At 45.3% G+C, this 121,202-nt stretch overlaps 3 protein-coding genes and 1 long non-coding RNA gene across 5 annotated transcripts; 2 read left to right on the top strand and 2 right to left on the bottom strand.

Moving 5' to 3' along the window:
• Positions 1 to 5,947: 5,947 nt before the first annotated feature.
• On the bottom strand, positions 5,948 to 22,012 carry LOC118075489 (uncharacterized). The gene is made up of 3 exons (XR_004691378.3): positions 21,836 to 22,012; positions 20,354 to 20,458; positions 5,948 to 6,102 (listed from the first exon to the last, which is right to left on the bottom strand). It is a non-coding gene; the product is annotated as an uncharacterized LOC118075489 (long non-coding RNA).
• CORO2A (coronin 2A) lies at positions 21,265 to 81,041 on the top strand. 2 transcript variants are annotated; one of them, XM_035097497.3, is made up of 12 exons: positions 21,265 to 21,791; positions 62,016 to 62,216; positions 66,500 to 66,616; positions 67,588 to 67,737; positions 68,855 to 69,034; positions 71,125 to 71,241; positions 71,867 to 71,971; positions 72,252 to 72,348; positions 73,579 to 73,691; positions 73,806 to 73,896; positions 75,950 to 76,209; positions 77,636 to 81,041. In XM_035097497.3, exons 1-12 carry the CDS (start codon positions 21,777 to 21,779, stop codon positions 77,765 to 77,767), a joined length of 1,578 nt encoding a protein of 525 aa, XP_034953388.1. In that variant the 5' UTR covers positions 21,265 to 21,776; the 3' UTR covers positions 77,768 to 81,041. The 2 variants fall into 2 exon arrangements, with proteins under 2 accessions (XP_034953388.1, XP_034953389.1); XM_035097498.3 differs by lacking the exon at positions 21,265 to 21,791 and adding an exon at positions 55,643 to 55,862.
• Positions 81,042 to 83,195: 2,154 nt separating this feature from the next.
• ANP32B (acidic nuclear phosphoprotein 32 family member B) lies at positions 83,196 to 103,776 on the bottom strand. Its single transcript, XM_035097500.3, has 7 exons — positions 103,486 to 103,776; positions 95,662 to 95,811; positions 89,975 to 90,097; positions 87,927 to 88,113; positions 85,665 to 85,780; positions 85,129 to 85,192; positions 83,196 to 84,647 (listed from the first exon to the last, which is right to left on the bottom strand). The coding sequence occupies exons 1-7, from the start codon at positions 103,537 to 103,539 to the stop codon at positions 84,574 to 84,576; spliced, it is 768 nt and encodes a 255-aa protein (XP_034953391.2). The 5' UTR covers positions 103,540 to 103,776; the 3' UTR covers positions 83,196 to 84,573.
• Positions 103,777 to 110,664: 6,888 nt separating this feature from the next.
• Positions 110,665 to 116,580, top strand: HEMGN (hemogen). The gene is made up of 4 exons (XM_035141120.3): positions 110,665 to 110,899; positions 113,307 to 113,400; positions 114,163 to 114,509; positions 116,380 to 116,580. The coding sequence occupies exons 1-4, from the start codon at positions 110,818 to 110,820 to the stop codon at positions 116,472 to 116,474; spliced, it is 618 nt and encodes a 205-aa protein (XP_034997011.3). The 5' UTR covers positions 110,665 to 110,817; the 3' UTR covers positions 116,475 to 116,580.
• Positions 116,581 to 121,202: the final 4,622 nt, after the last annotated feature.

The raw sequence follows: 121,202 nt of genomic DNA, 5'->3' as shown, positions 1-121,202 counted from the left end.
TCCCTGGCTGGATGTGCTAATCAGTGGATCTGGAGTTGATTGCCATATACCGTACATTTCACACACTAAACTCTATGTGAAATTCTTTTCCTTCTGCTTTTCTGGTTTGGAAGGAATCGCCGATGTGGTACATACATGCACGCACACAGGAACTACCAATAATTACTTGCTGGACAGGATTCCTGATCAGCCCACTTAGAGGGGATATTCTCATGTTTGCTTAGCACCCTGTCCATGAGTTTTTTGATATTTCACATCTTCACCCCGGCCCCCAAATGCATGTACTTAGTGTGGCTCTACATTAGGTGCTCACCAATAAAAGTCAATTTACAATAAATCTTTGTAGGAGTGCCACACCGGGGGGGAAATATGCCAAGAAGTGGAATTCCTTGTGTTGAAGCAAACAGTGAAACTTGAATGTGTACAGACTATTTATTTGCAGGCTAGTAAAAGGTATGGGACCCAGGTGGCGCTGTGGGTTAAACCACTGAGCCTAGGGCTTGCTGATCAGAAGGTCGGCGGTTCGAATCCCTGTGACGGGGTGAGCTCCCGTTGCTTGGTCCCAGCTCCTGCCAACCTAGCAGTTCGAAAGCACATCAAAATGCAAGTAGATAAATAGGAACTGCTACAGCGGGAAGGTAAACGGCGTTTCCATGTGCTGCTCTGGTTTGCCAGAAGGGGCTTTGTCATGCTGGCCACATGACCTGGAAGCTGTACGCCGGCTCCCTCGGCCAATAATGCGAGATGAGCGCCGCAACCCCAGAGTCGGTCACGACTGGACCTAGTGGTCAGGGGTCCCCTTTACCTTTACCTTTAAAAGGTAGGTTAAGCATTCCAGGAAAGGGCATTCTCTTGACGTTTTGCAAAAAATGATCTTGCTGGTCTCAGGATTCTAACTGTTTTGATAGATGGGGCAGGTCAATCTGCTATTCATTCCCCTACTGGGACTGTTTGTGTGTCCAGCTTTACAGCGATTTTTGAAGGGTAGTCAGAGGGCAGTTGTCTGCTTGAAAGTGTCATCATTATGAGGGCTGTCCAGTCCAAAGCATACATTTAAAGGGAACCCCCCCCCCCAAAAAAAGAATCCTGGAAATTTACCTCTCACAGAGCTAAATTTTATGGGGCCCTTGACAAACTACAATTCCTAGGATTCTTTGGGGAGAATGTGTTTTAAATGTTTGAACACCTCCCACATTCTCTTAGAATGGCAATGGTGCCCACCTGAGAGGTGCCGAAACTGAGTTTCGGTGACTTTTGGCTGGGGAAAAAAGCCCCGGTTATGTCCCTCATTTACTTATTCCTTTCAAATACATGGTGGATGCATTTGCTCTTCCCCTGCCCCATTTTGAATGCACTGACTTTATGTATTTATTGTTTATGTGTTTCCTTTTGACGACAAATGGGATTCCATGCCAATTGCCAATGTTTCATGGGGACCTAGGCCTTTTGAAAGATCCAGGGTTCACAAATAGATTTTATCTGGTGCATTTCCCAGGCAATCCTGCCTGGGAAGCTGGTCATATGCAGTTCCAAATTGGCAGGTTGCTAGTTGAAACCAAGTTTCAAGGACCACATCTCTCCACATGAACCTACTTGGACCCTGATATCATCATCTGAGGCCCTTCTTCATGTGCCTCCTCCGCAAGAGGTCTGGAGGGTGGCAACATGAGAACGGGCCTTTTCTGCAGTGGCTCCCCACCTGTGGAATGCTCTCCCCAGGGAAGTTCGCCTGCCACCTTCATTATACCTCTTTAGGGTCCAGGCAAAAAAATTTCCTCTTCAACCAGGCTTTGGGCTGACTTTTTAAATGTGGGAGGGGTAATTATTGGTTTGTTTTTGTTCCTGTTTTTGTCTTTTGTGTGTTTTATATTGTAATTTTATGTTGTGAACTCCGCTAAGATCTACAGATAAAGGGCAGTACAGTGGAACCTCTGTTTACGAACACGATCCATTCCACGGAGGCGTTTGTAAATGGAGGCACGCTTCTGCACGTGCGCTAAGCGCCGATAGAGCGCTTCTGCACATATCGTGTCTGTGCATCTGACGTTGCGCGATGCCGCGGAACCTGGATGTAAACACTTCTGGGTCCGCGGCGTTCATAAATTGAGGTAGGCGTAAACTGAGGTTCCACTGTATACAAATTTATTATAATAATGATGATGATGATAATAATAATAATATATTATATAAAAGCTGAATTAGAGCAAGGTTGCTTTTGATTGAGGCCATTTTAGGCCAGTGCTAGAGCTCTTAGCCTCAAGGAATTCTTTATACAAGGGGTTGGGAAAACTCTTCCTGCTAGAGGGCCACATTGTCTTGCGAGGCAACTCTTTAGGGGCCGCATGCCAGTGAAAAAAATAGGTGGAGCAACTAGTGTTAATTTAAACTTTGCACAGAAGAGATTGCTTCAGCACACGCTTGCTCATCCTTCTCTATCCCGGCAAGCAAGAAGCATTATTGGAGTTCAGGGACACATTTTAGCCAGGCGAAAACACTAGAGGGTACAAAACAGGGATGCTGAGGCCTGCGGAGATTCCTGAGGGTCAGATAGAGACCCAGAGAGCGGATTTCAGCCTCTGAATCCCAGGTCTGCCAACCCTGCTTTACACCACAGCAGACCATAACCTAAGGCTGCATGCTCAGGCCGACAGCAGGCATGCAAGGTCTTCAACAGAGGCCTTTCCCTACTTTTAACATCTTTTTAACTTGTCAACTGAGGACTGAACTTTACCAGAAAGCTACAGTCTCATGTTTCTCTCATCCTCTCAGGTTAACCTTTATATCGACTGGATTTCCAGTGTGTTTTGACATTATCTAACATGTTTTTAAAAAGGAAGTGCAGGAAAGCTTTTGCTACCTGTACGAAAACATCCAGGGTTGTTGCCAAAGGTGCTAGCTGAATAATAGCTTTACATCTGTCTTAAAGTGAGTAATCCTTGCCTTAGTACTGTAATATTCCCGGAAGCACTTTTCCTTTGCACTGAGATGGCTGCTAACTTGCTCCTCGAACAACAGCTTCTGTGGCCTCTACCTTTTATGTTGCTGATGAAGAAAATATATTGGTCGTTCTTATCTGCACTGTCACGTACATAGTACTGCTTCATGTAAACTCCACAGGGGAGAAATAAAGGGAGATCATTGAGCAAGAGGGGATCTGCGCAGTCTCTGTTTCTTTTTCCTGCTTTCCACTCTGCCATCACTGATATTAGGATATTGTTTGCAAAAAGAGCTGGTGTGTATGTGATTGTGCGCCACTCGATGGCTGGTAGCTGAATGTGCGAGCTGACTATCGAAAAGTATTTGTATTTGAGACATTCAAGCAAATAGATCTGTATAAAGAGACCAGATTTCAGACAGTTGCCCATCTTTCTTGTGTTTATGGAAGCAGAGATGTACCTACGGTAGGCTCCCTTGCACCCTTGGCAAGGTGCTGTATCAGTGCCTCCAGAGCTGGGAGAAACCATGGATCAGAAACTCTAAAAGTTTGCTTTTGTCGCCTTTCGTGCTCCGCCAGTGACTTCCTTCCCGGTCATTGGGGTCTGCTCTCCTCCTCCATTGGTCCGTCCGTCTGCCTGCCTGCCTTCCTCAGCTCGCTGCTTTCCCTTCTGCCTCCTTCCCTTCCTTTTTCCTCCTCCTGCAACTCTCACCTGCTCCCTCTGTCTTACTTCCCTCTCCAGGAACCTGCATGCACCACCCAGTCGCCTGGAGCAGCCTTGGGAGCATACAGGCTCCTAGCCACTCCAAGCCCAAGTGGAGAAGCACAATTTTTCTGCCCCACTGAGCCTGCACCCTTGGTGGGGGTCAACCTGGCCAACCTCTGGGTGGACCCCTGTATAGAAGGTCAACTCCTCGTGTGCTGCCAGTTGAGTCAAGTCCTCTGCCCACTGTACAATTGGGGAAGGAGGTGGGGAGAGACTTTGCCTTCCAGTGTTGAAGTGTTTAGCCACCCTTCAGCTCTCAGTAAATCTCAAGGGGGTACTCAAAACCATATTTATGCAGCTGATGACCTTTGACTCAAGCACAGGGCTCTGTCTTCTACAGTTTTGCAGCTTTAATGTTGTTGTTGTTTAGTCGTGTCCGACTCTTCATGACCCCATGGACCAGAGCACGCCAGGCACTCCTGTCTTCCACTGCCTCCCACAGTTTGGTCAAACTCATGTTCGTAGCTTCGAGAACACTGTCCAACCATCTCATTCTCTGTCGTCCCCTTCTCCTAGTGCCCTCAATCTTTCCCAACATCAGGGTCTTTTCCAAGGATTCTTCTCTTCTCATGAGGTGGCTAAAATATTGGAGCCTCAGCTTCAGGATCTGTCCTTCCAGTGAGCACTCAGGGCTGATTTCCTTCAGAATGGATAGGTTTGATCTTCTTGCAGTCCATGGGACTCTCAAGAGTCTCCTCCAGCACCATAATTCAAAAGCATCAATTCTTCGGCGATCAGCCTTCTTTATGGTCCAGCTCTCACTTCCATACATCACTACTGTAATACACACCTGTAATATATACAACATCCTGGTAACCTCCATATGCACTGACTGGATGGAAGTTGCAGTCCATGAAATTTTATTTCTGCTCTTTTTCTCAATGCCTGGCTCTTTCCAGATTGCATTCATTCACTGGTCTGGTATAGTGCTTCTCGTTTATCTTTTATCTGTTGACCATGTTTAAGAGATTTGGAATGTCCCACAGACTCGCAGACTCCTGAGCACACCCAGATTCCTTTCTTTTTAAAAAAAGTTTTTAACTCGAGTGTAGACATTATGCTACAACGTGTTTCAGTACTAAGCTGGTCAGGAGGCCTATCAGAGTTGACTCGCACACGCTTCTCAACGTTTTGGATCTTTGCAGGTATTATTCCTAAAGATGTGAAGACCCTTGGAAGAGAGAATGGGGGGGGTTGCAAGGCAAATCTTCTATCTCACTTTTACAATTAATTACTCATGAGTCGGTTTGAAGAAAGAATCCAAAAAGTTTATTTTCTGCAGAAAAGTTACAGTGGGATATCTCCACAAAGGCTGAAACACACCCCCAAATGCCCTTGGGTGTGTTATTTATGGCTTTCTTACACAAAGCATCACAACATTTCCTCCAATCATATGCATTCTCAAAACCTCATTCAGTGTTGTTTGTTGTTGTTGTTTAGTTGTTTAATCATGTCCAACTCTTCATGACCCTATGGACCAGAGCACGCCAGGCACTCCTGTCTTCCACTGCCTCCCGCAGTTTGGTCAAACTCATGTTCGTAGCTTTGAGAACACTGTCCAACCATCTCGTCCTCTGTCGTCCCCTTCTCCTTGTGCCCTCAATCTTTCCCAACATCAGGGTCTTTTCTCACTTTCTGCCATCAAGGTTGTGTCATCAGCATATCTGAGGTTGCTGATATTTCTGCAGTGATCATGGAACCCAAGAAACTATAATCTCTCACTGCCTCCATTTCTTCCCCTTCTATTTGCTAGGAGGTGATGGGACCAGATGGGACCACCGTTGTTAGCCAGAACTTATTTAGTTACATTTCATTTTGTGTGCCTTCACTTCTAGCATAAGCATATTATTCAGATCGGTTGATTTGGTGCCATAGTTCAACATAGTTCAACATCTACTGTGCATAAGCATAGCCTCCACATGGATACATTTTGTAGCAAAAAGCTTTTGTGCTTTGTATTGTATGTGCTGTGACCCTGCTTGCCATAAGCGTTTTAAAGTGAAATGCAAATGGCAGTAATGACAGGGAGACTTAGAGGCTACTCCAATCAAAGGGTTCAAAGAGAATGGGAAATCTTTAAGGAACATCTAGATCAATATTATAATACTAAACATCTCCTGGTAGAAATAGAGTGAATATTGAAAAATAAGGAAAACAACATCTTCTAAAATGGAGGGAAATAATGAATATAACATATAAAGTTGATCCGTGTGCTATATAAGGATAAAATAAGGACGCAAAGAATATATAGTCGATTATGTTTATTTAAAGCCATGTCTTTTGTTTTGTCTGTTTGTTTGTTTGTTTGTTTGTGGTCTGTTTCTTTTCTTTTTTACTTTATTTCTTTTTCTTTTGTATTCTTTATTTCTTCTTTCAGGTCTTGATGATAAATTGCAGAATTCTGGGGGGAAAGATAAATGGGAATAGGTGAAATATAAATTAAATTGTATCTAGAAAGCATTTCTATATCAATATTAATCTATATATAGGGTAATATTGTATTTCCGGGAAATATTCTAATTGGATTTATAACTTTTTTTCTTTTGTTACCATTATGGGTATTATTGTTATCGTCATTGTTATTGTTAATATTATGTTTTTTGCAAATATGGAAGCTTAAATAAAGTTCTTTAAAAGGAGGGGGGAGAAATAAATGCTTTCCCAGCATTTTCTTAGCATTTTCTTAAAGCGATAGGCTACTATAAGTTTCTTTTAACAGTCACACACATTATCACAATTTTGGGGCCCTTGGGGCCCCTCATTTTTCCATTTCCCCCAGGACTCCACATCCTTAATTATTCCCCATTGACTTTCTCTGCACCCATCTCTGGCTTCTTTCCCCTTCAAGGTGTAATAAACCAGGTGTGAACAGATTTCTGGCTTGCCAAATCTTCTTTCTTCTGTTTTTTACTAGAACCCAACAGCAGTGTGTGCTTTCACATCCATCGGGGTATGTACGCGCGTGCAGAGGGTGGCAGAGTTGAAGGGCGCATGTCTGTTGAGTCGTCCTCACATTGCCCTGCCAGCGCTGCCCAGAAAAATGCACCCGGGGCCATCGCCCCAACACACACCAATTAGAACTCCCAAGAGCCAGGTTTCAAAAGTCATAATGGCATAGCTGTCAACTTTCGGATTTGAAAATAAGGGATCAGCAGCAGCCTCACCTGTCCCGGGGGCAGTCTATGGTACTGTATATCTAACAATCCAGCATAGCAGCGGGAAACGGCGCTGGAATAAGGGAATTTCCAGCAAAAAAAAGGAAGGCTGACAGCTATGCATAATGGCCAGAGTTAAAGAGCAAGGTGCTTCTGAGTGCTGGGTTGTGTTTTCAGTATCAGTCCTTTTACACAAGAGTCCACTCTGGGTCACCCTAATCTTTATTAGTTTCAGCAGCCTAATTTAAGTGAGGAGAGGCATTTTTGTTGTTGTTCCCACTGCTAAAACAACTGACAGTTAAAAAAAAACCAACAACCAACCTTGCTGATCTATTACAATCAGCCAGAGATCTACCGGTACCAGCAGATCCTGCTGCCCCTGAAGAAAACAATGCAGAAGGGCTTGACTGCCTGCTTGGTCAATATTGCAGAAACCTCTAGTGTTCCCACCTGCAACTGCGGTCTTTCTTAAACACACACACACACACACACACACACACACACACACACACACACACACAAGTTGAAACAGTGCCTGAGAAAATGAGCAGTACCTTGCTGCCCCCAAAGCAACCATAATAGAAACAGAATGTCAGCTAGAACATCACAATCAAGTACAAAGGCACTAGCCTTCCATACTGTTTATATAAATTAATGGAAGCATTTATCCTCTTTCGCATAAGCTGCCAGAAAGGATGGGAGGAGCAGCTGATGGACAGGTGCACAGCAAAATGTAACAGATAAGCTTCCAGATGTCTGAGCGAGGAACACTGCTTCATACTATGCAGCTTCTAAAATCAAGAGCCGTGCATTTCTTTCCAAGCCGCAACATCTGTGATGAACTTCTGCCTTGCCGTAGTACGTAGATAGCTTACATAAGAGATTAGCAGTTACAGTGATCAAATGGGACAGTCAAACCTAGTGAAACACTTGCTATAGCTCTTTTTATTGAAAGCAAGTTCATTAACTGACCCAGGCTAGGGCAGGCCGCAGATTTAAGATGCTACGTCTCAAACTCTCCAGCCTGTCACAAATATTTCCCATAGCTACTCTATGCACCTTTGGCTAAGAAACAATAGTAACCTTGCAAGAAATGGATGATATATCCCAGGGACTATTGATATAAAGGATGCCACCACATTTATTAATTTTGTTAATGTCTCAGCTCATCTTTGGTCCTCAGACCCAGATATCCTTAACGCTGGAGTAGATTATCACAGAGCAGCATCTCATCCTTGGCCATATAGGAACTGTTGACCCTTGGCTCTAATCATGTTAAAGCAGCAATCCTATGCGCACTCCCAGATTTTGGAGAAGGGCTCAGTGGATTATTATTATTCGTCAAATTTGATAGTTGCTTTATCTTGCCCCAAGGCAACCTAAAGCAGCTCACAACCAAACAAGCATCACAACAAAACCCTCACACAGATACGTTAATACCAGTGGGGGGGTGAAATATACTCGGAGTCGAGAGTGAATTTCATGCTCTTTATTCAGCTCATATTCATCAAGGAGAAGAAGAGAAGACGAATCGCTCTTTTCCCAAAACCATCTGCTTATATACATTATTTACACAATGGGCCTTGCGTGATTGGCTACTTCAGGGCTACACCTGTGGGCCAATTATATTGTGGATTGACTTCTGCCTGCAGCCTGATTGGCTGCTCCTACAGGCCAATCAGGTAGCAGATTCACTTCTGCCAGCCGCCTGATTGGCTGCTCCAGCAGGCCAATCAGGTTGCGGATTCACTTCCACCTGGAGTTGGATTGGGTAGCTCCCGCTGATTCTGAATCCTATTGTTCTAGGATTCAGCTCAGTACATAACACCCCTCCCCTCTAAGTTCCAGTCCTGCCCGGGAAGTTGCATTCGTAGTCCCCAAGGTCTGCTGGCCGCCTCCGTGTGCGTTGTGGCCTGGGGTGTTCCTTGGTCAGGGGTTCTGGTTCTGGCTCGTGTTCCGAGGCTGCTGGCTGTGCCGGGGCTGTCTGGTCTGGCGCCACTGAACCACTAGGTTGTGACTCTGGTTCCGGTGTCCTTCCAGCCTCGGGGCGCCCCTCTGTGCCTACTGCTTCTGCTTCCCCTGCCCACCCCTCTCGCTCTACAGGCCTCACTGCCCTGCTGTCCCCTTGGGACCCCTCTGTCCCGCTCTCCTCCTGGGTTCCTCCTGGGAATCGTCGCCGTAGCTGGTCGCAGTGGCGGCGCCAACATTGCCCCCCTTCCGTTAGTACCTCGTACGACACGGGACCGGTCACCTTGGTGACTGTGGCGGGTACCCATGCTGGGCCTGCCCCAAAATTCTTTGCATACACTGGGTCCTGGGCCACAAATGTCCGGGGGTTCCTGCCTTTCCCCACCACTACCTCATCCTGAGCTCTGTCGGGGTGAAGTCGGTCCAGTCTAGTTGCAAGGCGCCGGCCCATGAGTAGTTCAGCTGGGCTCCGGCCCGTCGTTGTGCTTGGGGTGCTGTGCTGTGCTAGAAGAAATGCGGCAAGGCGGTATTCCCAGTCCCCTTGTGTTATGCGGCGGAGGCTGTCCTTGGTGGTCCGCACCATGCGCTCCGCTTGGCCATTGGTGGCAGGGTGGAATGGTGCTGAGCGGATGTGGCGGATGGCGTTCTGCGCTGTGAAGGTCTGGAACTCCTCTGACGTGAATGCGGTTCCATTGTCCGAGACGAGGGTGTCAGGGAGCCCGTGGGTTGCAAACAGCTTACGTAGTACCCGGATGGCTGCCGCCGTAGAAGTGGACGGTACCAGTGCGACCTCCAGCCATTTGGTGTAGGAATCCACCACTATGAAGAATGTTTTTCCCTGGAAGGGGCCAGCGAAGTCCACGTGCAAGCGTGACCATGGATGTCGGGCGGACTCCCAGGGCTGGACTGGGGCCCTTGGGGGATCCGGGCGGGATTCTTGGCAGGTCTGGCAGTGTTGGACCCAGGCCTCTATCTCTCTGTCAATCCCCGGCCACCACACATAACTCCTGGCAAGGGCCTTCATCCTCACTACCCCTGGGTGTGTCTCGTGTAGGGCTGTGAGGACCCTTTTGCGGAGGGGCTGGGGAACAATGACCCTGCTTCCCCATAACAGGCACCCCTTGTGGGCCGACAGTTCATGTTTGCGGTTTGTGTAGCCAGCGAATTCTGGCCCGGGGCTGCTGCTGGGCCATCCTCGCCACACCCAGTCCAGGACCCGGGAGATGACCCTATCTTTTGTGGAATGGTGCGCAACTTCTTGTGCCTGAATGGGTCGGTCGGGAAGCAGCTCCAGGGTCATAACCTCTTGCGCAGGCGCTGGGTCGGGGCCTGTTTCTGGTAGTGGTAGCCTGCTGAGTGCGTCTGCGTGGCCCATCGCCTTCCCAGGGCGGTGGATTAGTGCATACTGGTAGCCGGCAAGGAAAATTGACCACCTGAGGACACGTGGAGACAACACTTGGGGGGTCTGCTTCTCGGGGGCAAACAGGCCAAGCAACGGCTTGTGGTCAGTCACTATGGTAAAGGGCCGCCCGTACAAGAAATCATGGAATTTTTTTACGCCCTTCACGATTGCCAGACCCTCCTTGTCAATCTGTGAGTAGTTTCGTTCGGCTGCAGCAAGCGTCTGGGAGAAGTATGCCACCGGCACCTCTCTTCCATCCGGGAGTTGGTGTCCCAGGACAGCGCCGATGCCATAGGGAGAGGCGTCGCATGCCAGCACCACTGGCAGCCTCTCGTCGAAGTGTGCCAAGACCGAGTTCGAGACGAGCAAGTCCTTGACTGCCTGGAATGCGGCCCTTTGTCGCTGGCCCCACACCCAAGGGGCCCTTTTATCTAGGAGTCTGTGTAGGGGCTTCGCTACCGCTGCCTTATGGGGAAGGAAGGCATGGTAAAAGTTCAATAGTCCCAAGAATGACTGAAGTTCGGGCTTGCTCTTGGGCTCTGGGGCCTCACAAATGGCCCGTACCTTGTCACCGGTTGGATGGACCCCTTCTGCGTCCACCTTAAATCCCAGAAAGTCCACCTGCGGCACTCCCAGTAAACACTTTTCCCGCTTCACCTTGAGGCCCGCCGTCTGGAAACGGTGCAGGACGGAGCGGAGGCGGTCCTCAAATTCCTCTGGTGTGGGCCCGGCGATCAGTACATCATCGAAGAAGGGGGTGACGCCAGGAATCCCTTTAAGGAGAGAGTCCATTAGATTCTGGAATATGCCTGGTGCCACGCTAACGCCAAATTGCAGCCGCTTTACTCTGAATGCCCCTCTGTGCGTCACAATCGTCTGAGCCTCTGCTGTGGCTTCGTCCACAGGCAACTGTTGATACGCTTGGGCCAAGTCCAGTTTGCCAAAGATTTTTGACCCAGCCAGGGTGGCGAGGACATGGCTGACCACTGGCACTGGGTATGCATGGGCCGTGAGAGCCTTGTTTATGGTGCATTTGTAGTCTGCACAGATGCGGACCGAACCGTTAGGCTTGACGGGTGTGACAATTGGAGTTTCCCAGGGGGCGTTGGGCACCGGCTCCAGCACTCCTTGCTCCACGAGCCGGTCCAATTCCTCGTCTATGCGGGGTTTCAGGGCGAACGGGACCCGGCGGGCCTTGTGCCTGATGGGTCGTACAGCGGGGTCTAGCTGTAGGGCAATGGGGGGTCCTGTATATCGTCCCAATGCCCCATCGAAAACCCCTGGAAACTCTTTGCATATGGCGTCCACGTCCACTTGTAAGCTAGTGCGGTTCACCCCGGTAACGGCTAGCCCCAGAGGTCCAAACCATGCCAGTCCCAGTAAGCTAACGTAGGGGCCCTTAACTACCAGCAAGTCCAATTGTTGCTTTCGCCCTCGATATTGCACCCTGAAGGTCCCCACCCCCATTGTAGGGACCTTACGTTTCTGGAAGTCCCGGAGGGTGAATGGGGCCGGCCTTAGTTTGGGACCCCCATTAGGGCACAGTTCCCTTAATGTTCGGGCCGAGATTATGGATAGAGTTGAACCCGTGTCCAGCTCCATGCGGCATGGGGCTCCCTCTATCTGTACCTCTATATAAATTTTCTCTGTGCTGGGATGGGGCAACTGGAATACCTGGTAGTCCGTGATCTCCGTCGAGTTGCCTTGGTGCATGGTGCCGTGTGACCTGGGGCTCCTGGATCGGTCATCTGATGCTTGTCGACGGGTGAGTTGAGCCCGACACACCCGGGCGATGTGTCCCAATTTTCTGCACTGCCTGCACTCTGCGTTGCGGAAACGACAGGTCCTCCTCTCGTGGTTCTCCCCGCAGCTTGCACAGTTCCCTCCTTCTCGTCGAGGCTGCTGTGGTGTGTGTGCTGCTTGAGTGCGCCGCTGTACTCGGTGTACTTCCTCCCTGTCAGATTCGGATTCGTCGGTGAGGTCTTCGTGGTAGACCCTCGGTTGGGATGGCGGGGCCGGTCGTGCCTCTTGCGTTGACCTCTCGGCGGCTTCGGTTGCCAGGGCTTCCTCCAGAGCAATCTGGAACGTGAGGTCTTTTTTGGCGTAGAGGCGTCGTTGCAACATCTCGTCCCTCAGGCCACCGACGAGGCGGTCACGAAGCATGTTCTCCAACTCTGAGAAGTTGCATAACCGGGCGGCTTGGCGGAGGGAGGTCACAAACCCAGTTATGGTTTCCCCTGGGGCTTGCCGCTTTGCGTAGAAGGCATTTCGGCAAGCTACCACCGAGGGCTGTGGTGAAAAGTGCTCCTTCAGCCGTTCCATTATTGTTTTGTAAGAGACGGTAGCGACATCTCTAGGTGCAAGGAGAGCCCGGGCGATTTCAAACGTCTCCTCTCCACAGACGCTGAAGAATGTCGCCCTCTTCATGGCATCGTTGGTGACTTCTTTCGCTTGCAGGAGGAAGTTGAAACGGGCGGCGTACCCTTCCCAGTCTCCTGATGCTGGTTTGAATGGCAAGAAGCTGCTGTCGGTTGCCATTCTGGGTTCCTTGGGTCCTGGAGCTGAAGCCTGGATGCACGGTGCGATGCAGCGGTGCAGCAGGTGGCGGTGCTGCGGTGCAGTGCGTGGTGGCGGTCAGCTCAGCAGGATCCCATCCTCGTCGCCAGTGAAATATACTCGGAGTCGAGAGTGAATTTCATGCTCTTTATTCAGCTCATATTCATCAAGGAGAAGAAGAGAAGACGAATGGCTCTTTTCCCAAAACCATCTGCTTATATACATTATTTACACAATGGGCCTTGCGTGATTGGCTACTTCAGGGCTACACCTGTGGGCCAATTATATTGTGGATTGACTTTTGCCTGCAGCCTGATTGGCTGCTCCTACAGGCCAATCAGGTAGCAGATTCACTTCTGCCAGCCGCCTGATTGGCTGCTCCAGCAGGCCAATCAGGTTGCGGATTCACTTCCACCTGGAGTTGGATTGGGTAGCTCCCGCTGATTCTGAATCCTATTGTTCTAGGATTCAGCTCAGTACATAACACCGGGATAGGAAGAAGTAAGGGAAACGATGATTAAATGGTCACAAGATCTTGGGGAAACTATATACTTAGAGCAGTGGGAAAAATTCTGGAAGGAAGATAATAAGATTCACCGCCTCATATACAATTAAAGAAAATTTTGTTAAAATGTTCCATAGGTGGTATCTAACATCAGGAAAGCTGGCAAAGATTTACAAACTGAAACCCAATCTTTGCTGGAGATGTGGTGGAGAAATAGGAACTACAATACACATGTGGTGGAAGTGTGAGGAGATTGAGAAGTTTTGGGCAATAGTACATGAAGAAAAGAAGATGTTGGAAATATTTTTAACAAAGAAGCCAGAGGCATATCTCCTTGGAATATTAGATGCAGAAATACTGCCGGGGCGGGGGGGGGGGGGTCTTCCTATATGCAACCACAGCTGCTAGAGTAGTGATAGCCACAAAATGGAAATCACAGAATAAACCTACAAAGGAAGAATGGATTTGTAAACTAAATGAACACGTAATCTTGGTAAAATTAATGGCTTTAATAATAAGAAATCAGTCAAATCAAAAACTTTTAAAAAATGGAAATGTTATGAGGAATATATGGTGAAGCCCTGCTCGGAAAAAGATATGCTAATATCCCTAGACTAAAATGTGAAATATACGATGGAAGAGAATTTGGTAAGGGGGAAAAAAAACCCGCAGCTTAAGGCATCGAGGGCTGATTTTGTGCCCTATGATAATAACCCTTCTGTTTCCACCACCAAAGCTTTCAGGGGAGAATTTGCAACAGTTTGGCACCATGTTTGAGTGAATGAGGTAACGTCAGAGTTTTAGTGAAATTGTGACCACGCGGGTTAGGGATTTTTTTTAAAAAGTTTTTCCGCAGGTTAAAGCGTCGAGGGTTGATTTCTTGGCCTATAATAAAAACCCTTCTGTTTCCACCGCCAAACATTTCAGGGGAGAATTTGCAATTGTTTGGCACCATTTTTGAGTGAATGGGGTAACGTCAGAGTTTTAGTGAAATTGTGACTGCGCGGGTTAGGGTTTTTTTTCTTCAAAAAAATGTTTTTCCGCAGGTTAAAGCGTCGAGGGCTGATTTCTTGGCCTATAATAAAAACCCTTCTGTTTCTACTGCCAAACCGTTCAGGGGAGAATTTGCAACAGTTTGGCACCATTTTTTAGTGAATTGGATATCGTCAGATTTTTAGTGAAACTGTGACCGCGCAGGTTAGGGATTTTTTCAAAAAAATGTTTATAGCAGGTTAGGTGTTGAGGGCTGATTTCTTGGCCTATGATAAAAAAAAAAACCCTTCTGTTTCCACCACCAAACCTTTCAGGGGAGAATTTGCAACAGTTTTGCACCATTTTTGAGCGAATTGGATGACGTCAGATTTTTAGTGAAATTGTGACAGCGCGGGTGAGGGATTTTTTTAAAAAAATTGTTTTTCCGCAGTTTAAAGCGTCGTGGGCTGATTTCTTGGCCTATAATAAAAACCCTTCTGTTTCCACCGCCAAACCTTTCAGGGGAGAATTTGAAGCAGTTTGGCACCTTTTTTGAGTTAATTGGATAACGTCAGATTTTTAGTGAAATTGTGACCGCGCGGGTTAGGGATTTTTTTCAAAAAAAAAAAAAAATCCGCAGGTTAAAGCCTCAAGGGCTGATTTCTTGGCCTATGATAAAAAAACCCTTCTGTTTCCACCGCCAACCTTAAATTGTGACCGCGCGGGTTAGGGTTTTGTTTTTTTAAAAAAATAAAAATAAAAACTGGAGAAGACTATAGAAAGACTGCAAAGAATGATGTAATATATTTATTGGAAGGAAATTGAGTGGGGGTGGAAGGAAGTTAGAGGACAGAGAAAAAAACAAATAAGAGTGATGGATGATATAGAAAGAGAAGGGGGAGAGGAAAAATGGTGGTGGAATTGACAGATTTGTACCTGGTAAATGTAATGTGTGGTAATGTATTGTAATATACTGTAATAGAAAACTAATAAATAAATAAAACTCTAAAAAAAAGAAAGAAAAGAAAACCAGCGGGGAGATGTTGATGCCAATCGATGCAGACAATGTAGAGCTAAATGAACCAATGTTCTGATAAGGCAGCTTCCTGGGTAATACTGTGTCACTTGCATCTGAGTAAACATGCATGGAGATTGCACAATATCGTTTTGCTCTGGCCTGGAGTCAAGGCAGACTAGAAATTGCGAGTGGCTACCTACACTTTGATCCTCCTTCACACGTAACTACAGTAGGTGGGAGTGAAAAGTCCATAGAGACAGGAAGAATGAGTCGGGAGCACTCACCTGCAGTGGGGGTTACCCAAAATCCTTTGCATCATACCAGAGGGTACTCAGCTGAAAACTGGGAGGGGCAGGGGGGGTCTTGGTAGGCATGGGAGGAGTGTTTGAGGGCTCCCTGGCCCTGGTGCCTATGCATGCCATTTTGGGGGCCCCGTGGGTGGGTGGGAGATGGAAAGTTTTAACATAGCTGGTCTGATCTGTGAAGGTTCACACATTCTGCTTATTTTTTTTGGGGGGGGGGTATCGGTATGGCGTTAGGCAGCCTGCCCTGGACTTTTATCTCTATGCAATGTCTGTTGGTGATAAAGCAAGAATTCTGTGCACACCCACCCACACCAACAGGCTTCTGGAAATCACGCCAAGAATTTTGCAACTTGGTTTTTAATCAAAGATAATCTTTCCTCCACACTTTGTTTATATTATCTGGCTGCCGGGGCTTGTCTCAAGCTTTCGACTGTCCGATAAAGGATCCTGCCACATAATGAGATCTGAGGATTTAGGCAGGTTTTAATTCTGGTCCTTTGTATTTGGAAGGAAATGGGGCACTGGGGCAGAGTCGTACAGCTGTGATCTCCGTGGCTTCAAAGGCAGGCCAAGACATTCTGTTGCCCTCAAGCAGCTGTCCTGGGTGAGAATTGAAGGGTCCTTCGCAACACAGATCTTGCTCTTATTACTTACAAGCTAAACTCAGGTTATATAACTGAGGTTGGGGCTCTGCGACAGGCACACCTGCTTCACTCACCTGTAGCGCCCCTGAAAACAAACAAACACACAACCAAACTGCAAACACACATTTGTGTCAGGGAATAGGACCAAATGGCCCTTGCAACCAGAAGTACAGACTACCCTGAGCTTTCAGTACCGTGTTATATTTTGCAGGATGGAATAAACTCTTCCTCCTAGTCACCGACAGCAAGCTGATAGCTGCTGGAATTAATTCAGACGCTAGTCTTTAAAACATCTCTCATTGTTAGAATGTGCAGAGTCAGACATTCTTTATGTTGTACTTTGTTTCTTGGTAGTAGTTGTACCCACTGGTCCGTATTAAACCCGGCAGCAATGGCAGTGCTAACAGTGTTTTTCATGCGGGCTATGAGATGATATTACAACTCCCCAGAATGCAGAGGTTGGGTTCCCCCAGAAGAATAATAAAAAAAATCCACATATTTTTTTAAAAGTTTGCAGCCCTAGGAATTGTTTATTTTGATGGTCTGTTTATGTAGTGCTTATGCTGAGCGGTCAGAGCAGATCGCATAAAATATCTCAGTAATTCTTACAACATCCCGGTAATAATAATAATAATAATAATAATAATAATAATAATATGCATGCCACCCTATACCCACAGGTCTCAGGGAGATTCCCAAGATAAAATCACAATATAAAAACACAACACACACACACCGTAATAAAAATAAAAACAAGAACAACCCAATAAACTCCCCTTCCTTTAAAGCCCTAAACGGCCTCAGTTCAGTGTACCTGAAGGAGCGTCTCCACCCCCATCGTTGTGCCCGGAGACTGAGGTCCAGCACCGAGGGCCTTCTGGCAGTTCCCTCACTACGAGAAGCGAAGCTACAGGGAACCAGGCAGAGGGCCTTCTCGGTAGTGGCACCCACCCTGTGGAACGCCTTCCCACCAGATGTCAAAGAGATAAACAACTACCAGACTCTGAAGGCAGCCCTGTTTAGGGAAGCTTTTAATGTTTAATAGATTATTGTATTTTAATGTCTGTTGGAAGCCGCCCAGAGTGGCTGGGGAAACCCAGCCAGATGGGCGGGGTATAAATAAATTATTATTATTATTATTATTATTATTATTATTATTATTATTCCTTAACACATTTTAAAAGGGCATTGGGTGTCAGTCAGCCAAAGGCTTGGTTAAAGAGGAATGTTTTCTCCTGGTAACTGAAGTAGTACCTGATGGCACCAGGCGAACCTCCATGGGGAGAGCATTCCACAAACAGGAGCCAGAAAAGACCTGTTCTCTTGTTGGCACCTTCTGGACCTCTCAGAGAGGAGGCACATATAGAAGGGCCTCAGAAGATGATCTCAGGGTCTGGGTAGGTTGATTTGGAGAAAGGTGGCCACTGAGGTCCAGTAAGGCAGGACCCACATCATTATTCCCATCTTACAAAAGGGGGGGAGAGAACGGAGCCTGAAAAACAGTAACTTGCCTAAGCCCACCTATTGAGTTTGTTGATAATATGAGATTTGAACAAGGGACTTCCCAACTCATACTCTTATCCAGTCGTAGCAGGAATGATGAATCTGTGGCCCCCGATTGGTTGTTGAAATCCCATCAACCCCAACCAGCTGAGCCAATGGTCAGGGATGGCAAGAGTTGAAGTCTAGCAACATCTGGAAGGACATAGGTTCCCCATCCCTGCACCACACCATCACAGCTCTACTAGATACCAACAAGTATTTAAGCTCAAAGGGACAAAGGAAGAAACTGGGGGCAGGGGGGGGGGAGTTAGACAAGGTATTCTGATCCTCTCATTTGAGAACTCAAGACTTTTACAAACACATGTTGTGACACACAATATGAAAACAATGTTTTGGACTAGGGAAACACGGCATGGGTTACTCTAGCCTTGACTATTTATTCCAGGGATAGGCAAGCTTCCATTGGAACCAAGCCAGCATAGCCAATGATCAAGGATCAAGTTGTAGACCAGGCATGTCCAACAGGTCGATCGCTACCTACCAGTCGATCGTGCTGCGTCCCTGGTCGATTGTGTGATCCCGATCAATTGCCCCCCCCAAAAAAAACCCTCAAAAACTTTGGGTATTCTTCCCCTCAAAAAAACTCAAGAGTTTTTTTATAGTGGGAGTAGATCGCAGTCTCTTGTGAGTTGGACATGCCTGTTGTAGACTTACAACAGGATCTTATAGGATCTTATAGATAACCTGGATTTATCCTGGATAAGGCCCACCTCTGAAAGGCATGTGCTATGGTTCGAACTTCGTTACCAATAAGTTTAGAGAGTGGAAGTAAAGATGTGTTTAAAGACTGCAGTATGATTTATTGCACGGGATATTTTTAATCTAATGCAAACCACTGTGAATCTAGAAAGTAATCTGGTGATCCTCTGCACTCACAGAGGTTGCATTTAGATGTGAGTGTCCGCTCATGTGACATGCAGGTGTGTGAGAGGTGACCCAAAAGCATCTTCTACTTTGAGAGAAAGCAGCTTCAAGAGGTAAGAACTGGGAGAAGAAACAGTTTCTCTATTTCAAACTGTTTCGCCTACCACCACCCAGATGTTCCCCTTCCCGAGGGATTCAAAACACACGTTCACCTGAGAAAATGCTTTTCATCAGATGGCTGATTCTGATATTCAGATCAATGGTACTATCTTAGATGAAGCTTAAAAAGCCCTCCTCTCAAATCGCCCTAAATATTAAGCAACTGTAGAATCCAATCTTAGCCAGGTCTAGTGCAGGTACAGTCGTGAAATGTGGTTTTTGTGTTTTAAAATCTTCATTTTAAAACAAACACGCACACACAACTTTCTAGTTGTTGGGATTGTGAAAGGTTTTCAGTATGTCAACAATGCCCAGAGTCCAAAAAGATACTTGAATAAAAGCTGGTAGCAAGGCTTATTCATTCAGCGTGGCTCAACTAGCTGCCATATGTCTGGGTTTAAACATCTGGGAATCGGGCTGCAAAATGGCGTGCACACGGATTTTTGGTGAATCGGCAAAATGTCCGGGGGTGGCGAGAAGCTCAACAACTTTGAGACACCCCCCCCAAAAAATCAACAACTTTGTCTGGATTTTCACTTTTGGGAATATGGCAACCGAGCTGTACACCATCACTAACTTCATCATTGTGGCCTCTCGGTAGTGGCGCCTGCCCTGTGGAACGCCCTCCCAATAGATGTCAAAGAAATAAACAACTATCTGACTTTTATAAGACATCTGAAGGCAGCCCTGTTTAGGGAAGTTTTTAATGTTTGAAGTTTTAGTCTGTTTTTAGTTATTTGTTGGGAGTGGCTGAGGAAACCCAGCCAGATGGGCGGGGTATAAATAATAAATTTATTTATTTAGTATTTCTCCACTGATTGTCAGTTTCTGGGTGCAATTCTAGTTGCTCACATTAGTGCTTAAATCCCTGAATAGTTTAGGCTCCAAATATCTGAAAGACTACCTTATTCCCTTCCAAGTGTGCAGATCAGCTTAAAGGAACCTCTTCTTGCCAGCTGCAGCTCCCACAGAATTTTTTTGGGGGGTGGGGGTGGGGATGGGGTGGCCCAGAATAGGGCCTTCTCTGCTGCAGCCCCTAAGTTGTGGAATTCCCTCCTGCAGAAAGGGAATCCCTGGCTTTCTCACTTTGCTGCTTTCCATGAATGCTGAAGACATACCTCTTTGCTCTGGCCTTGGACACCTGAGATAGAATCATAGAGTTGGGAGGGACTAGCTCAGGCATGTCCAAAGTCCGTGTCGGGGGCCTAATCCGGCCCACCAGTCAATTTAATAAAAAAGCTCAACAACTGTGGTCGGCTCTCATGCACATTCACGTCATCAGATCTGACCCTCTCTGAAAAAAGTTTGGGCACCCCTGGTCTAGTCCAACTCCCTGTAATGCAGGAATCTTTCACCCAATGTGGGGCTCGAACCTATGAGCCTGAGATTAAGAGTCTCCTGCTCTATGTGTGTGTTCAGGGCCCACCCTATTCCTGTGATTGTAATCTGTTTTAACTGTTGTCAGTTTTTTTAACTCTTGTAACCTGCTCTGTGACCTGCTGCTGAAGGGCTGGGAATGAATGTAATAAATAACAACATACCCTCCAAGGATAAGGAAAAGCAGGTCATTCTGGGATCAAGTCAGAAACCTGGGCGGCTTCTATAAATCTGGGGCTGTCCTTGGAGAATAAGGACACTTGGAGGGTCTGTAACAACAACAACAATAAATTTATTATTTATACCCTGCCCATCTGGCTGGGTTTCCCCAGCCACTCTGGGCGGCTCCCAACAGAATATTAAAAAAAAAAAAAAAACACGACAAAACATCAAACATGAAAAACGTCCCTAAACAGGGTTGCCTTCAGATGTCTTCTAAAAGCAAAACCAGAAAACCGAAATAAATTATGCAAAATAGGTTTTTTTTAATACAGTACTCTGTGTGTATGTGTGTGTGTGTAAAAGGCCTGGGAATGATGTCTTAAACATTAGGAAGAACTTCCTGCCACCTAAACATTAGGAAGAACTTCCTGACAGTAAGAGCTGTTCGACAGTGGAATTTGCTGCCAAGGAGTGTGGTGGAGTCTCCTTCTTTGGAGGTCTTTAAGCAGAGGCTTGGCAGCCATCTGTCAGGAATGCTTTGATGGTGTTTCCTGCTTGGCAGGGGGTTGGACTGGATGGCCCTTGTGGTCTCTTCCAACTCTATGATTCTACCGTATGATTCTATGATATAAAAAAGAAAACAGAATAATCGATGCAAAACTGTTTTCAAAAACGCAAGACAAAAAAACGATGCCAACCACCGCACTTGTTTCATTTGCGTAATTCATTCCGATTGCAGAATTGCGATCCGCACAGAGCGCGCGTCCAGCTCGGCTCTTCTTAACCCTTTGGCGCCCGGGTTTCCCAAGGGAGCCGCCGCCTCTGCTCCCCGCAGGGACGGGATTTTTCTGGCTGCCTCCCGTCTCCGCCCACCCGTCATCATCAACAATGCAACAACCGCCGCCTCTGCCGAGGTTTCTGATCTTGCTTTGCCGGACTCCGAGGGCGGCACACAAAGGAAGCGGGAGGCGGGGGGGGGGATCTTGGCCTGCCCTCCTCTCCTCTCGTGGCTCCACCCACCACCCTTTCTCTCCAAGCGCGCGTGTGGACCCTGCAGTGACTTTGCAAGCGTGCGCTCTGCCTAGGGAGCGTGCTTGCTGGAAGCAGGCAGCTTTTGATGGGCTTTTAATTTTTTAAAAAATTTTTTAAGGGTGACAGCAAGCAAAGGGTTTCCACCCCCACCCATCCAATATATATATAAATTCACGATCAATGAATGAACGTGATTCCATGATCGCGCAGCAGCACCTGTAAAAGGGATAAGCTAGGCGTGCTCTGATACAGGAGGAAAAACGGAGGAGGAGGAGGAAGAAAAGTGTTCGGTGCAAGATCAGGCAGGATCTGAAATCTCTGCTGCGGAGAGAGACGACTGAGAGCTGGGCGGGCTCGCCGGCCCTTTGACGCTGCACCAAAAATCTAGGCTGCATGACCATCACAAAGGTAGGAAGAGGGAGCGTTGCAAAAGAGGGACGAAAGCGACGCACCTGCTCTTGAACCGCGTCGCAGGTGCCAGGCATTTTGCAAGCACCAGCCCAGATCCGGCAGTTTCCCTGCTGCGTCGTGCTTCCGGCATTATAACAGACTGAAAGCCGTCTGTTCGCAAAAACAAAACAAAACACGGGGGGGGGGGTCTTGCAAATGTCCCTGAGTGGCTTGGTGGATCATTATTAGAAGGGTGGATCCTGACCCTGCGTCGTTTGGGATCTGAGGGGCGGGGCGAAATCACAACATCAGCAAAAATGCTTGCATGAATTTGACAGCTACATATACTTAGCTATCAAATCGCCGCCGCCCTCCACCCCTTTTTAAAAGAATACATCTGTCGGGTTGGGTCAGTTGCAACGTTCAAGTTTGCTCAGGGCAGAGGGGAGCCCTAGCTGATTCCTACCCCAGTCCAATTGTGTGTAAAAATAAAAAAAAGCATAATCCACCAGCAACTTCTCCTGGGCATGGAAATGTTTTTTCAGCCTGCAAACGAGTTGGCACATTTCTTGTTAAGATCTGAGCATATTAGAGGAACGGATCTCAACCCTATCGTATTCTAGATATGCGGGAAGGGAAAAACATTAGCTCTTGAGAGAAAATAAAATCATATTGGTTTAGGGCTGCCAACTTTGATTCCAGGACCAGAAGGCCAAATGAAGTCAGAGCCTGGAGGAATCTGTTTCCCTGCAGTGGATCTCCTGGGCACGCCTAAGCTGGCCTTGGAGTTTGCTTGCATTTCAGGTCACCTGCGGCGAATAAAAAATCTTCTCCAAGTGACGAGCCATCAAATTTATTTGCCAATTGTAAGAAAATTGGTTCTGCTTTTCATCCAAGCTGTCGGTGTCAAGTTCTCCCCCCCCCCAAAAAGAATTCTTCCTATACAGTATGCATTTCCAAATGCTAACTATTTAATTTAATTTAATCATTGCTTTCCTACCCACCTAATGCCAACTAACTGCTCCATTGTGCTTACAACTAGGTGGTTAAACAATGCCCCAAAGGTTAAAGGTAAAGGGGCCCCTGACCATCAGGTCCAGTTGTGTCCAACTCTGGGGTTGCGGCGCTCATCTCGTTCTATAGGCCGAGGGAGCCGGCGTTTGTCCGCAGACAGCTTCCGGGTCATGTGGCCAGCATGACAAAGCTGTTTCTGGCGAACCAGAGCAGCGCACGGAAACGCCGTTTACCTTCCCGCCGGAGCGGTCCCTATTTATCTACTTGCACTTTGATGTGCTTTCAAACTGCTAGGTGGGCAGGAGCTGGGACCGAGCAACAGGAGCTCACCCCGTTGCAGGGATTCGAACTGCCGACCTTCTGATCAGCAAGCCCTAGACTCTGTGGTTTAACCCACAGCGCCACCTGGGTCCCTTGCTCCAAAGGTTGGATTGTTTCAATTCTTTCAGTGCAACCTTATTGGTGAGAACAGGCTTCCAATCTGCTCTAGTGCTTGTTTGGTGCCAAAGGATGGTAGTTACTCTGGATAAGATAATTCAGAGTCCAGGTTTGATATTGTCTGTGTGGCCTCGGTATGCCCTTCTGTACCATGGGCTTGTTTCAGACGTAGATAAGGTGGTTGACTAACACAGCAGGATAGATTTATTGCCCTGACTTTGCCCTGGGGGCCAGGGAGACTTATGGAGGATTTGCAACAAGAATATTGCTGTAACTTTGCCCTTGAGTTCAGGGGAAACTGATGAGTGTGCAAAAGGATTATGATGTTATTATTTTCAAAGGAGGTTTTGTCTGCAACTGAGGAACACATGAAGGATAACAATCGTACTCTAGTTCCATAGAAGTTCTTTTGCTATGAGAACGGGCGGCTAGACTCAAAAGAGAAGACTCCTGCACTTTTAATAGTTGGCGAAGCAGAGCGCATTCCAACAGGTGTAGCCATCCTAATGGGTGCTAGGTAATTGCTGGGAGATGTGGCTTAGTGTCAGTTGATCCAGCAATTAACTGCTGGGTGCTAATTACGCAGTTCTGGAGATCATAAGGATTGCCTTGTTGGATGAGATCAATACATTGTGCTCACTGTGGCCTTCTAAGTGCCTCTGGGAAGCTCATAAGCAGTGCATGAAGGCAGAAGCTATCCCTCCATGGTGTTTTCCTCCAGTGTCTATGACCACCATCTGGAGTTTGAGAACCATGGTTTGCTTATTTAAATGTCTAACGTTGCTTCCCCCCAGCCACATCCGATTCCCAATGTCTGCCATGAAAGAGTCATCTAGTAAAACCAATAAACATTTTCTCCAATAGTGAATAAAAGTTAGGAAGCCAGCAGCCAAATACTTGGTTGGTTATTTAAAAGCAAAATGTGAACTTCAGCCTTCTTTGTGTCTTGAGCTCTTGGTCATGGGCACCATTCCTCTCTCCCCTCCCCGCCATTTCTTCCCCCTAATTTTCCTTCTGCTCCATCCATTGGCAGCATTCCCTACTTCCAAGCTTTCAAGCCTGGACTCCATTGCTTTGGCCTGCTTCCTTCACCACCCCAAGTTCTCATTTGCTAGGAGGGCCTTCTGTTCCTTTTTCACTAGTCCTGTTGCCCTGCCCGTCTATAGGATCTGAGCAGCTGTTCTTGAGAGACTTAGGGTTAGAACAGGCAAGTCCAACAAGTAGATCGTAATCTACCGGTAGATCACTGGTAGATCACTGGCACCCCCCAAAATCTCAACACTTTTGCCCTGCACCCTCCAAAATGTGGCTTTCCTCCTCCCTAAAAGAAGCTCAACAACTTTGACCTGAACCCCCAAAAGGGGAGTAGATCACTGCCAGTTTTTAACTCTGTGGGTAGATCACAGTCTCTTGGGAGTTGGCCACCCCTGGGTTAGAACAATGCAGTTCTTCAGCCTGTCTTGCCTACCATAGCAGCTCACCTAGAGCTGAGTTTTCTAAGCCACGGTATGTCAGGGCTAGGCAGTGAGCAGCAATCGGAGATGAGCCAGGGACCACAGAACAAGCTACAAGTCAGGACCAAAGAGTAAGTGGGGTGTAGTGGTTGAAATGCTGAACTAGGACCTGGGAGACCAGGGTTCAAATCCCCAATCAGCCAGGAAACTTACTGAGCGACCTTGGGCCAATTCCTGACTGTCAGCCTAACCTACCCCACAGGGTTGTTGAGTGGATGGATGGTAAAATGGGGGAGGAGAGGACCACAGAGAGCACCTCATGCTCCTTGGAGGAAAGGTGGGATATAATAAATCTCCTGCTTGGGCTACTGCAATGCGCTCTACGTGGGGCTACCTTTGAAGGTGACTCAGAAACTGCAACTAATCCAGAATGCGGCAGCTAGACTGGTGACTGGCCGCTGGGACCATATAACACCGGTCCTGAAAGACCTGCATTGGCTCCCAGTCCATTTCTGAGCACAATTCAAAGGGTTGGTGCTGACCTTTAAAACCCTAAATGGCCTTGGCCTTGTACACATGGAGGAGCATCTCCACCCCCATCATCGAGTCTGGACACTGAGATCCAGCACCGAGGGCCTTTGGGTGGTTCCCTCACTACGAGAATTGACGTTACAGGGAACCAGGTAGAGGGCCTTCTCAGTGGTGGCACCCTCCTTGTGGAACGCCCTCCCATCAGATTTCAAAGGGATAAATAACTCTACGACCTCTAGAAGGCCATGGCCCTGCCTACTTCCAAGGGCAAAAACTGTATTTTGATCTGTTATTGTGTAAGCTGCCTTCAGTAAGTTTTACTCGTGAAGGCGGACTGTAAACATCTATAAATAACTGTTGGAAGGATTGCAGAGATAAAGTAGGAGGAGTATTTTGAATGCTCTAAAGTTCTATATGGATGCTATTATGGTAATAATATTGATTGCAGTAACGACCAGTGCTTTTTTTCCCCTAAAAAAATGTTTAGGGGTACCCTCATTTTCCTACTCATATTAAAATACTGCCCCTCAATGAGGCCAAAATTAGATTCACAAAATGTTTAAGGGTATGCATCCTCCTGCGTCCCCCCAGAAAAAAGCACTGGTAATGACCATCGTAATAGTTGTATGAATGGGTGCATAGTTGTAACCGATCAACTTCTCCAACAGTGTAGAAGGCTTGGGATAATATCCAGAGATAGCCCATATAAAAGTGCTTGCACCTATTTGATTAAGTACTTGAATTTTGTGAGAGCAGGCTGGGGAGTGGAGAGCAAAGAGCAACACACTGATTGCGGCCACGTTGGCACGTGCAAAGATCGGCAATGGATTCTGTTTTGCTAGCTTTGGGCCTCTGGGGTATAGTGCTGGAACTTTCCTGTTCCACTCATTAGGCAGAATGGTTTAAAGTGGGGTTTCCCCTTAGCTCAAATTACCAGGTGGTTAATTAACACCGAACCTTCCTTTGGGGAGTTGAAGTATGCTCACCAGGGAGAAGCACACTGGGGCATGGGGGTCCATAATAAATGTGACACACGGCATAGAAATGGGTGTGACAATGTTAAGGGCAGGCAGAAGTGTGTGTGCAGATTCTCTAGCCGGGGGCCCTGAGATCAGTAGCTGTCGCCAGCAGGGCAACTAGCAGAAAAGTTTGTGCTCTGTTGTTGCCAAGTCAGTGGCAGAAGGCCTGGCTTCTTGTTGTCACATCAGGCCTGGCCAGTCCACAGGCTTCATGCGCTCTGTTAGTTGGAGAGGTGTGTCTGTGTTATAGATGGATATAGGGCACACAGTCCTGGGTCGTTCTCTGGGACCAGGAGGTTCCTGCTTCAAGCCTTGAAGCCAAGCAGAGACCTGTGCAAGCCTTTGCTTTGTGAAGTATATGATTGTTTCCTAGCATTAAGCGTAGGATGCATGTGGTTCATTGAGAGGGGGGATAATTGAAGCCACGTTGGCAAGCCCTGCCTCCACCACTGACATTCGCTGGGTCCACATCAGTTGGTGTGGAGCTCCCCACACATACTGATTCATGTGCATAGATCTCATGATGGGAGTTCCTGGTTGGACAGGAGCTCCTCTTTACGTGGAAGAAGTATACATGCTAGTCAAATGCACAGATCGCATGGTACGTGGCTCTTGCACATGTCAGCAGTGTTAGATATACCGGTATAAGCTAGGCGCCAAATGGCTCCTTCAAGCCAGGGTCACTGTCGCCAAAGCATAGTGTCTCGTTGCCATTGGGGCGGGGGGCAGAGGGCTCGAAAGTCATATTTTCCAATAAAATTTCTTGGTTCCTGAAATTCATTCTGACTGCGCAGATGAAATGTAACGGCTAGAATTCTACAGGATGTGCTGCTGGTGTGTGAAAATCGTCAAGATCCAAGGATGCCCAGGCATGTACCTCCAGGTGATGGAGACATCAGATACCATCCTGGTGACCAGGCACCTTCACTTGGTTGCAAGTGGCCAATATGTGGTTGCAAAATGTGCCTGGCGAATTTTGAATGCTGCCTGTCAGCAGTGAGGCATGGCCGCCGCCGGCCCACACAACCCCAGATCTTTCTCCCACACGCTTTCAATGTGTGCCTATGTGTGCGCCTTCTGAACCCACCTCATGTCATTCGATTCCCCCACCCTGCATCTTCACCCACAAAGCACTCCACACGTGGTACAGAACTCCTGTTGTGTGTAGGATCAAGCCCTTGATGAACAGCTGTAATGTGAAGTTAATGAAAGGTAAAAGGATACTCAAATGAGTTCATTTTCATTCCTCAGGGTGTAAAATGATCGTTGTGCCAGTGGCCAAAGAGAGGCTTTGCACAACACGGCACACAGTTGATGTTGTTAGAGCTGACCAGGAGCTTTTCGTCTTGTGGCTGTGATTAAGGCAAGAGAGTGAAAGAGACACTGTAATCCTATATTGATTTACTTAATGCTGGCTGGTGTGACATCTAACTGGTTTAGTATCGCTGGCTATGCAGAGAGCTGGTTCTTTCTCCAGCTTTCGCATATATGACATGCAATACTGATTTTATTTCTGTTGCTGTCATGTTAAATATGCAGCTCGGTTGCTTAGAGCGTGGTGCTGATAACGCCAAAGTTGCAGGTTCGATCCCCATATGGGACAAGCTGCATATTCCTGCATTGCAGGGGGTTGGACAAGATGATCCTCAGAGTCCCTTCCAGCTCGAGAATTATTTGATTCTAAGTGTGATGATCACTGATGCTCTGTTGTCTTGGGATAGATACATGCCTCTTCCAGCGGCAGGCAACCTTCAGCCTTTTAGTGCAACAGAATGCCCCTTGGTTGGCACTAAACTATCTAATCCAGCTTGTGTAAGAGGAGGAGAGGCGGGTCTGCCTTATGCTAGGACCCATATAGCTCAGTTGGTAGAGCACGAGGCTCTTCATCTCAAGGTTGTGGGTTCGAGCCCCACATTGGGCAAAAAGACTTCTGTATTGCATGGGGGTTGGACTAGATGACCCTTGTGGTCCTGTCCAACTCTACAATTCTCAGCAATGGGGAATGGCTCCCCTTTGCAGCTGTGGATTCTAGAGCCATGGAAGAGCAGAAGTTCAGGCTTTTGGTCAGCAGTGACATGCCGTGGATACATTGGGAGGTCGGAGGCAGATCAAGGCGATAAGGCCAGAAGAAGGAACAAACCATGAAGAAAAGCCAAGGCTCTTGAGCAGATTTTTCCTTGAAGAACCTTCTGATCTCTTTAATGCCTTGTGCTTCCTGTTAATAAATCAATCCATTTGTGATTTTAAAGAATGTACTGTACTGCTGGTGATTCATTATCTCACTGCAAGCGAAACTGGGGACCTTTCCAAGGACATGCCTCGCCCTCGAGAAAAGATTCCCTCCCCTACAGTCTAATGGTGGCCCTTTCCAATGGAGCTGCGGTAGATGACAACTCCCATCTGGAGAAGAAGGAAGTGAGGCAGGGCATGATCAAGCTGATGTTCATTGTTGGGGTTTATAGGGTAGCAGATGCAATGAAGGGTGGGTAATAAAGCTGTTGGCATATCCTGATTTACTGCCAGAAGCGCCTCCCATCAGTTGTGGTTGGACTTTTCGTGATGTCTATATGGAGGTGGAGCTACTTTTGTTGTGTTCACATATAGCTTCCTGAAGGTTGCCCAGACCTTCTGGCTGGCAGAAGTTCCCCGCCCCTGCTGTATGGGATAAGAGGTGCAGTTACTTCATCCAGAATCGGAATATGAGAGGTTCACAGAGCTAGAATAAACCAGAGATGGGCTGCTCAATGCTAGCACTCCTAATGGATTAGGATCAAAGTCTCCAGACAGCTTATATGGGATAAACGGCAGCAAGCAGATTAAAAATCATGCCTTGACAATAGCTTTCTTGATTGCCGAGGGAAGGTAATATAACTGTTGTGGTTTAGATATATTAAAAAAGAGAGAGAGATTAAAATCCACAGTAAAAACAAACATCAACAAATAAAGCCATCTAACAGGTGACGGAAGAGAGAGACTTTGTATTAGCCAACTGATAAATCAAATTAATAGAAATCATCGTAATAAATAAAGCAGCCAACATCAGCAAAGGACTAGAGAGGTTCTGCACTCTGCATGGATACCAGCCCTTTAGTCTGTTGATTGTGGTTTCCTTCCAAATGCTCTTGTTTCATATTGGTTATTTTGGCTGGTTATAAAGAAGCTGACATCCTTACAGTAGTGCTGCTTTGGCGCAAAGTTGATTCCAGCAACTGTCACCCACACAAGTTATACTTGCCCAGCAATTATAAGTTATCCACCTTGAGAAATCCAGCTGTGGAGGTTGGTGCTTGATTGGTGCTTGATTGCTCTGGCCTGGCCTCTGTGGCCACTTGCATCACACCCAGTCAAGAGATGCACCAGCGGGAGCTTCCTGCTGCTTTTCTGTATGCTCAGAACAGTGACTCATACAGAAACGCTGGTGGTAGGCTCCAAGGGACATTAATCCTTACTTTTGCATCCTCTGAAAATGGTGTTTAAGAGTGAAGTGTGGTTCCTGTCGAGTTCGGGGGGAGGAATCATAGAATCATAGAGTTGGAAGAGACCACAAAGGCCATCCAGTCCAACCCCCTGCCAAGCAGGAAACACCATCAAAGCATTTCTGACAGATAGGTGTCAAGCCTCCGCTTGAAGACCTCCAAAGAAGGAGACTCCACCACACTCCTTGGCAACAAATTCCACTGTCAAACAGCTCTTACTGTCAGGAAGTTCTTCCTAATGTTTAGGTGGAATCTTCTTTCTTGTAGTTTGAATCCATTGCTCCATGTCCGCTTCTCTGGAGCAGCAGAAAACAACCTTTCTCCCTCCTCTATATGGCATCCTTTAATATACAGTATTTGAACATGGCTATCATATCACCCCTTAACCTTCTCTTTTCCAGGCTAAACATGCCCAGCTCCCTAAGCCGTTGCTCATAAGGCATCGTTTCCAGGCCTTTGACCATTGTGGTTGCCCTCCTCTGGACACGTTCCAGCTTGTCAGTATCCTTCTTGAACTGTGGTGCCCAGAACTGGACACAGTACTCCAGGTGAGGTCTGACCAGAGCAGAATACAGTGGTACTATTACTTCCCTTGATCTAGATGCTATACTCCTATTGATGCAGCCCAGAATTGCATTGGCTTTTTTAGCTGCTGCATCACACTGTTGACTCATGTCAAGTTTGTGGTCTACCAAGACTCCTAGATCCTTTTCACATGTACTGCTCTCAAGCCAGGTGTCGCCCATCCTGTATTTGTGCCTTTCAATTTTTTTTTTGCACTATTAGAATGTGAGGAAATATTGCATTAGAACTTTGGGATTTCTGCCAGATGAGATGCTGCAGAATTAAATGCACATCTCCAACCAGACAGTGAACTTGCCTTTGGGATTCCTCCCACCATCCCTGCTAATAGTCAAGATGGGTGGTGGAATTCCTATCAGTATGGAAGTGAGGCATTTTATAGGATCACCCAAAACAAGGGGCAAGGTTTTCTCCATACTTGTGGACTTCCAGGTCATACATAGGAGTGTAGATTTGCAAATGAAAACACCAAAGACCCCAAAACAACTCTGAACTTCCAAGAGGTTGATGGGGCGGGGGTGGAAATTGGATGGTTGGGTTTGGGAGGATAGGCAATTGGTCTTCTCAAGCCCCTAACAGGCTGCAGCAAGTATCCTAGAGGGAGGGATTGGTACTAGGAAGAAGAGAGAAAGTATCTACAGTGGTACCTCTACTTAAGAATAACTCTACTTACGAATTTTTCTACTTACGAACGGAGCTCCGTCCGCCATCTTGGATGCAATTTAGATAGGATTTTTTCTACTTACGAATTTTTAGATAGGGTTGCTTCGACTTACGAATTTTTTCTTCCAATGCATTCCTATGGGATTCGACTTACAATTTTTTTCGACTTACAAATGTGCGTTCGGAACGCATTAAATTCGTAAGTAGAGGTACCACTGTATTTGCATAGATAAACTCCCAGCTTCAGTCTCTTCGATCTCCAGGTATGACTGGGAGAGGTGCTGCTAGTCAGTATAGAATTATGGAGATAGATGGACCAATGGTTCCTAAGAAACACCGTGGCAAGCCTCTTTCATTTCCCTTAAAGAACAAGTGCTGCTGAAGCAAAATGGCATGTTTTATTAAGAAAACAAGGCGAAAGCAAGTTCTTAAAATAGCAATCTGCAGTTGTATGGATTTTTAAAAATCTCTCATACAACGCAGAAACCAAATGTGTCAGAACTTAGCAAGTGCCTCATAGTGGGGAGGAGTAAATGAAATGCTTGCCCTAAAGTTGTTGTGGTTGTTTTTTTTAAAAACTCCACATCTCCTCTGAAGAACAGAGGGAATTTCAGGAGGGGGGAAAGGGGAAATGACAACTTTTCCCCTTCCCACTCTCCAGAAACCTTCCTATTCTGATATGTAAAAATCCTGGAAGGATGTGTGTCATGAAGTTTTGTTGTTGTTGTTTTTAATCTTCATGTTATTTAGGGAGGCTTCAGGAGACGGGAAAGGAAAAAGAAAACCTATTTTCTCATTGTCAAGAAAGTTCATCCAGCATATTACAGTGACTCTTAGATATAACTGGACTACAATGCCCATCATCCCTGACCATTGGCCATGCTGATGGGAGCTGTAGTCCAACAACATCTGTAAGGCCACAAGTTTCTCCATCCCTGCCACATAGCAATAACGTGCTCAAGTTTAGGTCTCGCAGTCAGCCTGAACCCATTTGGCTCTGTACAACCCAGCGAACGAAAGCTTGAGGATAGGAAGCTTGAGGATAGGAAGCTTGAGGATAGGAAGAGAAGCAGGCATCCTTTCCCCCTTTCTCTTGTCCTGAAACCTCACTTCCCTCTGTGAGCCCCGAAGAGCACTATGAAATTACCTGCTATATCACTGAACAGGAGCACTTCTTAGATGCAGGGGACACACTGTAATATTTTGATGCAGGTCCCAACCTGTCCACATTGTGACACAGGTGGATTACGCATCAACATTCGGTTCTGATTCTGCGGCAACGTGGTGTTGATATCTTCACCTAGCGCAGGCATCCCCAAACTTCGGCCCGCCAGATGTTTTGGCCTACAACTCCCATGATCCCTAGCTAACAGGGCCAGTGGTCGGGGAAGATGGGAATTGTAGTCCAAAACATCTGGAGGGCCGAAGTTTGGGGGTGCCTGATCTAGCATGTGTAGAAAGTGTACGTAGATCTGCACTCACAATTCTTTTGTTGGATTGGACCACTCTACCCAGCGTGAACTGGGGGAAATGTGTTCAGTTGAGAAATGTATCATATCACTATCTTATTTTTCACTCTCTGATGTATTTCCAAAAATAGTTGCTTTCAAGTTTTGTTGACTAGTGGACTCGAATACATAGATCTCTCCTGTTGGACCCAGTTCACCTCTATCTTTAGAGTATCAGTTTGCCGTTCTCCTGCTATATATCATGGCGGGTATATCATCTTCCTCTAATAATCAAGGAAACAACTGCCAAGGAGTAAAAGCTTTATAAGCTGGAATTTGCCCTATCGCTGAAACCAAAAGTACACGATTACTTGTGGAGAAAACTGATAAGGAGTAATATTTTCTTGGTGTCCAAGTTACAAAGAATGAAGTGAAACAGGGCATTGTTTCTAGAGAAAGTAGACCAGGGAGAACTTGGATTTTACTTTTTACTCTCTTTTTTTTTTGGTCTTGTGATCCTTTATATATTGGTTTGGAAGGCAGGAAACCTTGCTAAGCGAGAACGATGGACTTATTCAGAAAATAATTTGGTGGAGACATTCAGACGCGCTTGATCTGAGATTTGGCTTTATTGGTATGCCCACCTAACAAAGCAAAAACATGAAACGCGGAATTTTAGGTAGCTTGACGATGTTCCCGGGTTTTTTTTGTTTGTTTTTTTACAAAAGTGTGGGGATCATTTTCATCCTCTTGGATACAATGCTGCGCTGTGTTGTCTTCCGCTTTGGCTTAGTGGCAAGTCTGTGTCTGGAACCTCAGTGAGCCTGGATAGCTCAGTTGGTTAGACTCAGCGTGGTGCTGGTAACGTCAGGGTTGCAGGTTTGATCCCCGTTTGGGACAGGTGCATATTCCTGCATTGCAGGGGTGGACTGGTCCTTAGGTTCCCTTCCAACACTCCAATTCTATGATTCTGTGAGTCAAGGAGTTTGAAAGGAGCGTGCTCAGGGTGACAGCAAGGCCGAGCAATTCAGTAACAAACCCACCAGCTGAGTTATTTAGATACGATAAATTCAATAACTGACCATCAACTGCCCTTTAATCGTGTTCCAGTTTTGCTGCCTAAAGCAATTGCTTCACTCAGCCCTCACAGAGCCTTGTATCAAAGGGCTTCCTGACTGATAAGTGCTATCTGGCCTGGGCAAAGGTGTAGCAATAGTTGTGTCAGCTGCTTAGCTTTTATTGCCCTTGTTCCCATGAACCGTCCTCATCTACCATATTTTCCCATGTATAGCACGCCCCCTCTTTTTTGGGGACTCCAAATAGAGAAAATGGGGGGGGGAGATTGCCCCCGTGTATAAGACAACCCCCCACTTTTTAGCATTAATTTAATTTTTTTTAAAACCTAGTCTTATACGCAGAAAAATATGGTAATTATTCAATTTGCAGTGGAAAACCTTTGAGTTCTTTACTTCTTGGGGTAGGCTGATAGCAATTCTTCCTCTCTATCCCCCCGACACTCTGCCCCGAAAAAAGAAATTGGATTAAAGGCTGTCTTTGGCCTTAATCAGCATCAATTCTTTGTTAGCTTTGTGGGGTAAAACTTGCTTTGCTCTTAGATCCAGGATCTGGGAAGCCAGGGAAGAGTCTACTGCAGTTAACCTGTAAGAGGTAGAAGTCCTCACTTCCAGTTGTTTGAAAAGCTCAATTAGCAGACTGTGCTTTTTTATGAATGGCAAGTTGGGGTCTGGCACAGAATTCACAGGGTTGTCTTAAAATGACACCAAGAAATGCTTACAGTTCATTTTGGGAACTTTTGAGATTCATTGGGTGTTGCTAACTGATCCCCAGCAGCTATCGGCTAGGAAACACCTTGCAGACTGTAGCTAGCCTGACACAGCTGCTTGGATCAACAGAGCCACACAACACACCATTTTTGGACCTCTAGAACAGGCATCCCCAAACTGCGACCCTCCAGGTGTTTTGGCCTACAACTCCCATGATCCCTAGCTAACAGGACCAGTGGTCGGGGAAGATGGGAATTGTAGTCCAAAACATCTGGAGGGCTGAAGTTTGGGGGTGCCTGCTCTAGAACCTCTCTCTACTTCAGCACTGGGAGAGTGCTGGCTGGTCAAAGGCAGATAAACTTTCAGGTTTCCCTTCCGGTTCTCAAAGAGGGGAGCTTCCAGAGGTTTTAAACAGCACCAGATTTAGGACAGTGAGGGTGGTTCTGCCACACAGGGTGCTGAACCGAGGGGGTACAAAATGGAGAAGATCCTTTTGGGGACACCAAATTTTGGGCTCATGTTATGAGGCGCCATATTCACCCCTGCTTCAAAACCGGGGGCTGGAGTCTACACACCCAAGCTGCCCAGTTGTGTGTGTGTGTGTTTGTATAGTGATATTCATGTGACACTTCTAACATGTTCATTGAACATCTGAGAGGGTAGCAGGCCTCCCGATAGAGTTCAAGGCTAGGTCACACTCCTATTTGCTATGCACAGACTGCATTTGCAGTGCTGGTTTTTTATTCTATGTTCACACAACATCATCCGAAATGCAAGTGTATCCTGTACTTTGTTATGGGTTGTTTCTCAAACCAGCTTCACACCAGCTGGAGTCCTTAAGGCATTTATCTCTAGACAAGGTGTTGAACACCTTTGCAAAAGGATAGACACCTCTGCCTATTGGTGCCTCCTCCTGTGACATAAACAGAAATGAACTGAAGTCAGGCTGGTGAAGGCAGCTTGGGGAGGAAAAGAGACGTGAGAGGAAGGTGGAGGGGGGACTTCACAGTGCTCAAAGGTGGTAATGTGAGTACATTTCAAATGTATTCAGATGTAATACCAACCTGGTAGGTGAGTGATCCTTTTTTGGATAATGTTTTTTATTAGCTTTTAATTACAATCCAAAGGTAGGTGAATGATCCTTGGGCTCACCTGCTGCAAATTCGTCCTTTCTGCCTTACAGTTTGAGCCACGAAACTTGGAAATCAGCATCAAACTGTGGCTCCCAGTCCTAATATACAATGGTCACCACAAGCCACAGTTTGCCAGTTTAGACAAAATGGTAAACTGTGGTTTGTCTCAAAAGTCAGAAAGGGATTAAGGGAATTGCAATGCGCCGTGGGAGAAGGGAGCGTGTTAGTCAAAGAGTCCTTCGAGGTTCATCTGTGGAGTGCCAAACCATGTTTTGACAAAATGTCTGAACCGACTCTCCCTAATGTTGAAAGATTTGGTGCTCTACAGGAACAAAAAATTAACTTTGGCTTCTGCTAGGGTGTTGGAAACCTGGCATGGCTAAGCTGACTCTGTTGAAACCACTCCACCTTTACACTAGAAAAGTTGGGTGTTGATGATGTGGGAGGCTTTTTATTAAGCGTACTCTCTGACTCTAGTTGGTACAGATAATAACGGTCATTTTCACAGTGATAAATATTGCTTGGTTTATGGCGTAATGACTGTGGGAGTGGATAGCTCTTGTTTTTGAAAGTTTTTGCTGGGAGAATTGAACTGCAAAGGTAAACAATATAAATTCACTGGTGAGAACTTGTGGAATCTGTCCACCTTGAATACGTCACCATGAACAACAAGCAGGGTTGAGAGCTCTGCTCTCCTCAGGGATGGGTGCCGAGCCCCAGCCTGTGGCTGACTCCTTAGCAACTCTAATAAACAGAGATGATTTCACACAACTTGTGGTCAATTTCGAGAGTCTCTATTTGCCTTTCCTCCCCTAACTTTGCTTTTTGAGATAGAGCAGCCTATGACTAAATGATAAAGCCTTTATTAAAGATGGAGCAGAAACCCGTTAATACTACTATTTCCATAGCTGCCAAGTTACCCCTTTTTTAAAGGGATTTTCCCTTATGCTGAATAGGCTTCCTCTCGAGAAAAGGGAAAACTTGGCAGCTATGCTATTTCTCTTTTTCAGAGGGGGGGGCGGGCAAGGCCCTGTCAAGGATCTTTAAAGTTAACGGCAATCATTGGTCACACCCAAACCATATATTTAAAGAATTCTTGTGCCTTTTTAACAGTCTTGCGAATCCTGGGAACTGTAGCTCGTTGCTTAGTGTTGTAACCCCCTCACAGAGCTACAGTTCTCAGCAGTGCCCTTAACAAAATAGAGTTCCCAGGATCCTTTTGAGGAAGCCATAACCACGGAAGTGGTATAAGACTGCTTTAAATATATGGTGCTTTTGTAAATTCCAGAGGCTTTGTGTCTACCTGTGCAATACCTGATCACTCCCTGGGGTGAATACCTATTGATTATGTGCATTTTTAAGCAGTTGTCCCACAGATGTGGAATGTGATTCGACCACTGTTTTTTTTATATATATAGAAGCAAGGTGCCGGTACTCACCATGAAGTTGTTACAGTTAGGTGCCACACTTTTAACCTTTGGGGTGAAATGGTTCTGATATTGAATACACCCAGAAAAAAAGCACTGGGTTCCACAGGATATCAGACAAGCCCATCCTTTGTGGATTTCAGATGCTCTGAAGACTTACCTCCTCTTCCCTGCAACTTTTAGCAACCTATTCCATCTGAATTGCAGAATTGTTATCTGAACCTATTTTCATAGTTTGGTCCTATGCTGCTGGTTTCATGTTGACAGTCTTGTGTTTGAGATACTGTTTTTGTGGTGTTTTTATGAGGCTTTAAATGGTATTTAATTGTGCGTCTGGCACTGGGTTTCTAACCCACTTCATGAATCTGTGTGTGTGTGTGTGTGTTGCAAAGTGGTATACAAATTTGTTAAATGAAGAAACAGAAAATCAATGGGAGGGTGGGGTTTATTGAGTGGGGCAATGCCCAAAGAGGAGAGGAAGGTGTTAAAACAGCTCCTTGTCCCTATATTTGTTTTTGCCAAGGCTTGCAGCCTCCGAAGGCTGAGGTGGACAAAACAACAGTAGGAAAAGTAACATGCAACCGGCATACAATGTCTGGTGTTCTCCTTGACTTCTTAAGGCCCCTGTCAAGCACAGTGAATGATTGCTTATCTTCAAATGGCTTTTCAGTGGGCAGCATGCCCAGACTGGAGCAAGTCAGGATGATGCTTCATTTTAATTGAATGATGTGATCATGTCCATTAAGGAGTTCTGCATCGGGGGCAATTAAGCAGGAGGGAGAAGGGAGGCCAAACATTTGGTGCATATTTCTTTCCGTTCCGGGATGCAAATTGGTTTGCCATGATAGCTGTGCTCAAGAGTCTTCCGAATGAGGATTACTAAATTCCTCTTCCTCCTCCTCCTCTTCTTCTTCTTCATTAGACTCGCTTGTACGTACATGTTTATCACTTGGTGATTTGTGTGCGTGAATGAATCATCACAGATTAATTGCTAGAGGTGAAAATTTCGCTTGGCTTGCTTCGGGTCAAGCTCAGGGCTTCCCATGGGAGTCAGTCACTCATTCATTCAGTCAGTCGTGTGCTGATGGGTAAACTGAGTGAGAGTTGTTAGGAAAACCCTTATTCTCCCCACAGAGCTACAATTCTCACAGAGTGGTCAGGGAACTTTGAGAATTGTAGCTCCGGGGGAAGGAACAGGGTTTTCCTAACCCGCAACAACTTTAACAAACTAGACTTCTTGGGATTCTTTGCAGGAAGCCATGACAGTTGAAAGTGGTATAAAGGTAAAGGGACCCCTGACCATTAGGTCCAGTCGTGACCGACTCTGGAGTTGCGCGCTCATCTCGCATTATTGGCCGAGGGAGCCGGCATATAGCTTCCAGGTCATGTGGCCAGCATGACAAAGCCGCTTCTGGCAAACCAGAGCAGCACATGGAAACGCCATTTACCTTCCCGCTGTAGCGGTACCTATTTATCTACTTGCATTTTGACGTGCTTTCGAACTGCTAGGTTGGCAGGAGCTGGGACCAAGCAACGGGAGCTCAACCCGTCACAGGGATTCGAACCGCCGACCTTCTGATCAGCAAGCCCTAGGCTCAGTGGTTTAACCCACAGCGCCACCTGGGTCCCCAGGTGGTATAATACTGCTTTAAATGTATGGTGCATATGGGTACAAGCCTTTCTCTTAACATCCTCTTAGACCTAGAGAAAGGATCTTGGAAGGAAAATGTCAGCTGAATCTCACCTGCCCTCAAGGAAGATTTTTATCTGAAACCTGCTGTTTTTAATGAATGATTTCTTTAATAGAATAACCGCCTCTCCTTAGTGCCAGCTTCAGGTTCGCTGTTTTCTTGTTGTGTTGGTGCTGATTTCACCCCACCTTCTCTCTCCCTTTGCAACGAGTGTTCAGTCTTCATGGTTCAAAAAGGAGATCAGATATTGGACCTCCCTATCATCATTGACTTACAGTGCATTTTCCAAATACACAGCATGAAACTGGTCACAGGGAGCCTTTTCCTGACACAACTTGATCAAGTGGGAGTTTGCTAGGCCTCCATAGCTTGTTGCAAAATAAGAAGGCTGGCCGTTATCATCTGCAAGATGGCTGATGTCAAGCAGTCACGCTCGGAAACGTCTCCAAATTTCAAAATGTTAGCGACATGACTCACAAATTGGAATCACTGCAGGTTTTCTCTCCAAGGAGGTGACTTTTGCAAAAAGATATTCTCAGCTGCAGATGAACAAGGCCTGTTGCAATTGGGAGGAAATCCAGCTAGCCTTTTGATACCATTGCTAACACGCTCCTCACTTCGGAAAACAGCGACAAGTTCCAGGGGCAGCATTGTACGCTTCCATTTCCTTTTGTGTGAGCGAGCACCAGAGGCTAACGGAGGAGCTTTGTAATACAGTCGTCGTCTAATTTGCAACAAAATAATCAGATTACAGCAGAGGCAAATGCACTTCTATAATGCAGCTGCTAATAATTCTGTTTCAGGCCCACCAAGGAGAGCAACCGCAGCATAAAGATGTTCCAGTGAATATGAATCTCTTAATTCTGTGTCTGGTTCTTTTCCCATTCAAATTAATTACACCCTCCCCAAAAACACTTCAAAGGACCCAAACCTCTGCAAATAGATTACCTGTTGAGTGGAGGGGGACCATCCTCTAACCATGAGTTTCCATTTAGCAAGCCATCATTAGCCTAGTACAGTGGTACCTCGGTTTACAAACGCAATTGGTTCCGGAAGTCTGTACTTAACCTGAAGCGTACTTAACCTGAAGTGAACTTTCCCATTGAAAGTAATGGAAAGTGGATTAATCTGTTCCAGATGGTCCGTGGAGTACTTAAACTGAAGCGTACTTAACCTGAAGCAAACTTTCCCATTGAAAGTAATGGAAAGTGGATTAATCCGTTCCAGACAGGTCTGCGGAGTACTTAAACTGAAAATACTCAAACCGAGGCGTACTTAAACCGAGGTATGACTGTAAAGTATCCTTAAGTACATAGCAGCTAAAGTCCCACAGATGTAAGGGGAGCATAGCTGCCAAGTCTCCCGTATTCCCCGGGAAACCCCCGTTTTTCCAGCTGTTCCCAGCCGAAAAAACAATTTGTTTTGTTTTTCCCGGTTTATTCTGGTGCGGTGGCCATTTTGGAACTGGGCGGAGCATACTCAGAAGCGACTTTTGATGCTGCTCTGCCCAGTTCCAAAATGGCTGCAGCGCAACTTCTGGTGCGGCGGCCATTTTGGAACAGGGCAGAGCAGCATCAAAAGTCACTTCTGAGCATGCTCCGCCCAGTTCCAAAATGGCGGCAGCGCTACTTCCGGTCCAGTCCCTTATTTTTCAGGTAGGAACTTGGCAGGTATGAAGGGGAGAGGACTGGAGGTTTCCAATCTTTTCCACAACTCTTCTTGCCCTCAGCACAAGATACTGGTGGTGGGGTAGGAGAGCTGAAAATAATATTTCACATCTGGCAACCAATGCGCCTCTTGGATTTCAGATAGTACATGGGTAGACGAGTCTGAAAAGCCCAGGGCACAAGTTTTCACAGCCCTCTAGCGGCTTTGGAGGCTCATTTAGAGGCTTAGTTTGGTCAGTCAGTGTCAAGCATACACATCTAGGGTTAACACTAAATATGTTACTTCCACTAAATGAGCCACCATAGCTGGCGGAGGGTCATGACAATGGGTCAATTGAAGAGTGCACTGTCTGACACCATTGGGGCGGGGGGCTAAACTGGCTCCTTGCTGTTGATCACCCAAGCCACTGGAAATCAATGTGGCTAATGTGTATTGCCTGCCTTCTTCTTCTAGATAGCCTTGTCCTAGGTTCTCTTTGTTAGGTTTGAGCAGTGATTCTGAAACTTCTGTTCCCGTGGATGACTTGAAAATTATACATATATATCAGGCATCCCCAAACTATGGCCCTCCAAATGTTTTGGCCTACAACTCCCATGATCCCTAGCTAAGAGACCAGTGGTCGGGAAGATGGGAATTGTAGTCCAAAACATCTGGAGGGCCGAGGCTGGTGATGCCTGATATATATCAATCATTGACTTCCCTTCCATTCCTCCCATGGTTCATTTTCATTTCCCACTATTACTGCACATTCTGACCGGACCACTGGAAAACTTAAGGGGTGTGTGAGATTCTCTCCAGACCACTTAATAATATTTTTGTTTTGTTCTACAATTCAAAACACATACATAACTCATATATTAATAACCTTAGCCTTGCCTTTCTAATATGATGGGTGTGCTTCTGGATTAAAGGATTATATTCTGGATTATGTGAAGAAAACCAAACCATCAAAATGTTTTTTCTTCAGCACAAGTATCATAACAAAATTCTGGCACCATATCCTGGACCCTAGGCCAGGCCACCGAGAAGAGCCTTTTTACTAAATTCTCCCTGAGAACTTACAAGTTTGACGGTACCAGCACTGTGTTATGTTAATCACAGGCCCACAGTCAGGGTTGTGGTTAGCCTATTTGATAATCTGACACTGGTCAAAACAGCTTTTATCTCTATCAGGAAAAAATCAATATGTTCAAGGCCAAGTAAAAGGGGAAAAGAGAGGACCCAAACAATTTCCGCCCAGTCAGCCTGACATCAATACCAGGAAAGATTCTAGAGCAGATCATTAAGCAAACAGTCTGTGAGCACCTAGAAAGAAACTCTGTGATCACTAAAAGTCAGCATGGGTTCCTGAAAAATAAGTCATGTCAGACTAATCTGATCTCATTTTTTGACAGAATTACAAGCCTGGTAGATGAAGGGAACGCTGTGGATGTAGCCTATCTTGATTTCAGCAAGGCCTTTGACAAGGTGCCCCATGATATTCTTGTAAAGAAGCTGGTAAAATGTGGGCTAGACAATGCTACCATTCAGTGGATTTGTAACTGGCTTACTGACCGAACCCAAAGGGTGCTCATCAATGGCTCCTCCTCATCCTGGAGAGTAGTGACTAGTGGGGTGCCACAGGGTTCTGTCTTGGGCCCAGTCTTGTTCAACATCTTTATCAATGACTTGGATGATGGGCTTGAGGGCATCCTGAGCAAGTTTGCAGATGACACCAAATTGGGAGGGGTGGCTAACACCCCAGAGGACAGGATCACACTTCAGAATGACCTTAACAGATTAGACAACTGGGCCAAAGCAAACAAGATGAATTTTAACAAGGAGAAATGTAAAGTACTACACTTGGGCAAAAAAAATGAAAGGCACAAATACAGGATGGGAGACACCTGGCTTGAGAGCAGTACATGTGAAAAGGATCTAGGAGTCTTAGTAGACCACAAACTTGACATGAGTCAGCAGTGTGATGCAGCAGCTAAAAAAGCCAATGCAATTCTGGGCTGTATCAATAGGAGTATAGCATCTAGATCAAGGGAAGTAATAGTACCACTGTATTCTGCTCTGGTCAGACCTCACCTGGAGTACTGTGTCCAGTTCTGGGCACCACAGTTCAAGAAGGATACTGATAAGCTGGAACGTGTCCAGAAGAGGGCAACCAAAATGGTCAAAGGCCTGGAAACGATGCCTTATGAGGAACGGCTTAGGGAGCTGGGTATGTTTAGCCTGGAGAAGAGAAGGTTAAGGGGTGATATGATAACCATGTTCAAATATATAAAAGGATGTCATATAGAGGAGGGAGAAAGGTTGTTTTCTGCTGCTCCAGAGAAGCGGACACGGAGCAACGGATTCAAACTACAAGAAAGAAAATTCCACCTAAACATTAGGAAGAACTTCCTGACAGTAAGAGCTGTTTGGCAGTGGAATTTGCTGCCAAGGAGTGTGGTGGAGTCTCCTTCTTTGGAGGTCTTTAAGCAGAGGCTTGACAGCCATCTGTCAGGAATGCTTTGATGGTGTTTCCTGCTTGGCAGGGGGTTGGACTGGATGGCCCTTGTGGTCTCTTCCAACTCTATGATTCTATGATTCTAAGTACAGAAATCCTTGAATGTTCTGCTACCTTATTAATTGTTTTGCTTCCCCAGTACTACCACATTACTGCTGTCTGGAGGGGGCTATAGCACACCAAAAGTGGGTTTAAAAAGAACCCCCCACACCCCAAAACCCACCAGGACATTTGTGTGGAAAATTATGGGATTTCAGTTTGAGAACTGCTGGACCAGAAATGTGAAGGGATAGAGGGAAAGGGGACAGATTATAGGGAGCTGGAGAGGCAGGGCTGGAAAAAAACACCATGTGTTGCCCCATAGTAGTTGCAGTTTTAACGCAGGCCAGAGCTGAGACAATGGCTATTTATGTTGCTCTCATGGCTGCCAGCGTGAATAAACCCCTTTGTCATAAAGTGTCTGTGTGTTCTTCCTTGCAAGGCTGATGCTCTTAGCATTCGTTGCTAATTTACAAGCCTTGAAGATGCTCAAGGACGAGCTTTTTGCAGTTGCTGAATTCTGCATCTTCTTCAGATGAAATCTCTCCCACCCCAAAATTGGGACCTGAACTGGGACGCCTCTGTTGGGCTACCATTGCTCTTGTCACACACAGGGTGCAGATCTGCAACCTTGATGTTGTTGGGCTACAGCTCCCATCGGCTCCTCCCAGCACAGCCGTTTTCCCCAGGGATGATGGAACTTGTTGTCCGAAAGCACCTTGAGGGGAGCCGGCTGCTCTGGGCGATGGCTCAGTTCCCATGCAAATAAACTGTTCTGAGCTCACTTTGGATGATGGCCTGGCCTGGATACTAATGCAGCAAATAAATTCAAGCAAAAGGCTGGTAGAGAGCAGCCAGCACAGGCATGCTTTAAGTAAGTAAAAGAGAGAGGGGGGGTTTAATTGAATAGGAAGCCTCTGGCTGGGAAGTGAAAATGATGACGTTGCAAATATTGGCAAGGCAAGAGTGGCAGAAGTGGCAGTTGGGGGTCCCTTCTAAGGTCATGAGAGCAGCTCTCATTGTGTGGATTTTTGAGCGTCTGGGAGCATCCTCGACCTCCAGACTCATCATTCCACTTGCAAATAATAATAAAAAAGCAATCAGCTGCATCTGTCACCTTCCCTTCCTACCTGTGCCCCTCATTGAGCCATCAATTGTGCACTAGCCTTGCTACTGACTCAGTCCGTGTTCCCTCCATTCCTGTTTCCCACTTACCCAAGAGCCTGTGCGTTTTGCCTAAGGATGGAGGCAGGCAGACCTTCGTAACAGCAATGAGAGATGACCTGGCACCTGTCTCTGTTGGCAGGATCACTTCCTGGTGGTATTAACCACACACTGTGAAATTATTATTATTATTATTATTATTATTAAAGAGGTCTTTGTGCAAGAACCCATCAAAGCTCCAAACCGACTAGAAAACGTATTCACATTGTACATAAGATTGGCATCTTGGCTGCCTCTTAGTGCAGACCCAGGTAATTGTGCCTGAGGTTCCATAGCCGCCACCAACCATAAACCACCATTGGCAGGATTGGCAACAACAGCCACAGATACGGTCTATGCTTGAGATAACATTTTAATCTCTGGTTATTTATGTTGTTTTAAATGTGCATTTTCTATTGGACTTCTTTTGGGAATGGTTTCTTTTGAAGTGTTTAAGATAAAAAAAATTTTTTTGTCAACTTTTATGTGTTAAATGTGCATTCTGTAGTTGAGCTCCTTTGTAATGTTTTATTTAGAAACCTTTAAGATAATATTTTAGTTTCCTCCCAGCAGCACCTTAAAAACCAACTAAGTTTTTATTTTGGTATCAAAATAAAATACCAAATATAAATACCAAAGCAAAATTCCAAAATAAAAACTTAGTTGGTCTTTAAGGTGCTTGCTGCTGGAAGGAATTTTTTTATTTTGTTTCGACTACGTCAGACCAACACGGCTACCTACCTATAACTATTTTAGTTTCCTGTTGATTATGTTGCTTTGAATGTATTTTATTATTATTATTTATTGAATTTATATACCGCCCTATACCTGGAGGTCTCAGGGCGGTTCACAGAACAAAATCAAAATATAAAATCACAAAATATATAATCAAAATAAAAACAACAATTTTGACTTTCTTCAGTAATGCTTTATTCTGGATTGTTTTATTCGATGTTTTAATTCGTTGTCAACTGCTTTGAGGCTGTTTTCTTTAAAATATAAAGTGGTATAGAAAGGGGGGGGGAATTGTGAGGGGGGTTGAAACGCCCAGTCAAGTGATCCAACCGAAAGTGGCAGAATTTGATTTCCAGTCTTGCCTACTGGGCTGACTCCCTGCCAAATGAGACTTCTTCCTCTTCTGTAATCCTTTCAGGGCAGGAATCCAAATGAAAGCACTCTTTGCCATCTGGGGGGCTAGGAGTGCTATGGATTTCTGTCAGAGGGACCAGCTTGTCTGTTCCTAACAGCCATGCACTGAAGATCTACAAGTGATTTATTCTTTCCCTCTGAGGAAAAGCTCTGTTAGATGCTGAAGTACATTTCTCCTCTCTGCCGTAATGCAGAGTAAATGGTACACCTGGGGGCCATTTGCTGATAAACCTTTTGTTCCATCTACACCAGTGGTTCCCAACAGGTGGTCCGGGGACCCCCAGGGGTCCGCGAGCTATGCCAGAGGGGTCCTCAAGATCCTATTAGAATAAAAAATATATTAAATATATTTCGTATGATAACAGATTTTTTGTTTTGGCCGCTTCCTGCATGAGCAGAGTCTAGCACAAAACTAGAATTAGATAGAGGCAGTAGTTCTGCTGTATGCCGCAAGGACTACAAGAAACTTGGAGATAAGGCAATGAAAAATATCCTTCCATTTGCAACCACATATCAGTGTGAGCAAGCATTTTCTTCCATGTGTTTCATGAAAAACAAATATAGGAATCGGCTCGACATGCGGTTGGATTTCAGAGTGAAAGTTTCAAGTTTGGAACCTAATATTTCAGAAATAATGGACTCAAAGGACAGATTTAACTCATCTCATTAAGAACTGAAAATTAAAACTAACTGTATACTGATGGAGTACTCTGTTGTAACTGTAAAAAACGTATAAATATAAAATATAAAAAGACTCTTAATTTGGCTCTCACTTTTTAATTATAGGATTAGGAATTAATGGGGGTCCTTGTCACAATAGCAGCTCAATGAGGGGTCCTCGAGAAAATTTTGTTGGGAACCCCTGATCTACACCAAACATTTAAAGCGGTACCATACCTGTCATAGCTTTCCTCAAAGAATTCTGGGAACTGCAGTTTGCTGCTGAGAGTTGTCAGGGAGCCTCTATTCCCCCCCAGGGAGCTACAGTTCCCAGAGCAGTTTCGCAATCTCTTCCCAGGGAACTTTTGGAATTGTAGCTCTTGTGAGGGGAAATTACAGCTCACAGCACCCTTCACGAACCACAGTCCCCAGGATTCCTTGGAGGAAGTCATGGCAGTTTAAAGTGGTGTGATACTGTGATAAATTTCCCAAACTTGGCTTCCCTGTTGTTGTTGTTGTTGTTGTTGTTGTTGTTGTTGTTGTTGGACTACAACTCCCATCATCACTAGTAACCAGACCAGTGGTCAAAGGTGATGGGAACTGAAGACCCCCAAAATAGCTGGAGACCCATTGGTTTTAATGTATAGGGCAAATGTAACCTAGAATCACATCTATAGCTCCAACCGCTTCAGTTTCTGGCTCTGCCAACTTACGTATTTGACAACTGCACACAAGGAGTCAGATGAGCTCCGGTCTTAGATTGATCCTTAGCTGTTAAGGGATTGATTGCCCAGAACCGCTTTCCTTCAGTTTTCTAGCCGTTCCCCTCCCAACCCTGTTGAGAAGACAGATCCCGGCCACTGAGTCGGGATAGTTAGAAATTAATTGCAACAGCACTCTAAAACCTTATGTCCTTTCTGATAGCTATGATACAGTAGATTTGGATCACAGACACATTGAAACAGTCTTGCAGTTGGAATGTGGTCAGTGGGGGTATGAAGTTTGCCTGATTTTCCCTAATCTCCATCTTCTTTTAACATTGTTTTACAATCTCTCTGGTTTTCGAACACTAGATTTTTGTCTACCCAAAAGTTCCCAAGGAAAGCTCTGCAAGTTATCTTTTTGGAGCACAGAGCTGTGTTCCCTTTTCCTTGGAGAGTTAGTTTCCTTCAGAGTTAGGAATGTAACAAAAAGAGCCTACGAGGGGAAAGCTCATCTCCTAAATTTCGAAGGGGGGCTATCAAAGCAGACCATTTCTTGACCGATCTTACCTTTCGTACCCAACCTAGTACAGTAGTGTTTTAAATTGAGAAGACCTTCATTCAGATTACCACTTGCTGGGGCAAGTCAAGGCCACTCTCCCCTGTCCATGGTCACCATTTGACTAAATGACTGGGGTGGGTGGTATCATATAACAATGATAGCAATGTAGTCAACATAGCTGTATTTTAATTTTTTTTTTAAAGCAAAGAGACTTGTGCCTTTGGCATGCACACTTAGTATGTTGGCATCCATCTGTCTTGAGAGACAATGGAGTGAGCCTCCGGGGGTGAAGTCAAACCACTCCGATAGCAGCACCAAAGTGACCTTCCTGGGGCGAAAGCCTGGGCAGCATGTCTGGAGGTCCTGGGCTGCCCAGGCAACAAGACTCTCCTCTTGGCTCTTGGCCTCACTGATATGGCCCAAAGGAAAGCAGAGCAAAATGTTTGGCACCAGCTTCGCTGCAGGAGTTGCTGGAAGGAGGCATACAAGGAGCCATCCAACCGTCTTAGGGACTCCGCTCCAGATTTGTACAGGATTTGCTCCTGAGCCTTTTCTGCAAGGCAATGGAGGTTTAGGAACAGAATTTTCCTTCTCCTAGATGGGCTACCTTCCCAGGTTGACATGCCCCACCTGCCTCTCACTTCTCTCTGCGGCACGTGCAGAAACCGCCTTCTTGACTGTTGGACCCACTTTTAGTCTCATCTGCTCAATCTGCCCGAGCCTGTCTTTGCATCCAGGGGAAGCCCCTAACTCACTGAGGGTTTGAGACCTATCCGCTTCCCTCACCTGCTTTAGCTAGCCGGTCAAAGTCATTTCCTGCGGTGTGTCTGCTGTCTCATCCTGACAGCTTCTAGGAGCCACAGCTGAGAACTGAGTGCCGAGTGGGGACCAAAGGTGGACAAACTACCCCAGAAGGAGCACAATGTGTCCCCCACCAGAGGTACTACCTCTCCCCTAATACACCCCATGCTTAGTATAAGATTTCACTTAACTGCTTAGAAATAATAGTCACACACCATACATTGGTCAGTTGGGCTTTTGTTTTATTGTTTGTGTTTTGAAGTTTAAAAGCGGTACCTCAGAGGTGATTTTTTTTAAAATTGTGGCAGAAGGAGATGTCCTATAGCAGCCTGCCTTGCTTCTCTTTTCACACAATAGGAGCCTTCCTTTAGGCACAGCCTCCTCCAGTGTAGTGTGTCATGATGTGAATGGAAGGAGCAGATGGCAAGTGTCTGGCAATTTGTTAGGTAATGCAGCCCCTAAAGGAGTAAAGCCGCAGGAGCCTGCGGTACCAAGCTGCTAGTGTCATGTTTATGCCGAAATGCGGGATGCTAAGCCAACGCTTCAGGTGCGGCACATGCATATAATGGCAAAGAGTTGTATTCAATTCTACTCTGATACCATCTTAGCGTACAGGAAGGTATCTTATGTCCCACTGGTCCTCAAGTAACCAGTCTAAGGGAGGGGAGCGACGTCATTGTTGTGGTTTTTTAGAATCAGAGAATTGTAGAGTTGGAAGGGACCCCAAGGGCCATCTTGTCCCAACCCCCCAAAATGCAGGAATCTCAGCTGAAGCATCCATGACAGGGGGCCATCCAACCTCTGCTTGAAAAACCTCCAAGGAAGGAGAGTCCACCACCTTCCGAAGGAGTCCGTTCCACTGACAAACAGCTCACACTGTCAGAAAGTTCTTCCTGATGTTTAGTCGGAATCTCCTTTCTTGTAACTTGAAGCCTTTGGTTCAAGTCCTACTTTCCAGAGCAGGAGAAAACAAGCTTGTTCCATCTTCCAAGTGACACCCGTATAGATATTTGAAGGTGGCTATCATATCTCCTGTCACAGGTAGGTAGCCGTGTTGGTCTGAGTCGAAACAAAATAAAAAAATTCCTTCAGTAGCACCTTAAAGACCAACTAAGTTTTTATTTTGGTATGAGCTTTCGTGTGCATGCACACTTCATCAGATACACTGAATACCTCTATATTGGACAAACAGGCCAAACCCTACGCCAAAGGATAAATGGACACAAATCTGACATCAGGAACCACAAGACAGAGAAACCAGTAGGAGAACAATTCAATCTCCCAGGACATTCTATACAAGATCTCAAAGCAGCTGTTTTATTACAGAAAAAATTCAGAAACAGACTGGAAAGAGAAGTTGCTGAATTGCAACTCATTAGCAAGCTTAAAACCATGGAGCCACCTGGAATGAACAGAGACATAGGATTCTTATCTCATGATCAAGCTTTCCTTAGCACCTCAGCCCTTGCTTTTCCCTTGCAAGACCAATTGCAGTCATTAACAGTCGTTAACAGTCATCAACAGGTTTACCACTCCTATCAGCCCATCACCAATTCCCATCACCCCCACCCTCTGAATATACATAAGGGTCTGGTGGCTTCTGTTTCAGTGTATCTGATGAAGTGTGCATGCACATGAACGCTCATACCAAAATAAAAACTTAGTTGGTCTTTAAGGTGCTACTGAAGGATTTTTTTATTTTATATCTCCTGTCAGTCTCCTCTTTCCCAGGCTAAACATAATAATAATAATAATAATAATAATAATAATAATAATAATAATATATTTATAACCCCCCCCCCCCAAATCTGGCTGGGTTTTCCCAGCCACTCTGGGCGGCTTCCAACAGAACATTAAAATAAAATAATCCATTAAACATTAAAAGCTTCCCTAAACAGGGCTGCCTTCATACCAAGCTCCTTCAACCGTTCCACATAAATAAGGCTTGGTTTCCAGACTCTTGATCATGTTGGTCGTCTTCCTCTGCACACATTCCAGCTTGCCAATATTCTTCTTAACTGGTGGCACTCAGAACTGGACAGGTGTGATCTGACCAAGGCATAATAGAGTGGTTCTATTACTTTCCTTGACCTTACTTCTCTTAAATTTTATTCTTATTTATTTTCTGTAGAAGATCTAGAATGCTGGGATGAGGGAAGCCGGGTTCTCAGCCCCTGTTGCCAGGAGCTGCTCTGCACGGGTCCCAATTTCTCTTAGCCACTGTCTCCAGAGGCTTAAAAGTTCACCTTTGAAATGATGGTTCTAGCGAACGGCTTCTTGTACCTCTGTGGTTACAAATTCTCTGATCACAGGGAGTTTGTCTCTAGCTCTCTTACTTATCTTTTTACTAAAGCAAAACTTGTGAGAACAATATTAACACAGTGGGTATGATACAACCAATTATACACAACAAAAGAATAAATAAAATAGCTGATCTCAGATTTGTTGTAGTCAGTGGGCACTGCTCCCTGCTTTTCAAAATTAGATTTTTTTTGTGGTGTGAAGTTTTTTTGTTTTGTTTTAACTGCCTGCTGTTCTTTTAGCAAAACTGCTTCATAGTGTTATAATGTGTTACTTTTTGTTCTTTAACTGGGGTTCGTTCATCTCAGTTTGTGAGAAAATGCTGCTTCCTAAAAGTTTGTTCTCATGGTGCATGCCAAGTATGTTTGAGCTGATATTAGTTGAAGGCCTTGTAGAGGTTGATAAGGTTGCAAACGCTGTGGTGAATCATAGAACTGTAGAGTTGGTAGGGACCCAAGGGTCATCTAGTCCAACCCCCTGCAATGCACGAAACTCAGGTAAAGCATCCATGACAGATGGCCATCCAACCTCTGCTTCAAAACCTCCAAGGAAGGAGAGTTCACAACCTCCCAAGGGAGACCGTGGATAGAGATGAAATTTATTCCCTCTGCCATATAATACGAGAACTTCATGAAGTTGATTGGCAGCAGATTCCAGCCAGACCAGAAATGGCTTCTTCATACAACACAGAATTAATTTATGGAATCTGCTCTCACAACTTGCAGTGGTGGTCACTGGCTTAGATAGTTTAAAAGTGCATTAGAGTGATTAGACACATTCATAGAGGAGGATAACTTTATCTTTGACTACTGCCCCCAATAGTTCAGCTGAACCTCAATGTTCAGACATTCGCTACTGAATAGCAGTAGTTGGGTTCAAACAACAGGAGAGGCTTTTGCTTCCATGCTGTGCTATCCAAAGATAGTTACAGGTAGGTAGCTGTGTTGGTCTGAGTCGAAGCAAAATAAAAAAATTCCTTCAGTAGCACCTTAAAGACCAACTAAGTTTATATTTTGGTATGAGCTTTCGTGTGCATGGGTATCTGAAGAAGTGTGCATGCACACGAAAGCTCATACCAAAATATAAACTTAGTTGGTCTTTAAGGTGCTACTGAAGGAATTTTTTTATTTTGCTATCCAAAGATAGTTTGGCTGACTGCTCCTGGACGCAACTGTTTTTTCAGCCCATAACAGGTTTAGGAAATTTGTACTTATTTTCAATTGCTTCTCGCACAGATACAAAAACACAAATTGTGATAATGACCATGCTATTCTGTTATGCAGAGCAGTCTCCATTCTCTAGGGCTAGGCACTTTATAGCATGGGTCGCCAGTTGTTTTTGGACTACGACTCCCATCATCCCTAGCTAGCAGGACCAGTAGTCAGGGATGATGGGAATTGTAGTCCGAAAACACTGTCCTGGACTCAGTGTGTCATTATCTCTTGCAAGACACCGGGGCTAAACACCTTTGGCAATAAGCATTGCAAGAGACAGCTTGACATTAGGAAGATAAATTAAGGGTAGTGTTAGACATTTTGGAGCTCTAGGGGTCCAGTCTTTGTGTTGCATCCAATGCCGCTTTGCACTACAGGCACTGTTTGTCGGTAAAGGTACCCTTGACCGTTAGGTCGAGTCGCAGACAACTCTGAGGTTGCGCTCTCATCTCGCTCTATAGGCTGAGGGAGCCGGCATTTGTCCGCAGACAGCTTCCAGGTCATGTGGCCAGCATGACTAAACTGCTTCTGGCAAACCAGAGCAGCGCATGGAAACACTGTTTACCTTCCCGCTGGAGTGGTACCTATTTATCTACTTGCACTTTGACATGTTTTTTTGAACTGCTAGGTGGGCAGGAGCTGGGACCGAGCAACAGGAGCTCACCCCGTTGCGAGGATTCGAACCGCCGACCTTCTGATCGGCAAGCCCTAGGCTCTGTGGTTTAGACCACAGTGCCACCCGCGTCCCTTGTTTGTCGGTACATCTGTGCTTATTGCCTGTTCTGCCTTTGTACATAATGGCTTGGTTATAGGAGCCACTTTAAGGCACCATGGTTCACTTATTCAAACAAATAAGCAAATATTGACCTTTGAAAAGCTCTCCTCGGGACGCAGAAACTTGTAAAATATTACGGTACTTTTTGAAGGGGATTATTTTTGTGCACAGTGATATTGACCAGCAGGGGGCATTTGTCAGCTAGTGGAATCAGTCTCTGTTAAGTAATGGTGAATCATGCCATTCTTTCAATGGATTTCCTCTAGAGCAGTGGTTGCAACAGCCAGCATTGTCATAGGGGAGCTGTTTCCCCGCTGCAAATTTGTACCTAACAGGAAACAAAGATGATTCAGTTATTGGTGTTTGCTGTTGTCCCTGCATGGTAGGAAGCAGTTGAAAGGACGAGATGAGGATTAATATCGATAGCCTGGATAGCTCAGTGGGATAAGATCACGTCGTGCTGATAACGCCAAGGTTGCAGGTTCAATCCCCAGATGAGGTAGCTGCATATTCCTGCAGTGCAGGGGGTTGGACTAGATGATCCTCAGGGTCCCTTCCAACTCTACAATTCTATGATTAAACCACAAAATCTGCTGTATTTGGGTCTCAGGTGAATTTTCTGACAGCTTATATATTTCTCATACAAAATGCAGTGATGAACGCTGACAGTTCATATGCCCTTTCAAAGGAAGGCAAGACACTGGGAAGAGAAAGTAATAGCAAGCTGTTGGGAAGTAACTGAGAATAAGTACAGTGTCTGGACTGGATGGCGGTTCTGCGAGACTCCCTGTGTGTTAGGACAGGACAGCCGCCAGCCCTCTCCAGAAAGGAGAGAGCCGGCTTGCTGACCGTGCGTAAAACGCCCTGTTCAGCAAATGCGCACTGACTACAAAGTCAGCATCTTTCTGGAAATGCTGGCCAGCAGAGGCTTGCATCATCCTAGGTTAGTAACTGTGTAAGGAAGATCTGTGTCTGTCTGTGAGAAGAGTCTAATGGCAAGGTTAGATTACCGCAATACGTTATATGTAGGGCTGAGCGGCCAGGTTGCTCACCTGAGCAAGACGGCTTGAACATTTTGCACCAATTCTGGTCTGACTGCACTGGCTACCAATTAGTTTCCGGGCCCAATTCAAACTGCTGGTTTTGACCTATAAAGCCTTAAATGGCTCAAGGACTGCCTCTTTCCATATGAACCTACCCGGACCCTGAGATCATCTTCTGAAGCCCTCCTTTGTGTGCCTCCTCCTTGAGAGGTCCAGAGAGTGGCAACACGAGAACGGGGCCTTCTCTGCAGTGGCTCCCCATCTTCACATTATACACCTTTAGGCGCCAGGCAAAAACGTTCCTTTTTAACCAGGTCTTTTAATCAGGTCTTTACATCCTATTCCTGCCAACCTAGCAGTTCGAAAGCACATCAAAATGCAAGTAGATAAATAGGAACCGCTACAGTGGGAAGGTAAACGGCGTTTCCATGTGCTGCTCTGGTTTGCCAGAAATGGCTTTGTCATGCTGGCCACATGACCTGGAAGCTATACGCCGGCTCCCTCGGCCAATAACGCGAGATGAGCGCGCAACCCCAGGGTCGGTCACGACCATAGCTGCCAAGTTATCCCTTTTTTAAAGGGATTTTCCCTTATGCTGAATAGGCTTCCTCGCGAGAAAAGGGAAAACTTGGCAGCTATGGTCACGACTGGACCTAATGGTCAGGGGTCCCTTTACCTTTACCTTTTTACATCCTATGCCCTTTTAAAATGTGTTTTTGTAGGCTACTAGGTTGTTTTTATTTTTATTAGGTATTTTGTGGTTTTATATCTTGATTTTATTATGTGAACCGCGCTGAGACCCCCGGTGTATAGGGCAGTATATAAATTTAATAAATAATAATAACAATATGTTAGACCAAACTTTCCAGCAGTGATCTATGAGGGAAGGCCTCATAGTAGCTCAGCGGTTCAGTGCCTTATTTGCACACAAAAGGCACCAGGTTCAAGCCCTAACCTCTCCAGGTAAGGCTTTCTGAAACCTTGGAGAGTTGGCTGCCACTCAGTCTACTCTATAGCAACATTCCCCAACCTGCTGCCCTCTCCAACTCCCATCATCCCTAACCGTTGGCCATGCTGGTTAGTGCTGATGGGAGTTGAAAACATTTGGAGGGTGCCAGATTGGGGAGGGCTGGTGTATGCAACACTGAGCTACAAGGATCAATAGTTTGACTCTGTATAAGGCAACGACACCTGATCCTTCTGGGAATCTTTAATATTCATGGGGGGGAAAATGAGCCACGGCTGTGGAAGCAGGTTAGAAAGGGGCATGCAGGTCACAATAATGTTCACATGCTTCCCACCCCCCTTGAAAGTAAGGCCTTGTCTGCACTGCAGGATCTTACCACTTGAGTCATGGCAAAGAATCCTGGGAGTTGTGGTTTGTTAAGGGTGCCGAAAGTTGTTACGAGACCCCCTAACCCCTTCACAGAGCTGGAGAGCTTTTGGAAAATAAAGGTCATCTGTTAAACCACTGCGGAAATTGCAGCTGTTTGAGGGGCGGCCTAATAACTCCAAGCACCCTTAACAAACTACAGCTCCCATGAGTCTTTGTGGAAGTAGTGAAGTGGTATCATGGAATTGTATGGAAGGGACCACGAGGGTCATCTAGTCCAACCCCCTGCAATGGCCCAACATGGGTTCGAACTTGTGACCCTGAGTGGTATGATATTTTATTTATTTATTTATTTTGCCACTTTGGCCTCATGACCTGCCAGCCCCTGGCTTGGCTATCCATAACATAGCTGTCAAGTTCTCCCTTTTTGAAAAAGAGAAATTCCCTTATGCTGAATAGGCTTCCTCGCGAGAAAAGGGAAAACTTGACAGCTATGATCCATAAGGGAATATGGCCCCCAGGGTGAAATAAAGTTCCCCACCCCTGCATTAAAAGGTAAAGGGTAAAGGGACCCCTGACTATTAGGTCCAGTCGTGACCGACTCTGGGGTTGCGCGCTCATCTCGCATTATTGGCCGAGGGAGCCGGCGTACAGCTTCCAGGTCATGTGGCCAGCATGACTAAGCCGCTTCTGGTGAACCAGAGCAGCACATGGAAATGCCATTTACCTTCCTGCTGTAGTGGTTCCTATTTATCTACTTGCATTTTGACGTGCTTTCGAACTGCTAGGTTGGCAGGAGCTGGGACCGAGCAACGGGAGCTCACTCCGTCACAGGGATTCGAACCGCTGACCTTCTGATCAGCAAGCCCTAGGCTCAGTGGTTTAACCCACAGCGCCCTGCATTACGGGAGCTTTAATTCTGCTTCTGCCTTTGGCGGTATCGGAAAAGGGAAATAAAAACGGAAGAGAAAACAAAGAAAATCGGAACCTGCAACATACAGGAAACTGGTTAGGCCAATGTGTGCCTCTGAGCAGAAATCTGTGTTTGTGGAAGCCCTTGAGCATTATACTTGAGCTTTGGTGGGTGCCCTAACCAAACAGACTGAGGGTAGGTAACTGATACCCTGAGGTCACAGGTAAACATGCAGAGACTGTACACAGAGCTGATTCACCTGACTGGCAGGGAGGCAACTATGGCCACGCCCAACCGGACAAGGTTTCAGGTTCCAATTTCATTGTTTTGTTTGCTCCATGCACACACCTGATGGCGCAGGCTGAGGGCAGACGTGTGCAGTCCGCATGGGTTGCCGAACTTACCTCTTCCCCTGGTTCTTTCCCTTCGTTTTCTTGCCGTTAACGGAAACAAACAAAAATCTGCCAGCCTTTTTTAAAAATTTATTTTCACGCAAGCGACAGAACAATAACTTGCCGGGTCTTCTCGAAAGGCTTAATTTGTTGGAAACAGATTGCAAATGAATGAAAGGTAAGTGGTTTAGGGGGGAAAATATGTTTTCATTATTTATGCATTTAGTGCCGTACAATGTAATACCGGCTTACACAATTTGTGGTCCACCGGTCATAGAGGCAGCCCTCTGGCGCAATGTTCAAGCTTCCTAGTTTTGCTCCCTGCCTGAGGCTGAAAGAGCAGGGCAAGTTGCCCGCTCACAGTATATGGCTGAAAAAAAATCCTGCTTGGCCTGCTCTTGTGCCTTGAGGAACAGCTTGATCTGCAGTCATTAGCAGGTGATATTGTTTATTCCCCCCACCACCATGGTGAATTCTGCACATCATTTGGTTTAAAAAGCACTTGGGCAAGCCAGACAATTCCTGCTCTCACCGCCAACCCTCTCAGCTATGTATTATGACTTGCCAATAGCCTAATAACTTGCCCTCTAAGGTACGCAGCAAAAGCAAACCCAGGAAGTTTATTGCTCTGGTTGTGGACTGGGTTTGACTTGATGGATCACACGTTGTACTGGCCTGGAGCAACACAAGCCAGAAAGACAGGTCTCTGCCCTGAGGAGCTTACAGTTTATTTATTTTTTTAAGTGTGAGGGAGCCAGTAAAGGGAGAGCAGTGAAGGAAGGAATGGAAAGGCAACCTTAGCATAACCTCTTGGCAGTTTTGAAGACTAATCGGCAATGCACTTGTCTCAAATTTCACTTGCCTGTGCAAAATAAATAGCATGCTTTGGATCTACTTTCCAAGGTGGAAAAAAAGAGAGATAATGAGCTGAAATGTTATCATTCAAAAACATTTCCACATGCTTAGAACTCCAGTGACTAAAATGGGCGAAAAGGCTACCAAATGTACAGAGTAGAGTAATCGGATCTTAATTTTACTTCTGTTTAACCCATTATATCCATTTTCTGGTTGGTGGTTTTAAGAAAGGGGCCATAGTTCTGTAATCTTGCTGTGTTTTGATTTGGTTTTCTTCCTTTTTGCCGACAGAAAACTAGCTCTTCAGGGAGCAGACCTCTTCCCTGACATGCTAGTTTTCCATAGGCAGGGATCTCTTGGTGTGATGGGACATTTGGACACCTGGTACCACCTGCCACCTTCCCAGGATCTGTGTGCCACATGATGCTGGATGGAAGAATGGAGGTGGTTAGAGTGCCAGCTGCTCTTCAAGGCTAGGATGGAAAAAGATGGAGAGACTTAAGCCTTCAGGGCACGACCAATGCCATATTTTGGAGTAGGGAACTGCAGGATCATGGCACTCTTCTGGGAGGAATATCTGTCCTGTAAATCAGCAATGAGATAGTGGAAGGGGCTGGTGCAATTCACAGAGGAAGTGAGTGCTTTTAGAAACAGCAACAAACAAACAAAAATACCTTGGAGAGAGAGAGAGAGAGAGAGAGAAGCAGTTTTCCTTCCTGCTGTGTTTTCATATACATTCCTCCCCTTTTTCTCTTCTCTTCTCCTCTTTCTCATACAGCTGTGCAAATAAGTCTACAAAAGTTGCTAGTCTGCGAAACAACAACAACAACCAACAAACACTAGCCAGCCGGCTTACCCACACATCCCTCCTCCTAGTTATTTGTGACATATTGTCGGTGCCTGGAAACTTTTCCGACGTGCAGCGATGTGGCAACACATCCTCCCGTTTAATGAGCTTCCAGACTACACTGATATAAACAAACATATATGCAGATAATTTGGCAAAAACACGTCTACAGCGCTTAGAGGCAAACAGCCTTCTACTTTCTGAAGGAGAGATAACCATCTCTCCTCCGTTTAGTGCCAGGAAATCTGATTGTTAAATTCCTTTTTGCTGTGTAAAGGATCACCTATTCACAGTCACACTGCGTACAGTGGGATTAAGAGAGATGTTTGAGCTTAGCCTCCAGCTCTGCTTGGCAAAGTACTTGACCTCTTCAAGTCACAATATGCTTTTGATTTTTTTGATCTCTTTAAGCATCATGGTATGCATTTCTGCTTTGCCCTCATAAGGACCTGGCAGCTGCCTTACATTCTCTGCTAGCTTCCTGGTTCAAATTTTTTTTGCAATGCACTGTGTGTGTGTGTGTGTGTGTGTGCGCGCGCGTGCGCGCCTTTCAATACTGCCTTACTTGAACTGCTCAGTTGTTCCAAAAGTGCAGCTTCCTGCCAGTTGGCTGAGTCAGCTGCATAGAGCATATTATACCTGTAAGTTCTTTACTGGTTGCCTCTCAGTTTTCAAACACTGTTCAAGATGCCCTAAAGGTAAAGGTAAAGGTACCCCTGACCGTTAGGTCCAGTCACGGACGACTCTGGGGTAGCGGCGCTCATCTCGCTCTACAGGTTGAGGGAGCCGGCGTTTGTCTGCAGACAGCTTCCGGGTCATGTGGCCAGCATGAAAAAGCCGCTTCTGGTGCACCAGAGCAGCACATGGAAATGCCGTTTACCTTCCCGCTGGAGTGGTACCTATTTATCTACTTGCACTTTGATGTGCTTTCAAACTGCTAGGTTGGCAGGAGCTGGGACCGAACAACGGGAGCTGGCCCCGTTGCGGGGATTTGAACCGCCGACCTTCTGATAGGCAAGCCCTAGGCTCTGTGGTTTAGACCACAGCGCCACCCGCCTCCTTTAAAAACCCTAGAATCATAGAATTGTTGGACGGGATCCTGAGGGTCATCTGGTCCAACCCCCTGCAATGCAGCAATCTCAACTAAAGCATCATCATCATCATTTATTTATTTATTTATTTCCCGCCCATCTGGCTGGGTTTCCCCAGCCACTCTGGGCGGCCCCCAACAGAATATTAAAAATATGATAAAACATCAAACATTAAAAACTTCCCTAAACAGGGCTGCCTTCAGACATCTTCTAAAAGTCAGAGAGTTGTTTATTTCCTTGACATCTGATGGGAGGGCGTTCCACAGGGCGGGTGCCACTACTGAGAGGACCCCCCCCCCTCTGTCTGGTCCCCTGTAACCTTACTTCTCACAGTGAGGGAATTGCCAGAAGGCCCTTGGAGCTGGACCTCAGTGTCCGGGCTGAACGATGGGGGTGGAGATGCTTCATGACAGGTAAATTGCTTCTTCTTCTTACTTCTCCCCTCTCCTTTCTCCTGAAGGAGTCCAAGGCAGCATGCATTAGAAAACAGATACAACTGAAAACAAATCTAAATTAAGTTTGAACTAAAAACAGTCAAATTGCTATTCTAGCAGGAAAGGAATAGAAGGCTCATTGACGATTGCCATCTGAAGGCCAAGATAAACAAACGTGTCTTAAAGGCAGGCCAAAAATACTGACCGTGCAAAGGAGGAGCATAAATTGATAGTAGAAGTAGAGCAGGCACAGGCAAACTCGGCCCTCCAGATGTTTGGGGACTACAACTCCCATCATCCCTAGCTAACAGGACCAGTGGTCAGGGATGGTGGGAGTTGTAGTCCCAAAACATCTGGAGGGCCGAGTTTGCCTATGCCTGAAATAGAGTCACATTAGGCTTGGGAGCAAAATACGACCCTCCAGGCTACGCCCTTTGCCAGCATCCTCTTCCTGCTCCCCACTAGCAGGACCAGCGGACAGGGATGATGGGAGTTGTAGTCCAACAACAGCTAGGGACTCAAGGTTGAGAAAAACTGCCATAAAACCTTCTTAAGAACTCCATATGCTCAGTTCATCAAGTGAGTCCTCTGCTCCAGAAAACTCACTATGAGCGATAAAGTGAGAGACTGCAAGGAGCAGAGACCTTTTGGTCATGGCACTTTCTTCCAAAATTTCCTCCTGGAATGGGGACGGGACTGTTGGGTCTTTGAGAAGTCTAGTAAAAGCCAGGCTTTGGGAGCCGTTGGGCTAGCATTAAATGCAGTTCTTCCCTGGGTTATTTTATGCGCCGGTAATGTTATTTTAAGGTTGGGGAAAATCTTCATAGCTTGCTGTGAATGTACGATGGCTCACCAGGAACTTGAAAACCTGCTGTTTAGAATGAAAGCGGGAAGGAGTTGTCTCGCACACCTGGCAGGCCATAATATGTGACTGGTGGGCTGCATATGGCTCGGTAGTTCATGGCTGTGTTTTGGTTTTTTCTACTCTCTTTTAATGTTTGCATTATTTGGGGGCGGGGGGGAGTGACGAAGAATGCAGTCGACAGCATCCCATTGTAGCAGCATACCATGAAACTGTTCCTAAATGAGCTAAACATGAGCCTAGGGAAACCCAGCCAGATGGGCGGGTATAAATAATAAAACAACAACAGCAGCAACAACAACAATTATTATTATTATTATTATTATTATTATTATTAGCGTAAAAAATTAAGAATTGCCCTTCTGGATCAGCCCAGCTACCTGAACCATGTAGTTTCCCACCTTCAATCTGACTCATCAGAAACTCAAAACTAAACAGACTGAAGGTGGAGATACACATAACATTCCCCCTCCCCAAGTAGTGGCGTCAGTTTGGAAGTGTCCTTGCTGCATTCAGCGCAAAAGGAACTTTTCTGTTCAAGGTCAAGTCCTGAAGGGAGATGAGCAGGAACCACAATTCTGCAAATTGACAGCAGAAGCTCTGATTGGCTGGCACCCATGATGTCATCAAGAAGCCTCTTCTTCTCCAATCCCCAGAGCAGTTTTGAGCTTTCTAAAGTTTTGTTTTTTTAAAAAAAAATCACTGCAATGACAGATGATAGGAGAATAAGTTGTCTGCTGGCATTTTCATCTTATTCTGATTGTGAAGCCAAGAGGAAGCTGTTTGTGTGGGGGGGGGGCACTATTGAAAGAGTTTAATAGTATGCCTGTCTCCTCAATGATGATGTGGGTTTTCTAGAAAATGTTGAATTGGAAAAATTTAGGGTAGTTTGCATTGGGGAATCGTTTGATGTCCTGGAGAATGATCTAATTTAGCATGATTGTTTTCCTTGTTTTAGCAGCCAAAGCTAAAAGCTTTGAAACTGCCAAGGCGGCCTAACACTGCATTTGTAATTGGAATTCATTGTTACTAATGAACTTATGAAATGGGAAATTTTCTACCTCAGATCACTGCTCCCCTTTGCCCTGCTAATTTAGTTTGGTACATGTACTCTGTTGTTGTTGTTGTTTGGTCGTTTAGTCCAGAATCCTTGGAAAAGACCCTGATGTTGGGAAAGATTGAGGGCACTAGGAGAAGGGGACGACAGAGGACAAGATGGTTTGACAGTGTTCTCGAAGCTACGAACATGAGTTTGACCAAACTGCGGGATGCAGTGCAAGACAGGAGTGCCTGGCGTGCTATGGTCCATGGGGCGCAAGCCTTGGCAGTGTGTCTGGAGGTCCTGGGCTGCCCAGACAACAAGACCTCTCAGCCCTCACTGATGTGGTCCAAAGGACAGCAGAGCAATATGCTTGGCACCAGCTTGGCTGCAGGAGTTGCCAGAAGGAGGCGTATATCCCACCACTTTATGGAGTAGGGTTTACTCCACAGCCTTTTCTTCCCCCAATAGCCCACAAAGTGGTAGAGGTTTAGAATCAGAATTTTCCTTCTCCTAGATGGGCTGCTTTCTAAGGTTGACAAGCCCCACCTGCCTCTCACTTCCCTCCACAACTTGTGTAGAAACCACCTTCTTGACCAGGCATCCCCAAACTTCGGCCCTCCAGATGTTTTGGACTATAATTCCCATCATCCCTGACCACTGGTCCTGTTAGCTAGGGATCATGGGAGTTGTAGGCCAAAACATCTGGAGGGCCGCAGTTTGGGGGTGCCTGTTCTTGACCTTTGGACCCGCGATTAGTCCCGTCTGCTCAATCCACCAGAGCCAGTCTTTGCATGCAGGGGAAGCCCCTAACTCACCGAGGGTTTGCTGGGATGTAGATAAATACATATACATACTAGCAGTTCAAAAGCGCACCAGTGCAATTAGATAAATAGTTACCACTGCAGCGGCAAGGTAAACAGCTTTTCCGTGCGCTCTGGTTTCCGCCACAGTGTCCCGTTGCGGCAGAAGCGGTTTAGCCATCCTGGCCACATGACCCGGAAAGCTGTCTGCGGACAAACGCCGGCTCCCTCGGCCTGAAAGCGAAATGAGTGCCGCACCCCCATAGTCGCCTTTGACTGGACTTAAACCGTCCAGGGGCCCGTTACCTTTTACCTTACATATACAAGAGTGTCCTCACTTGAGTCTGAAATCTCAGACGGTCTGGTGGCTTCACGGTTCCGTTCCCTGTGTTCACTGCAGATGTCATGGTCCCCTCAGTACCGGAGTTCAAAATTCCGCCATGTTTACGGCAAGGCAGCCAGCAAGGAGAAGTGCTATGACTGTGTGCCTATCACCCGCAGTGTTCACGACAATCACTTCTGCGCTGTGAACCCGCATTTCGTTGCTGTTGTGACCGAATGTGCCGGCGGAGGAGCCTTTATTGTAATACCAGTAAATCAGGTAAGTGCCACCCAGGGTTGTCAGGTATAGCTGGTTTTGTGTGTTTGTATGTCTCGGTGGGCGGTGGAACCTCCTAAAAACGAATGGCCCATTCATTTTAACAGAGGGACATCTTTTGAATGGAGTAAGGCAGAGGTATTCAACCTCTTTGAGCCCACGGCTCTCTAGTGGCACCCCTGTGGGGCTCAGGATCCCAGTTATGTCACCCCTTGCCTGCAGAGCTGGCAGCCTCTCACCCTTTTTCGAACACCCTCCCTCGTGGAGTGTTCCCTCAGCCTCCTCTCCCCTCTCCTTGGGAGTCCTCTGGGCAGCCGCAGCTGCCGCCCCTGGTCTGTGAGAGGTGCCTCCTCACACTGCCCCACTGGGGCCTGTGAAGCACCCCCCAGCCATCCCCAGAGGCACCATTCGCCTGCGGAGCTTGTAGCCAGAGCTGCTGCAACAAACAGCTGGGCAAGCCTTTAAGAGGCAGAGATGCGAGAGGGCATCAGAGGAGGGAGGGAAGAAGAAGAGGAGGAGTTTGGATTTGATATCCCGCTTTATCACTACCCGAAGGAGTCTCAAAGCTGCTAACATTCTCCTTTCCCTTCCTCCTCCACAACAAACACTCTGTGAGGTGGGTGGGGCTGAGAGACTTCAGAGAAGTGTGACTAGCCCAAGGTCACCCAGCAGCTGCATGTGGAGGAGTGGAGACGCGAACCCGGTCCCCCAGATTACGAGTCTTACCGCTCTTAACCACTGCACCACGCTGGAGGGAAGGAAAGAGGGAAAGATGCCAGGGTAGCCCACAGCACCCCTGACCCTCATTCAAGGCACCCCAGGGTGCCACCCTGGTTGAAAACCAAAGGGATTGAAAGGCCAACAGGATTGGCTTCATCTACTGACTCACTCTGTCTCGTGAATTGAGAACAAAGGGCAAAAGGCTCATTTACACACATGCACATACAAACCCCGTATAAACTCCTTTTGCACTGCATCATTTTCCTTTCCTTTCCTTTTGCACTGCATCACTGTTCATTTTGCTTGCGGCTCACACCCTGTTGAGTTGCAGAAGAATTGTCTGGGACCTTCCCCCCCCCTCCTGCCCATACAAACACCAGGACTCTGGAAGAGCCTGCTGTTGCTGTTGATGCAGGTTGAAGGGGGCTTAAAGAGCCCCTTTGCCTTTCCCACGCATCCCGAGTTGCCTGGTGAGCCCTTTGCAGATGTATTGGTTTTCATAAGAGAAAGTCATATTTTTAGGAGAGGGTCCCTACTGGGGGCCAGACTGAGGACTTAAACCACTTGCCACCAATTCTTGTACTAAAGATGGTGGTGATAAAAGCTACAGGAAGAGCCAAAAGGTCGTCATCCAGGACAAAGTCATGAATGCTTCCTTTTGTGAATGTATGTAGTTCTGGGGATGGCTTTGGACAACACATTTACAGGGTGATTGGAGTGAACAACTATGCCAAAAAGCACTCTTTTAAAAAAAAAGATGTAATTTGTTTTCAAAAGCTTTCATACTTTACCATCAACAATACCTTTAATTTATCCATTGACTTCCCATCCCTCTCTCCATGGGGTTCTGTGTTTATCCTTTAACGTTGCATATTTTAACTTATACCTCTCCATATGTACAACCTACGTTATTAGCCTTAAATGTATTTCTTCTCTTGCTCATATTTCAAATCCTGCTCGCGTTTTCATGCAACTACAATATAGTTATTTATATATTCTCCAGATGCACTCTTAATTGGTTATTGCCCCTTTAAGACGGGGTTACTAACCATTTTTCACCCTGGGGGAAACCTATGGGGGCTGTATGTATACCAGTGTGACCGAAAGTGAGTGTAGTATTAACTTGGTCCTCCAAACAGCCACACGTCACCTGTGTTTCCTTTATGTAATAGATATATGTTATAATCCAAAGGACCGTGGTCTGCAACAACAGAATCTTACTTAAATATTTAGTGCAATCCTCTCTAACCTTTACAGTGCCCCTCAAAACACCTGTCTGCTACAGACCCCTTGTGGTGAAAATATATACAATAAGAAAATTATATTTTAGCTCAGCTCTCTGTAAGGTTAAGAGGCCATTTTAAGACTCGAGTCCAGATAGAGGCACAGCAAAAAGGTATGCCCAGCCCACGACAGCGGTTGGAAATTTGCATTTCCTATTTATGTTGTGATGCAAATGGAAATACGCTTCCCATCCTCAGTGTGTGTTGCAAGCAGGGTTGCACATCACAACCCAGATGTGATCTTGGTGCACAACCACATTCATACTGCTTGTGATGAAGGAAATTCATGTGCAAGAGCCTCTCTTCTTTGCTGTTTCTGGGCAGTATTTGAAAACACATGTAAGGTGCAATTATTGCAGGTTCTTTTTTTATAATATTTTTTATTAGAATTTTCACAAAAATAACAACAATATATAAAGGATTAGAACAAGAAAAAAGACAAGAAAAAAGAAAAAACAGATAAAAATAAAGCAAAAATTCTTATATCACTTCACATAGTATAATGGGACCTCCTCGGGTTCCCCTCCCTGTGGTTCTTTAACACATTTATACTTAGCAAATTCTAACTCATTTTAATCACCTTGTATAATCTTATTTTCTCCCTTTCATATAACACATTCCTAAATTCCACAGTCTATTTACAACTTAATTTCTGATCTAATATGCTACTTTAGCATGTTTTTTTAAAATAAAATACATTCTTCTTCCATCGCTTCCTCTCCCTGGTTGCGGATTCTTCCGGTCATCTCAGCTAATTCCATAAACTCCATCATCTTCATCTGCCAATCGTCGATCGTTGGTAGTGTTTGTAATTTCCAGTTCTTGGCAATCAAAAGTCTAGCCGCTGTCGTAGCATACTGTACATAAAAAAAGAAACATTCTTCTTTGGAATCTTCTTCCCGACAATGCCCACTAGCAATGCTTCTGGTTTCTTAACAAATGTGTTTTTCAACACTTTCTTAAGTTCATTATAAATCTTATTCCAGAAGTCACTCACTAGTGGACACGTCCGCCACATGTGGTAAAATGAACCTTCTTCTTTCTTACATCTCCAACATTTATTATCATGGTTATGATAAATCTTTGCTAATTTTACTGGTGTAAGATACCATCTATACATCATCTTCATTAAATTTTCCTTTAATAAACTACACGCAGTAAACTTGATATTCTCATGCCACATTTTTTCCCATTCCTCAATCATAATATTATGACCAACATCCTTTGCCCTGCAGGTTCTTAATCTAGCTTTGCAACCCAGCCATTACAGAATATATCCCAGCTGGTTCCATGCTTAATTTGTTATCATTTCCCCTCTTCCTTCAAACATCAGGTCTGTCTTTCCCCCTAAGCCACACATACATGGTTATTCATTTAAATGTCCATCCTTCACCATCCAAAAAACAAAACAAAACAAACTCTCAAATGTTAAAAAAAAAGTTGTGGAAGTAAATCAAGAATTGGGGGGGGAGGGGTGGCATTTGTGGCGTCACAGAAACTAGCCAATAGGCACCACCCACAGCTCCATTTCAAATCAACTGTTCTGGAAACTGGCAGAAAGCTTGCCTTAGGAGAGAAAAATATATGTGTATGTGTTAAACATTAAAGTGTGGGCATTCTCAGACTGGCTTGGCTGCTCTAAAATACGTTTTTCTTCACCCTAAATTTGTATGTCCTTTGTTTTCAGTCCTTCCCTACTGGATTGCTTCCAGGTTATCAGTATTTTGTGGGAGGGATTCAAGTGCATACGAGAAATTTAGGATTGCAGAAGTAACATGGATCAGTGCACTCTTGTCACCCTAGAAGAAGAATCCACTTTTTAAAAAAGCAGCAGCAGACGACTTTTTGCAGTTAGGAAAGTGACAGAGAAAGGCAATGAAAAGTGTGGGACGAATGCATGATTCACAAGAAGACGTATAAACACCCCACACAAGCAAATCAGAATGAATGCTCAATAAAGACTGGATGAGTCTAATTTCCACAGTACTCTGTGCAAGCAACTCAGGATGGCTGCTCAATAAACACATAATCTTGAGGAGCCCCTAGTCTATGTAGTTTGCATCTAAACCCTGCAAAAAGGAACACAATCAAGTTATGGCAACTGTTGATACTGGTGGTTTAATATGGGTAGGAAATGGCTCTAAGAGACAGATACATTAAGGGATCAAGATAAAACCATGAAGGACAAGACACACTGGGGAGTTCTGTTGTGCTTTGTGTCGATTGACAGGCCTTATCAGAGACGTTGCCGTTTGGGAACTAAATCTTTCTGTTTGTTTCCAGACAGGAAAACTTGACCCGCATTACCCTCGCATCTGTGGGCACAAAGGGAATGTTTTAGACATCAAGTGGAACCCTTTCGACGACTTTGTAATAGCCTCGTGCTCTGAAGATACCACTGTAAGTTTCGGGAACCTCTGGAGCGATATAACCCCTGTCAGGTGCAGACAGAATGCTGCCCCAGTTTCCTAACTATGCTTAGAAGATCGGGATTATCCCATAGGCTCACCTTCTTCCCCTTTCCTTTCATTGCTATAGTTAGTGTTAAGTCAGCACTTGTTCTAACCATGGTTAGCTCAAACCAAAGCCGGCAAATATGTTTCCGGTTGTGGTTGCCTGCTGTAGAGTGGATATAACCACACTGAAAATGCTGGTGCGAGCGTAACACTGGTTAGTGATTCAGAATTCAAGAGAGAGGTAGAAGCGCATAAGACATCAAGGTGTTTTTGATGATGATGATGGAGACCAGGCAGCAACATGTTTACACTAGTTCTAAAGGCGTCGTCATTTGCTAGGAAGGTTCCAAGGGACAGCGGATAAAGTAATAAGGTGATGTTGGGATGTTAGAGCCAGGTTTAACTTGACTGGATTCATAAGGTTGTTGTGAGGCCAGAATGCCATTCTTTGGAGGCAGGGTGGGAAACGCAAATAAATACTTCAGTTGAGTGGGGCACTTCTTAAGAGCCTGATTTGGCGCTTCCACCCTAAAGTGGTAGTGCAGGAATTGAGACAGATTAGATACCCCGCCCCGCCCCCCCCGTTTTTGGTCAATGGAAAGCACAACTTTCACTGTGCAGGTGGAACATCTCTCTTGGTGTTACCTTTGTTTGTGCATAGACTCTTGGTGGCCCGCATGGCGGAAACCCAAGGGACAGGATGGAGTCCTGGAGTTTGAGGGTTGGATATGCACTGGGTGTGCATTGATCCTGCCCCTCTGCCACCCCCTGCAAACCATCTCCCCATCTCACATTCCTTCACCCTCAACTGCTGATTAAGACTTATTAGTCCTGATTGCTGCTGCTAACGGGCAGGTGTTGATTAACGGAGCTGACTTGCTGACTTTAAAGACTCTGCACTCCCGTGTCTCTTAGGTTAAAGTCTGGAACATTCCTCACCACTTACTCACAAAAAGCATCACAGATGCACAGAAGGAGCTCATTGGTCATTCGCGGAGGGTGGGACTCATCGAATGGCACCCAACCGCAAGCAACATCCTTTTCAGCACTGGCTATGATTACAAAGTGAGTCGGGGTCTTGTGAACCTTCATTTCAAACATCAACCTGCTGTTGTTCTATTCTGCTTCCATGGGGGGGGGGGCTTGGGCAGAGTATCTGAGGTGTGTGAAATGAATGAGAGGTTATAAGTCTCTGCCACAGTGAGAGGATTTTGCCTCATAGTTATTTCCTGCCTTCCAAAACATGGTGGCCACAGTCTATTCCCAGCATGCATAGAGAACAGAGAGAAAGGGGGACAATGCGGAGGGGGGGCAATGAATAAGCTGGCCCAGGATTGCCTAGCAGGATGTTCCCACAACTTGTTTCTTTTAAATTATATGTGTATGTGTGTGTTTGTGTGTAGGGAGGTGGCATGTTGTTGTTATTTGTGCAAAGCGGCATATAAGCCTGAATTGCAAATAAATATGCCACAGTTCTGCAAGACCACAGAATATGGTATTGGTTGCAGAATTCAGGCGCAGAATTATAGAGATGGAAGGGACCCTGAGGATCATCTAGTCCAGGCATCCCCAAACTGTGGCCCTCCAGATGTTTTGGCCTACAACTCCCATGATCCCTAGCTAACAGGACCAGTGGTCAGGGATGATGGGAATTGTAGTCCAAAACATCTGGAGGGCCGAAGTTTGGGGATGCCTGATCTAGTCCAATCCCTGCAATGCAGGAACATGCAGCTGTCCCGCATAAGGATCAAACCTGTAACCTTGGCATTATTAGCACCAACTGAATTATCCGTGCCAAATAAGAACCTCAATTTTCATCAAAGCCAGCAACAAATTGGGATTTCCTAGTCCTTAGTGGTTGCAAAGAAATGAAGTAAAAGTGGGTGGCAATGCCTCCTGAAACTTCGCAAGCCAGATTCATTGTGGATATAGTTTTCAGTGTTCATGGGTTGGAGCATTTCCACCCCATGCAGCCGCCTGTCCTTCCCCGTGACTAGCAGAAGCTGCATAAATTATGCCCAGTCAAGCTGAACAGGGGAAATCATGGAAACGTGCTGTGTGCAATTTGTCTAAATTGCATAGCGTTGGGAGTAGTCGTTTCATTGTTCTTTTTGTGCGTTGTCTGCACTATGGTTGGAGAGCTGGGGAAACATTCACGAATGCACCTCTCTTTTGCCTTCAGATCATGATATGGAACCTTGACACCAAAGAGTCTGTAATTCAGACCCCGGTGAAGACAATCCACTTCCACACGGACGTCATTCTTTCCATGTCGTTCAACACAGATGGGAGCCTCTTAGCCACGGCCTGCAGGGACAGGAGAATAAGGGTCATTGACCCACGAGCAGGAACTGTCTTACAGGTACGCAGGGCTGGCGAGATTGATTAAGCGCCACGCGGGAAGACCGCTTGCTCTTTGTTTTAGATGGCTAAAAGGATGTTCTCTCCTGTGCACAGGAGAAGGATAGGTCTGCATGTCAGAAGGTGAGATCCATCTTCCTCTGAAACAGCAGGGTCTAGCGCAGAAGATCTGGCTTAGATCCTACACCAGGTTTACATCTGGGGACACAAACCAGACCTGCTGGCGTTTACAGCCTTCTTCTGTTCTGCAGCTGGGCAACACTTTCAAAGTTAGCTTCTCCTGCTCCTGAATAATGATGAATTGATTCTGAACTGGAATCAGAACCCTTTTTCTCATCTGATGGGCCGTCAACCTAGCTTGAAATAGGCAGTTTAGGAGTGGGTAGGTGACTCGGCTGCCGTCCATGACATTCACTTGACTGCTTGCAGTTACCTTATCTGTCAGGTGGGGAGGAGTATCAATCAAGTTTAGATGGATTGGTGGGCCCAACGTCCCTCCCCGAAGGTCACCTTGGGGCTTCGCCCATTATTTTGCACCATAATCACCACATTTCGAGGGAGGCAGAAGTCAGCCATGGGCCATTCATTTCTAAAGTACCCCCTCCTTATTCAGCATCCAGCCTGATGCATTGTCCTGGACTGGTTGGACTCAAGAGGAATAGTGGGAGGAACCCACTGGGGAAGAAGGCTCAGAGGTTAGGGAGTGGTGGGACGACGGCGAGTGATCAGAGGGAGAAGATTGGTAAGAGCTGGTGTCAGAAGCTAAAGGGGTAACGGCTTAGTGTGCTAAGACAGTCTGTGGCTGAGAGAAGTCCAGGATTAGAAGTGGAAGCTGGTGAGTGGGAGGTCAAGAGGCAGAGACGAGTCAAGCTGGGGAAGAAGCAAGGATGTCTTCCCCTTGCGCTGCAACAATCTACCCTCCTCCCTGGTCTCCCAGAACCAGAAGAGGCATGAAGTGGGGAAAACAAGGCATGCAGGTGCAGTCTCCGATTGTTTTTTGCGGGGGAACCTGGAAAGGAGACATAGACGGCTGTGGGGAGACAGGAACCTTTAGTCTGGGCAATTGATCCATGGGGCAAGGGCTACCGGGGATGAGCTGCTGACGCTCAGCCAAGTCTGTGCAGATCCTATTCTTGCTAATAGAGAGTTAACTCCAACAGGCACGGTGTGATTTACTACTGGCTTGCTCCTGTCACTTATCTACCTGGGATCCTGATTCCCAGTTACCCTCATCGTTGCGCCTGTAAGGTGTTTCTGTGTCCCAAGGCCTGTGGTACACGCTGCTGATTTAAGCGGAATATGCAAGTGAAGCCTTTAAGAGGACAGTACTCTATGTAGTTTTCTACCTCAGATGATTCATCAGTTGGTGTGTAATGTGATTGTTCCCCAGGAGCACACTGGTGTTCCCAAAGAGGCCTGACAAGCCCTGCCTTGACAGTCCTACCTTAAATTAGTCTGGTATGGCTTCCAAATCATATAAAGTGGTACCTCGACTTACAAATGACTCGGCTTGCGAATGTTTCGAGTTACGAACAGAGTTCCGTCTGCCATTTTGGATGCGGTTTAGATAGGATTTTTTCGACTTACGGATTTTTTTAATCCCCCCCATTGGCTTCAACTTACTTTTTTTCGACTTACGAAGGTCCGTTCGGAACGGATTAAATTTGTAAGTTATGGTACAGTGGTACCTCAGGTTACAGACACTTCAGGTTACAGACGCTTCAGGTTACAGACTCTGCTAACACAGAAATACTGTAGTACCTCGGGTTAAGAATTTTGCTTTAGGATGAGAACAGGAATTGCACAGCAGCGGAGTGGCGGCAGCAGGAGCCCCCATTAGCTAAAGTGGTACCTCAGGCTAAGAACAGTTTCAGGTTAAGAACGGACCTCCAGAACGAATTAAGTTCTTAACCCAAGGTACCACTGTATTGCTGCATCAGCTGTACAGGGAGATAAGCAAATGCTGTGAATTTTGATGGTGGAGGGTTTTCAAAACTTCAGACAATAGGCAAGTGCAGATGAGTTTCACTGAAAAAAGCAGCATTTGGTGTGCTTGATTTCCTCTGAGTAACACGCCGTGTCTTCTTGCAGGAAGCAAACAACAAGTCTCACAGAGTGAATAAAGTTTTGTTTCTAGGAAACATGAAAAAGCTGCTCTCCACGGGGACATCCAGGTGGAACAACAGGCAAATTGCACTATGGGATCAGGTGAGTTGCTCAGCAAACCACAGCAAGCACTCGCCATGCTAATGGTTCCATCACAGATCAACTTTTTAGCTCTGTCTCTCTCTGCTGTTTAGGCTGTGTGCACACACTAAATCTTTAAAGCTCATTCAAATATAGTGTGTGTGCAGCGTCCCAGCAGATGTCAGACAGATAAACTGCTATGTGCTTTTCAAAAGATATCTGAAGGGAAGTTTTTAGTTTGTGATGTTGTATTGTGCTTTTACTATTTTTTTGTTGGGAGCCACCCAGAATGGCTGGGGCAACCCAGCCAGGTGGACGGCAAGCAAGCAAGCAAATAAATAAATAAAAGCAATTATGAACAGAGATGTGCAAAGGGCTTCTCTCTGTGAGAGAGCACAGCAGTGGCTGTGGTGCACGGCGTGCCTGCGCCATTTTGTGTCACTTCCCCTGCTCTCTTAGATGTGGCAGCCATTTTGTTTTATGCCGGGCCCCCACAGCAGCCATTTTGTGACTGGTGCAAACGCCCTATGTGCCCAGTCGCCCCCAAAAGTTGGCGGCCCCTGCTCTAAATCCTCCTTGAACTGCATTTGTTGTTCTTGTTGTGTTTTGCCACTTTATAGCTCTAGTTTCTGGTTTCCTCACGCAGGGTGACCTTTCCGTGCCTTTAGTAGAGGAGGATGTGGACGGTTCCTCGGGTCTCTTGTTTCCTTTCTATGACTCGGACACGCACATGCTGTATGTACTGGGCAAGGTGAGTTCTTGCCCTTGCTACAGAGTCTTTAAGTATGTGGGCAAGACTATAAATAAAACTTGCGCAAGAAGTAGATTCCCATATCTGGCCGTTGAAACCGCTCTCCACATGGGACGGGCATTTGAGCGAGTTAAGAACGGTGGCAGGATTCTTTAGCTAAAATGTCAAGTCGACCCCCTGGGGGCCATGAAATCTCTTCCCCCAAATGGTGTGTCAGGGAGCCAAGCACACCCTTCTCTTGGATACAACACTGCCCTCTTGTCTCTCACATTATCTCTAGGGCGACGGGAACATCAGGTACTACGAGATCAGTTCGGAGAAGCCATACCTAAATTACCTGATGGAATACCGCTCTCCTTTGCCCCAGAAAGGAATCGGTGAGCTTGCAGCCATTTTCTTTGCTGGTGATGTGCGATAAAGGGGTGCCCGTGAACAACTGATACGGCAAGAGGCAGCTGGTCATGGGAAGATAACGGGCCTCGGTCTGTTCCTCCTTCCCTTCAGTTTTGTCACAGCTGTGCAATGTGGCTGAGGTTCTTCCTTTCACCGCTTCCCTTTTGCCACCGAGGGAATTTCAACAGAGAACTATTGCTTTACTTCAGGCTGTTCAAAAATACCGTTCTAAGAGGCCTTTCTTTTCTCTCCCCCCCCCACTCTTTAGCTGTGTACAAAGCATACAAGGCTCCCCCCCAAAAGAAGCCTGGGAACTGTAGTTCAGCTCTTCACAAAGCTACAGTTCTCGGCAGAGTTCCCAGGGGGGAAGCAGTGTCTTTTAACTGGGCTTTAAACACATGGCGTTCATGAAGCTTCCATCTGAATTTGCAACTGCACCATAGAGCGACCATTTTCTGTTCCAACTAACAGACCTCCTTCTCTGGGGGTGCAAAGGGGAGGGATTGCTTGGCTATAGCCCAGCCGAATCCTCAGTCTCTTTAAACAGCCTCCCAACTGCAGAGGAGGAGGTTGTAGCCGTTGGCATTTTCTAGTTAAAACGCTCAGCAGAAGTTTGAAGTTAATACTGAATCTCTGTTCGAAGAGCACACTTTGCCCTGGATGTATGTTAAGATACATGGAGACTCTGAGTTTAGGAAAATAAGAAAGTTACTTTTATTACAGGAAATGCATGTTTGACAGAAAAGATCCTAGTTCTGTGTGTCTAAGGTGCCCTGAGCCATGCTTGCTCTTGTGTTTCAGCAGGACAGACACAAAGGATGTCTGCTCTCTCAAGGAGAAAGTGAAGGAGGAGGAAATGAGTAGGGCATGTCATTTTAGGGGGTGAATTTAATTTTTCGTAAGCTCACACCAATGACAAACTTAGTTGGTCTCTAAGGTGCTACTGGAAGGAATTTTTATTATTTTTACTTTGTTTCGACTACGTCAGACCAACACGGCTACCTACCTGTAACTCGATCATTTCGGCTGCACTTCTCTGAACCTTTTCCAGCTTTTGGAGGTCAGATGGCGAGATCTGTTCACAGTATTCTGAATGCAGTCACACCACAGATTTGCATAACGGGATTGTGGTAATTGCCAGTTTTATTAGCAGTGTTATGGCATGTCTAGTTTCACACTGCCACAACACTTCTCCACCCTTCCCCGGTCCTTAGGTTTCATGCCAAAGAGGGGTCTTGATGTCTCTTCCTGCGAGATCTTCCGATTCTACAAACTGATCCCGGCCAAGTACCTGATAGAGCCGGTGTCTATGATAGTTCCGCGTCGGGTGAGTGAATCTCTCCTGGTTTTCGCTGGGCGGCTTCTAAGCAGGGCTGCTTTGGGGTGGGGGGGTGGGGCACCTGCCAGATGTAAGCTAGTGTGCTCTGGTTTCTCTCTGCAGTCTGAATCGTACCAGGAAGACATCTACCCGATGACAGCTGGAGCCCAGCCAGCCCTGACGGCACAAGAATGGCTAAGCGGCAGTAATAAAGGTCAGTGGGACCCAAAGGGCCTGAACCAAAACGATGTCCTCCTCTCTCTGGTCTGCATCGTGTTAACGGCAGACCTAGAGGATCAGGTGAGGGACACACCTGTAGGAGCATTGCTAGGTTTGAGCGGGGACCCTGCGTACAAGCGGCAACCTCCCATATTTCTCACTGCCCTCCCCACCTCCTGCCTGGTGTATCTGGAGACTGCTGGGATAGCTCCGTCAGTCGAGCATGAGACTCTTAACCTCAGGGTTGTGGTTTCGAACCCCACGTCGGGCAAAACGTTCCTTCATTGCAAGGGGTTGGACTAGATGACCCTCGTGACCCTTTACAATTCTATGAAAGGTATGCTCCCCTGCCCATCAGCTGAATGGTAGTATGAGCACACCTTGCTCCCGCTAAGGAGCTCATCATTGAGTTGTTCCTTTGTAGCCATATTGATACCTACCCAAGACTGGACATCAGTGGATGACAGGTATCGGGCAGGCAGATGTGGTTTAGGGAAAACGGCCTCGTGGGCCAAAGGAGGGCTAGCATTGCCAAATTTGGCTCATGGTCTGGAGATTCCCTGCCCCTGCTTTAAGCATGAGCGACGTTGAGACATGAAGCTACAGAAGCGTAGGTCCTGCGCTGCTGCAGTGAATGTCTAATGATCACCTGAGACCGTCTCTTAAGGCTTGAGTCTCTTCAAGTCTCCAAGGCTTCAGTCCTTCTTGGGAGTTGCATGCAGTAGCAGAGGCCTAGAAGGCCTGGATTGACTTTCCTGCTTAGCTCACTGAATGTCACGGTCTGGTTGGCGGGCGGTTGAAGCCCTGGCTGAGGACGCTGGGACCAGAGGCAAGATGGTGGTGTAGAAGCAGGAACAGGTGCAGGGCTGAGGGTCCAGCAGCAGGCAGTCGCAGGGTCAAGGAGCAAGGCAGAGGCGAAGGTCTGGGAGTCAAGGAGCAAGGCGTCGGCAAGGCAAAGGTCCAAGGGTCGAGGATCAAGGGGTCGGCAAGGCGAGGGTCCAAGGAGCAAAGCGTCGGCAAGGCAAGGGTCCAAGGGGCGAGGATCAAGGCGTCGGCAAGGCAAGGGTGCAAGGAGCAAGAGGCCAGAGGCAACCAGGCAGGGATAGCGTCGGTGTGGCAAAGAGCTGAAGGGAAATGCTGAGCTTTTATCCCTCCCAGCTCCTGCCACCAGGTGCAGTGAGGTATCAAGTGGCCTCACCTGAGTGGCCACTCCTTGCTTCTCCAGCACAAGCTGAGGCCTCACCTGAGTGGCCACTCCTAGCTTCTCCAGCACAAGCTGAGACCTCACCTGAGTGGCCACTCCTAGCTTCTCCAGCACAAGCTGAGGCAGGCCCCAGTCCTGCAAAGCACTACAGGCCCCAGAGCCTGACTCCTGCCCATACTCCTGACACTGAGGAGCTCTGGTACATGGAAGAATTATTCTCTTTGGGCCTAGCAAAGAAATTGGGCAAAATGGGGGGGGGGACCTATGTATAGATACATCGCCCAGGACCGCTTTGAGGGCAAGAGCCCATTGCACTTTGAGGGCTCATTGCACTTTGGCCCTCAAACTGAGGAACGAGCTGCTGGGGCCGATGCAGCTCGTTCTTCCCTCAGTGTGCCGGGCGTTGGCGGCAGAGGGACTTTCTCCACTGCCAGTGGCCCAGTGTGTGGAGGAACGAGATCGGCTTCGGCCCTGCGAGGTGCTGGGGTGAAACAGCCGCTGCTCCGCCAACAGAGCTGAGGCAGATTCGCCCTGGTGCCTTACGGGGCTAGGCCCAATGCAGCTGGTTCCTCCCTCCGCTTTTCAACATCGCAATATAGAACTATATCTAGTGATACATCGCGATGTTGAAACTCTGATATCGCCCAGCCCTAGCCGTGTGTACTTTCTCTAGTGCAGAAATATATCAGTCCTCATAGGGTTCATTACTGGAATGAGTAAAACCTGCTTATTTCTGTCATTCACTGGCTTGGCTCTAAAAACCTCTGTGAGTCTTCAGAGTCTGTTCTGAAATCCTCTGATCTTCCTGATCTTTGTGCCAAATGCTCCTTTCTGTTGCCCGCAGGCCCCATCTTGATGTCTCTGAGACCAGGCTCCGTCATCTTGAACTCTTTGCCGCCACTCCCTGCAAAGGAGGCAACGCTGGAAGCCACGGAGCCTGCCCAGCTCCGGGCCAGGGTGGCAGACATCACTGAAAAGCCAAGCAGGGTGCAAGAGAGATGGGGGTACTGGAAGGCCGAGGAGAGGGGGCCAGAAGACAGGAAAATCGGGCTGTCAAACGGCTTTGATGTTTTTGAGTGTCCTCCGCCCAAAACAGAAAACGAGGTATGATTGTCTGACAGAGAGAAGAAGCCTTGTTGGCGAGTCGAGATGAGCAGCTTAAAATGGGTGCTTAAGCTGGAAATTGGCTAGCTGGGAGTCCAGAGCAAGGAAAAGTCCCCTTTCTCGGGGTGTGCAAAGCAGTACAAGGAGTGAGCTGGGGCAGTTTCACCCGGTGTCTCCGTATATCACACCCATACAGAGCCATTCCACCTCCCAGAACTGAGATAATTTCAATACTCCAGAGCAGGGGCTTCCAAACTGTGGCTGAACTTCATCCATGCGGTCTGTGTTGTGTCTGCTAAGGACGGCAGGCACAGCGCCTGCTTAGAAACTGATGGTCCATCCAGGTGAGCGGGACACGTCAGAAGTGACCATTGAATATTGTGCGGAGGGTTAGCAACACAACACAAAAGAGCTAGCAGGAGGGAGCAGCGAGAAAAAAAAGTCAGTGTGGAATTCTAACTGTAATGCAACAAAATGCAATGCAAGAAATTAAGTATGATTAAAGATCCTACAGCATCTAGCACAGTGCATTGCAATTCCTACAGGAGGCAGAAAAATCATTTAGTGGTCCGCGAGGACCCTCGCCAATTTTCAAGTGGTTCATGGGGCAGGGGGAGGTTTGGGCACCACTCCTTTGGAGGAACTTGCATATCTTAAAATTACTAATGAAGGCTCATTAACTTTGGCATACTTAGGGAAACTTGTAAAATTATCAAGCCTCTTATATACTGGGTTCTTTCCCCCTTGTCATGCGAGATGCCTGAAACCTCTCCCATCATACCCTTGGGATCGGTTTTGGCACAGCTACGGCTAAACAACCCACCAGCATTAGGAGCAGGTCAGAGTACCCTGGAAACAGAAAGGGATGTTTCACCAGCACTTGGGAAATATCAGAGCGTTCCTTCCTGTTTCTGGAGCACTCAATGGCTGTGGCTTGCTCAGCACTGCGCAAGCTGGGGCAACCCAGTCAGAGATGATGATGATGATGATGATGATAATAATAATAATTGTTATTATTATTATTATTATTATTATTACTACCTACTACAGTGGTACCTCGGTTTATGAACACAATTGGTTCCGGAAGTCTGTTCATAAACTGAAACGTTCATAAACTAAAGCGAACTTTCCCATTGAAAGTAATGGAAAGTGGATTAATCCGTTCCAGATGGGTCTGCAGCGTTCATAAACCGAAAATTCCTAAACCGAGGTTCCACTGTACTACTACTACTACTACTACTACTACTACTACTACTATTTAGCAGCTGCACTCACCTTTGAGGCTGCCAGGGCCTCTTAAAATGTCTTACCAGAGTCACGAGTTTGGCCACCGCTGATCTATAGTTTCATATAGATGTCAGACGGTTTAAAAAAAATCATGGTGGATATAGATAGCATAGTGACTTGTGAAACCTCTGCTTTCCAGCTGCTGCAGATGTTTTACCGGCAGCAGGAAGAAATCCGGAGGCTCCGCGAAGTGATGATTCAGCGGGACGTGCAGATCAAACAGCTGGAGCTGGAGATCAAAAACCTTCACATGGATTCAGGCAGGTTCTGACAGGACGTCCCTTGGCAGCCTTTGGAAGGCAGTTCAACTCCAGGACAATGGTTGCCTCCAAGTACTACTGTGGGGAGATTTTGTATTAGAAGGACTTGAGATCTTATAGGCAACTCATTGCCTGCCTCAAGTGCCCATTTTCTGGAAGGCAGAGGCCGCTGGGATTCTTACGGGTGCTTTGTTTACTAGCCACCTTCTTCGAACCAGAGAACAAACTGGTTTGAAAGTGGCCCTAGAGTCACTCTGGGAAGTCTCAGTGGTGAAGGCAGAGGCTCCAGCAGCTCCCCTGTGTGCCCGGTACTTCATTGAGGAGCAGCGAGGGCATCTTCCAAGTCCCCGGTGCCCATCTGAGCTTGGCCATGTGGTGGTTTTGACTCGTCCAGGCTGTCCAGCAACGAACCGTTGCAACATGAAGGTGAAGTGGCTCAGGACTCTTCCCTGTTCCCTCCCCGGAGCTGAACAGAGCAGGCTAATTCTACACCGAATTACTTTTGTCTCTCTTGTGGTCAATGATAGTTGGGGGGGGGCATGTCTAAGTCCACTTCCCTTAGTTTTATGGGTTTTCCTTTGCAAATATGGTTGCGCTCAAGAGGTAAGGAGCAAAGAAACGGGAGTCTTTAATCAGTTAGTAAAGGCAAAATCAGGAATGTAGGTTTCTTTGGTTATAAAGGGGAACTTATTTCAAAAGCCAAGCTTTTGAAAGGGATGTTTCATTCTTGAGCCTTGTGAAGCAGACCAGGTTGCAACCAGAGCATATCTGCAGCATACACAGTCATCTTCCAACTTCACCCATAATATTTCCCCAGGAGCACTTCATGCCTTAAACCAACAATAGTCTGAGGACCAATTCTCTGAACTGGCTTCCTTCCAGTTGCCTCAAATTAAACCTTCCACTAGTTGCTTCTAACCTCGGTCACTGTTCCACTGAATATTGTTGCCAGAATTAACATGGGACATTGCAGGGCAGTGTCCAGAAAGGAAATCAGACATCCAATTTCCAGCTCATCTTATAGAATATTCCGTCCTTCCCCATTTCATCTGGTTCAGAGCCTGTTTCTATGATTACGCTTTTGCAAAATCACAAGGCTCTTCTTTCAAACGGTTTCCCATCTTCTGCTCCGTTACCTACAACCAATGCTTTGCCTGATCTTCCATTGCCTGCCGATTCCCACACAAGTCTATGCAAAGCACTGCCATCCACGTAATTCTCCTTCCTGGTCTCGGGGCTGACCATGAAATATCCAAAGACTGTGAAGCCCTGCGACAGCAAAGGGATGAGTCTTTGGGAGCTGGGGGGGTGAGTCTTCTGGCGGGATACCTTTAAAGCACTTCTCCTTAAGTCCTGAAAGTTAAGACCTGTTGCTGAAAAACAAAAAATGGTTGGGCTCCTGCGATGTCAGGAGCTGGGGCTTGAAGAAACGCAAGCAGCCCTGCTCATAATAAAATCATTTTAAAAAACCCATTGCCCTGGCTACTTCGGGAAAACTCAAGAGTTGTTCAGGAGCGAGAGCAAGGGCAATTCACTGAGGAGCACCCCCTAGTCTGGTCAATGTAACACCTCTGGTGTCGGGGGTTAAGTAAGGCTGGGCCTACAGTGCTCACATTTTTCTATCTAGAGCTAGATTTCCCCCTTCATTCACTTTCCTCATAGCTTCTCAGAAAGACCAATAATTACCAGTTCAAAAATCACTCCAAAGGCCTGCTTTTAATTGCAGCAATCCCCAATGGCTTGATAAAACTGTGCCCAGGCATGCCTCTCCCCATTTTGCTTTTTTTTTTTAAACCTTAGCATTAGATCTGCCAGTGCTTGTTGCTGGGAGTAACGCCTCTCATACCCTACCTATAGAAGCAACAGCACAGTTTTGCCTGGATTGCACCATTCGGATTATTGGGAAGAGGGTTGGATAGTTCCTGTGCATACAAAGTTATCATATCGAGAATCCAGGCTAGCTTTCTCTTGGACAGAACGCCTCCTTTTCTATGTGCATATGCTTATGTAGGGAGAGCATTCAGGCGATTCCCCCACTTCAGTCTGAAGTGGTACAAGCCCAGAAAAGCTGTATTAATTGTGGCTTTGCTACTCTGGTGGTCAGAACAGCGCAAGAGGAATCATGAAACCTGTAGGAAACTCAACCTTACTTGGATACTTTTACACTTTTAAACTCACCTCTGAATATTAAAGAGTATTTTATACCCATTGCTCGTGGACTTTTATCCAATCCTTTTAAAAAACTAGTGTCTCCACGCATTATTCCAGATGGCTGTGATCTATTAGGAACTTTTAATAGTCATGGTGGCTGTCCATTGGACAGTCTAGATCATGTTGTCTCCCAAATGTGACTAGCTATTATGTTCGCAATCAGGGCACAATGGTGATATCCACCCTCTACCGCTAATCTCAAGAGATTTTCTCTCTCTTGCCCACTGCCCCTAAAAAAAGCCGAGTGATCAGTTTTATCTAGCTGTTGCTAACAGTTTATTGTTGCAGTCCAACAGCATGAGACTGCTGTGTAGCCTTTTTGCTGGTTGGCAAGGGGGACTGAATCCAGGTTCCTGTTCCCTTATTCCAAGCAACTGATGAGCAGGGATCCAGCATTTATTTTTCACACACACACACCAGGATCGGACTAGGGCACCATCCATGCAGAATCCGTTGGCACAGGCTTATACCTCCATGTAAGGATACATGTGCAGATAGTCTCAATCAGGATGGAGAAAAATGACACCTTGTGATCGTTAGTCATACTTAGGGTAAACTCATTCATATAAATGGACAAGTCAATTAATTCCAGTGGGTCTACCCTGATTATGACTAATGCTGGCTACCACCCCCTGCAATTTGTGGGATTGCTCTCTTTCCTTGTTTACAATGCAGAATAAATTATTTAAAGTAGTAGTCAGCTAAAGCAAAGGGAAAGTTAAGTTTCAAAATGCATTTTTAAAGTGTACCTTTAAATTATTTTTTGCTTGTTTTTATGCATTTTATCTGATCAACAGACAGCAATGTTAGCCATTTATCAAGGGGATTCCTCAATCCTAAATCTACTTGAAAAAAAAATTACTGCATTATGTTTACTGATAACCTTTCAGAAAATGAATAATTCAGCACTTGAAAGTTATTTTTTAACGTATCACTTCTCTGTTCTATGTAAACCTTGGAGATAGTACATTTTAAAGCAACGCTTTACTCATGTATGTTGGAGAGAAATGAAAAGAAAATATCTATACAGTAATAGCAAACTGGTTACGCTTTATTAAACAGTGCCTAACTATATTTAATGATTGACAGTATTCTTCAGTTTTTTGTTATCTTCATTTAAAAGGAAGTAAAACATTCAGAATACAATTGGGGGGGGGGCAATACCTGAAAGATATTTGACTGGTCACAATTGCACAGGGAGTGATGCAGCCAAAGTTAAACACTCTTAACAGCTGATTGGTTTCAGTAAGAAAGCGGATTCAATCCTTAAACCAAAACAAATATCTGAATGTATCACTCTGATCCAGTTAGATTCCATGCCAGCCATGCAAGCAAGTCCACAAAAAGCTAGTAGCCTACTACAGTTTTTACTAGTGCTACCGACCATGCGTATCAGTGCAAGTAATCTGTGGCACATCAACAATATGAGAAATACACACTTTGTTCTTCTTATATGACTGACAAGCTGCCTGTCCATGTAGGCACAGCAAGATGGGAAATCATATCACAGTTTTACATAGGTTTCCCACCTACTTGGGCCGGAATCCCATCAAATACCTCTTTGAGAAAGAAGAGTAGGGAAGCTGGCTTCAGTCTCCTCCCACCCTGTCAAAACAGCCAATTTTTAAAAAACATAGTTTCAAGTTGTTCTGTTCTACACATACATGCAGCCCCAGGTGGTTTACAGAGGCTATCAAACCAGGAGCCACTATCCTTGGCTGGAAGATATCCACATAACGTAAAAAGAAACTCAAAATGGAGTAGTAATTTTCTATTCACAAGCACCTCTATTCTTAAATTGGCTGGTACCCAACATATATACAGTGGTACCTCGGTTTATGAACACAATTGGTTCCGGAAGTCTGTTCATAAACTGAAGCGTTCATAAACTGAAGCGAACTTTCCCATTGAAAGTAATGGAAAGTGGATTAATCCGTTCCAGACGGGTCCGTGGAGTACTTAAACTGAAGCGTTCATAAACTGAAACATGGGTGTAATTGGTTCCGGAAGTCTGTTCATAAACTGAAGCGTTCATAAACTGAAGCGAACTTTCCCATTAAAAGTAATGGAAAGTGAATTAATCCGTTCCGGATGGGTCTGCGGTGTTCATAAACCGAAAATTCATAAACCGAGGTGTTCATAAACCGAGGTTCCACTGTATGTGATCTAGTATATCACTAGCTCCTGTGATATACTGTAACCAAGGAGTCTCTACTACAATTCCAGGGGAGCACAGAATGTGACAAAGGGCACAGAATCCCGCTTCCTGAGAACCTCAGCTTTCAATTAAAAGCAAGAGACAGGCCACTAGGCCTAGTGCCCGCAGGTTATGTTTTGTAACTACAGGTGCCTACAGAATCTCATCTACCAGAGAGGTAGCTAAATATCTCCCATGGTCAGTAGGTGAAGTTTCAGTGCGCTACAGAAAGCTCATTGCCCCTCCGTTACTTGCAAAACCAAAAATGTCTACACAAAACTGCATACATTTGCATAGTTTATACAGGTTATAGAATGCAGCTTTTGATTTGGAATCTGATTTTCAGCATATACATATCCTGGGCAAAACAGTCTCACTCCTTTATTTACTGTTGCTGTATCTATCACTACCAACAGCATATAAATATGAACATTAGTTCCAAAGAGATGTATTTCCCGATTTATTTTTTGTCCCACCGGATCCCTTTCAACTCTTTGATACAGTTAACTTCAGAACAGAATGACGTGAAAGAGCCACGTCCAATTATGTCTAAGCACAAACAGAACAAAGATTTCTACTCCTCACACCCTTGCAGCCCCCCAACCTGCTGTGGGGGGGGGGGGTTGGGGAACTCTCTGGGACACATTTGGAGAGGCATGGGGGGAAATACAGGTGGGAAGAGAGGAAGGGTCCACTTGAAGACACATTGGATGCCAGCAATTCTCTGCATTTAATTCAATCTGAACTTGGAGGCAAGGTCATGTTAGAATGCCTCACTACATAAGAAGTAGGGATATCCAAAGCTCCAATTAACAGCTTTCAGCCTAGTCTGTTTAAAGGTCAAGTTCACTTTCATTATATGCATATTGTATGACTAGGCTGTAATTCTATACCTACTTACCTGAGAGCAAGCCCCACTGAACTCAGTGGAACTTCTGGGTAGAAATGTATATGATTGAGCTGTAAGGGCTCCTTTCCATGTTGCATGTTCTGCAATCCTATATGCATGTATACAGAGAAATACGCCCCACTGAGATTAATGGGATTTATTTCCATGCAAGTGTGTACACTAGTACTGCATTATTAATCATATACACAAATCACTGCATTTTGTAATACAAGAGTGGCCAGGCCATACCACTTTTTTTGTCCATGTAAAACATGCCAAGAAGTAAAAGATGGGGTGGCTTGCTGGTATATGCATTACAATCTGAGCATATCTGAGCATATGTGTGCACATGCACACAGTGTAAATACATCTTTTTATTTTGCACATGGGTATGGACCTTTGTGGACAAAAAATACCAATATAGGAACCATTCCCATCTTTTTTCAAAATGTATTATTGTGGTTCAGAGATTTAGAGCAATATTATTTGCAAAGTGGGTGTAAAAGATCAAGTTGAATCACTGCATTTAAGAATAAAGGGTGTCTAAATAACAAATGCCTGTCTTCGGCGTTGGGTATATTCTACAATTTACTACGAGCACACACAAAACCCCCACAAAATTTGGTATTGACCATGGAAATCAGCAACCTGAAAATCTTAGTTTTCGTTTTTAAAAAGTCCATCCTTAATGGGCAACAAGATGGGTTTTTTAACCTTGTAAGGTCTGAAGATTTCTAGTGGTTATGGCTTCAATATCCCACGTAATTCATTGTTCATCTCCTTGACTAGCAGAAGCATAATAAATTATGTAAACCAAGGAATTTACATGGGTCAAGGAATCTAGCTTCTGCTGGTACAATTTTTTTAAAAAAAATTAATGCAGAGTATACACAACCCTGCCCATAATGCGGTTTTAGAGAAATGAGAAGGCCACAGAATTTCAGATTTAAGTCTGAACATAACAACTTTGCAAGATTAGTTTACCAAATAACGTTTATTTCATTTCAAGTTCTTAAAAATACTTTTCTGTTGTTGCATAAAACATCCTAATGTAAAAAATATCCAACAGCTTAGAAAAGGAAAAGGAAGGCAGGGAAAGCAAAGCATGAAGAACAGTCCCCAAAACATTAGGACTCTATTTACAAAGCCTTTTTGCACAGAAAGTAAAAAAGGGACTACAGTCAGTGGGTATTGTGTAGCCCCTGACAACCAGGACTGACCCATCACACTCGTTCTTCTCGCTATGGCAACAGTGGGAGATGAAGGCCTGGGAACCCCAAGGGGATAAGTGAAGGTGCTAGCCCAAGAGGGCTAGATCTGTAACCACCTGGAGGAGATCAGCTGCAGGGTATGTGGAATGTCACAGGAATGGCCGACTCTTTGGCTCTTTGAGTGCTGCACCCGAGGGGGGAGGGGGCTTGTTAGACAACTACAATGTGCCTCAAGTGCTCCTCAAATCACAGATCATCCAAGGGGTGGCCCAAGCAATACTGAACAGTCCTTTGGGGACACAGAAGGCCTTAGTCATCTTCTTCATCCCCTTCGTCATCTGCTTCTCTTTTTCTCTTTTCACCTTTCCCACTGTCTTCCTCATCTGTACAATGACCAGAGGGGAAAAAAACATTTCATCATGTGATAAAAGGGAACGATACAACTGTATTATCCCATAAACTTATTCTGGACTCCAGCAAAGTCTCCAGTTCTAGCATTTCAGTAATTTACTAGCACAGTGGCTCACACTCACCCAGTTGAAGGAAGTTCAACAACGACCAAGTACTTCCCACTTTTATGGGTTTAGAGGCCACTGGTTGGCCACAGCCACCAAGGCTTACACCCCAATAACCAAAGCAATAGGGAAAAAATCTTAGAGCCACACATCCTTGCAGTCTTTACTTGCACTTCCCATCTAAAATGGAACGGCTTTACTTAGCACAATATTTTGGATGGGTTGGGCTAAGCATCTAAAATATTTTCTGTCGCCTTCTAGCCTTGTCCTCTTCATCTCACTCGCATCCATATCCTGTCATCCTGGAGATTCATATAATTAAGGAATTGGTTTGAAACTTTGAGCATACCTTCATCCTCCTCTTCTTCCTCGTCCTCCTCCTCCTCTTCCCCATCACGTCCAAGCTCTTCCTCCTGAAAATATAAGCATGTTTGCAACTGAAAGAGTAGCACATTTCCTCCCATTTGTATGATACCTCCTGGAAGGAGGCATTCTCAATCTCTGCTGGGTAATGAAAGACACTGGATGACATCAGCAGAGAAGCAGTGATGCATGCTGCTGTAGCCAAGTCTCTTTACTGTCACATTGGCTGAAGCTTGCAACCAAGCAACATCCAGTCAGTGTGCAACACGCAGACCAACGACAGAACATAAACTGGATAATCCAGAATTTCATTATTTCAGTTATTCTGGTAGTGGGCAGCCCGCTCACTGTTCCAGCTGCCTTTGCCAGGTCATACATAAGGACGCCGCTCAAACATCACTCAGCAATTTCACCTCCAAGCAAGCAGGCAGGCATATCCAGTTACTCTTTTTGCTACTTGGCAGATAAGCCTCCAAGGTTTCAACACAGAAAGCATAAAAGCAGGAAATACTTTTAACTAACCTCTCCGCTGTTTTCGTCTTCCTCATCTTCTCCTTCTTCTCCTTCTTCATCCTCGTCTTCCTCATCAAACTCCTCCTCCTCACCATCTTCATCTTCTTCTTCATCTTCTTCCTCACCTTCTGAGAAAGAAATGGTTTCTATAACTTTCCTTATAGTTAACCTACATTCTTCTAAAAGTTAGAAAAGTTTATAACTGTCTTAACATACCTATTGTATTGTTTAAACTTTGTACTGTATGGTGGCTAAACACTGCAGTGATCAACAAATTTAATAATAATAATTAGGAGACTAACAAATAACAAGAACACATGAACAAACAGAATGCTTATTCCCAACTACGTAAGTGGGTATACTAAATACACACTGGCCTCATTCACCACAGCAACACGAAGGCATGGTATATTTAAGAAACAATGAGCTGTCCCACAGATGACCAAACAAACCATAGCTGAAGCTTGGTTTGTTCTATCCCCCACCCATTCCTCATTGCCTGCCTGATATACTGAACTTCTTTGTGGTGCCTTAACACCAACATTACCTCACTGCACCACCAACCCCTTTACCATTGTTAGCTGCATGAACAGGACGAGATCTCCCCACCTGCTCTCAGAATGGGCTGAGCCATACCAGCTCCTCTCCCTTCAACTTCAGCTTTAAACACCAGCACCTACTGGTTTGGCCTCCTGGTTTTTAGTCCAAAAGTACTGAGACTTCATAAAAACAGCCTGCTGGATCAGAGCAATGGCCCACCTAGTCTAGCACCCTGTTCTCACAGTGGTCAGCCAGATGCTGATGAGAAGCCTGAAAGCAGGACCTAAGTGCACTGATGGCCTTAACCTCTATGAATCTGTCAAACCTCTTTAGAAGCCATGGTGGTACCATGGAGATTGTCCTCTGAAACATCTGTTCAGTGAGGATGTTGCAAAAAGGTGCTAATTACTGTGAAGTTTTAAGCTGCATGAGGCTATTGCAAAGGGCAGGACAGTGTTGTTCGAAAAGGTCATGCCTTTCCCCAAAAAAGAAGTGTTTTAGATGTTTTGCATGTCTTAAACTACTGTTCCCAGTTGCTCTTTTTTTAACCTTTTAGTTAGTTAAGAATCTTAAATATGTTGTAGTATATTGTTTGTTTTTCATTGCTGCTTTCCCATTTATCCCTTTATATCTCATTTTAGCTGGGTGGACTGCAGTCCATTTAAATACATTGAGACAGTCAGAGCCTTCATGCCAGCCTTCCTGGGTTGCAAGCCCCCCAGTTCAAGTGACTGTATGGTCAAACTGCCTGAATTACTACTGATAAAGGATCAGAAATAACTGAGAAACAGAAAGGTTCTTTCCCTGTTTCCTGCCCCAAATTACGCATTAGTCACTGGAAGTAATTCAGTCGCAAGACTGCAAGAGTAACAAACAGCTCTTTTGCAGCTGTGACGAAAGAAAAGAATATATATCTGTGGCAGCACCACAATGCAACACTCATTCCAACTGTGGCTCTTTCTACTGCTAACCCAACAGCAACTGGTACTTGGTACATGAGAGTGGCTCACGAGGCACCAACACTTCAAGTACACAAGATACTCTAATCTAAAAACAGCCTGCAGATTTTGTGAGTGCAAGGCTATTGCAGCAATTTGTGAACTATCACCAGACTCCAGAAGACATAACAAAGGAGTAACTTCTAAGCTTCCTATGATTGCAGAAATAAGTTTACATCTGTAACATGAGAAGATCCAATTAAATTTCTGGAGTGGAACTATCTATCTTTTAAAGGGGTAAAGGTAAAGGGACCCCTGACCATTAGGTCCAGTCGTGACTGACTCTGGGGTTACGGCGCTCATCTCATCTACGAGGGAGTCAGCGTACAGCTTCCAGGTCATGTGGCCAGCATGACTAAGCTGCTTCTGGCGAACCAGAGCAGCACACGGAAATGCTGTTTACCTTCCCGCTGTAGCGATACCTATTTATCTACTTGCACTTTGATGTGCTTTCGAACTTTTTGAAGATATACTCATCCTAAAAACAACACACTATTTCCTTGCAATGTGACTTAAGGGAAGTCTTAAGAGTTGGCTATAGCATTTTTGTCTTGAGTTATGGTGCCAGCAAATTTCCGAAGGATTTGAGTATATAATGTGGTATCTTAACTCAGCACCAGTCCTTCTGCAATTAAAATTCTAGATGAAAATGAGCCAAATGCAATTTTTAGGTTGGAGCCCATAGCTAGGAATTGCACATTCTCTACCCAAAAGTAACAATGCCTGGCCTCACCTTCCTCGTCTTCATCATCAACACCATCTACTTCAGCATCTGAGTCAGAAGCTTCTTTATCTTCCTGATCGTATCCATCCAGGTAGGTGAGCTGAGGAAGAAGCTTGAAGACACTCTCTCGGTAGTCATTTAAGTTTGTTACCTCGCAGTTGAACAGGTCAAGGCTCTTCAGAGAGTCTAATTTTTTCTAAAATTGTAAACAAGTCAAGTTATTATTGTATGGACAAGAAACAACCACTGGATAATTACGGGGAAACAGTATGTTCGTCACAGCTCTGCCTAAAATTTGGTAACATGGAAGTTGATATTCAGGTGCTTCATCCTTATACTTTTGTGAGGAAAATACTGAACAACTAGCTGAAGCAGTTACCCAGTTATCTTCTAAATGGGGGGCTATTTTGGCCTAATCACATTGGATCTTACATGGATGGAATAAACTCTTTCCTTGTTTGGTACACTATTTTGATTCTACTGCAGGTGAAACCACAGGCCTCCACCTGCAGTATGGGTTTAATCTTGATCTACTTTATAAAAACCTTGTAAAGATACACAGTAACTGAGGAATATATGTAAAGCACTTGAGCATTCTAAAGCTCTATATAATGTTATTAAGTATCATTATTATACTCTACAAGTTCCTCTCTGTGCAATGAACCAGAAACTCAGATGGCTGGAAATTCACCTGGAGACAATTGTAATTCATCTAGACATCAGTTTAATCACCTCATAAAAGGTGCTCCTTTGAAAACTTAATTCAAACAAAAATTAATATCAGGGTTGTGGGTTGAAGCCCCATGTTGGGTGAAAGATTCTTGCATTGCAAGGGGTTAGACTAGATGACCCTCGCGGCCCCTTCAAACTCTACAGTTCTATGATTCTACCTAAGAAACAGCCTTTTAAAAAATCCGTAAATAAATTGGTAAAACTTTTTGGACTTCCTTCATATAAAACAATGTATCAGCAACATCATCTGCCACCTGCATGCTAAGATAGTACACTCTAAGATAAGTATTGCTGCTTGATTCTAGGCACCATATAAACTGCCTTTAATTATTCCAATTTTGCATGGAGAAATTAAGATGCTTGCTTGAGCTATGATAACATTAGCAAATAGGTACTAAGCAGCAAAATGAATCTACTATTTGGAATAAAAGCAAATCAACTTCTAATTTGACTTGATACTACTAACATACATTTATAGATTAATACAACTTACTTGACTAGTGATTTTAGGAAATCATTAAAGAAACAAGGTACAACAAACAGAATATGAGTTTTTGTCATAATTTCCAGTCAATATGTTCCATGTTTGACAACAATGAAGTTATGCACACCAGGCAACACACGCTTCCTATTTTAACTCATTCTGCCAAACAGGATAAATGGCAAGTGGCTTTGTAGCAACTGAGTTAAGAATTCTTGACTGCACAGCATCATGGCTGAACTATGGAATTAAATGTTCTGACAACATGCATAGACAAGTCAGGTATAAAATCAGAATCTGTCAGACACAGAAAGGGGAGTCTAATTTGACTGAAACCAACAAACTAAAAATGTCAACATGAAAACATGATATTCATTACTAAAAGTAATGGGATAAGGGCTTAAGATATAAATGCTAACTTGGTTTCTGCCTATGTAGCTGATGTAGATTTGAATCTGGAAAATGCACACACTGAAATGCTCATTTGGCCTTTGCTGACCTTGCTAGATACATCTTTTGAAGCAGATGGGGAAGCATATCTCCATCCAGGGGCTTACTTGTTGCTCATTACTAAAGCTGGATTAGGGTCAGTATGTTTGGGGTCAATAGGTTTGAGAACTAGAGCATCAGCTATGAAATGTCACAAGAGGTATATTGCTTGCTTCAGGTGTCTTGATTTGGTCATACGTTTACTTAGTGCCCACAAAATGCACTAAGCAAGGCATCTATGTTGGTATCAAACTATAGGCTGCCTTTTTTTTGGAAAAGGCCCTCTTTTGAATGATAGTCTCTGCATTTAAACCCCAGAGAGGCATAAGAATTTTTTAACCCATTAAGAACATACCAATGGCTCCAAGGTACTGATATCCTTCAGCTTGTTTCCACTGAGGTTTAGATGTGTGAGGTTAGGAAGTTTTTCTGCTAATACATCAAGCCCTCCAGAAATTCGGTTGTCACTGAGTTCAAGCTGCAACAGGGACCACAAAAGGCAAAAAACAAAAACAAAAACCGAACACATCAGCAACAGTGCAGTTGAAAGCAAAACATTCACGTAAGCAGGGAGAAAAATGGTATCTTCGTTAGAGACTATTCACATTACGAATATGCATTTTTGTGTTTGGTTATACATTTTTTTGTTATAACGGAATGCTGAATCTTATAGTTTTGTTATATCAGAATTTTGTAATTTCTTTTAATCAATAAAGCTTTGCTAAAAAAAAAGCAAAACATTCACAAGGCTGAGATCCAGAGATCATTTAGCATGATCAATACCTATTATGCTTGCCTGCCCGCCCCAACAAAAAACATTCATAAAAACATCTGGCAATAGAAGCTAGAAATTTGTGCTCACCGAGTTGCAGTGCAATGCTGTAATAAATACTCCCAATTATACTATGTTAGCTTACATCAGGAAAGGGTTGCTACATCATGCATACACAGTGGGACTCCCCTTGCCCCAAGGGCCAAATTTTCTTGGGGGGCAGGGAGGAAATGGTTGCATGTCCAAAGAGGGCGAGGCCAAAACACATACACGGTATGTATTTTCCCTTGTTCAGTTTGACTTCAAGATCTCTTCCTGCATGACCTGTTCACTGTGGGATGGGGAAGGGCATGGTTTGGAAAGAGCAAACGGGGGGGGGGGCAGTTTACGAGGCCTAGTGGAGTATAAATTCCCCATGTCTGTCCTAATGGCCCCAGTCTTTCACAGAATGAAACATATACATTCAGCTATGGGTATAATATACATTACCAATTTGAACTGGTTTTCTACCAGTTTAGCTGTCATGGTTTCCAATGAATTCCAGGAACTGAACTTTGAGGAGGTGCTAGAAATTCTTTGTTAGAAGTTCCTTTGCCTTTCAAGGACTTCACAGAACTACCGGTACAGTTCCCAAGGTTGACTGTGAAGCGGGAAGGATTATGAACACAGTTTTACCTGTGCAATCCTATGCAAGTCCTATTAAGTTCAATCATAATTACTCCCAGGTAAGTGTGCACATAGCATTCTAGTCTAAGTCTGTAGAGTAAATGGGCCCTATGTTTTTCCAAGGCTAACAAAATTGCTGACCTAGGTTTTTGAAGATTACCCCTAACAAATACAGCTCTGTTGCTCAGCCATTTTCTTAAGAGAAGCCTCACAATCAAACATGCTTACATAACAGCCTCTTCTTTTTTAAAAATCACTTTGCTCCAAAACATACATCAGATGAAAAAGCCTGAACAGATTGAAATGCTGAAATAAATGAGTGTTATTGGAGTTGGTGCAGTAAAATGCATTCTATATAATTATTCTGTTCCCCCTGCAAATAAATAAAAGGCACCAACAATGTAATCATACTGGGATGTAAGACCCATGGTTCAATGGGTCTTACTCATTACTACCAGTATGTGTTTAGGATGGCAGCTAAATGTTTAGGTTGCTATAGCATGGTATTATTTATTTATAAAAGTACTTATATACCATCAATTCATAAAGTACAATCTAGTGGTGTACACAGTATACACAATTAAAAAACAATTTAAAAGTATAGGAATATTAAAATGACTGGCTGATTAAAAAAATACAATTCAATAGCTGCATATGCAGGTGGAACTCGGAAAATTAGAATTATCATCGAAAAGTGCATTTATTTCAATAATGCAACTTAAAAGGTGAAACCAATATATGAGATAGATGCATGACATGCAAAGCAAGATATGCCAAGCCTTTATTTGTTGTAATTGTAATTATTTGTTGTTAGGCGGGTCAATTATAAATGGAATGTAATTAATGAAATGTAATAGTGATGTTTATTTTTGTATTATTGTAACTATTTGTTTTATTACTGTGGAATTTCCAAAAGAAAGCATTTGTAAAAATTTAAAGAAAAAGAAAAAATAGTAAGTTGCATTACTGAAATAAATGCACTTTTTGACCATATCTTATTTTCCGAGTTTCACCTGTACCTGTCTATATAAATAGATGTCTTCAAGAGACACTTGAAAATGAAAAGCAAGAATGCCTGCCAAATCTCTGCTTGAAGAATGTTTCACAGCATGGGACCAGCAACTCTAAATACCTGACTTCTAGTGGAGGGAAATAAAGCCTCTGCAACACAGGAGACAATGAGCAGCACCACTTGCCATGTAATTTGGCATTTAGGCTTCAATCCTATACCTTTCCTGAGATTAAGTCCAATGGCTCTTAAATTTATCTTAATCCTCAGTCAACAATGGGACTTACAGCTCCTTAACTTTTAGCTGGACCATACCCACAGTATTGATAAGTTGTCATGACAAAATCTGAACAAGGTGCTACTTAGGTGGGCAACAAGATTGCTGAATTAATGTAAAGCTGAATTAGGGAACTGCCACAATGAACAATCCTTGTACTTAATTCCATAAGGTCAATGAACCTGCTTTTGCCAAATCAGCATTCCTACAGTTGAGCATCTGGGGGGCACTAAGTTTAAAATCAAAACGTACAATTTAGTTTTAGGGGTCAAGATTTAAGATGATGGCCAACCATGCTAATTTTTAAAATTCACATTTTAACTTTATATGTGGTAGCCATTTAACACTATCAGTCTTGCACATATACACACAGACAACTTCATTAACAACAAAATATTTTACTTGTGAAGCAGCTGTGAAAGGCCCTATTCTCATTCTTTCTACTCTACGTGTATTTTAGTTAGTATACTCATTTTGCTTGCATGTAAGCTCCAACAAGCAAACAAAAAAATGTTGGCTTCCCAAGCAGCACATTCCTGAACTGGAATCCTGGTCTAGACTGAGATTATCTTCTCCCATCTTGACATTTTTCTTAAAAAACAACAACAGAGAGGATCCCAATTCAGCTACATTCCTTTATCAAAATGTTATTGTTCAATACCTCTCATTCTAAATATGCTCCATCAACAGGAGCAACTAACAGGGGTGTGTGTGTGTGTGTGTGTGTCTGTGTGTGTTCCACACCACATACCATATCAAGAAAATGTAGTGTTTCCTTGCAAGAAATATATTTGCGTATAGTTTTAATATACACTATTTCCCCCTGCTTCTTAGAGGTAGGTTGGTAGAAAAATTAGTTAAGTGTGTAAGAGGGATGTTGAATAGCAGCCATGGAAGTGAAATCATTATGGCAACAAGAAGCCAACTACCGGTACTACTTACTTTACCCAAGTTTTAAATCCCCCCATACAATGTATTTTATGTATTTTTTTTAATCCCAGGTCAGCTGGGATCCAGAGATGTCTTGCATGCTCAAAAAAGCACTTCTACTTGGCAAGGGAAGCTCACCAAATTCTTCCTGATTCCCATCCTGCTACTACTGTCCAATGCCCCCTCCTATGCTATCCCAGATGGTCCTTGGACTCTCAAGAGTAGCTTTTCAAGGGCACAGGGAACAAGCCAGAAAAACACTGTTGTGCGTTTGGAGCTCCACTCAATTTTCTCTGGATCCAACCCACTGAGTTTTGTGCTTGTATAGAATCCTTATGAAGGAAGTTGTGATTATAGTTAAGGTTCTTGGGTGCAAAGGGCTAACTTCAGCATTTTATGGGATGGCTTCAGAAATCTTTGAAAATCTGACAATTAGACATATAATCTGGAAGCTGACTATGTATTTCAGAGCTAGCTAAAATCTTATCACCCAAATTACCTAAGAGATGAGGACTGAATAAAATTTAGGAGGGTAGGTGAAAATGATACAAATAAAACAAGCAGGTACAAGTACCCAATGCAGAATTAAGTGGACTTTGATCTTTATTGTGTATCAATCCATTATCTGATAAAAGAACCTAATGTACAACTTGCACCACTAGCATAATATGGGAATGCCTGTGAAACAAGCCTGCCTTCGGATCTCAGCCATTTATAAGCAGGCCCTTAAACTGTTTCTCACACTGACTACGCTTTACATGCAAATACTCTTAAAAGTCAAATGACTGCATTCATTGAGGAAAAATAGTTTCAGGAGCAGAATTTGATACAAAAAACCTACCTACCACTTTCCTGCTCCAAATCACTCTCCCCTTTGCAGAGTTCCACACATATTTGCATATCCAAAAGGTATTTTCAGCTCTGCTGAAGGGTGAGCTATTTGAATAAATATTGGGCAGGGAAAGAATTAAGGACCAAATTCTCTGCTACAGATACCTCTCCTGAAACTGAACTCTTCTAATGGAAAAACGGGTATCAAGGTTTTGCTACATACAACACTGTCTAAGTTCTAAAACTGATTTCATTTGTTCTCCCTTCTAAACTTACTCTTCCTTCTGTGACACTTTTCTGTGGTAACAGTTTTCAGTGCCTTCATTCCCCGCTTAACGTTTAAACATACAGTATAAGTGTATGCTGTTGAATTATGTCATAAAATATTTACTTATTATCATAAAAAGTAAATTTCAGGCAAGACTTGGAACATAACACTTAACCACATTGTGTATTTTACTGATTTTCTCCCTAATCAAAATATCTCAGTGCACGTACTTTTGGAAAAATGTTTTGAGATATTTATAGAGCACATAAAATGAATATGTCATACCGGTATTTACGTTAAGAAACTAATAGAAGTCAAACATGCTAGATCAAATCCCAATTGCTTTGGGAGACTGAAAAAAATTATGGAAAGTCCACATGACTATTCACAAACAACCTTTTTTCATTACATTCCTCTACAAAATTACAATGCAAAGTAATTAATCTCTTAATAGTTGAGTAGCCAAGAAGCTTGGGAGGACAAGACAAAATTAAAGCCTTTCCCCATTTCTGCTATTTCAATGAGCTACAATATGCTATCTTCACACCTCTGGCTCCTAACCATGATGCAGTATGCAGTTCTGCTCCTCTGACTTACAGGTTCCATTGCAACAAATAAGTTTGCAGGCAACTCATCCTGCCACAGCTCAGGGTCTTTTTGTGGGGGGGGGGGGGAGGAAGAGAAGGGAAGGGAAGGAGTGCCATCAAATACAAATATTTAATACCCACAGCAACACTGTGACCTGTGAGTACCACCACAACTTGCCCAACCACACCTCCACAGAGCCACCCTTCCAAAGGGCATATTGCAATTGCAAGGTACTTTTGCCATTGAACTCTCCAAATCTTAATCAAGATCCACAACACCAGCAACAGGTACAGTAACAATTTCTGCTTCATCTCTTCCTCTTTGCTACCTTCTTCCAAAAAGATTTTTAAAATGTGTTGGATCCACTTCATTCATTTTTCCAGTACTGTACTGCTCTCATTAGGACTCATTTTGCTATCTGCTCCTTTCCGCCTCCCTGCCCAATTATGTATTTGTCTAGACTGAGCCCCAAAACAAGAGTTGGGTCTAGAAAAACATCCAAAACAAAGGACTGTAGCTGAAAGAGGTATGTGTCGGTGGCACAGGATCTCAGCATATATCTTCATCTATGATTACATTTTAGAAAGCAAAGGAAAAAAACAGCTGTTTGATTTGTAGCCATATTAAGGTCATTTATGGAAATGGGAATTAGCAAGACTGTGCAGATATGAAAACCCAATCATCTCCCACCCAGGCCTTACCTTTTTCAACTTTGGGAGTTTAGGGAGATTTGAGACATATGTCAGTCCAACGTTTATTAAACTAAGAAACTCCAAGTTGATAAACTCTCCTGACAGCCCCTCAATTTTGCCTTCATTTGATCTGCAGTTGTCAAGAACAAGCTCTTGGACCTGAAGCGACAAAGAAAGAAGTACAATTTATTTAAAAACTACAGCAAGTAACATATCAGTACACAGAACTGCATCTGATAAAACTATCCCACATGTACATACAGGGAAGTCTGCTGCTATGCAATTATTTTGATTTACGAACTACGTAATCCTAACCGTTTGTTGCAAGTAAGTTAACAATTCATCAGTCGCAAAACCCCATGCAACTGTGATTAAACATCACTTTCTATCCCTGGCTACTAAAACCCACTCCAAATCAAAAGATCTTTCATTTCTTCCAAATGACACCTCAGCATTGGAGGGTTTTCAGAGTTTAAAGGAAGCCACCAAGAATTCTGCAGCTTCAAGCCAAGTGGTTCTCCATGAGTTGATCATGAGGCCACCACAAGCGATGTACTTTCAACCACTCTGAAAATTATGTCGGCATAGAATTCTCTACACCACTGACTATGTTTTGGAGAGAAGCTTCTCTTATGCTGCAAGAATAGCATTACTGTACAGGACTGACTCAAAAGTAAAGGAAATTTGTTTCAAGAATACAGTGGAACCTCTACTTACGAATTTAATCCGTTCCGAATGCACATTCGTAAGCAGAAACATTCGTAAGTCAAAACGATGTTTCCCATAGGAATGCATTGGGAATGGATTAATTCGTTCCAGGGCCTAAAAAAAAGGCACTTTAAAGGCCGGCGGGAGGCCGCCGCCGCCGGCTACAAAGGCCCAATCCAGCCCTATGGTCGGATCGGCAGCGGGGGAGGGGGAGTGGCAGGAAGCTGGCGGCGGCAGCGGGGAGGGCCCGATCCGGCTCTATGGCCGGATCGGCAGCTGGGGAGGCTGGCAGGGTAAGTTGAATTTTTCATAAGTTGAGGTACCACTGTATCTCAAATTCACTTGTTGGTGGATACCATAACTTTTCCCCAAATTAAGTGTAATGCAATGGGGTATCTTGGGGGTGGGGGGTGTTGTCACAGTACAAAGGGAGTAATCAGAGACTGCTGAGAAAAGAACACTACCAGACTAGGGAGAAGAGCTACAAAGGGATAATAGTGCCACTGTGCTAAATATAAAGCATCACAATGCAAAGGGGAAAAAGATAACAGAAAAGAATAGGCAGAAGGTTTCATTTCTAAGTATGCTATCACACCAGGTTTGTGTCTCTCTCTGAAAAGTTAAATAGTATTTATTGTTACATATTATCAATAGCACTTTTTAGAACAGCATTTTTTATAACAGAACCTTGTGGCCCTCCAAGTATTGCTGGGCTAATAATCCCATCACATCTAACCACTGACTATGCTGGCTGGAGCTGATGGAAGTTGAGAGTCTAGCATCCCTGCCCAAACAACTTACAATCTAAACCAGAACTTTCCAAACTTTTCATGTTGGTGACACACTTTTTAGACATGTACCATTTCATGACATAGTAATTTAGTTTTACTAGCAAACCGGAGGTTAACCCCTTTCCAGCCCCTGGAGGAGCGCAGGGAGGTTTCATGCAACACACCCACACACTGCAGCCAACACACTAACGTGCTGCAACACACAATTCGGAAAGCTCTGATCTAAATGTTAACGCAGCAAGAGACAAAGGGTGGGATGGGTAACAAACAGCTATCATATATCAACCATGTGAGAGCATTTCTATGAAGTCTATGCAAAGTATAGGGTTTGTATTTTCAAACCTCAAGTGTTTCAGTACAAATAGAATATCTGTATGAAACCAACCCAAAAAGGCTTCTCATTATGAAAACTGCCTTAACTTCATTGTGATAAAAATATATGAAAAGCAAAAATTAAGATAACTGCGGGCGTGAAATGTAAGAAGCTCTAGGAATCTCTGTTTTAGATTTCATATTGATACAGTTAAAATACACTGTAATTCGGGCAAATGAATGCCCCCATTCTAGCCTAGCAGAGGATTCAACCAGAAGCAAGACAGACACCACTAAATACAGTCTTCACTACATGTAGAAAGTGAGCAAACATGCCCAAAACAAGAGGGTGTGCTGGGGAGTTTATCTGCTCATGGCAGACCTGGTCCCACCCAAAAGGAGAGGCCGAGGGGTGGAGGGAAAGAGACATATTTTTAAGGGCTGCCTGGTATCAGAGCAGAATACATGTATTAAGACAGATAATTCTACAATGAGCTCCTAAGAATTCAAGCCATAAAAAATAATGCATATAAAGTTAGTTTGCTATTCTTACCACTAAAAGGTAAAGGGACCCCTGACCATTAGGTCCAGTCGTGACCGACTCTGGGGTTGCGCGCTCATCTCGCATTATTGGCCGAGGGAGCCGGCGTATAGCTTCCAGGTCATGTGGCCAGCATGACAAAGCCACTTCTGGCAAACCAGAGCAGCACATGGAAACGCCGTTTACCTTCCCGCTGTAGCGGTTCCTATTTATCTACTTGCATTTTGACGTGCTTTCGAACTGCTAGGTTGGCAGAAGCTGGGACCAAGCAACGGGAGCTCACCCCGTCACAGGGATTCGAACCGCCGACCTTCTGATCAGCAAGCCCTAGGCTCAGTGGTTTAACCACAGCGCCACCTGGGTCACCTGGGTATCATAATGCAAATAAGTCATGACTTCCTTTCAATATAATTTCAAAATTAGCAGTACTTTTATCATCATGTTAGCAAAGACCAGTTTATCTTAAATTCCTTTTTCCAGCTGAAGAATTTTAATGAATCTAAAACAAGTTCCTCTTCTTGTTTGAGTCTCACAAGCCTGATCAAGCAGTAGATCCAGTGCTAATTCCTTTCCTTAATATGACTGTATCATATGCATACCAGCTCACTACAAACTGTTAAAGTCAGTTACGAGATTTCACATCAGATACTCATGACTAGTTTCCTAAAAAGTGTTGTTTTTAAAGTTTATGAATAACATGGCATGTATTTTACCACAAAGGAAAAAGCCCTGATCTACGCCAGCAGGAAGAGTGTGGTTTGCCCTTTACTAATGACCCTCAATAAACATGTATTAATTTGAACTTTGTACTCAACGTCTACCAAAAATATATTCAGCTATATATATGACAATTTTATATGAGCAGTCACTTGTAAAGAATTTTAAATGTTGGTCTATTTCTCCAGTTTATAAAAGATTAAAAGAGCAACACATGCATAGTAATACAGTGGCACCTCGGTTTTCGAACGTAATCTTTTCCGGAAGACCGTTCAACTTCTGAAACGTTTGAAAACAGAGGATCAATGGGTGGTCAGCAAAATCCATTGAAAAAATAGAAGAACGTGCCTTGGAAGCAATTACGGTAATTCTAGGTTTTCAGCATTCGGCTTCCAAATCATTCAGCTTCTGAGGCGCTCAAAAACCAATGTTCCACTGTAGCAATACAGATCATTCTCTCTCCATTGTGATGAATATCTTAGTTTTTGAAGTTCCAATAAAGTTACTGTATTTATGCAGCTTGAAGGACTTTTAATATATTTCTTCTCAAATCCCTTTGGCAGAATTCCATCACCGTAGCCAAGGTGGCAGTACTAGTTAGCCTTCTCTCTACTTCTCCCTCCGCATTCAGACTGTCGTAACGTTCACCAAATATATTCTTCTAATACTATCTCTCTTTACAGTAGGGCTAGAAACCTGTGGCCCTCCAGGGGCTGAGGGCCTCCAACTCCCACTAGCCCACGCCAGGTATGGCTAAAAGTCAAAGAAGAGCCACAGGTTCCCCACTCCTGCTTTAGCGAGTATTAAATGGATTCTAAATAGGGCTGCTGTTTGTGTGTTTGGAATATACATCTGGTGCAGAAGAGGTCAACTGACCAGTATGTTGATGAGGGAACACATTGTATCAGTGTCCAATATCTATGTTGTTTTCTAGCTATTCCTAGCCATCTAATTAGACACCTGAACAATCAGGGGCATGAAGATCTTGTAGTTCAAACTATTTTGGAAAAAATCCTTCCTCAATCAGTGCAGTTAGTCAACTGTTTTTAACCTTTCCTGGCTGTTGCACAACATCTAATACAGGGGTCAGCAAACTTTTTCAGCAGAGGGCCAGTCCACTGTCCCTCAGACCTTGTGTGGAGCCGGACTACTTTTTTGGGGGGGGGGGAATGAACGAATTCCTATGCCCCACAACTAACCCAGAGATGCATTTTAAATAAAAGCACACCTTCTACTCATATAAAAACATGCTGATTCCCGGACTGTCCGCGAGCCAGATATAGAAGGCAAGTGGGCCAGATTCGGCTCCCAGGCCCTAGTTTGCCTACCCATGACATAATAACTGGACTGAGTTATTGGCAAAATATTGTTGGCACTACAAGATTAAGGCACTCCCATGTGTCAGTTTCTGTAACAATAATGCTATACATCAAAAAGTGCAGCAGGAAGTATCCACTGGCACTAAAACCATGTACTAGTTTGTTTTGATTCAGATCATCAACCACCTTGTAAAATTAAGTGTTCCAATTACTACCTGCTGAACTTGTGTACTTGTACTTGCATGAATATTAATGTGTATGCAAAACTCTCCTGTTTTTGGAGAATGGAGGCCAAAATAAACCAAGGGGTCCTTTACTGGCAAATCTTTTCACAATTCAAAACAGAGCATGTCATTAAGAACTTCACAGGGGGCACAGCAGCATCTCATCAACATTCAGCTATGCAGAGTCCATACATAACAGACACTCAAGAAGTGACTCATGCAGCTTCACAAATCTAAGGACAAGCAAACAAGCAAAATCATAGAATTATAGAATTGTAGAGTTGGAAGGGATCCCAAGGGTCATCTGGTCCAACCCCCTGCAATGCAGGAATCTTAACTAGATCATACATGACAGATGTCCACCCATGTTAAATTACTGTTCACCAGGAAGGAGACAACTGCTTTCAAATGGCCTTGATGTGTGCCTAACTATAGAGCAGGCATCCCCAAACTGCGGCCCTCCAGATGTTTTGGCCTACAACTTCCATGACCCCTAGCTAACAGGACCAGTGGTTGGGGAAGATGGGAATTGTAGTCCAAAACATCTGGAGGGCCGAAGTTTGGGGATGCCTGCTATAGAGTAACAAGCAATGGTTAAATTGTGCAGTATCTGCCAAGAAGCACCCTCCAGTTTTACTGCTCTGTTGGTTCAAACTACTTGTTTTTTTCAAAGTTGTAGCTTTCAAAGATCACTTTTTTTGAAATCCACTTATTTGGCCATGCCCACCCTCTACACAGAAGATGCAGTACAGTCCTACTTCATATTTTCTTAGGTACTGTATACATGTAAAGGTAACCTGACCATTAGGTCCAGTCGTGACCGACTCTGGGGTTGCGGAGCTCATCTCGCGTTACTGGCCGAGGGAGCCCAGCATACAGCATCCAGGTTATGTGGCCAGCATGACAAAGCCGCTTCTGGCGAACCAGAGCAGCACACGAAAACGCCGTTTACCTTCCTGCTGTAGCGGTGCCTACCGGTATTTATCTACTTGCACTTTGACGTGCTTTCGAACTGCTAGGTTGGCAGGAGCTGGGACCAAGCAACGGGAGCTCACCCCGCTGCCGGGATTCGAACCACTGACCTTCTGATCGGCAAGCCCTAGGCTCTGTGGTTTAGCCCACAGCGCCACCCTACATGTAGAATGCTTTAAATATGCAAATCCTCTTCTGGTGAGCCTGACAAGCAAAAAAAACACCCTTCCTTCCAACTGCAGAGGTGGATGGCGATCTGACCCATCACCGGCTCCCAAGACTGGAAGGAAAACACGGAAAGAGTTGGAAGCACACTCTTCGCCTCTCTTTCCCACAGGAGACAGAGGCAAATAGAAAGAGGCTTGTGCTTGGCAATGAGGCTCAGAGTCCCTCTACAGCTGCTGCTTGGTAGAGAGACACTGGAATCTCTTTTCAGAGCACTGGCTGAAGCTGGAATGCTCCCATTCTGCCTTTCCCATTGGGAAGGTTGGGGAAGACTCCTTCAGTAATTTTTCTGGAGGTGCTTACCTCCCCTCCAGATGGCAGGTAAGAAGAGCCCAGCAGTCATAGGAAGGCCAGTGAAAAATTGTAGACCTCCCCACTGCCCATAAAAGGTAAATCAAGACTGTGACAAGAAGAAAAGCATTGCAGCTCTCACTTTTTCTGGTCTTTCTCCTATGCCTTTAGTGCAACCCTAGCACCACAGAAATAAAGAAAATCAAGGTTTCCTTGGCATGAACTCTGCTACACCAAGCTTACTTTCCCCTTTTAAATCCTTCTTGTCCTGTGGCAAGTGGGAATATTAGCATACATGGAGCTCAGATCTGACAAGAGAGCCATAACTCTGCAAGGTGGAAAACCTTGATTTACCACCAAAGAATGTGTGGTTGTGCCATTACAGTACTGTAACGCACAAATGTCTGCCACTCTAACCATAGTAATAATAATAATAAAAATAATTTTATTATTTACACTCTGCCCATCTGGCTGGGTTGCCCAATACCGTTAACTGGCTTTCCAACTGAGACAGGCACAGGTGTGGTGTGTTTTAGGTGCTAGAAAAAGTGCTGCTTCTCCAGTTTTCAAGCGGTCATGGCATCCCCCATCACCCATTTAAAATTCATTCCACTCTTCCGTTTTACTCTTCGCCTTGAAAGATTTTCTAATGTTTTATCTGAACATTTTTCTAATGTTTTAATGTGGTATCTGAAGAAGTGTGCATGCACACGAAAGCTCATACCAAAATAAAAACTTAGTTGGTCTTTAAGGTGCTACTGAAGGAATTTTTTTATTTTACTAATGTTTTTTGTTTGCTTGCTTCGAAGGCTTTTAAAACCGGGAACGCGCAATTTAACTCTCTTTTAAACTAAAAACTCTCCTGCTTCAAATCAGCGGGCCTCGAAGCGCTTCCCTTTGGATTGGTGGCGCCTTTAAGGTTATTATTACAGTACTGTATTGTTATTTGTGAGAGGAAAGTGCGGTGCTGCTGCCGCGGGGGGGGGGGGAGAGGGCGGGCGGCGAAGGGAAGGGAAGCAAGTTTTTGGCGGGAACATGAGCGGCTCCCATGAAGGGAGGCGGAAAAAGAAACGCGAGCGCGCGCTCCCTCTCTAACCCCCGTCGCCCGTTTAAAGGGGGAAGGCGTGGGGTGGGGGTGGGGGAAGGCGGGAGAGCGAGCGAGCGACAAGGCCTCAGCGTGCGCACGCGCGCCAAAGGAAGCGAACGCGGAGGAGCGCGCTCACTCACCCGCTCGGCCTTCCATTTTTTTGTTTTTTTAATGCAGCTGTTGCCCGTTTAAGAGGGACGCTGTGGGGGTGGGAGAAGGGCGCGCCAAAACGCGCGCCCACTGGCTAAGAAGAAGACGGACGCGGCGGGGCCGTCGCGCGCACGCGATAGAGAGAGGCACCAACCGCCTCTCCGCAGGCAGCCCACGCTCTCTTCCCTCACACGGACGCAGCGGCGGAACAACATGGCGGCCGCGCGGAGCCCTTCTCCTCAGCCAGGCGCCCGCCTGCCTGCCCGCCCGCCGCTCTCCACACACACGCGCCCGCTTCTGCTCTTCCCGCCTCCCTCAGGCCAAGCGACCTCCGCTCTCCCCCTTTTATCCGCCATTCCCCTCACCTCACTCTCGAACTGAGCTCCCCTCCCCCCCCAACCGGTTGCTCCCTCTCCCTCTCTTTTCCCCCCACCCCAGGAAAGTGGGTGGTTTCGGTGGTGGTCGCCGGCTTCCCGCTCCTCCCGCCCATGCTTACATCCGGCGGAGTCCTGTTCCGCAGCTCCAAGTGGATCCGCTTCTTCATGTCCATGGCGGCGGCGGCGGCAACGGCGTCGTAAGTGGGAGGAAATGAGCGGGACGGGGCCTCGTTTCAGGCCCTGCGCGCGCGCAGCTCCGAGTTAACTCGCAGAAGGGCAGCAGCGGCCGAGCTGGAGGAGTCGTAGGGCAGCAACAAGGCAAGGCGGGGAGCGCTGGGCGCCGCCGTCGTCGCGACTGCAGTTAAACTGGCGGCGGGGCCCTGGGCTGGGCTGGGCTGAGCAGGAGCCGAATCAACGGACGGACTGGCCGCCAGGGGGCGCGCCGGGGAAGAGACTCCCCGGAACTCAGTCGTCATAGCCACACCCCACCCGGACGGACGGCGGAGACGCGCTCCCGCCTCTGCGCCTGGAGCGCTGAAGGCCGTCGCGGTTGCAGTGGCGCGCTCGCTGCCTTCGCGCGCTCCTGCTGGCCAAAGTTGCTTCCCACTCTTTTAGGTCGACATGAGACGCCCTTCCACCCCGCCCCCCATTCCCAGAACAACCGATCGTCGGGCCCAATGTAAAGTATGCCTTGATCCAGGCCTGCAAAAACTGCTGCTGCTGCTGCTCCTACTTGGATGTTTGCGGTCCCGGAGAGGTAGCTAGCAAAAGCAGAAGCATGGCTTCCTTCCCCTCCCATTGCCGGCTAAAAGCAGCATATTGATATTTTTTATAAATACGTATACGATTATGCCCCCCCCCACAAGCATGCATATAACATTTCACTTACATTGAACATCATTTGGCATTTTGTTGCCCATTTACCCACCTTTTAGGGATCCTTCTGGAGCCTGTTTGGGTTTTTACTATCCTGAGTAGTCTGGTATCATCTGCTTTGCCCACTGATTTCAGTGAACCTTGGGATGCAATATGGCAGCTGTAAAACCCCTGATTGGGATTGGGACTACTGTATAGTGTTGGTGAAGGATACTTTAACGTTTTGCTGTTGCCATAGTCCCAGTTCAGATCACCCCATGTTTGCATCTTGGAAGAAGCTTTGGTAAAAGGTAAAGGGACCCCTGACCATTAGGTCCAGTCGTGACTGACTCTGGGGTTGCGGCGCTCATTTCGCGTTATTGGCCGAGGGAGCCAGCGTACAGCTCCCAGGTCATGTGGCCAGCATGACAAAGCCGCTTCTGGCGAACCAGAATCATCACAATGATTCTGTCTTCCTTGTGGCAACAACTCGGGGTGGGTATGCTGCCCTTGGCACCTCTAGCTCTGTGTGCTGCTTCTGGGGCTGGGTTTTCTGGAGCAGCTGAGCCATTCACGAATGGAGAAATCTTCTCAATAAAAATATTTTTAAAATAAAAATAAAGAAATGGGAAACCCGTAGCCCCCCCCCGAAGTTGTTGGACTCCAGCTCCCATCAACTGTGATCATTGGCTATGCTTACTGGAACTGACAGGAACTGGAGTCCAAGAGGGCCTCTCCAAACTAAGTGAATGAGTGGCAAAATGGCAAATTAAATCCATTGTGAACAAATGTAAAGTGATGCATGTTAGCACAATACATCTTCATTTCATATGTCTGCTCATGGGTTCTGAACTGGTGGTGACTGACCAGGAGTGAGATCTTGGGGACAACTCTGACAACAGGATGCTAGACCAGTTGAGCCAGTGGCCTGATCCAGCAGGTTCTTCATGTGTTCTTAATCACTGGAGGGCCACAGGTCCCCCTTTCCTGCTTTGGTGTTCTATGCATGCATGCTTATTGAAGGATGTGCCCTCTGGCCTTTGGTCCCAGTGGGGTTTTGGGTACAGTGTTAACTGCTGCCCTCCTAAGAACATGAGATGAGTGCTGCTGGATTAAAGGTCTGTATAGCCCAACATGTTTCTCACATAGTCAACTAGATGCATCCACAAGCAGGACATGAAGACAATAGTCTTCCTGTTGTTGCTCCCCAGATATTTGGTAGGCAGCCTAATCCTTTATTTTTTCATTTGTGTTCACAGAGTTTAAAGCAGGGGTAATTCTAGCTGTGAACAGAAGCAGGGTCAGCTCAATATCGAACTGGTGTGTGTGTTTATTTTAAATAGAGCAGGGCTCTTGTGATTTAAAAGTCAAATCGAAGAAGGGTTTGTGTGTTTTGGCAAGTGCAGCTCGTCATGCACGAGTTGAAACCCAAACCAAACGCAGCACCAGCTGAAATTCTAGTTTTGCACACCTACCAAAGGTTGTGCAGGTGTCTGTCCTCCCTTGCCCTGAATTCAAAACCACTGGTACTGATATTCACTGTCCTGCTCTCAAACATTGCTCTTAACCCACATTCTTATTTTGCTTCTCACCCTACCAGAGGAGCCTTGACTACCGTACTACGAAGGAGAAAGTTAGACATAAAATAGAAAGCTAAATTGGAGGTCAGCAACCAGGTCTCCCAAGTGTTGACTGCCGTTTTTGGAGGAAGGGGCAATCCTTAGGAGGGCTGTTGCCAGCAATAATTCTGCAAATAATATAAACTAGCCCATGACACACTCGGCAGTTCACAAGACCTTCCCTTACATTAGTGAGAGGGTTATTGCTCTTGTCCTTTATCTGCACACCCTGCCTGTTTCTTTCACCCCCTCCTCACTGGTCCTTTTACATTTACTTTTTCCTGCAATAGCAGCTTTCTTCTCTTATCCCCTTCCTTTGTATTCACAGTTTAACTAAATAATATTAACAAATATTAAATTTTTATTTTACTGTACTAATATCCTTCAGCATCTCTATCCCTTTCCCCTCAGAGGCCTGCCTGCCTTCTCTGGATCCTCTCTGTCTCCCTGCCACCTTTACTCAGCATGCAAGGAGTTGCTGGTGCTGGCATTAACTCAGCCAAAAGGCATGGCAAGGGGGCAAGCCAAGCAAGTAAGGAGGCAGTGGGCAGGCTATGGCACTGAGGCCCACAGATGGGTCCTGCCTACCTTAGCCCACAGTTTGAGAAACCTTGCTCTTTCACAGTACACCTGTTTCACCAGCAGGGGATGCTCATGCTACAGAATGAGATGGCACAGTATTATTCTATTTAAATGAAGGGGAAATAGCCAATGCTGTTACAAGGATTTCTCTAGGTACCGTAGGTCTGATGTTGCAAGGGAGAAATAGCAGGTACTGGAAGGTGGCAGAGAAAGGGAGCTGTGCTATCCAATAGTTCAGCTCTCAAAATATCAAAAAAGACACAATTTGTCTACTACATCATTAAACAATACGGGCAGCAGTATTAAAAAGCTTTTTTAAATATCCCAGCACCTATCCACCAATAGCCAAGGTGAAGGGGGAATTTGGTGCTTCTTTTGGGGGAGAATTTCATAATTGGAGCTGAACAACAGACAAATATCCTATCTTGGGTCGCTGCACACCTGATCTACGTAGAAAAAAAGCTTCCACTGTTAAAAGTAAGAGTTGCATTTTCTTTGTTCACCAAAGGCACAACCTAACGGAGTTAAGCAAACTGGGTTCTATTTTATAGCAATGAGAGATACTTGAGCACATGCAGGGTTTAAGAACTAAAAACCTGATCATTTGTCAGGAGCAAAACTGCTTTATTTCACCCAGGTCAAAGACCCAGTTCACACAGTACACACACAGGCTGGGAGCCTCAGTGACACCCCTCTGGAGGCATCTGGGGCAAAAAAACAGCTCCCCCCCCCCGAGCTATGGCCCTGCCCTTCGCCTCCCTGCCAGTACTGCCCTGCAAGCAGCTTTTAGGGTCCACTCACAAAGCTCAACTCCCACCTGGTTTGAGAACTGCAAGTGACTGGAGTGAGGTTGTGAATAGGGTTCAGTGATAATTTCTGTCACTTTGTAGCAGACAAAGTGCCCTTTTTTGTTCCATAGGCTGGAAGGGGGAAAAGTTATCTAGTTTGACCTGTCATCTTTGACTATTTTGCTAAGTCACGGCCATAATGTATTATCAGCCTTCAGCAGACTGTAATGAGAATTTGGTCACTCTTGCTCTGAGTGCTTCCAAAGGCAGGCCTTCATGTGAATATGAATAGCGACTGACACTGTGTTAATGGTGCTTCAAATGAATTGTACATCCTCCTGAGTTTTGAAAAAAAAGGCATAAACAATGTGCCCCCAAGGGGGCATCAGGATTACCTGGGGGGCAGGGAGGTGCTAAAAGGAAAGTGGGTGGCAGTGGGCTGCTGGAGGTGTAAATAATTAAGACTGAAAAGCTGATATCACTGGATTATGAAGTGTGCATGCACAAGAAAGCTCATACCAAAATTAAAACTTAGTTGGCCTTTAAGGTGCTACTGAAGGAATTTTTTTTTATCACTGAATTAAGTTCATCAGTTTTGCTGAATAAATCAAACTGGATAGTTTTAATAGGATTTTGAATAAGCATGAAATTAATTGTTACTGTTTTGAATTTTATTGTGTTATGATCAGTTGAGGGCTCCTAGGATGAACAACAGTGAACTTTTGACTTTCCTGTGCAGGAGAGTGCTAGGCTATCACTATTTAGTGAGAGGGGTTTAAGTTAAGGTTACCAGATTTTTTCCCCAATGAATCCTGGGACACTTTTAAATTTCCTACTAAACAGATGGGTTTTGTCAGGGGACTGAGTTGTAAATCCGGGGACTGTCCCCGGGAAATGGGGATGTCTGGTAACCTTAGTTTAAGTACATACTGGGAAATGTAGGTTTGTACAATTAAGGTAGATTACACTGCTCTGTGGGGTGTATGGGGAGGGGTAGTACCTCTGTTGGGGGGGGGACACACCATGCTGCTTCTGGGGTAGTTTGTCCACCTTTGGTCCCCACCCTGCACTCAGCTCTCACCTGTGGCTCCTAGAAGCTGTCAGGATGTGATAGCCTCACCCCATGAATGGCTTCGACTGGCCGGCTAAACCAGGTGAGGGTAGCCAATGGGTCTCAAACCCTTCGTCAGTTAGGGATCTCCCCTGCATGCGAAGACAGGTTCTGGCAGATTGAGTGGATGAGACCAATAGTGAGTCCAATATTCAAGAAGGTGGTTTCTGCATATGCCATAGAGGGAAGTGATTGGCAGATGGGGCTTGTCAGCCTGGGAGAAGAAAAACTGATCCTAAACCTCCGCTGTCTTCTGCGATATCTTCAGGAGAAAAGTGGTTAAGGAGTAACTCCTACACAAATCCGGAGTGGAGTCCGTAAGAGGGTTGGATGGCATCTTGTACTTCTTCCGGCAACTCCTGCAGCCAAGCTGGTGCCAAACATATTGCTCTGCTTTCCTTTGAACCACATCAGTGAGGCCAAGAGGAGGGTCTTGTTGCCTGCACAGCCCAGGATCTCCATATACACTGCTCAGTCACTTTGGTGCTGCTAACACAGTGGTCTGACTTCACCCCTGCAGACACACTCCATTGTCTCTTGAGACATTCTATCCCTGAATGTGGAAAATACACTTTTGTCCTGGTGTCCAAGCTTCTCTTTCCGGCCTCTCCTCATGCCACCCACTCTCCTCAATCACCTACCAGGTCATGCCCCTCCCCAGTCTTGCCTGCCTGGATGAAGGCTAGAGAGAGATGTCCAAGCGTGTGCAGAAACTAGCCTACTGTACGAAGGTAAAATTGCCCCCGCTTTTGTTTCTGGCCCCAGTGTGGCTAGCATGTGGGCCAGCAGAAGGCATTGCAGGGTGAAAAAGGTCCCCCACCCACCACATAACAAATCCACTTTTAAAAAGAATAAGAAGTTTTGAGGTTTGGCAAGTGATGGGGGACTGTATTGAAAAGTGTGGGATGAACAAATCAACAGGAAGATGTATAAACACCCCACAAGCAAATAGGGATAAATGCAGGCTAGATGCTCATTGTCATATAAACACCCCTGCAAACAAATGGGAATGAATGCTCACTTAAAAACTTGATATAATCTACTGTGTAAGCATTGTGCAAGCAAATCAATATAAATGCCCCGTAGTTAGGTTGCTTGGGGGAGCCTCCAGAGAGGGAGAGTTTGTGTCTGGTGCAATAATGGGCTGTCTGGGATTCCTTTTTAACCATTGACTTTTGCAGGCTTCCACTGTGAATGCCATGCCTTGCTTCTACCTATCCGAGAAAGCATGAGACGTACAGAGCTCCCTTTGCAGCTGCCCCGTCTACCACTGTGACTTGTAAAGTCTGCCCCACCTTTGCAGAACAGCAGAATAATCTGTCTTGAGCACAAGGGAGGTGCCCAAGGAATTTGGGGGGGGGGGAGAAGTCCAAATACTGATGTAGAAGGACCTTTGAAAGGTAGCTGCAAACATTTTCATTTGTGAATTGGAGAATGACAGTATGGTGCCCTTGCACATACTTTTAGTCTGATGTGGCCCATTCATGTTTCACATCTTTTTGTAACACAAAGGTCTACTTTATTATACTTTTCCTATGGTGAGATTCTTCCTTTTTTATGTAGTGAAGTATGCTTGTGAATTTATGCTTTTAATGTATGCATTGTCAACTAAATACCTGAGGCACAGCCCTGCAGTGCTTACGTAGCAAGTTTTCTATTTACCCTGTCCTAGAAAGTATTTCCTCCTTTCTGTTACAATCATTACTAAATATATACTGTATGTATCAATTTACATTAAACATGATTTTTTTAAATAAAAATTGGTGTCCTCTTGTTTTTTTTGGCGGGGGAGATGGGTAGGTTGATTCACTCTCAAACAACATCTCACCTGTGGGTGTAGCAAAGGGGAGGCAGGGAGGGGCAGCTGCCCCCCTAAATCAATAAAAATCAATAAAAAATATATTGCAAACTGAGGTTCAGCCCTGCCCATTAAAAGGTCTGCCCCCCAACAAAAGTCCTGCCCCCCCCATGACAAAAATCCTGGTTATGCCCATGATCTCATCCCTTTCCTTAAAATATCAATTTAAATGTCTCTCATAAATAACTATTGGAAAACATCTTGATTTTTCTTTTTTGCAGAGAAAAGCTTCTTGGGGAGATATTGGGGGAGAGGTTGTTTTTTTCAAAAGACAGCTTAAAAACTTGTATTAGGTGTAATTATGGTGCTGAAGCAGTTTAACAGCAGCCCCAAACTCAAAATATCTGAAAAACTCTTCGGTCTTTTTGAAAATGCAATATTTGTCAGGAGGGGCATGTTAATGTTTTTGGCAGGGCTATGCCAGGCTATAAGCATGTATTTAAACACCTTTGCAGCAAGATAAGGAAAAGAAGTATTAACACACCAGTGTCCAGAGCAGATAAGATACTCTGGGTGTGTAGTTTGTTTCTTTTTTTTCTGAAACTCTTCATTTAGCACTAAAGCGGTACATGTGTCAGATGATTCTATGTTGGAATTAAGCTCTTTTTCATATATATTTATAAATTAAGCAACTGCAAATGGAGAGCTTAGAAAAGGACCATTCCTATTCTGAAAATCCACAGCAGCCGGTGGTCTCAGCGGAGGACTATGCAGTTCCAGGTAACAAATATTATTCTGGGAAAGGGGAATCCTCTAATGCAATTCTGTTAAAATTACATTCTCTCCAGTAGACCATATTTAACAGGGGCTGCACCCATTTTTCTGGCACGTGTCTCTGATAAAACTCTTCCTATTTTTTACCTTGTGGGGGAAATGTTGGGGATATGTCTTTCCCAAATGTTCTTAGGCTGCACTCCTATATTCAGTTACCTGGGTGTAAGTCCCATGGAACTCAGTGGGGGCTTACTTTTGAGTAGGCATGCATAGGATTACATGCACAAGTGCAGCAGGATCATTCAGACTTCAGCCCCTTCTTCACAGTCCCCACTGAGTTCCATGGGTCTTTAAAAACCTGAGAATATAAATACCATTTTTTTAAAAGACTGCATTCACACGATGTGGTAAAAACACATTCAAAAGACATTTCCCCCCCCCCTCAAAGAATTCTGGGCATTGTAGTTTGTTGAAGGTTTCTGGGAATTGTAACTCCATGAGGGGAAAACTAGAGTGACCGGGATTGTTTAAGTGTTCTAAAGGTATACTGTGTGTAGACAACTGAAGTGTGATGTAAGGTTACTGAACACATACTCTACCCAGAAAACCTGTTTGTTCTGGTCAGTTCCACTCTTAATGACACATTTGTCTTCATTCAAAGTTGCATATCTGAATGGAGGGCAAATTCATCTCAACAGCACAGAACCCCAGGAAACGGGTGTTTGAAAAACTCTGTGGGTGCAGGGACATCAGAAGAGCCATAGCTCCGTGGTCACTCTGCCTTATGGGCTATGTGCCAAATAACAGCCTCCTGGTAACTTGTATGACAGCCTGGGGTTTTAAAGTTTTGCTGCCAACTGCAAGAATGGTTAATGATGCGGCATACGTTATCTAGAATTTGATCCTGGGTGAACATGCTGATGTGGTATGTATCACGGTGACCTAATTGGATGAGGTGTGTGTGTGAATTTGTTTCAGTTGTGTTCACCAGGTTTCGCCATACAATAGGAAGTTAGACCCAGGGGACAGGAAGGTGAAGTGCGAAGATCTATCCTGAATGCCATCGCTTGAACCAGATACCCTATTTAGCCTTTGCCAGGTTCTGAGTACATATTTCTGAAGCTGGGTGCTCAGGATAGGACAAGGGCTCCATTGACTCCCATTATGTTTCTGAGCACAATTCAAAGTGTTGGTGCTGACCTTCAAAGCCCTAAATGTATACCTGAAGGAGCATCTTCACCCCTGCCCATTCAGCCAGGACACTGAGATCCAGCACCGAGGGCCTTCTGGCAACTCCCTCACTGTGAAAAGTGTAGCCACAGGGAGGCAGAGGGCCTTCTTGGTAGTGGCACCCACCCTGTGGAAAGCCCTCCCATCAGATGTCAAGGAGATAAGTAACTATACAACCTTTAGAAGACATCTGAAGGCAGCCCTGTATAGGGATTTTTTTTTAATTTAATGTTTTATTAAGTTTTAATATATGTTGGAAGCCGTCCAGAGTGGCTGAGGCAAACCAGTCAGATAGGCAGCGGATTGATTGATTGATTGATTGATTAGGCGACCCTATTTTCATCAAAGAAATGTTGGAGGATATGCAAATGGTGCAAGGAGTCTCCAGAGGCTTCCTACTTTTTCCTCCAGTTCATGGATGGGGGATTGGAATTTGGATCTGAATGCTCAAATAAAGCTTTTGTGCACTCCTAATATCTAACTGCGGGAGGCAGTGGAAGACAGGAGTGCCTGGCGTGCTCTGGTCCAGGGGGTCACGAAGAGTCGGACACAACTAAACGACTAAACAACAACAACAACAAATATCTATTCATGTGGTCAAGTGGGTACCCTGCATGGTTAAGTCCAGTCAAAGGTGACTATGGGGTGCAGCACTCATCTCGCTTTCAGACCAAGGGAGCTGGCGTTTGTCCACAGACAGCTTTCCGGGTCATGTGGCCAGCATGGCTAAACCACTGTCACACAGTGACAGAAGCCAGAGTGCACAGAAACGCCGTTTACCTTCCTGCCACGGTGGTACCTATTTATCTACTTGCACTGGTATGCTTTCGAACTGCTAGGTTGGCAGAAACCGGGATAGAGCAATGGGAGCTCACCCCATCATGCAGATTTGAACCCCCAACCTTCTGATCTGCAAGCCCAAGAGGCTCAGTGGTTTAGACCACAGCGCCACCCACGTGTTGGGGGTGGGGCCTGCTGCTGAAGTCCCACCCACCCCCAATGCACATTGACTGCAAACAGTCGTTATATGAACAGGACTTTTCTGTTCATCTTCCTAACCCAACACTCAGGCTGAAAGGGCTCTCTTGGTGGTGGCACCATCCTCTAATCTTGCAACCGTCTCATTGAATTCTATTTCCTCCTGGAGTCATCTCTTCCTCTACTTGCTTCTTTGCTCTTGCAGAGGTTGTAGTCACACGCCATTTGAGAGACCGAGAGCTGCTCAGAAAAAGGAAAGCCGAGGCGGAAGAAAAAAACACTCACCAGTGGGTCCTGAGGTAAATTAGGAGGATGACAGTGTGGTGACATTGTCTGGCCACTATAAATTTTATTGAACTGCCCATTTAGTTTCTGAGATGTCACTAGGCCAGGGTTTCTCAAACTTGTGTCTGCAGATCTTTTTGGAATACAACAGGACCAGTGATGGGTCAGGAGTGATGGGAATTGTAGACCAATAACAGCTGGAGACCCAAGTTTGGGAATCCCTTCACTAGGCATTGCCTGCATGCTTTCAAGCATGTATTTGAAATTTAAGGCTAAAGGCTTGCTGGACTTAAAAACCACGCTATACCTCAGCTATATGCAATGTTAGTCCAGTGGTCTTGTCTGTACAGCACTGAAGTTATTTGCACTATTATCCTAGACTTGTGTTTATATTTCAGAAAAAGGGTCCCATGGGCTGGAGTCTGGAGAGGGGAGTAGCTAAGGAGAAGTTTTGAGAGTGGGGGAATAGTTTGTAGGGGAAGGGCTTAGCAACAAAGTTCAGCCGCCAACCACTCCCTCCTGCGGACTAATGCTTCCTATTCAGCTGCAACTGAATGTGTATTTTGGTCCTGGGATACTCTGCGGCTGAATCCCTCTCCCCTTTCCCCCCTGTGCTCTCACTGATTCATCATCATGGAAGCCAACCCATTGTTAAAAACGAAAGGCAGAATTTCAAAAGGAGCCCACCACTGATTCTTGTGAACATCCTTGCAAGCAGGGCCCTTCAAAGCAATCTATCAGGTCCCTTTATACCGAAATGTCTTTGTGTACTACAGGGAGCAGAAGAGGAGCAAGCCAACAGGAAGGGGAAGAGGGGCCCGCAGAGGCCGAGGCAGAGGCCGAGGCAGAGGCCAGCAGCAGGCTCCAGAGCCACAGGAAGAACCTCAGCCGGAAGTTGTGGAGGAAGAAAAGCCTGAGCTACAGGTGACTAAATTGGAGGAGGAGGCCCAGAAGAGTCTAGATCTCCCAGTGAAGTCTTCTATCCCTTTCCTGGAAGCTGGAGAACTATATACTCAGAAGGAACTAGCGGAAGGAATCCCCCTTGCAAGTGCTGCTGAGGAGCTGTGCACTCAGCAAGAAACAGCTGGTGCAGTCCCAGCCGGAAGTGCTGTTTTCTCCATGGGTAAGGATCCTGCAATCTGTAAGAGTGAATGTGTGCTTCCTGATTACCTGTTTGTTGATCATTCTCCCTGATTTGTTTGCAGAGCTGTTAGACATCACTGGCTGTTTTGATGCACATTCATTCAGATATATTTTTTTAAAGGGACTTTGGACTGGTCCACACTAGAACAAATGTGGACTCCATCCTTAGGGTTGTCCCACCCAGACTGTTCTCACTTTAAATTCAGGGTTTCTCTGATTCGGAAACGCCCTGCATTTAAAGGGATAATGATCTGGGACAACATTGGGATGGGCAGGATGTTGTGTGTACACCCCTACATGAATGGGAAGACACAGTGATGTGAATCCACATTTTGCTCCAGTTTGGACAAGCCCTAAGCACTCTCCCCACCTGCAATGCCCAGAAATTGGTATTCAGAGATGTACTGCCTCCAACAGTGGAGCTAGAACCTAGTCCTTCGAAGCATTTTGTTACCTCTGCTTACCCCAGTAAGTGTATCTCAGGGCTCACTAGTCAATTGGATCAAATAAGGATCCAGTCGTTGCTCCAGCTTTACTTCTGGGACTGAATCGGCCCTAACACATAGCACAAATCAATTGCTTTGCCCCAACCTCATGGATCATAAAGCTGCAGGAACACTGAATAAATATAACTATTCGCTGCTTTGTTTTAGAAACTGTCTGGGTTGCCCTAACAGAGGCAACCTAAAGCCATAGCTGTCAAGCCTCCCTTTTTTGCGGGAAACTCCCTTATTTCAAGCCACAGCTGTCAACTTTCCCTTTTTTTGCTGGAAATTCCCTTATTCCAGTGCCGTTTCCCGCTGCTATCCTGGATTGTTAGATATACCGTAGACTGTCCCCGTGACAGGTGAGGCTGCTGATCCCTTATTTTCAAATCCGAAAGTTGACAGCTATGCCTAAAGCTAAGGAGTTATCTGAAACAACAACGTGATTTAATTATTGGAAGCCTCTTGGCCTCTGAATCGCTTTTTGTTACACAAAGGGAGAATACAAATAGTTTTTGTTCTAATTATTCTCCACATTCTTCCCCTTCATACCTGCTAATATGAATTGTTGTTGTTGTTACAGGTAATGAAAAATAATGAAAAAACTTTAATAACTTACAGGGAGAGTGTAAAATTTAGCTGGATTGGGGCCATAGAGATGAAAGCAACATAGTGCTAAGGAGAGTGTTCTTGCAGCGCAAGCATTTTAGCTCGTCAGAAAGTACAATCAACATGCTACTGTTTGGGGGTTCCCCTGATTCCTGCCCCCTCAAGCCAATGGGGAGGGCTTGCTTGGAGTGGGGGGAGAGAAAGGGCAAAAGCCCCTGTTGTGCCAGCAGAAGCCCTTGTATTGGCTTCCGCTAACGGGGATCATTTGTAGAATCCAGCCCATGTGTTTGATCAAGACAAAATGTTGCGTCAGCCATCGGCCTTTCGTTTTGTCGTATCTAGTGAATACTAGATATCATTATTGTGTTGCAGTGGCATAGCGTGGGTTGCCAATGCCCGGGGCTGCACGGAGGGGGTGGGTGGAAATGAAATGGACGAAGTACGCATGCACATTCAACTGCCCAATGGCTTCCACGTCACCCAGGAGATTGCAGCCAGAGAGATAAGAAGAGTCATTCCATCATCTGGAGAGGTCACTTCCTGGTTTGCATGGAGAAGCCATTTCCAACAGCCCCCAGAAGTACGCAGTTGTATGGAGGCAGCACCAGGTGTTGAATTTTTGCGCCCCCTAACAATTTTGCACCCGGGGTAACTGTCCCTGTGGCCCTGACCCCCACGCTATGCCATTGTTGTGTACTGCTGGGACCGCCTCAACCAAACAGAAACCTTTATACTTAGTGTTTTCTTCCTTTTCAGAACCAGAGGAGACACCAAGATCAGAAGAACCACGAGAAATTCCTCAGTCTGTGGGAAATGACCATTTGGAACAAGAGTTCTATGGCTCTCTTTAATTGGCAGTAATTTTCCACAGTTCAACTTGAAACACTGTTAGAATACATGATATTCTTGTGTGAGCAATAAAAGCCAGTGGCCTTTGCTGCTGTCACCTTTCTGCAATTTCCTTGGAAGTCATAATCCCTGAAACGCTCAATGCTGTAGTTGGTAAAGGTACCCCTGAGCATTAGGTCCAGTCGTGACCGACTCTGGGGTTGTGGTGCATATCTCGCATTATTGGCCGAGGGAGCTGGCGTATAGCCAGCATGACAAAGCCGCTTCTGGCAAACCAGAGCAGCACATGGAAACGCCGTTTACCTTCCCACTAAAGAATTCTTCTTCAGATACTAAGTGTATCTGAAGAAGTGTGCATGCACACGAAAGCTCATACCAAAATATAAACTTAGTTGGTCTTTAAGGTGCTACTGAAGGAATTTTTTATTTTGCTTCGACTCAGACCAACACGGCTACCTACCTGTACCTTCCCACTGTAGCGGTTCCTATTTATCTACTTGCATTTTGACGTGCTTTCGAACTGCTAGGTTGGCAGGAGCTGGGACCAAGCAATGGGAGCTCACCCCGTCACAGGGATTCGAACCGCCGACCTTCTGATTGGCAAGCCCTAGACTCAGTGGTTTAACCACAGCGCCACCTGGGTCCATGTACTGTAGTTATGTTACATGCTTCCAATTTCCCCTAGAGATTAGATGTTTCAGAGCCAGTGCTACCTGACTTTGGCTTCCCCAGTCAGGACAAGAGAGACTTAACTGTGTTTTTAATATTTGGATTACTTACAAATATTAGAGTTCACATCAGACACCTCACCTCACATCTTCAGAAAGAGCTTTCCTGAACCTACAAGGTCTCAAGCTCGCAACAGTGCTCCCTCTCATCCTCTCTTTCCGTTGAGTTTATTTTTAGGCTGGAGTTTATTTGCTTTTCCTACATTTAATCCGGATTTCCCCATAATGCAGAAAATCTGATAATGAAAAACAACACTTATGCGTCTGGCATGGAAACTTATTGGGACAATCTGCCCCAGTGGCTGGTTTTGTCATGTGGGTAGTAAAAGGTAAAGGGACCCCTGACCATTAGGTCCAGTCACTGACGACTCTGGGGTTGCGGCACTCATCTTGCTTTACTGGCCAAGGGAGCTGGCGTACAGCTTCCAGGTCATGTGGCCAGCATGACAAAGCTGCTTCTGGCGAACCAGAGCAGCACATGAAAACACCATTTACCTTCCCACTGGAGCTGTACTTATTTATTTACTTGCACTTTGATGTGCTTTCGAACTGCAACAGGAGCTCATCCCGTTGCGGGGATTCAAACCGCCGACCTTCTGATCGGCAAGCCCTAGGCTCTGTGGTTTAACCCACAGTGCCACCCGCAGCCCTTATGTGGTACCACATCACTATTTCTATTGGCTCCTTACCTGACCACAACATCACCATTTTGTTTGCAGTAGGAAAGGAAAGAAGCCTCTTTCCACTTATGGTCACATGCCCCAGTCAGAGGAGCTATTATAAAGATCTCAGTATATAAACTGTGTTGGTGTTTTTTAAAAACAGTTAAATATAGAACTTTTGTTCAGGATCTGTTCATTACTCTTTCACTTTTCACAATACTTCAGTTTATATATATAAGGTAAAGGACCCCTGGAGAGTTACGTCCTGTCAAAGGTGACTATGGGGTGCAACGCTCATCTCATTTGCAGGCCGAGGGAGCTGGCGTTTGTCCACAGTTTTCCGGGTCGTGTGGCCAGCATGACTAAACTGCATCTGGAACACCAGGATGGAACCCAGAGCACACAGAAACGCTGTTTACCATCCCACCACAGTGGTACCTATTTATCTACTTGCACTGGCGTGCTTTCAAACTGCTATGTTGGCAGGAGCTGGGACAGAGCAATGGGAGCTCACCCCGTCGTGGGGATTTGAACTGTAAACCTTCTGATCGGCAAGCCCAAGAGGCTCCGTGGTTTAGACCACAGCACTATGCGCCCCCGCGCGCGCACACACACACACACACACCAAACAAGAAATGAAAATTTATATTTCCCTTTCCCATTATCAAACATCATAATGGGCTGGATAAGACTGGTAATGTTTCCTCTTGTGCACATCCTGGGATTTTTAATATATTTTTTAAATACCCACACACATGTCAAGAATGGGAAAAAAAGGTAGTGGGTTATTCAGGGTAAGTGAAGGCAGATTGACGAGAGGAAGTGACATCCAAACAGTGACAAAGACCCTGACCCCACTTCAGGAACTCTTGTGCTAAGGGTTGTGACAATACCCCTGTTGGAATGTTCAAGGAGGCAGGAGAGGAAATATTGTTTAATACTATCCTTCCTAACTTGCGCTAACAAGTTCTGTAACTTAGCAAAGTTTTACATTTCCCTTCTAAATGCACAGCAGATAGCTGTTGCAGGCTTGTTTAAGCCTCTCAATATCAGATTCCTGGTAATTCCTCTTACTGTATATCCCCCTTAATAGAATAAACACGCCACAATCTTGTGTAAAGTATATAAAATAAGTTTACTCACACATTCAGTTCACAGATGGATCCCTGAAGGCAGACTTAGTTACAAAGTATATACAGTGGTGCCTCGCTAGACGAATTTAATTCGTTCCACAGGTCTTTTCTTATAACGAAAAATTCGTTTAGCGAATCCCATAGGAATGCATTGAATTTTTATTTATTTATTTTTTTGCCCATAGGAACGCATTAATTGAATTTCAATGCATTCCTATGGGAAACCGCGATTTGCTAGACGAATTTTTCGTAAAACGAATTCGTCTAGCAAGGCAACCTCCGGTAGAAAAAACCTTTCGTTAAGTGGAAATTTCGTTAAGCAGGGCATTCGTTAAGCGAGGCACCACTGTACATGTGAGTCTATCCCATATGGAGATAGTCCTTTTGTCCTCTGTTTGCTGAAAGCCAACAGAGCATCTCTAGCTAAAAAGCTGCTGGTCCTACGATGGAACCTCTGTGTGGAGTTGGTGGTGCTGTCACAAGAGGCAGATGAAACTATGTCGAAAAACAGGCAAAGTCGTGCCAAAGTGATGTTTCGGTCTGCCATTTTGATTCAAAATAGGGGGGTGGAGAGCAAACACAACAAACAGCATCACCTCCACCTCAGGAACCCTCATGCCAAGTTTGCCGATACGTAGAGAGTCATCTAAACTTATAGAAAACAAACGGGCAGAAAACAAAGCCACTTCCAAAAATATACAGTAGATTCCAGTTTCCTTCTTAGGGAGTCATAGTCCCATTTTTCACTATGAAACCTCTGCCAGAATGTAAGTGGGGACTCCCGTGAATGAATGAAAATGAAAATAGTCTGCTACATAGAAACTAGATGTCAGGTAGACTGAAGCTAGCCTAATCTTCTATTTGACATGCTTCTATTTTCATATGCAGGATCTTTTTCTCTTTTTCTTGTATGCATTCCACCCTGTGGGCTCCCACCAGCAGCCTGAAGTAGTCTTCTTCTTCTTCTTCTTCTTCTTCTTCTTCTTCGATCACTCGTAGCCAAGTAAGGTTGTCTTCCATAAACACGGTTTTAACAATGGGTTCGTAAGTGACTGTGGAGGCCAATTCTGGATCCACACGTCCTTCCACAGTGGGGACATTAGTTTCCGGGCAGGAGGTGATCACGGTGTGGATTTGCCAAGCATGCCTTCCTCTTAGCACGTTTCTCCCTTGCGTCCTGATATCGAGTGTCTTCAAAGCCCATGACACCTTTAGTAAAGGCTGTTCTCCAACTGGAGCGCTCACAGGCCAGTGTTTCCCAGTTGTCAGTGTTTATACTACTTTTTAAAGATTTGCCTTGAGACAGTAGTATATTATAACCCAAGGATAGGTTACCACCTTAGTGAGAAATAAATGTGTGTCTGCATATAGGTAGACACTCTTTGCTTGTACCATCTGCTTTCCAGTTAAAGAAAGATATAAAGAGGAAGACAAGAAACAGAAAAATATACATCACTTCCTCATTCAACTCTCTGCTGCACACAACCACCCTACTGTATTTGCCTTTCTGAGCTGAAAGGCAGTATGGGAAAGAAGAATGCCATCTAGTGTTTTCGTCTCATTTACATAAATGGGACCAAATTGAGCAAGGTCTGGAACCCATGACAAAGTTTATTGAACTGTCTGTACTGGCTCAGACTGTGACCAGTTCCAGATTCTTTAGAACAGTGGTTTTCAAACCTTGTTACAGGGAATGTTGAGGTACATCAGGAGATCACTTATGGCACACAAAGAGCCCCTTGCCTGATACTACTGATCTTCAGTTGCAGTGTTCAGTGTGTCATGGGCTTTCCCCTCTTCTTATGACACAAAAATCTGGCCCATCAGGACTGGACCGTGTCATGGGCGTACCCAGGATCAAAGCTAGGGGGGGCACAACAGCCACGCTCCCAGCCACACACCCCAGCCACCCGATTGGCTAGCTGGCAATAACGTGGCCAGGATCCCCCCAGGAGGCATGGTCAACATCCACACCCCCCAGAGAAAAGGGGGCTGTTTACAAGGCAGCACACAGAGCCACCTGCGCTTGCACTCCTGCCTCGCCCGCTCCTATAATGGCAGCAGTGACTAAAACGAGGCAGCAGCTGCCTCCGTTGAAGGAAACCTGGACCTGGGCTAACTTCAGCCCACACTCTTTCAAGTCACAGCGAGCACAGCACAGAAAGTGCTGCCCCACAATGCTCCACGGCACTTCATTTGCATGAATG

This window comes from Zootoca vivipara, chromosome 15, assembly GCF_965207765.1.
Source record: "Zootoca vivipara chromosome 15, rZooViv2.hap1.1, whole genome shotgun sequence".
Classification (NCBI taxonomy): domain Eukaryota; kingdom Metazoa; phylum Chordata; class Lepidosauria; order Squamata; family Lacertidae; genus Zootoca; species Zootoca vivipara.
Note: the sequence above shows the minus strand (reverse complement) of the source record. Positions and strands in the feature narration are given on the sequence as shown.

Excerpts from the sequence above, each read along its gene's own strand:
- ANP32B (XM_035097500.3), bottom strand. The coding sequence starts at position 103,539 with ATGGACATGAAGAAGCGGATCCACTTGGAGCTGCGGAACAGGACTCCG. Across the intron at positions 90,098-95,661 it reads AACTCCCAAAGTTGAAAAAG|CTTGAACTCAGTGACAACCG; the intron begins GTAAGGCCTGGG and ends TCCCTGTTGCAG. Across the intron at positions 84,648-85,128 it reads GGAAGAAGAGGAGGATGAAG|ATGAGGAAGACAGTGGGAAA; the intron begins GTATGCTCAAAG and ends GTCATTGTACAG.
- CORO2A (XM_035097497.3), top strand. Across the intron at positions 67,738-68,854 it reads GCACTGGCTATGATTACAAA|ATCATGATATGGAACCTTGA; the intron begins GTGAGTCGGGGT and ends TTTTGCCTTCAG. Across the intron at positions 72,349-73,578 it reads TTTGCCCCAGAAAGGAATCG|GTTTCATGCCAAAGAGGGGT; the intron begins GTGAGCTTGCAG and ends CCCGGTCCTTAG.
- HEMGN (XM_035141120.3), top strand. The coding sequence starts at position 110,818 with ATGGAGAGCTTAGAAAAGGACCATTCCTATTCTGAAAATCCACAGCAG. Across the intron at positions 110,900-113,306 it reads GGAGGACTATGCAGTTCCAG|AGGTTGTAGTCACACGCCAT; the intron begins GTAACAAATATT and ends TTGCTCTTGCAG. Across the intron at positions 114,510-116,379 it reads AAGTGCTGTTTTCTCCATGG|AACCAGAGGAGACACCAAGA; the intron begins GTAAGGATCCTG and ends CTTCCTTTTCAG.